This window comes from Mytilus trossulus, chromosome 1 (assembly GCF_036588685.1).
Source record: "Mytilus trossulus isolate FHL-02 chromosome 1, PNRI_Mtr1.1.1.hap1, whole genome shotgun sequence".
NCBI classification, from domain to species: Eukaryota; Metazoa; Mollusca; class Bivalvia; order Mytilida; family Mytilidae; genus Mytilus; species Mytilus trossulus.
Genome location: NC_086373.1, coordinates 102,586,330 through 102,698,433, shown reverse-complemented (window position 1 = coordinate 102,698,433; position 112,104 = coordinate 102,586,330). Strand labels below are relative to the sequence as shown.

General features: G+C 32.2%; 6 protein-coding genes and 1 long non-coding RNA gene across 7 annotated transcripts; 3 read left to right on the top strand and 4 right to left on the bottom strand.

Annotated features, from left to right (window-relative positions):
• Positions 1-7,113: 7,113 nt before the first annotated feature.
• LOC134694347 (N-acetyltransferase ESCO2-like) lies at positions 7,114-24,285 on the top strand. The gene is made up of 11 exons (XM_063555355.1): positions 7,114-7,222; positions 8,594-8,685; positions 9,871-10,197; positions 12,013-12,807; positions 16,213-16,285; positions 16,972-17,103; positions 17,887-17,982; positions 18,479-18,556; positions 19,419-19,484; positions 21,048-21,223; positions 21,603-24,285. The coding sequence occupies exons 2-11, from the start codon at positions 8,618-8,620 to the stop codon at positions 21,730-21,732; spliced, it is 1,941 nt and encodes a 646-aa protein (XP_063411425.1). The 5' UTR covers positions 7,114-7,222; positions 8,594-8,617; the 3' UTR covers positions 21,733-24,285.
• Positions 24,286-31,147: 6,862 nt separating this feature from the next.
• LOC134694336 (diphosphoinositol polyphosphate phosphohydrolase 1-like) lies at positions 31,148-52,369 on the top strand. Its single transcript, XM_063555344.1, has 4 exons — positions 31,148-31,451; positions 35,967-36,122; positions 37,395-37,479; positions 51,086-52,369. Exons 1-4 carry the CDS (start codon positions 31,356-31,358, stop codon positions 51,193-51,195), a joined length of 447 nt encoding a protein of 148 aa, XP_063411414.1. The 5' UTR covers positions 31,148-31,355; the 3' UTR covers positions 51,196-52,369.
• Positions 52,370-60,553: 8,184 nt separating this feature from the next.
• LOC134694326 (ADP-ribosylation factor-related protein 1-like) lies at positions 60,554-73,550 on the bottom strand. The gene is made up of 9 exons (XM_063555333.1): positions 73,463-73,550; positions 71,393-71,515; positions 69,575-69,667; positions 68,993-69,080; positions 67,815-67,897; positions 66,918-66,999; positions 65,267-65,337; positions 63,357-63,457; positions 60,554-62,648 (listed from the first exon to the last, which is right to left on the bottom strand). The coding sequence occupies exons 3-9, from the start codon at positions 69,665-69,667 to the stop codon at positions 62,558-62,560; spliced, it is 609 nt and encodes a 202-aa protein (XP_063411403.1). The 5' UTR covers positions 71,393-71,515; positions 73,463-73,550; the 3' UTR covers positions 60,554-62,557.
• A 10,237-nt stretch (positions 73,551-83,787) lies between these two features.
• Positions 83,788-86,265, bottom strand: LOC134694315 (uncharacterized). Its single transcript, XM_063555323.1, has 2 exons — positions 86,083-86,265; positions 83,788-84,582 (listed from the first exon to the last, which is right to left on the bottom strand). Exon 2 carries the CDS (start codon positions 84,578-84,580, stop codon positions 83,888-83,890), a length of 693 nt encoding a protein of 230 aa, XP_063411393.1. The 5' UTR covers positions 84,581-84,582; positions 86,083-86,265; the 3' UTR covers positions 83,788-83,887.
• A 5,922-nt stretch (positions 86,266-92,187) lies between these two features.
• Positions 92,188-95,706, bottom strand: LOC134711500 (uncharacterized). The gene is made up of 2 exons (XM_063572129.1): positions 94,644-95,706; positions 92,188-92,938 (listed from the first exon to the last, which is right to left on the bottom strand). The coding sequence occupies exons 1-2, from the start codon at positions 95,548-95,550 to the stop codon at positions 92,568-92,570; spliced, it is 1,278 nt and encodes a 425-aa protein (XP_063428199.1). The 5' UTR covers positions 95,551-95,706; the 3' UTR covers positions 92,188-92,567.
• A 4,535-nt stretch (positions 95,707-100,241) lies between these two features.
• On the bottom strand, positions 100,242-106,766 carry LOC134694298 (uncharacterized). Its single transcript, XM_063555308.1, has 2 exons — positions 105,393-106,766; positions 100,242-101,056 (listed from the first exon to the last, which is right to left on the bottom strand). Exons 1-2 carry the CDS (start codon positions 106,360-106,362, stop codon positions 100,407-100,409), a joined length of 1,620 nt encoding a protein of 539 aa, XP_063411378.1. The 5' UTR covers positions 106,363-106,766; the 3' UTR covers positions 100,242-100,406.
• On the top strand, positions 106,754-110,712 carry LOC134694308 (uncharacterized). The gene is made up of 3 exons (XR_010102558.1): positions 106,754-106,833; positions 108,209-108,407; positions 110,238-110,712. It is a non-coding gene; the product is annotated as an uncharacterized LOC134694308 (long non-coding RNA).
• The last annotated feature ends 1,392 nt before the right edge of the window (positions 110,713-112,104 follow it).

The window sequence follows — 112,104 nt, the reverse complement described above, 5'->3', positions numbered from 1 at the left end:
GTATTCTTTTTCATCTGTTACTAGGCCGTCTAATTTATATAAAGCGGTACATATACATGTGGAAATTCGTTATCACTATTGTACACAACTATGAGTATTACCTATATATTTAGAAATATTCATTTCGACATTGTATCGCAGTGGCGGATCCAGAGGAGGGTTCCGGGGGTTGGAACCCCCTTTTTTGGACGTTCAATGCATTTGAATGGGGACATATAGTTGGACCCCCCCCCCCTTTTGTCTTGGGTTGGGACACCCCCCCCCCCTTTTTTCAAATGGCTTGATCCGTCACTGTATCGGGCAAGATTATTATTATTTTCAGTTCTCGAAGTTCTAACCCGGATAGTACTTCACCCAAAATCCTCCATGGCGTACATAAAATAAAATTAAATACTAGTCCCCTTTCGAAGATGTGAAAATAAATCACCTGTTTAAATATTTGTTTCGACCTCGACGTTGAGTAAGGTCTTATATGCCTTAAGCAAGTATCTTTTCATTAAGATTGCCATTATAAGATCTTATAATGTTTGACAATTTCCTTCTTTCAACAGAGCTACCGTTGTTGTGAAAGACAATATATACTGGACAGATGTGACCAGTGAGATTATAAGACACTTATCAGATACCGATGCATCCGCAGGAGAAGTTTGCCCTGCCTCAACTAGTAGACTGGGAAGTAGTTCTAACAGAAACAATGCAGCTGCTGCTCTATTGTTGTTCTCATTTGTAATGTTTTGTTTTACTTTGTAATTCAGAATCCATCTTTTTTCTGAGTCATTGCGTCATAACATTATGATAATTAAATTTACATTTATATTGATGTGGTTCTGTCATATTTAATATATAACTTGTTATAATATTAAATGACACTTAAGTGAAAAGATTCTGCTGATATATAAAAGATAAATATGAATAAAAGGAAGTTTCACCGTAAGCATATCTACGAAACACAACTTTACCAAATAAGATATAGAGGTAAACATATACTGTCAATAATTGGTAGTTATTGACAACTATGTCAAGATCTAAATGTGATGATATTAAATTATTTTGTAAAAAGGCTAATTAGAGATTATATCAAATTTCCCATCAAACACAATTTACCAAATGGACAATACACAAATACAACAACTAACGAGGTTCCTGTCTTGAGGAACAGGACATCACTATCTGGCAGCTTAATGCAATTTGTTTGTGCAATAACTTCCTTTTGCTTTAAATAATTCATTATATATATATTAAAACCGATCTCATTGTGTCCAAAATGGGGCGAATCCAAGATTTTCAAAAGGTTTTTGCTGTACAAAATCAGAAGAAATAAAGAGGGTATCAAAAATACCCCTGTATGAAGGACTATACTACCTTGCGCTCAACCCCATCCCCATTTGGATCCGTCCCTTAAACCAAAAAAGAATGTAAGCATGCAGCTTTGACCACAACCCTTGAATAAATGTCACATTGTATATATATATAGAAAATAAAGAATCAACAGGAGAAATTGTAATGTACGTTTTTTCTAGTCTATATATGAATTGTTGTTTAAAACTAAAATTGTTGAAATATTAATACAAAACAGATATGAATGAAACGCTTTAAACTACTATTTTATTATATCGTTCCATGTCAGAACTCTCATATTTAGTAATGAATATCAGGTAAGGGATTGCGTTTTCTTTTAAAAGTATGCTTAACATTTGCAATTGGTAGATTTGCAATTTAATGATGAGTGTATAAACTTGGTCAAGAATAGTTCTAAACAGGAAGGATAAAGTAGAATACCAAAATTACCGAATTCAAATGAGAAATTCTGAACGGAAAGTCCCTAATCAAATGGCTAAATCAAATGCTCAACCACATTTAACGAATGAATGACAACTGTCATATTCCTGACTTTGTACAGATATTTTCTTTATGTAGAAAATGGCGGGTTAGACCTGGTTTTATAGCTAATTAGACCTCTCACTTGTATAACAAAGACATCAAATTCCATTACCTTAACAGCAATGTGAGAACAAAAAAAAACACTCTTAATATGTAATAAAGTTATAAGAATACAAGAAAAGTGATACTTTACAAAGACAAAGAAAAATGATTTAGATGATAAACAACGTAAGTATCTAGAACCTTTACTACCAGACCTTCGTGTATGATTTGTGAAGTTGATACAGTATAATTATCAACAAGTCTTGGTATATTCCGATATTTTTTTTTAGTAAAATGACGAGATGTTCTTAAAAGAGGGACGAAAGATACCAAAGGGACAGTCAAACTCATAAATCTAAAATAAACTGACAACTTAAATTGACATTATCTTGGTTCATCATTTTTTTGCCAAGACAATGGTGACCTTTTATAAAGTCTGTGTAGCAGCTGTAGGTTCTTGAACAACATATATTAGTTGCTTAATGTATGTCCCATATGCAGGTGAAGTTGCTATATTGCTACTTATGTGGGGAAAATTGATAGGTTCAGAATCAAAATTGTCTCGTTTATCATAGATTCTGGTACTAAGATGACCGCTTATGTCAAATTTGAGGAATATTGAATACACGATCTTGTCGAGGCAAACCATTTGTTGTAATGGAAGATTTAAGGGGCAATTCGCAATACCCCAATTCAAACACTGGAGATTTGTACAAACTGCAAAACACGGAGATAGCATGTCACTGTGAAAACGTTTAGGTTTTTGATTTATTTTTATGCTGATAGCGTATTTAATGCATTACATAGATAGGGGCCAAGCATGTTTGAAATCAATCAATTCTTAATAGATCGAGCCCACACGAAGCTCAAAACAAATAACAAAAAGGCAAAAGTAAACTACAAAAATTCCAAACTCCGATGAAAATTTCAAATTGGAAAGTCTCTAATCAAATGGCAAAATCAAATGCTTAAACCTATCAAACGAATGGATAACAACTGTTAGAGGCATTTTCTCATACAGAAAAGGGTTGATAAAACCTGGTTTTATAATTAGCTTAACCTCCCACTTATATGACAGTCGCATAAAATTCAATAATATTGACAACAATATGTGAACAAAACAAACAGGCGTCATGGGTAAACTTGTCAAAAATATAGGGTTCATCATTCAGTCTACATTGTTTAATAATCTTAATCACTATATATAAACAAATAAACTGATTATAGATACCAGGATTTAAATTTTATATTTATGCCAGACGCGCGTTTTGTCTACAAAAGACTCATCAGTGACGCTCGAATAAAAAAATGTTGAAAGGCCAAATGAAGCACGAAGCTAGAAAGCATTGAGGACCACAAATTCCTAAAAGTTTTGCTTAATACAGCTAAGGTAATCTATTCCTGAGGTAGAAATGCCCTAGTATTTAAGACAAAAGACACAAAGTACCAATCTACGAATATTACATATCAGTTACTGAAGCTGTATCAAAACTAATTCGATCATGTTTCACATCCATAGATTTATCAGTACAGATACAACGGATTTTGTGTAAAGGGTCATAAACAGTGTGAGAAAAGGCACTAAAGAATACCTCATTCAAAATAAACTAAAGGACAAATTGATTAAAGTGGTCCTAATTTGTTTCATAAACAAAGAATAGTCAGCGTATATTATGTATCTTATCTCATTAGGAAAACGTCGTGCTGCGTAAAAAATCCCTCTGATTAATCTATTATTTTTAAACTGACATTATAAATATGCTTGATTTCATACAACATATTTATTATGTTTGGAGGAAGTGTTTTTCAACAAACAATCGGCATTCCCATTGAAACAAACTGTGCTCCTCCTTGTGTCGACCTTTTTCTTTATTCATATTAGACAAACTTCATACAGGAGTTTCTTAGGGAGAATAAAAGAAGATATCTTTACATATATCCTTTATTATCACGTACTTTGTGCTTTATTATCACGTACTTTGTGCTTTATTATCACGTACTTTGTGCTTTTTAGATGATGTCATTGAATAATCAAAGTTTGGTGACGATGCCTCGTATCTTGATTAGTATATAGAAGCTAACGATGGGGTCGGTTGAGATAAAAACTTTACAACAAAAGAGTGGAATCAGCTTTCTAATTGTAAACTTTCCATTTCTATGTCGCAACATTCAAGCAAAACCTATATATAGAGTTTATATCTCCCATTTGATACGATATTCCAGCACTTGCATTTCCTATCATGATTTCCTTGATAGAGTGTTGTTTCTGCATGTGCAAGGAAGCTTTTAATCCAAGATTTCAGAGTGGTGGCGTTAAAACCATTCCATTAAAACTTCCAAAAGTGGAGCGAAAAATACCAGAGGGACAGTCAAACTCATAGATCGAAAATAAACTGACAACGCCATGGCCAAAAAATAAAAAAACACAAACAGACAAACTATAGTACACAAGACACAACATATAGAAAACTAAAGACTAAGCAATACGAACCGCACCAAAAACTGGAATGATATCAGATGCTCCGGAAGGTTAAGAAGATCCTGCTCCACATTTGATACCCGTCGTGTTGCTTATGTTATTATAAACCCGGTAAATAGTATAATTCGGTAGGGGACATTCATAGTGAAAAGAGAAGTGAATTGTAGTTAAGACATAAGGAACATATACAATGTCATCTGTGAAATGGTTATTCCATAACGGTCATCCAACTCGTGGTGGCGTCCATAAAAGGAGTAGGTTGAATAAGACCCCTTTTTAGCCCAAAAATATAGCAGTTTTACAAAATTGCTAAAACGTAAACTTTTAGATATTTATTGGAAAGTAGAATGCTTCTGTTACATAAATATGTACTGTTTTTGACAATACAATGCCCATACATCGGGTACTAGCATCATTAAGTCATGCTTAATTACTGATCTCATCACTATTTTAGCATTTTAGTTAAATTTTAGACGGTTTCCGTCTTAAATGAAAGTGGCCGCATTTGTGTTCATTTTTAATATTGAAATTTAAGTTGTATTTTGTGAGCATACAATGCATATATAAAGATAGAGGATGAACACGAATGCGGCAACTTTCATTTTTGACCCCAAAAAAAATCTTAAAAGTGACATTTTTGGCATATTTGATAGATTTTTTTCGTTTTTAAGCTAGAATCGGAGCGTTTTTATGAATAAAACAGTTACAAATTTTCACATAAACTAATTAAATCAACTGAAATAAACACTCAAGTGTTTAACATGTGTCTAAAATCTTTTGTCAGATGAACTTGAAATTTGAGGCCAATATCGGCCCTTACCGGACCTACTCTTTTACGAAGAATGATTTCAACTTCACCATTTGAAACTCTAAGTCTAATAGCTTCCTTGTTAGAAGCAATCCTCTATCGAGGAAATCGTGATAGGAAATACAAGCTCGGACTTATCGTATTACAATTGGGAGAGATATATATACTCCGTATGCAGGCGCTGCTGGAATGTTGCTACATAGAAATGGAAAGTTCAAAATTTGGAAGCTGAAATCATCTCTTTGTCGTAAAGTTTTGTTTTCAAGTTACCCTCATGGTCAATTTCTAGATGTGACTGAAGTCAAGATATGAGACAGACTGAACTGTATTTGTTGTATCCATCACGACTTGGTTGTCCGTTATATGGAATGTCGATTTCGCAGATAACAACGAATATGTTTTAAATTGTTGTAACCAAAATCCCGTCCACTTTCCTCGAATGTGACATATCGAATTAGACTTTTCATCGAAATTGTACATACCTGATTGTTACAGGTGTGAAGCAGGATTTGCCTACCCTTTCGGGTCACCTGAAATCACATCGGTTTTTGGTGAAGTTCGTGTTTCTCAATCTGGTTATCTACGATGTGTTTTGTGTACTGTTGTTTGTCTTATTGTTCGATTTTTTTATGCCATCGCAATGCCAATTTTTTTACGACTTGTGAGTTTGGACGTCACTTTGGTATCTTTTGCCTCTTTCTTAATTACAGAAGATAGTAAACGTTATTAAAATCATCACAATCGTAAGAATATTGTTTTATATTTATACACACACTTTTTATAGTGAGAATAACAACGACCAGAGATGGTTATAGTCCGCTACTTTGAAAAAGCCGTTGACTAGTTAGTAAAAAAAATGTCTCTTGTATCGTGGAGAGTCTGAGACGTGTTTGCCATTCACATTTCAAAATATAAATCCCCATCATGGCGAAATCGTGATTGTTTGGCATTGCGTATAAGGCTTTTATCTATTGACTTTGTTGAAACTTTCCAGAGTAATAAATATTTGACACTTTAGTAGGGAGTTTTTAATGAAACTATAAACATATATTTGCTAAACATGTACGAATACAAAAACGGAAATCCATACAAATACGAAATCTTTATCTAAAATTCTGTTATTTAATTAACCGTGGGGAGCGATTTACTATATACAAGGTGATAGCAGGTGCCGCTGGGATATGTCACATTTTCCAGCTTGAAATTATGTTTTCTTAGCAGATAGGGGAAAACTATAAGAAATATGTGATAAGTTCCATAAAGTACTTATTACTTGTTATATGAAAAGCCATATAATTTTCTTGGTGTTATGGTATTTTTATATTCACAAATTTCCCCGCTTTTGTAAAATTGATTTTCCACTGGTCCAACACACAACATTCGAACACAACCAATATGCCCCCCCCCCCCCCCCCCCCCGCTTCCGTTCAATGCACATAGAGGCGCTTGGTACATGAGCTTTGAGTTTGACTCTGGAGGCTGATAAATCAAATAAATTTTCTTTCATTATATTTGTATGCTTTTTAATTGTATTGGTTATTATTTGCATAATGCTGCATGATTTTTTTTTAAGTGATAGTCGGTTAAAGCCGAGCTCACCAGGGGTTGAAGTCATAAAACTTTGCTCAGTGCTCGGAGTACAAAAATCGTGCTCGAAAGTTTTATGACCGCAAGGCCAGGGCTCATGTTTTGTCTGTTATTATGTTTATGTATGCCGACTCTTAATAAAATTTACTAACTCACTCAATTTTGGTTTATAATTTTTACAAAGCCAATGGTTTTAACTACAATCTTAGATGGCTATATTCTTATTTTATTTATGCTGCAATTAAAATTTAGATAGTATTACACTTTTTTCGCTGCAATAGCGAAATACGGAATATTTTCCGTCATTGCCCCGTAAGTTAGACTAGCCAATTGGCGGCAAATTTATTTTGGAGGGACATGTCAAATAATTAGCCCGACTAAATCCAATCTCACAGAATATTTATCAAAGAAAATATTTAAAGCAAGTATGTGCGTTATTTAACGGAACTGTATAACCACTATTATGTATAATGAATGTTCAAACAGGAAACCATAGCCGAAACAAACACTTCTTTTCAGATAAACATTCAGAAAACAAAAACAAAACACAGTTTCCACAGCATGGCCACGGTCAATAAATAGCCATGACTGAACATCGAATAAGTTACATAATCTGAATAATCATTTTTTTTTTCAACGGAATCAAAATTCATACTCGTATTGAATTGAATTTGACATAATGAGCATAATTTCGTGTAAACAATTGATGAAATGCATAGATTGACGGTTTGAGATGAAATCCTAATTGCTCCCCTTGAGTAGTTGATACATAGCCAGGTATATATATTTTTAAGCAGTTTAGCATGTTTTGAACTTCATACTAGTGCCATAGTTGGTTTGAGCATGGATTTCATACACAGTTCCTAGTCCAAATAATTATGTCGTCTAAAAAGCGGTAGATCTTTTCACCTCCGCACACCACTGCACACCACCGAACACCCCAAAAGTTTATTATTTTGACTTTTATCGTTATAAATGGTACTTAAATATAATATTCAAGTTATTAATTCAACAAATTAGAAGACTAAGAGTCCAAATATCTACCGATAACAGAAAAGAAGAGTCTATAACAACCCACTTTTTGAACTCTGCAGACCCTCATGGACACCTCAAATATATGTTTTTCCATTATTTTTTTTTAAATAGATAGTTGTACCAATAATAAGAAAAGAGACAAATATCAAAATATAACCCATGAACAGAGAACGAGGATACTTGAATTGTTTACTAATTATGAAAATACTTGAATTTTATAACACACATATATAATGTAATCCGGAAAGTGATAAATCCAGAGACGTTTTTCCTTATATTGATTATCGATTTTAACATAAAAATGATGCCCATAAAAATCTAAAAATTGATTAAATTATATGCAATTTAATTTATTTCATCGTTTTATTGTATAATATCACAGTTTTTCTTAGTGGTTGTTGGTATTTGCGGTGTTCGGTGGTGAAAAGACCCACCCTCTAAAAAGTTTTTTTTTAATTTTGCTGTTACGCCTTCCTTCAATGCAAGGCGTCCAATTTTTTTTTTTTTATCAAAAAGCTGTATTAAAACGGCATAATTATTTGGACTAACACAGGTCCCTGAGCTTAGCAAGTTACAGCTTATAAGTTCGAGATAAATTTTCTGACTTCCAACGGCTGTTTTGCCAGACAAGCTGGGCCATATTAGTCTTTCAAAATTTTTTTGATTTTGCTTGAAAACTCAGGTATATGACCATTTAACATATGGCTTCCTTTGATTATCCACATTAAGTTCAGTTATGTTAAATCGGAAATTCATTTCAGGTTAATAACAGATTTGTAGTTTCTATGGTAATGGATACTAGACAAGCCAGAAAAAGAAGATGGACACCGTCACCAGAAAAAAGGACAGCAAGGTGAATATATGGCAGAAAAAATTTACATAAATGAATTACATGAGATAAATGTTTTCAAACTTAATTGTAAAAATCACAAATAAATGAAGCATGAATTAAGAATAAACACATTGATTGAAATAAAAAAGAAACGCAAGAAAAAACACATTAGATTCCCATACAAGGAGTTGAGACTATATTCCAATCACATTTTCATTTTGCATACCTCCACTTATGGCATGTAGGCTTCATGTCTTGTAATTACTATTAAATATGATATAAAATTAAGAGACGTGTGATAGCTGATGATTCTACTTCACACCAAATGACATAGCTATAGGCAGCTGTAGTTGACCATTTAGCATACATTCAGAATAAAAACATTGATTAAAAACTTATGTCTGTAAAAACAAATGTAAGACGTAAGCCAGAGAGAGAGTTTGGCATTTTAAGTAAGTACTGTATCAGTGTCTGTAACTAAAAGTAAACAAATGAAATTTATTAAATCTGTGTATTGAGATATGAAAATTGATTTTACACACTTTCAAATGTATACATACAAATGGAGACCATTCAATTTCAGATTTTTACTGAGCTGATGATTGTTATTCAATTGAATAAAGTTTTAAAAATCTGCTACAGTTGTTGTTCAAAAAAGGGGGACATCATCCAAAATATTCTATACATTGCCATTGGTGTACGTGTGACAGATATTTCATACCAGTCTCCTATTTCATAATAGCATATTTTTAAATGGTGCTTGCCTTAAGCTTGGACTTGCCATAAATTAGAGACTCAGTAACTTCCCACTGAACTCAATTATATAACTGCCATCAATTAATGCAATGATCTATGATTATATACATGAATGTCATAAAAGTTACACAATAGTAAATCTACAAAATCATAAAAAATCAAGTAAATTGTTTCAGTGACAATGAAATTCACAACAACAGTTCTCTGAGAAAAAGTATTCTTCAATGTTTAAGTCACCTCTATTCTTCACATTTATTATTAACAAATATGTTTTGATATTTTACAGCTGTATTCTCGTTCTAATCAAGATCTGATTATAAATGAAGGTACATTGGGATCTTCAAAGTGTAGAACTTGAAAGTTTTCAATTTATGATTATTAAAGTCTGCTGTAGATTGCTTGACATTTTTTTCTTGTTCTCTAATTTATGTGATAACATTTTGTTGACAGGACAAGTTTGGACTTTACAGAGAACACACCACCACCAATAAAGAGGGTAAGAGAATCATCTACAGAAAGTGATGATGATTCAAAGTTTACGGTCAAATCATTTTATGGTGGTCGAGAAAAGAAAAGCTTCCCACATTCCCCAGGAAGACGCAAGGCAGCAACAAAGGTTTTGAGCAAGTTAGAAGGAGAAGAGGAAGAAGAATTTCTAACACTTAGAAAGAATGTGCCAGGGAAGATCTTAAAAACCAGCAGTAAAGTGAAGAAAGATGTCTTCAAATTGTCTAGTACAAGCTCAGATTCAGAACCTGTCCAAGTCTTGAAAGATAGGTAAATAGATTGGCTCAGAAAGACTGACTAACATTTAGTTCTAAAGTTTGAATTTGTATAATATAGCACACATAATTGACTGATAGCCTCAAAGATTAGCTAGTCTTAAACACTTATCTGCCTTACAAACAATAAAACTTGGGAGTTTTGTTTTAATTTCTGTCATATATCTTGCAAAGTGCTTGACTTTTCAGATACATTTTATACCTCTTATATTTGACTGAATTAATGCCCTTACTTGACCATTTTAAACACTGGTTTTTAAGTAAAATTATATACTTCGCATTCTTGCTGGCAGTCACAAAATAAGGGTCAGCTGCATACAAACATTTACAGCACTATTTTTATACGCCTATCAAAATTTTGACTGGACGTATCATGGTATACTAAAGTCTGGCATATCAGTCTGTCTGTCCCACTGTAACTTGAAAACAACTTATCTCAAAATTTCATGAAACTCAACATAGTTGTTTGTTATGATGGTCAAACAATCTTGCTTTTACTTACTTTCAAATATACATGTATATATAGAAATCTGTTGTAGAGTTGTCACTGACCCAGACGTACATTTTACCACTCCTCTAAACATCAACCCAAAAATGTAAGATCTGTAAATTTGCTTTCGCAAATTTTTTGTTCTACCCTAGCTGGGATTCGAACCCATGCTACTGAGATATCGTGACACCAAATCGCCTGCACTGCAGCTGTCCTGTTAGACTAGAAGAACACCTGGGCTTCAAAATAAAGCTTTTGGTGGCTGTGTGTTACCTTTCCTCGTCAGTTGTAACCTAGCGGCGTACTACAGTACATGATATATAAGGCATGGCGATGTTATAGATACAGATCAGCTCAATTATTTATAGTAAAGGATCCTACAAATCAATGCAAGATACAGTCACAGAAAATAATTATATTTATAATATATACAAAGGGAGACAATTCAATCCAAATATAATATTTTACTGAGCTGATGATTGTAATTCAATTAGATAAGTTCTGACAATGTTTTCACTTGATTTTGATTATTTTATTACAAACTTGACGGAATGATTTTACAGAAACAAGATTCTTATCTATAGAAATGACACAAAACACTCTTTCTTAAATCTTGTTGGGGTCAGCAATTTCTATCTTACATGTAGTTTTGGTTGGGAACAATCTGATCAATAAATAATCAAATTTTCATCATTATGATTTTTTACAGTAAAAATATTTAGATAATCTTGATAATCGGTTAATATATGGTAATGATACCGAATAAAATTGAGAATGGAAATGGGGAATGTGTCAAAGAGACAACAACCCAACCAAATAAAAAAACAACAGCAGAAGGTCACCAACAGGTCTTCAATGTAGCGGGAAATTCCTGCACCCAGAGGCGTCCTTCAGCTGGCCCCTAAACAAATATATACTAGTTCAGTGATAATGAACCCATACTAATTTCCAAATTGTACACAAGAAACTAAAATTAAAATAATACAAGACTAACAAAGGCCAGAGGCTCCTGACAGGCGCAAAAATGAGGTGGGGTTAAACATGTTTGTGAGATCTCGACCCTCCCCCTATACCTCTAACCAATGTAGAAAAGTAAATGCATAACAATACGCACATTAAAATTCAGTTCAAGAGAAGTCCAAATCCATGCTTATTTATGAAAATTTAGTTGTGAGATGTATTAAGAAGATATATGTTTGAAGTAATAACTAGTATTTACTACTACAATATTGCATGTATCATTGGTTCAGGGAAGTTTGTTTAGCTTTTATATACTGTACACTTTTTTAGTTTACTTTATAAATATTGTTTTTATTACAGAACAAGAAATAACAGGTTCAATAAAATTTCACCAAAATCAAGTGGAAAGAAATCTGTACCCAGAAAGAAGAAGTCATCACCAAAATCTGCCAAAAAAGTGACAGCTGCCAACAAGAAAGAGTCAAAAACTCCTGTAACACCTGTTCCCGCTGTTGTTCAGAATATTATTAATGAGCAGATCCCAGGTCGGAAGTTTTTCAAATCTAAAAGTCCTGCATCAGCATCAAAAGCCATGGGTAGTGTCATCATAAGTAAAGGATTTAACTTGAAATTTCTTCCCAAGAGGAGAAGTTTATCCAGTCTTCCTAAACTGAGTCCTTCAAATATTATTATGAACAAAAGTAAAGTTACAGAAGTGTTTGATGACTCACCTCAAAGAAGTACCAACCAAGTCAATGAGTCTATCAAGGATTCTTTAAAAGAGGTTGACAGTAGTTTAGATTCTGGATTTGATGGAAAACTGTCTGAGCCTCCTAGTCAGTGCACCCCAAAAAAGATAATGCAAATAAAAACACAAAGTCCAGCTAGAAGTCCAAGAAATAAATCTGTATTTAATAAATCACCTGGAAAAATTGTAAACAAAAGTTTAAGTCAGACACAACAAGACAGTGACATTGCTTCATTAGATGGGTCAGCTGATTTGTTCACAGACAGTACTAAAACCGATGATATTTCTGAAACAGGAAGTGAGATTTCTGGACCCTCTGTCAGAAAAAGCAATAACTTTTTCTCCATATTCAATGGTACACCAAATACTTCACCAGTAGTCCAAGCTGGGCCAAATAAATCACTGAGGTTTGTTAACAGATTGATTACTTCTATCAATGTTTAGAGCAGCTTATTTCAAATGCAGGCACAAATATTTTTGAAACTAGAGACCAACAATTACTACCATTTTAGCTATCTTAAGAATATGCTTAAATCTGCATCAGCTTAATGTTTCGTTATCATATAGTATAAATGTAGAGAAAATACTTGGAATTTACAGATTCTATTCATATTTATTAAGTTGTGTATACTTACAGTACCCTTCAAGAGTACCAACTCTCCCACACCCTACACCGAGGAAAATGTCGGAGCCACTCCGAAAAACTCCGATATTCCTCCCAAAATGTTGGGAGGAATTTGGGAGTAATCTCTCCCAAAATCAGGTAAATGTTTATTGTGATAACGAGCTCACTCTCTACACCGAGGAATTAATTGCCCTTATCCTACTTTGATCTATATCGGCACAAGACTGAATGGGTAATTGGATTACCTGACAGGTAAAGGTTGAAGTAATAAAGAATTATATTTCCGGTCTACTGTACCAGTTTAAGTGTCAAACAGGTGTATAATTTTAAATGTCTTTTATACTAATTAAATTTCATTTGTGGTAATAAAAACTAAAGTCAAAATATTTTCGTATTTTTTGTTAGCCCATCTAAAAATATCTTAACCTTAATGTACTTGCTTTAAAAAAAAACGATTATAAAATATAGCGGAATATGTGAAAAACAAAATATTCTACTTCAAAGTTAAAGTCTTTATTTAAAAATTATAAGTCTAAAAGTTTTATATATGCAAGTAAAAAGGAAAATTTATTCACCATTCATTAGACAAAATAATTGCTCCGTAATAATTGTGTAAATCTACAATCTACGGCATTTTCTTTTTACGATTATCTAATTGCTGGAATGAATAAAAGATTTAAAAGCAAAATGTTGTTGTTAATTCTTTCAATTGTATTTAAGTTTTATAAAAAATGAAAACTACTTAATTTTGACCTCGATGTCTTCACCAGTAAATTAATATTTTATTGACGAAATGAGCATACTTGTGTAAAAATAACCGGAAACTTTCGCTAAATTAAACTGAGCAGTTAAATAAAATTACGTGTTTGAAAGTTTTGTATATTCAAGTAAAAAGGAAAATATTATTCACCATTCGTTATGCTTAACAATTACGGCATTTTCGTTTTACGATTTGTTGGCAGTACAGCAGAATAATAATACATTTCCGTTACAACAAGAATACTTCCAGCTGCATTAATTCGTCTTTGTTTAATATTAACTTTCGCACAATGAATGTAAATTTGTGTATTTTCAACAAAAGATTTTAAAAACAATTATTTGCCGTGCGAAGACAATTCCACGATACACATCTCAGTTATCAACAGTTTGGGTTGAACTTGAACTTGACTTACTTAACAATGTTAATTGCTAAAAATAGTTAACATCAATGTTATCCACAGCACGAGTTTTTTAAAGGGTGGGAAAAAATATCGCGTACTAGTAAACTCGGGTGACCTTTCTGGCCGACCGTGGGAAAGTCCATTCAAGGTTTCTAAAGTTGCAGAACGACATTTTTGTGCAATCGTATTGAGGCTCCAGAAGGTCCTTTTACAATTGATTTATCCGGAAAATATAATTCTTATCCGAATAAACGTGAACACATTTTTAACTATTTGAATTTTAATGTTTTATCTTTCAAAAAAGAAAGTACATTAGTTATATGTCCATGGTCAATAATATAGATTTACAGTTGGTGATGTATTAATTGAAATTATGATGGAAATTGTCCGGGGTGATTGATTGTATTCAAATGACAATACTCATGATAATACGATAAAGAAATGCCAATTGTAGGCGGTTGGGAAATTTTGAAAATAAAATGATGACTGATTTAACTGGAATAGAATATTATGATGGGCAATTATGAGGTTTGATAAATTTTATTAATAATTAAAGGATTAGTGACCTATCGGATAGCGATAAGCGGATTACTTATCATCACAACTTTTAACATCTTTTGTAAACGTAAAATGATTGAGCGTCATAAACTTGTCAAACACCGGTAGAATTGTAGTACATTTATTATGTAATTAATGTGAAAATATTTTTCACTTTCCAAATTCAAAATGACGAAATTGATATAAATACTTTCGTCAATTTGAAAACCGTTCCGTAAAATGCGAAAATGACGAGCACTATCAATATCACTTGAAATTATTTCCTTTGTCAACAGAGTTGTCATTGAAAAGTTTCTGTTCGTAATTTGAATTATTCAAGTCTGTATAAATGTACCGAGGTGGTGAAACATCATATTTTACATTGCTCAATAAATTAAGTTTACTAACTTCAACTTTTATTAACACTCTAGACAGTTTACACTGTAACAAGAGGCAGACAAATAATACAAGTAATAGTTTTAACTTTACAATGGTGAACAAGATAGAAAGAAATATATACTTGATGATCCGATGAATCGGGTTACCGAAAAAACAACATGATTTTATTAGCCAGTTGATTTTTTAATAATGAACAATTAATGCGCTGATATTGCTTATTGAATAAGTTATAAAAGAAACTAATTGTGGCAAAATCGTCCTTGCTGAAAGAACACAATGTATGACCTGACTGGACTGTAATAGAAACACAAAATAACAATTTTCTTCATACTTTTTCGTATGTACGTTCTATTTTAAAGATAACGGCATAAGACACAAATATAAAATATAATAATTATCTTCTTCTAAATGATATTGTCACATCTTTATCTGTCAAAGAAAGGAAAACATTTGTTCAATTTATAATACCATGATTTTAAAGCACACCTGTGCAACCAAGATCGATTAAATGTTCAAAGGTAAATTATCTGGGTAATCCAATTATGTTGTCACGCGTCGTTAATTTGAAGTACATCCGATGGGCAATAAACCAATTAACAGCCATGCGGTGTTGGGAGAGAATCTTTGGAGGATTTTAGGAGTGAAATCCGCGGTACTCGGTGTGATTCCGAGAAACACGGAAATCGGAGAAAAAAGTTATCGAATCGATATTTTTGAAGAGTACTGTATGCTTCATTTTTAAAGGTCATTTTAATCCTGTAGTAATTGTTCAGCTTTTATTAGAAAATTAGAATCTTCATATACATACAAAATATTTTAATTATGAGGGACATATATATTATGTTTAATTATGAGGGACATATATATTATGTTTAATTATGAGGGACATATATATTATGTTTTTTTCTCCACACTAAAAAATCTTTTAAAAAACCTCGAAAATTGGTAAAACCTTGGGATCACAGGGGCATTAATTAGCTATATAAATAACTGTTAGTTGAATTTAGTAAGAATTAGATATCATATACATTTGAATTCAATAAAGGTAAATGCCAGATGAACAATAATTTTGTATAAACTATATATTACAGAAAAATGTCACCTAGACAATCCCCCAGAATTAGAACCAGAATGGATAAAGAAAGTAGAGAACAAATGGTTGTGGTATGTTCATTATTTTGTAATATTACATGTAAATGCACATTTGACAAGATGTCATTACAGTCTCGTCTCCATTAATCTCTTACTGAAACACAACAGAACAGTCTCATTGTGAACTATTGGGAGCCATCATTTTCAATTTTACAACTACATTCATAGATTCAAGTTGAATTAGTGCTTGATGTATTGTATAGATACATGTGTACAGTGTCACAGACAATATGTTGATATTTTGAAGTATCTTGGTTATTTGTATGCTTGGGTTGCTGTCTCATCATAAACCCTTTTCCATATATTTATAGTATTGCAATTATTTAACATTCACTGAGTTGTTGGTAAATTGCACTCACATACTCTGTCTGAAATTTTAATCGTCTTGAGTTCAAAACCATTACAGACTTTAGTACTGGTCATTTATTTATATTGAACATTACACAATACCAACAAAGAACAGCAAACTAAAAGAGCAATTATCATGATTATTCACTAAATTATTTTATTGCAAAAAAAGGTGGCAATGAAATACCATAAGTTGGAGAAAGACGCAAATTAACACCACTGCTTAACAAAGAAGATTAAGACTGACAACACCAAAAGATGTGCAATGTATATCTTAATCTACTTGGTATGTTAATCAAAACTAAAAATCTTGTGTTTTGAAAGTTAATTCATCAAACTGTTATATTTAGGATGCTGGCCAAAAGAAGTTTGGAGCAGTCCAGTGTGAAGTATGTGGAATGGTATACAGACATGCTGATCCAGGAGATGAATCCACTCATGATAAGTTTCATCAAGATCTCCTTAGTGTCCTAAAATTCCCTGTAAGTTGTTATGCAAAAAAGATTCCAAGAATATCTGAGCTGTTAAGATTCTTCTGCGTTCTACTCACAAATTCTCTACAACATTCTGCAGGAAAACATGGAATCTGACTTACCATCTTGTTTCTAGAAATTAGTAAGAAAATCATTTCACATAGCATCACATTCTAGGAAGCAATGTATCATCACAGTTATAATATTGCTTACATATTACAGCCCCTTTTGGGGTATTTTGCAATAAAAATAATAAATGATAGCATATTTTCTTTAAAGGAAGAAATTATTCATGTAGTAAGATATCTGCTGGGATTTCCTTCTGGATTATAAATATATATACATACAAGTCATAAAAACCTATAATTGCATTGAATAAAAACCTCAATTTATGTACGTGTGCATGCAAAACTAATTTCTTGGTATAGGGGTCTAAATAAAGCACAAGCAACATTTTCCAAAAAAAACAAAAAAATTTAAAAAACTATATTTTAACAAATTATTTAAATGTGTTCGACTAGCAGGTCAAACAACAGATGTTCTAAAACCCTGCTGACATGGTGATTGCCAAGTTATTTGCTAGAAATCAGTAATTGTATATTTTAAAATTGAAAAGTTTTAACTAATTTCCTAGCAATATCTGTTATTGAAAAAAATAAGTATCAATAAAGGAACAGGACGATTTTTATTGCATGCATTTGTACCTCAGTTTGATTGCAGAATTATAGTGGATGTCTTCAAATGGAATTATTTTTATTACTCATAGATTTTGTTAAATTATTTATTGAATAGGGTTGGAAGAAAGAGAGAGTTGTACAAGAATTTTCAGAAGATTGTAGCAGGATTATAATGGTTGTACATGATGATCCAAAGTATGCTGTTAAAAAAGTAAGTTAATTCTTTCACTTTCAGGATATCATTGCAAACAGATCACAATAGTAAAACAGAACCAAATTAGTATTAAAAAAAAAACTTTTTTGAAAAAGATAAGATACATCCTGTGACTTGTTTATTTATGTTGATGAAACTATGATAGAATCCTATGTTTGTCCCCTGCACAAAGGGTCATTGACAACCTGGTGTCTGTCGGTTTGTCCCTTCTTGTAAGTACTCTAGTGTGTACATTTCTTGCCAGAGTTGAATCATTTTTTTATCACAGGTTTATAATGGCGAAGTTTAGAATGATAAATGAACAGTGTGCCTTTTCTTTTAGCTATACTTTTGTTCTTTATTAGTTCAGAATAGTAATGGTATATTTTTTCATTATGAATATTGTTAGATATAAAACTAAGCAACTTAGTTATTCAGAAGCTTTTGGTTTTATACTTGCATAATTATGAATTTGGAGTAATGTTGATATGATATATTTAATGTCTTTCTGTAGATTGAAGATATCAACAATATAATGGGGAAAGAAATGGGATTTCCTGAAGCTTCTCTAGCCTCCAAGTCAAAATATAAGGTAAACTGTTGGTGATTTTTAGACTGCTTGGCCCAAGAGGACAAGTATGAGAAATTTGCCATAATGCAATTACTAACCATCTGTTATCAGAGATTTTAGCCTCTGAAACCAGTTTGCAAATAGACCACTTTGGATTCATTCGTCACTGGGAAAAACTCTGCAATTATGCGCGCCTTTATGAAGTGATTTCCAGATAGAGAGGGTAGCCTGTATCCCTGCACTATTTACGTTCATCAAGTGTCTAAGTGATCGTCATTGTGGAGGATAAACTAGAAATAATGGTTGTTCTGTACGTACTTATTGACAATTCCCTAATGACAGCAATGGTGATTGTCAATTTGGAGAGTTCAATTTGCCGAATAATTTGTACAATATAGAATTATAGTTTTCCAACCACTTGCTCAACATTGGAATGGAAGTGACGGGGCCCCTAAATGCACAAATGACGTTCACTAAAACCAGAGTTTTTGACGGAAATGCATCAAACTCGAAAGTTGTCTATTGGATCCAAACTAGTGCTGCATTTTCCATGCTTGATTACCTTCAAATCAATTATGATTTCAAACATTTACAGCTACTTCATCTCGTGTCCCAGCTTCTTCTGAATAAGATTCATTTCTGCCATTTTGTAATCAATTTACTGACTATATATTTGAAGTCTTCTGCCACTTGTTTCTTTGTTCACCTTAATTAGTTTCGTGTTTTTTTATTTTGAACAATCATTACAAAAGGGGTCAGCGTTAATGACCTTGACTACTTGATTTCAAATGTTGAACAATGATAAATTATTTTCCTGCATAGATTGTATCAAAATCTTCAATTAATAATTCACTAAATGATTCATTTATTATTTTCTGAACAGGCCTTCTTATTTATATCAGAAGATAAGAAAGTGGATGGGTGTTGTATTGCTGAACCAGTGACGCAGGTAAGTTGAGTTCAAGAAATATCGGAAACACTACTTGAGACAAACTTTTTCAAATGATTCTAGGGGTTCTCGATTTATTGTCGAGCCTTCGTCTTTAGTCGAAAAAGCGAGACTACATTCCGGCAGCGGCGGCTTCCACAAATATTCACTCTGTGGTTAAAGTTTTTTGAAAATTTAATAACTTTCTTAAACTATACTGGATTTCTCCCACACTTGGACAGAAGCTTGTTTATGATCATAAGATTGTATCCAAAAGGAAATTTTGTAAAAATAAAATTCCATTTTTTCTGTTTTTTGTTTATAAATGGACTTATTTTTTTTGCAGGGAAACATTACATTCACTCTGTGGTTAAAGTTTTTAAAATTTTAATAACTTTCTTTAACTATCCTGGATTTGTACCAAACTTAGACAAAAGCTTGTTTATGGTTATAAGATAGTATCCAGAAGTAAATTTTGTAAAAAAATAAATCCATTTTTTCTGTATTTTACTTTTAAATGGACTTAGGTTTTCTGCCAGGAAACAACACATTCACTCAGTGGTTAAATTTTCAAAAAATTTAATACTTTCTTATGCTATTTAAAATTTGTACCAAACTTGGTCAGAAGCTTGTTTATCAACTTTATGATCAGAATCTAGTATCTAGAAAGGAAATTTTGTTAATATTTGGTACCTGTGTATCTGTATTTTACTTAAAAATGGACTTAGTTTTTCTTCCAGTTAACATTACATACAGTCTGCAGTTAAAGCTTTTAAAACATTTATTCGATTCATAAACTACCCTGAAATTTTTACCAAACTTGGACAGAAGCTTCTTACAATCAAAAGATAGTATCAAGAGGAATATTTTATTGATTGTTTTCCTCAGTTTTGTTGAACCTGGGAGTTACAGCAAAAGTAGGCGAGACACTGGGTTCCCCGGAACCCTTACAAATTTTTATTAATGGAAATAGAAATATCAACAATATTGTCCATACTTTCACCTATAATGATAAACAATTTGTCTTTAGGATGCTCATGATGAGACACATGTCTGCAAATAACCAACAAACAGCATGCAAATAACCACCAAACAATGCCATTTTCTGGTTAAACCACAGTAACTATGTCAATTTTTAACTGGATTTCTGAAAGTCATGGCGGGCATCGGGGTGTTCAGCAGTATCTGTTCATGAACTTGATAAAAAGCTTTGTCTAAATCTTTTCAAATTTAGATATGTAGTTTCCTGTATAAACTAAATAAAGGTTAATTTAGATTTCCATGATTTCAGTTTTATAGTTGTTTAGTTGTAGACCTTTCAATAGCAAAAAGTTATATGTAAAGCCTTCTCCACACAATAACTTGAAAACTGTTTGACAGTCTTTTCAATTTTGATATGATTGTTTCCTGTGAATATATGAAGGTCAATGTCCATTTTCACTAATTTTTGTTGAAATTGGCTGAAGTACTGAAAGTAGATAATTAGACTGTTGTCCATGCAATAACTTAAAACACTTTAACAAAAATATTTCAAATTGTGATATGTTGTCTGTTAGATATATTAACCATTGATTCTTTTTTTAGGGTTACAGAGTGATTCCAGAGAGTCAACCTTCCCAATCAGATAATCCTCAGCCTGGACACAGACCATGGTATTGTAACTCTGATCCAGAACCAGCTGCTGTGGGAATCAGCAGGATCTGGGTGTTTGGACAACAAAGACGAACAGGAGTAGCTTCCAAATTGTTAGATGCTGTTAGGTAGAAAAAGAAATATTTTATTTTTATCTAATCTTAATTTGATAGTAAACATGACACAAAACACAAGAGCTAAATTAAAACCTTAAACAATAAAAAAACAAAAATATAATTGAATAATAATATCAATTTCGTATAATGAATAGCTTTTTGATTTGTTAAATATTTCTGTTTCAGTTTTGAAAATGAAATATACAATAACACAACAGTAGTTTTTCTGACAGATTCAATTAAGTTAAGATTTATAATTCACTATCTTAATACTTTATTATCAAATGCTATTCATATGAATAATATTCCTATGATGCTTGAGACTTTCTCCACTTCATTGAATAAAGAACTTGTATTTCTTAAAACTGAATTATGACCTTTTCTATTTCAGACAATGGTTTCAGTATGGGTCATACATTGAGAAGAGTCAAGTGGCATTCTCTGATCCAACAGGTGATGGGAAAATGTTTGCCAGTAAATATACAGGGATGACAGATTTCTTGGTTTATAAGTATGGGTAATCTGGGACAGATTATCAGAGACAATTGGACTTTGATTATACAGAAAGGGTAGTCACTTTTATAGAGGGAACATTTGAATGAAATAACAACCAAGACTATCTATGTATTATTTCTAGTCTATAACTTTGTATCTACAGTAGTTTGACTGTAATCTCCATAAATTGTTAAGCATGATATAAGTTTTAACATTCTTGATCAAATCAATGTATGTATGTTATATTGATTTGTTCAAGTTTAAGTGTTGCATTATGCAGACCAGTACCATAATAGCTATTTCATCTTCTGAACTTCATGCAACTATTTTTTTTCCCTGTAAAATTGATTTTACAATTGGAGGATATGAAGATATGTATCTTGCATTCATTTAACAACTTTAAAAAAATCATGTATGTTAATACCAGTACATACATATTGTCAAAGAACAAGAAATAACATCTTTTTCTAATAAATGATCGAGTCAGTTAATAAAAAATATACATGGTACCTAGGGAAAGCATTTCAAAATCTCAAATATGGGTTTGGTGTTAAACTTATTAGAAGTTCTGAAATTTCCCCTAAAAATTGTTACTTATTTTCAGATACCATACTTGGGTACCCTATATGGTTTTATAGAACAGCCCTGATAAAAAAAAAATATGCCTTGTTAAAAATATTGTGAACAACTTTATTATTTTTCTCTAAAATACGATTGTGGTCTTATATATTCAATATTTTATAAAATATGTATTCAACTACCAGTAAACTGAAAGCAAAAGTATAGTTTGTTGAAGTTCATCTTTATATAACTTATGTAAAATAAACACTTGATAGCTGTTGACTTGATAAAGGGAGATAATTAATTAATTCTTCTATTTTACAAAAAAAACAACCACCAATTTGAATCAGCTGTCAAACATAGCTTCATACTACTGATATAATTGTTACAGTGGTAATTTATGCAATCTCACCTTTTTTATTATTTATAAAGAGAGATGAGGGGTATATGTTAATAAGGTGACAACCCAACAACAAGAATACATCAAGAGGTCAACTAAGGTGTTCACCACAATAGACTGTATGTTATGATTGCTACTGTCAATTTATGTTCAATCAGCAAATAATAACTACCTTTTGTATATGTGTAACAACATTTTTTAAATGGCACATAACATTGCAGGGAGATAACTCTGTAAAAATTCCGCTGAACATTTTAATCACTTTCTATTATTAAGGAAAGACAGCTTCTCTTTGATCAAAATTAGTGTTTGTCAAACTTCTGTTTATCCAAAGAGCAAAGTCCAAAGTTTTTTGAAATTTTATTTTTTTGTCAAAAAGGTCAGAAATTAATATTTTGTTAAAATTTTATGAAAATTATGTGAGCCAAACTGATTTTAGTCAAAGTGTTTGGTACAACCTTAATCATTTTTTTTTCATTGATAAAGATGTACTCTGCCATTCTAATGCTCCTAGAGTGCAAAACTTGTTAGTTGACAACATTTATTTGACTTCCCTGGATGGAGGTCATTTATGGAACTAATGTATATATAAAAAATGACTGGCACTGAAAATATTTTGTGTGTTTGGTACAACAGTGCTTGTAATAGTAATAGTTTTATATTATTTTTCATAATAATGTTTTTTGTAAAGTGCATGGAGTTTTAGTAAATTGTTTCAGAAATCATTTTGCATGAACTCTGAAACTAACTGTTCATTGAACTTTATTATGTCACAATATTGAAATATATGGAGTAATTTTAATGTATTTTATTGCCTGACAACTTTATGTGTGTAGAATCATGTAGCTGTTTGTTTTTTAAAGTTCAAACCCTTATTCTGTCCATTTAGACCTTATTTCTTTCCATTTGTTGACAAACTCTGCTTTGAGGATCAAGATTTTAGTGCTGTTAATTCTTTAATTTTACGGCAATTTCACCTTCAGTAAAACAGTTCCCACTCTTTTGCTGGTCTGAAAAAATAAGTGGTAGATATCACAAAAATAACTGAAATAACTGATGATAAAATGTTTTATAAAAAATTAAGTACCCTTGATATATTCTATAAAAGTAAAGATAATGAAATATTCTTGATAATACAAAGCCTAGAGATATTTTGATATATTTTTAATATTCTATAATCTCTTAAATCATAAAGGAAAAATAATTTAAGACAAATACTGGGAATTTTCATTTTAATCCGTTATTGAGTCAGATGAGAGCCTCCAGCTGAAGCTACACGAAAGGAATCATTACCTACATGTATCACTACATGTATCACTCCTGTTGTTTTAAGTATTTTAAAAATGTCAAACTTTGTAATGCACACCTCTTTGAAATCAGTTGCACAGAATTGAACCAAACTTGCACATATTTATCGACAGGATATAAAGTTGTTGCCACGACAGGATATAAAGTTGTCATTCTGCTATTTTTGTTGCAGTACCTGATATTTGTCTTGTACTTGTCTGTTTTGTTACTATTTGTTGTAAGGAAAATGTTGATTGTATAACCTATATGTTTGTTATCTTTTTGTAGGAATTTGTTGATGGTTTGATAAAAATAAAAGATATCCATTCAAGTACCAGTTGTTTTTCTTGCATGCATCTTAAAGGGGCACTAACTACGAGAAATATAAAAATCTAGTGTATGATTTGTTTTTGTTCAATTAATAATGAAAGTCAAATAGTGAAATAATAATAAGCTTTTAGCAGCCAAAATGCTTCAATTTTGTTAAATTAAGCTAAATATTTTCACTTGCAAGTGAATAATTCGACCTCATTAAATCCGTATTCATGTGAACTTCAATTTAACCCCTTAACTAGAGATGGAAAATGCATGCATTGTACGTGTACTGGTTATTTAATGGAAAAGAATGTCAACATTGAAGGTGAAACAAAGGTTAATTATTAGATGACTGATTTGTTCCATCATAAAACGTTCTTATACAGGTAAAAACTATGAGAAATAGATATTTTTAATCTATAAGATAAAATTGAACAGACCTATAAAAATCCAAATGCACAAGTTGTCTTCATCTATTTATACTTATATTTATGTTTACATCGCTTATATGGTCATTTGAGGTCAACTGGATAGTTAATTAGATGGAGTCTAGACAAAAATACTCACAAAACAAAACTACATATTATTGACCCTATGCTCTGTAGATTTAGACTTTTGATAGTTGGATAAAATTTTTACATTGTTATAAATAGAATATGAGAATTTTAGTCAAAACGGTGACCATGAATTTAGTGCCCCTTTAACAGGAGGCCTTTAATTTTCAAAGTGCTCTTACATTTATAAGTGTCCCCAGATTTTTATGAAATTTATATCCAAGGTTTATATCTACAATATTTCAAGTCAATTTGTACATACTCAAGATGCAATGTGCTTGTATCTATTAACGGGATAAGCCTCTGCGCAATCTAAATATGTAGGTAAGCAGAATCAAGATCCAGTTTTTTTAGCAGAGTTATCTTCTCCATAAACTTAAGATACTGCATGTGTAGCAAGGTACTTCACTGTACAATCCATAGAAATTTTATTATGCCCCACCTACGAAAGTAGAGGGGCATTATGTTTTCTGGTCTGTGCGTCTGTTCGTTCGTCCGTCCATCCGTCTGTTACACCTTTAGGTTAAAGTTTTTGGTCAAGGTAGTTTTTGATGAAGTTGAAGTCCAATCAACTTGAAACTTAGTATACATGTTCCCTTTGATAAAATCATTCTACTTTTAATGCCAAATTAGAGAATTTATTCCCATTTCAAGGTCCAATAAACATAGAAAATGATAGTGCGAGTGGGGCATCCGTGTACTGTGGACACATTCTTGTTAGATCAAGCATGAAATGCTGTGTTACAAGGATAAACTGCACAATCCTAAACAATCTGGTAAGCCTCTGTTCACTCACAAGATGCAGTGTTATCAGGTTTGACCTCTGAACAATCACAAGATGCAGTGTTATCAGGATAAGCTTTTGAACAATCACAAGATGCAGTCACTGAGTGTTTTCAGGATAAGCCCTTGAACAATCACAAAGTGCAGGGTTATCAGGATACGCCTTTGAACAATCACAAAGTGCAGTGCTATTAGGATACGCCTTTGAACAATCACAAAGTGCAGTGCTATTAGGATACGCCTTTGAACAATCACAAAGTGCCGTGTTATTAGGATACGCCTTAGAACAATCACAAAGCGCAGTGTTATTATGATACGCCTTTGAACAATCACAAAGTGCAGTGACTGAGTGTTAACAGGATAAGCTTCATCACAATCTCAAGATTCAGTTTTGTCAGGATAAGCCTCTGCATAATCACAAGATTCAGTTTTGTCAGGATAAGCTTCATCACAATCGCAAGATTCAGTTTTGTCAGGATAAGCCTCTGCATAATCACAAGATTCAGTTTTGTCAGGATAAACCTCTGCACAATCACAAGATTCAGTTTTGTCAGGATAAACCTCTGCACACTCACAAGATTCAGTTTTGTCAGTATAAGCCTCTGCCTAATCACAAGTTTCAGTTTTGTCAGTATAAGCCTCTGCACAATCACAAGATTCAGTTTTGTCAGGATAAGCCTCTGCACAATCACAAGATTCAGTTTTAATCAGGATAAGCTTCTGCCTAATCACAAGATTCAGTTTTGTCAGGATAAGCTTCATCACAATCACAAGATTCAGTTTTGCCAGTATAAGCTTCTGCCTAATCAAAAGATTCAGTTTTGTCAGGATAAGCTTCATCAAAATCACAAGATTCAGTTTTACCAGTATAAGCTTCTGTACTATCACAAGATTCAGTTTAGTCAGGATAAGCCTCTGCACAATCACAAAATTCAGTTTAGTCAGGATAAGCCTAGAGCTGCAAACTCATAAGATTCAGTTTTAATCAGGATACGCTTCTGCCCAATCACAAGATTAAGTTTTGTCAGGATAAGCCTCTGCATGATCACAAGATTCTGTTTTGTCAGTATAAGTCTCTGCAAAATCACAAGATTCAGTTTAGTCAGGATAAGCTTCTGCACAATCACAAGATTCAGTTTTATCAAGATAAGCCTCTGCCCAATCAAAAGATTCAGTTTTGTCAGCATAAGCTTCTGCCCAATCACAAGATTCAGTTTTCATCAGGATAAGCTTCTGCCAAACCACAAGATGCAGTTTTGTCAGGATAAGCTTCTGCCCAATCACAAGATTCAGTTTTAATCAGGATAAGCTTCTGCCCAATCACAAGATTCAGTTTTGTCAGGATAAGCCTCTGCACAATTACCAGATTAAGTTTTATCAGGATAAGCCTCTGCACAATCACAAGATTTAGTTTAGTCAGGATAAGCCCCTGTACAATCACAAGATTCAGTTTTGTCAGGATAAGCTTCTGCACTATCACAAGATTCTGTTTTGTAGGGATAAGCCTTTGTCCAATCACAAGATTCAGTTTTGTCAGGATAAGCCTCTGCATAATCACAAGATTCAGTTTTGTCAGGAAAAGCTTCTGCACAATCACAAGATTCAGTTTTGTCAGGATAAGCCTCTGCATAATCACAAGATTCAGTTTTGTCAGGATAAGCTTCTGCACAATCACAAGATTCAGTTTTGTCAGGATAAGCCTCTGCATAATCACAAGATTCAGTTTTGTCAGGATAAGCTTCTGCCCAATCACAAGATTCAGTTTTGTCCGGATAAGCTTCTGCCCAATCACAAGATTCAGTTTTGTCAGGATAAGCCTCTGCATAATCACAAGATTCAGTTTTGTCAGGATAAGCTTCTGCATAATCACAAGATTCAGTTTTGTCAGGAAAAGCTTCTGCATAATCACAAGATTCAGTTTTGTCAGGATAAGCCTCTGCACAATCACAAGATTTAGTTTAGTCAGGATAAGCCCCTGTACAATCACAAGATTCAGTTTTGTCAGGATAAGCTTCTGCACTATCACAAGATTCTGTTTTGTAGGGATAAGCCTCTGCACAATCACAAGATTTAATTTAGTCAGAATAAGCTTATGCACTATCACAAGATTCAGATTTTTCAGGATAAGCCTCTGTCCCACACATGATTCAGTTTTGTCAAGATAAGCTTCTGTCCCACACAAGATTCAGTTTTGTCAGGAAAAGCTTCTGCATAATCACAAGATTCAGTTTTGTCAGGATAAGCTTATGCACTATCACAAGATTCAGATTTTTCAGGATAAGCCTCTGTCCCACACAAGATTCAGTTTTGTCAAGATAAGCCTCTGCATAATCACAAGATTCAGTTTTGTCAGGATAAGCTTATGCACTATCACAGGATTCAGATTTTTCAGGATAAGCCTCTGTCCCACACAAGATTCAGTTTTGTCAAGATAAGCTTCTGCATAATCACAAGATTCAGTTTTGTCAGGATAAGCTTATGCACTATCACAAGATTCAGATTTTTCAGGATAAGCCTCTGTCCCACACAAGATTCAGTTTTGTCAAGATAAGCCTCTGCCTAATCAAATGATTCAGTTTTGTCAGGATAAGTTTCTGCACAATCACAAGATTCAGTTTTGTCAGGATAAGCTTCTGCACAATCACAAGATTCAGTTTTGTCAGGATAAGCCTCTGCACAATCACAAGATTCAGTTTTGTCAGGATAAGCTTCTGCACTATCACAAGATTCAGTCTTTTCAGGATAAGCCTCTGTCCCACACAAGATTCAGTTTTGTCAAGATAAGCCTCTGCACTATCGCAAGATTCAGTTTTGTCAGGATAAGCTTCTGCCCAATCACAGGATTCAGTTTTGTCAGGATAAGCTTCTGCACTATCACAAGATTCAGTTTTGTCAGGATAAGCCTCTGTCCAATCACAAGATTCAGTTTTGTCAGGATAAGCTTCTGCACTATCACAAGATTCAGTTTTGTCAGGATAAGCTTCTGCACAATCACAAGATTCAGTTTTGTCAAGATAAGCCTCTGCATAATCACAAGATTCAGTTTTGTCAGGATAAGCTTCTGCACTATCACAAGATTCAGTTTTGTCAGGATAAGCTTCTGCACAATCACAAGATTCAGTTTTGTCAAGATAAGCCTCTGCATAATCACAAGATTCAGTTTTGTCAGGATAAGCTTCTGTACTATCACAAGATGCAGTTTTGTAAAAAATAACCCTCTGCACAATCACAAAATGCAGTGTTATCAGGATAAGCCTATGCACTATCACAAGTTTCAGTCTTATCAAGATAAGCATATGCACAGTACAATCACAAGATGCAGAGTTGTCAGAATAATCATCTGCACAACTTTACTATTAAATCATAAAACCAATGCATAAACCAAAATATACTTTGTAGGGTGTCACGTCACAAGAGAAAGTAACTAACGCCTTTGCAATCTCATAGTCCCAAGAATTCTGAGCTGATATAGAAAAGGCCTTTTGCCGATCTTTATATTTCTGAAGTCTTAGACTAGCAAATTTGGCATCAATTTGAGAACCAAGTCCTCGGCCACTTCTATCAAGCCACACAGTTCAATTATTTTCTGAATTACAAATTGAAACCAGACTGTATTTTTCACAACTCCATTCAGGTGCTCTGGGTCAATGTAAATTATCAAACATTCTATGTCATCTTTATTTGGTTTTATCGTGGGATTGACCATGGTGTTTGCTGGTTCAGAAGTGGCCATTCCTGTATATGTGGGGATGAAATATAAATAGGAGACAGAAATGAACTACGTTGGTTAGAGGTTTAGAGGATGATTGAGATCCCACAAAACATATTTAACACTGTCGCATTTGTTGCACCTGTATGGCACGCCGTTATTATATTTATTCAATTTCGAGATATCTTATTTAGTTAAATAAGATATCTTATAAACTAATTGAGATATCTTAATAACAAAATGAGATATCTTATATAGTAATTGAGATATCTGATTTATTAAATAAGATATCTTATATAGTAAATAAGATATCTTATTAAAATGTTTATGACGATATCTTATTAAAATGTTTATAACGATATCTTATTAAAATGTTTATAACGATATCTTATTAAAATGTTTATAACGATATCTTATTAAATATATAATATATCTTATTTAAAATATAAGATATCTCTATTAATTTATAAGATATCTTATTAACTATATAAGATATCTTTTATACAGTTGATAATAGAGATATCTTATTTACTTAATAAGATATCTCCATAAGTTAATAAGATATCTCTATTAGTTTATAAGATATCTCTATTAATTAATAAGATATCTCTATTAGTTTATAAGATATCTCTATTAATTAATAAGATATCTTATAAAGTATGTATTTAAAAGATATTTTTATAAAGAAGTAAGATATCTTATTAATTAATAGAGATATCTTATTAATCAATAGATATATCTTATTAACTTATAGAGATATCTTAATAACTAATAGAGATATCTTATTTACTTTCAAATTAAATAAGATATCTTATAAAAATTAAAGATATCTTAATACTTAATGAGATATCTTGTTAAATAAATAAGATATCTTCAAATTTGAATAAATATATAAACGTCGTGCCTTACACCTGTCCCAGATCCGGAATCTCGGAGTCTTGTATATATATTTTTTTCAATTCTAATTTTGGATCATTTATATGTTTCAGAGTTAAATGTGACGTTCATTTTATATGAACTAGTACACATTTTTGTTCAGAAAAACGACCATTTAACTTCTACTCAACGCCATCCACCTCATATGAAGTAAAATTATTGCTTTTTTATGAGCCAACATCAGCCTGCCTCTTGGTACATGATTTTCTCGCTGTGTTGACAACTCTTTTTTTGTACACGCCTGTACCAAGTCAGGAATAGGACAGTTGTTGTCCATTCGTTTGATGCGTTTGCGCGTTTGATTTTACCATTTGATTAGGGACTTTCCGTTTTGAATTTCCCTCGTTCAGTATTATTGTGATTTTACTTTTCACATAGACAAATAATGTCAAAAACAGGTTTCAAGTAAGCATCTGCACTTTCCCAAAGATGAGGGGAGTCGGAGGGACCCTCTGATCCCAATATACCGGGCTTAGAATCATGAAATCCCTTAATTGGTTCCGAAGTTAAAGAAATTTAAATCCCGACATCCCAAAATTCGAAAAAATAATTCCCGGATCCAGAAGGATCAACCCGAAATCCAGAGCTGAATGACACCCGATCCCGTCTTTCCCAAAAAAGTCCTGCCCCTCCCCATCAAAGATGCTGAGTGACGGTTTACACTGCGATACATGTAACAGGGTAGTCCTGGCATTCACACCTTCTGATCAGTGCTCTCAAATTACTCAGTATAAGTGGATGTGGGCCTTTACTGGTAGAAGTAGTTAATTTGTATTGGTGTTTTTCCCCGTACAAATTTGACGTCAAAATAGGAAATTAACTTGCGTCACACTGTCCTGTGACGTACCAAATGCCCTCACGTAGCAGTTATTTCCTGACATATGAAGGTTCTCCTATCTTTTTAGGAGGATCATAAAGTTTTGAAAAAAATGTAAATAAAGGGAAGGTGCATTGTGGGAAATTTAAGTAGTGAAGCATGTATCCATGTTCAGTTTTCTTCAGCAGATGAATGTCAAAACATGACATTGAAATAACATTTTAAAAAAGGATCTAATAATTGAAATATTAATAAGCGTTTCATTTAGCTGTCAACTTTAGATTGTCATGAAAGAAAAACCTAATTCAATAAGGACATACGATGCCGAAGGCTTCCGTCGTCGTGCATCATGTGTATGCTTCAGAGACAAAACAGAGCAAGAGGTAGAGTAAACATTTTTATTTATTATTTTCAGTAAAAATATGTTAATTAATTTAAAATTGGTAGGGACTTTGAAATGTTTAATATTAATATTTGCATCAACATTCTGGGATCATTTCATGATTCATTATACTGTTATAAATAATTAATCATTTTCTTTTCTTATAACTGTTGTTTTAATATCTTCGGTTTTAAAACCAAATATTCTTTTGATTTGGACATTGATACTGCGCTTAACAGCATCCTTTTAAATATTTTTCACAAAACATGTTCTTCACTTATGACAGCTATGTTAATGTTGACATTATCATTAGTTGTCCTATTTTTTATCCAATGAAATTACATTATTTACTGTTGGTATCTAAAAATAGAAGAACACATGGTAGTGTTACTGTTTTCTTGTCAACACAATTGTTTTGTCTTTAAACATGTGTGGTTAAGAGCTATAATATATTATCAGTTTGACAATAAGAGGAAATTGATGGTTTGCAGGTGTTATTACAAACATGTACATGTAGAAAAAAAATATCAGTATAATATTCCCACTTGTGTGTGATAGCAAATTATATTTGATTATAATTACATGTACAAGTAAAAAGCCCTTAAACAGATTTTAAGAATGCCATTGTAGGAGTACAAGCATTGCATGTTTGAAAAATACCACAAAAATTATGTCTGATATGCACTCTTGATTTTACAGTGGCTTTTAAACAGAACAGAGACTAAAACAACTTTTGCTTCAATCAGTTCAGGTTAGCAAATAAAAAAAAGTTTACATGTTGTCTCTGTTTTGGGTGAACTTGACATAAAAGCTACCCATATGTACAAATGTATGTGACAGCTCATTTAAGTTTTCTCTGTATTCTGCCTTTAAACCATGTTGATTTCTGACAAAAATCAAAGACAACAAATGATTTTGAAAAAAATAGAAGGAGAAATAGCAAGGTAAACAATATATTTACATGGATAATAACTGCATTGTTTGTATATATTTTAGGCATGTATTATAAAGCATCTTCTTTAAGTGTTTTTTAAAACTAAAACTTTTCTTAGACAGATCAGAACAGAAATTTGGCTGTTCTTCAGTCTCTCAGGTCCCTAAAATCATGATTGCCAAATTGAAAAATCTCATGTACTAGTCTAACAAGTAGATAAAACTATTTTTGGCCTTTTTGTTTAGTTTTTGGAGATTACATTATATTAACCTCTTTGATTATCCATTGATCATCATAAAGTTCTCATAATTAGTCTTAGTTACAATATACTATGAATAAAAGCATGAAAAGCTATTTAGGACTACAGTACTACTTTTTTTCTTAAGAACTATTATAATTTTTATATCCACTTGACCATGTTGACAGAGTTTTGTTGACAATGACTTCATTTTCATTGTTCATTAAATATGATATCTCGTGTACATGTAGTAAGAGCTTTTTCTGAAAGACTGTCAGCATTGCAAATCAGTTATAATCAATTAAACATCAAGTCTTTGATTGTTATTATATATTGATATCAGAGTTGCAACAAAGTTTAACTTGGCTTATAATACTTATCCTGAATGCTGTCTGAAGGTCATTGTTTCAGTTTACAAATTAAGTTATAGGTCAGGGTACGTCTTTCTACAATGTTCAAAACCCATATTGCATAGTCAGCTATAAAAGACCCTGAAATCACAATGTAAAGCAATTAAAAAAAAGTAAGCTATACCTATTGCTGTTTAATGTTTTACAAAATATAGGTGGTTACTTTTGTGTATAGAATTTGTGACAACTGAGTCATAATTTTGTCACTTAACATGACAGTTGACCACCTAGCGAGAATTCAGTATCTTGTATTTGGCCTAAAAGTTAATTCTACAGGTGTCATCCTTACAGCTTTTGTACTTGTGATGAGCCTGTTACCTCATACATTATTTAGTGCAGAAATATTTCTTGTCAGTATATTTTTAGAGTAGATTTAAAGCTAATATATGGTCAGTTATCAGGGTCTATGGTTAATCAATAAGACTGATATACTCATGATCAAAACAAAATAGATAATTTCCTGTAATAGGTATATATATCACTCCTAGGTTATTGAACCTACACTTTATGGGCTATTTGGTTATAGAATCAACAACATAGTAGAATTAATCTTACTGAGATAATACAGCTTACTAGTAGACATATATGTATATAACATATAGAGGGTATTGCACTTTATTTATTCAAAAGTTTAATAAATTTATTCAAGCATACAAGGCTCAGTGTACGTATAACTAAACTTCACATAGAAAAGTTATGTCTTATAAATTTTTTCATGAGAACACTTTTACATTACGTGTACATAGAATTATATAAAATACATATATTAATAAACACATATATAGCATTTAATTTGTCAATTTATCAAGGTTCCTCCTTCGAAAGTCATTGTCCTTTAAACATATATATATATAACTACCTCAAAAGAAAATTCAACAGTTTATAATTAATTGTAATATAATAAGATATAGAAAACTCAGAAACTTCATTTGTCTGACACATATGTAAAGTTGATATTCTGGCCTCATTGTTTCAGCAGTATTTTCTTATGATAGGGTTTAGGACTTTAGTTTTGGTCAGTTGCAAATGGGAAGTTTCAAAAAACATGTACATTGCACAGTCTGACAGTCATATGAACTTCATGAACATGTTTGTCTGTTTGAAAATATTATATTTTTATTCAGAACACATTCCAATAAAGCTCCTGAATTCATTTGACCAATAAGTGGTGACCATATCAATTTGTATTTGAAATTGAGAGATTTTTTAAATTTTCAAAGCAGGGGCTAATATCTCCTGCTGATATTCATTTGGTGCTGTTCCAAGCAGGGGCAAATATCTCCTGCTGATATTCATTTGGTGCTGTTCCAAGCAGGGGCAAATATCTCCTGCTGATGTTCATTTGACGCTGTTCCAAACAGGGGCATATATCTCCTGCTGATGTTCATATGGTGCTGTTCCAAGCAGGGGCTAATATCTTCTGCTGTTGTTCATTTGGTGCTGTTCCAAACAGGGGCTAATATCTCCTGCTGATGTTCATTTGGTGCTGTTCCAAACAGGGGCTAATATCTCCTACTGATGTTCATTTGGTGCTGTTTAAATCAGGGGCTAATATCTCCTGCTGATGTTCCTTTAGTGCTGTTCCAAACCGGGGCTAATATCTCCTGCTGATGTTCATTGGATGCTGTTCCAAACAGGGGCTAATATCTTCTGCTGATGTTCATTTGGTGCTGTTCCAAACAGGGGCTAATATCTCCTGCTGATGTTCATTTGGTGCTGTTCCAAGCAGGGGCTAATATCTTCCGCTGATGTTCAATTGGTGCTGTTCCAAACAGGGGCTAATATCTCCTGCTGATGTTCATTTTGTGCTGTTCCAAGCAGAGTCTAATATCTCCTACTGATGTTTATTTGGTGCTGTTCAAAGCAGGGGCTAATATCTCCTGCTGATGTTCATTTGGTGCTGTTCCAAGCAGTGGCTAATATCTCCTGCTGATATGCATTCGGTGCTGTTCCAAGCAGGGGCAAATATCTCCTGCTGATGTTCATTTGGTGCTGTTCCAAACAGCGGCTAATATCTCCTGCTGATGTTCATATGGTGCTGTTCCAAGCAGGGGCTAATATCTCCTACTGATGTTCATTTGGTGCTGTTCCAAGCAGGGGCTTATATCTCCTGCTGATGTTCATTTGGTGCTGTTCCAAGCAGGGGCTAATATCTTCTGCTGATGTTCATTTGGTGCTGTTCCAAACAAGGGCAAATATCTCCTGCTGATTTTCTTTAGGTGCTGTTCCCAGCAGGGGCTAATATCTCCTGCTGATGTTCATTCGGTGCTGTTCCAATCAGGGGCTAATATCTCCTGCTGATGTTCATTTGATTCTGTTCCAAACAGGGGCTTATATCTCCTGCTGATGTTCATTTGATTCTGTTCCAAGCAGGGGCTAATATCTCCTGCTGATGTTCATTTGGTGCTATTCCATACAGGGGCTGATGTTCATTTGGTGCTGTTTCAAGCAGTGGCCAATATCTCCTGCTGATGTTCAGTTGATGCTGTTCCAAGCAGGAGCTAATATCTTCTGCTGATGTTCATTTAGTGCTGTTCCAAGCAGGGGCTAATATTTCCTGCTGATGTTCATTTGGTGCTGTTCCAAACAGGGGCTAATATCTCTTGCTGATGTTTATTTGGTGCTGTTCCATGCAGGGGCTGATGTTCATTTGGTGCTGTTTCAAGCAGTGGCCAATATCTCCTGCTGATGTTCCTTTGGTGCTGTTCCAAACAGGGGCTTATGTCTCAGCATCATTTGGTGCTGTTCCAAGCAGGGGCTAATATCTCCTGCTGATGCTCTTTTGGTGCTGTTCCAAACAGAGGCATATATCTCCTGCTGATGTTCATTTGGTGCTGTTCCAAGCAGGGGCTAATATCTCCTGCTGATGTTCATTTGGTGCTGTTCCAAGCAAGCGCTAATATCTCTTGCTGATGTTCATTTGATTAATTTCAGATCTTGTTAGTAACAAGTAGTAAAGACAGAGAGAAGTATGTTATTCCTGGTGGTGGCATTGAACCTCAAGAAGAAGCAAAGGCTACAGCTGAAAGAGAGGCCTTAGAGGAGGCTGGAGTAAGGGGAGATCTTGGTCGGTTCATTGGAACATTTGAGGTAAAGTCAAAGTGTATTTAGATCATTTATAGGGTCTACAAATTTCAAATATGTAAGATTAAGTTCATAGATAGAACAGACCATGATGTTTTAATCATGGAATATTTAAGTAAATTTTTCAGGGAATTACAATGCTTATTATAAAAAACCACAGATCAAGGTTGAATTTTGGTGGCACCACTTATAATATTCTAGAGTTATGCCCCTTTAGAAATTGAAAAATTCAGAATTTTTAGTTTCCACTCTTTTTATTTGTTTGAAGTTGCCTATGTATACCCATGTCTTGTTTGGTTAGGTAGATATGTAGGCATTTTAGGTGGTTTTTTTTTGGGGGGGGGGGACAACATAAGCTTCATGTTATGGTCAAGAAAACAATGTAAAAGCAGGACAAAATCTGTTAAGAAATAGAAATAATTTTATCATACATCTTTTTGGCTAGGTTCCTTTTTAGGAGGGTAGGTATATGTAGCTAACATCAAACAATTTATATTTTATTTTTTGTTCTGATGGTTAAAGTCAATATTTGTACTATATATACAATTATATATACATGTATATATATAGGACTACATTAAAATTTTACCATGCAGTAATTGATGGGTGTTGTTGTCTTTATTATAGTTTATATATAAAATTAAGAAAATGTGATATAACTGCTGATGAGACCACTCTCCACAAGAGACCAAATGACACAGAAATCAACAACTATAGTATGTAGGTCATTGAATGGCCTTCAACAATGAATATCTACTTTGTATACCATATCTGTACACACAATATTTTATTCTACATTTATTAGGTCTATTTACTTAATTGGTTATTAAATTTTATTTATGGGAATCCTTGCAAGTTTCCAAGAGGAATCCTGTAATTATCAATTCCATATGGAATTTGCTTAAAAACAAAATTAATATGATCTCAGATAGGCTTATCAAAACTTAGCCTCTCGCCTAACTGAATCCAAAGCTTACTAATATGCCTGTTATTTCTTTATTATTGATCAGACTCTTACATAGACTGATTTTTTTAGTGAATACTTCCAGCCTGATTTGAACCATTAATGTTCCCTTTTTAAAGTAAAAATGTGCATAAAATATTTCTAAGAGAATGTTTGGTGACACATCTGTTGTCATACTTGAAAAATAATTTGTTATTATTATTGTGAATTCATTTCTAATAATTTCTTATGCACTACAATTACACACACGCAAGTCTTGATGACACAATGTAAAAGTAACATGTTATATAATTCTTTTGATTGCACTATTGTAGAATAAAGAGAAGAAACATAGGACAAAAGTATTTGCATTTATAGTAACAGAGTATTTAGATGACTGGGACGACAAAAGATCTATGGGTAAGACACTTGTTTATATAATCGACAAAAACTACTCTTTCTGTTCTCTTTTATATTTTCAGTTACAGTCTTTCATGTTGTGAGGGGTATCCCTGATTCTCACTACCCTCAACCAAATCTCCCACTGCCCTTTTATTATTGTGTCCCCCTTATCATTATCATACCCATCTATTTTTGTCATCTTCAAGATAAGTTTCAAAAATTGACATCATTATTCATATCCCATCCTGCAGTAATATAGGGTTATTGCATGAATATTGGGGAATATTGTCCCGAGTAGAATTTTATATTGCACGAGCTTGCAAGTGCAATATATGTTCTATGAGGGACAATATTCCCCAATATTCATGCAATAACCCTTTTATTGTATAGCAATATAATATTTGAAAGAAAAAATTGGTTTTATCTTACATTTTGTCGTTGATGACGTCATGAATTTTGAAGATTTATTGCACTAGTGCAATATTGGAATTTATTGCACGCTAACTTTTGGTTACTTTCTGTGGGAAATATTATATTGTTATACAATAATAATAGAAATTAAAGACAAATCTCAGTAAAATTGTGTATACATATATCACCAAGTTTTTCTCAAGAAAGGATGGGACTGGTCCCCTCCCAAGAGCCCTCCTGGATCTGCCTTTGTTTGGGGTTATTACATGAAAGTTAAGGTTTGTAAGGTATTAAATTTGGTTGAGACTGTAAATAAGATATTAGGTCTAAAACACAGATTGACAGTCAATTTGATATATTTAAGCACGTTTATTTAAGATTGAAATTGCAAGTAAACACAGCTACACCACAGCACACACTTAGATGTTTGAACAGTTATTGATATGATTTGAGTTGAAGTGGTGGTGTTATAATATTGACATGATTTATCAATTTTACTGATTTCTCAAGATTGTTTGTTCATAACATTGCATGTGCACTTGAAGTGAAGATAATTATGTTGCCTTCGGTGTGTACAAATATTGTTGTCTACAGTGTAGATAAACATGTTTGTAACATTTGACATGATCATACTGATAGATAATTAATATTATTATAAATAGAGATTATCCAAAGGGGAAAAGAAGGATAGTATGTTTTGAAACATCATGTATTTTTAAGATTATAAGATGTTTTTGCCCCCAGTCCAATGACTTATAATATCACAACGTACAGGGGCAGATCCAGGCTTTGAGAAAAGGGTGGGATGCTTGTCTGCACAATTGGCTTGTCTCGCCAGATTTCAAACTCTTGCTTTAGGGTTATCAAAATAACACTGCTAGTGCCCTATATATCAAGGGCTCTAGACCATATATATTTAGTGAGGTTAAAAACCAATTTAATGATTACTTTTCCGTGGGAATACATGAAGGTATAAATACTAGAATGTCTAATGTATCAATAGGTTGTCAATGGGTCAGTAATTTTCATCTTTGATTAGATATCTGTATACTTGCTGTTTTATCCCTTTGAACAAAATTGTATATGGGATTACTAATGGCCCGAGAACACAGTTATTTCGTAGTGCATTTCTTTTAGACAATAAATTCAAATTAAAAAAATCGCACCTGCTCTTTCTCAAAAAGATTTTTACAGTGTAGTGTACTACCAGTGAGACAAATAATATCAAAATTATAGAAACTTCTACCAGCTCTAACTCAAAATATTGACAATTCTGTGTTAAGGGGGTGTAAAAATCAGTTGGACAGCTTCAGACGTGCTAAAATTTGACCTTTTAGAACTGGACCAATTTACTTCTTAACATAAAGATTCAGCACCCAATTTTTTTTTACATGTAATTACATCCCCCTACTTGATATTTCATGCATTTAATATCAAGAAATAAATTGGGAAAGTGTATCAAATAAGACATGCAAGTTATACACTGTTTACACTAGGGACTATATTCGTAGACAACGAAAACCAAAGGACGATAACTGTGTCCTTGGACCTAATAGGACAGAAAGACTTGACCAATCTTTATAAAACTTTGCATAACCTAAGCTTAGGCAATTGTGAGATAGGTTGCCAAGTTTCATGGCCATATGACATATATTAGAGACACTAGGGTCATTTTAATATAGACATTTGAATGTTTATTTTTGACGTGTAAATCAAATATCTTCAACTGTCAAGATTTTGGCCTTAAAATTTTAAATTTTGCAAAAATTTGCTTTTTAAATGCTCTTGAATATCAAATATTAAGTATTAAAAGCATCTGAACACTCATTTTATTTATCAGATGTATTGTAATTATTCCAAAGTTAAATTTATATAAGCCTATGCCTGAAAATAGAGATTTTCCAATTTAGGGACGCCTTATATAAATATGCATTTTTCTCAGCCAATTTGAAGATTTTGAAGTTTTTTATGCCTAATTTATTCTTTCATATATATAAAATGTACTTGAAATGTATAGAAAAGTGTCAAAAAGCATACCACATGAGTATAAAATGGTCTTGGGCCATGTAGTACTGAGAATTATTTAGAGTCGATTTAGGCGGTAGCCCATATTGACATATAAAAATGCACACAGAAGCTATTAGAAATGAAAATGTGTAACTTTTTGCTCATTTCTATGCTAAGGCGTTATGATACAAGAAGTCTAATTGCAAAAGGACTCTTGCATTTAATTTTTTTAGAAACAATATGGTCTGATGGCCAGTTTTTTCACTTTTCAATGGAAAACTTGCATTTAGTTTTAGCCTTAATAGGCATAAAGTTGGACCACTTACTATCATACAGAGAAAAAAAATGGTAGCCTATGAAAGGAGTAAGGTGTACTGAGTATAATAAAGTGCTTTTTTTACAGATTTAGTGAAATATTTGTGATGGACTACAGATTTGATGTACAAAGCTCTTCACATTTTACATACATCTATTAGGCCGTTTAACCATGGCCGTGAATACAAATATCTGCACTTTTTTTCTGTGATAATCTACTTTTCTCTATATCCAGAGTTCACAAATGGTTAATTAAATTTGATTTAATCATAGAAACACAAATATCAGGAACAAAAAAGCTGTCAGATAGAAAGTCAGCATGCCTCTTAGCCATAAAATGTAAACTGCTTTAAAATGCTTATTATAGCCGTAGAATGCCAAAATGGCACATTTTAACAGAATTTCTGTAAACCAAAGATGTAAATCCTTTACTTTGATTGAATTTGACAAACTGAAACCAGCAAATCATTCAGGAAAGTTGCCAAAGTACAGAATCTAGATTTCAGGAATCCATCTCTTAGGCCCGAGAACACAGTTATTTCGTAGTGCATTTCTTTTAGACAATAAATTCAAATTAAAAAAATCGCACCTGCTCTTTCTCAAAAAGATTTTTACAGTGTAGTGTACTACCAGTGAGACAAATAATATCAAAATTATAGAAACTTCTACCAGCTCTAACTCAAAATATTGACAATTCTGTGTTAAGGGGGTGTAAAATTCAGTTTGACAGCTTCAGACGTGCTAAAATTTGACCTTTTAGAACTGGACCAATTTACTTCTTAACATAAAGATTCAGCACCCAATTTTTTTTACATGTAATTACATCCCCCTACTTGATATTTCATGCATTTAATATCAAGAAATAAATTGGGAAAGTGTATCAAATAAGACATGCAAGTTATACACTGTTTACACTAGGGACTATATTCGTAGACAACGAAAACCAAAGGACGATAACTGTGTCCTTGGACCTAATGAATAGATGAATGAGTTATGATTTTAGTATGAAATATATTTATGGATTGTGATTTTAGAGACTCCAATATTAGTATTGGGATGTTTCTTTAAATCCCAACCACATGTCTCTTACATTGAGACTCTGTGGTGATTTGTTAAAAAATAAGTTCATGCCACTATGGATTTATTTCTGGAAAAGCCCTCAAATATTTCCTTAAATTTTTCATTTTTGCCTCATTTATAACCTTTTTGTCGGCATATCAAGATAATCTTATCTTCTTTTTCATCAGTTTTTGAATAATCTGTTTAGAAGAATGTGCAAAAAGTTTTTCAATTATTGGATAAAAAATACTGATTCTATTATTTAAATTGGCTTTAGACAAAATATAAATTTAAGATTGTTTGATTTGAGTTTGAATCAAGCAATTTAAAAATAACAAAACAATGAAATTAGCTACCCTGAAAATAGCATAGTTTTCTTCAAACGTGTAAAATTGGTTTCATGAACAAACATAGGATCCTCAGTATAATTTTTGTTTTCAAGTTATTTGCAGAGGAATATAAGCAAACAAAGGCAGTTTTGAATTCCAGAAATCTAATTATTTTTGTTCATGTTAAGCATACCACACAATCAGGTTTAAAATTTGCTATCAGCTTGAACAGCTGATCAAGAAATATTTTTTTTGAAATATGAATAGGAAAAATGATATAGTTGTAGTATGGAAAAGACAATTCCAGTGATAATTTACCTAAAAGCTCAGCAATGATCATTATCCCTATTAAAATATCCAAAGAATTGATGTAAAATACCTGGAATACTGCTTTTAAAGATTTGCCATGCAATGTAAATTATAATGAATATGAAAAAAAAAAAGATTAGAAAATTTCGAAATATCTACATCATTGATACCTATTGATAACCTCCAGATCATTATTGATATTGCTGAGTCAGTAAAATAAGATAGAACAGAATACAAACATAACATGTTGCCAAAATGGTTTTATAAATTGGCATTCACAGGTAATGTAAGTTTTCATTTCAAACAGGTGCACTAGGTGTATGTAAACATATGTTATAAACAAGCAGTCATATTTATGTAAGCAATTCCATTGATTTACAAAACTTACAAAATAACATCATTTGTTTTATATCATTTATTAGTGATGCATGTAAATAGATATATGCAATTAGTTTTAAAATTACTAGTTTGAAATTACCAAACTTAAACAGCTGAATATTGATTTATTACAAGACTGTCTGATTTTCTTTTTTTTACATGCTTAAAATTTTTGGTCATTAAAATGATACACTGGTATTTTTCCGCCTCTTTTTTTTGCATATAGAAATAAGTAAGATTAACATGTGATGAGAAAAATAAAACATAAAATATTGGGAAAAAAACATAATTTGATTTTGTTAAAGGAGTAGGTCCGGTAAGGGCTGATTTTGGCCTCAAATTTCAGGTTCATCTAAGGAAAGATTTTGAACATTTTTTAAACACTTAAGTGTCTATTTCAGTTGATTCAATTAGTTTATGTGAAAAATTTGAACAGCTTTAGTAATTAGAAACGGTAGGATTCAAGCTTTAATTTGAAAAATCTATCAAATATGCCCAAAAATGTCACTTTTTAGATGATTATTGTCACAAATGAAAGTGGCAGCATCCCTGTTCATCCTCAACCTTTATATATGTTATGTATTATCATCCAATCTTTTTTCTAACACAATTGTAGATGTCTGTTATAGTAACTTTTATTTATGTAAACAGAAAAGATATTCTATATATATCTACTGTGAAAGTACTTTTATTCGTGGGGTTCCAAATTTCGTGGTTTTCGTGGATGACTTTATCCACGAATTTAAGTGTCCAACGAAATGAAACAACCATTGTCCAAATCATCCCCATCGGTAGGTTTGACTACTGATGGGTTTCTTGAGAATATATTGAATAACGCCTAATCTGAGAATTCGTGAATAGCAGTCGCAGAACTACAACCATATGCAGGATTATACCCATTCAATCTTTAATAACCTAAACTGTACAACTTTTGATCTTTTAATTCTCATAAAAAATATTTTTGATCGAAGAAAGTCATCTTTCCGGTATTGATATGCTAGTATTATAAAGTGTTTTATATCCTCATAGTCCTCGTACATACGGGAACTAATAATTTCTAGCTGGGCTTGATTTTGACAATTCAAGATATGTTTATAGCATCTGTTTATGTTACTGTTTTCTTTAGGTGACATGTTTATGGCCTAATTAACACGTTTGATGTTATTTAATCTGTTGATAACTTTAGCATGTTAGTTAGAGTTATCATTACGATTTACACATTTACACGGTTCAATGTTTATTTTGCAATTTCCTTCAATCCAGACTAATTGTAACCTTTGTTTCTAAAAGCTTTTATTTTTCAATAATTTTTTTTTAAAACTAAAATCCACGAATTTAAAAACCCACGAATATGGAAATATTGCTCAAACCACGAAAATTGAAACCCACGAATTAAAGTACTTTCACAGTATTACCAGATCTACATTCAAAACACCCTCTATACTGATTTTATAATCCAAAGAATAAATTTTTGTATGTTAAATTCATTTGAAATTATATCAATGCATTTAAATAATTGTAAGTGAAAGGGAAAACATCTTTTCAGTGTCTTCAAACAGATATACTACCCTTCAATTGTGTTTTAAATTTAAAATTCTACTCGTATTCTCTTGACAATTTGACATCGAAAAAGTTTTGAGTCTATCATTACTTAATTCTGTTGATGAATGACTGTAATGGTCACATGGCCATAAAATTCATAGCTATTAAATTGGTTTGATACCTTTTTAGCATTGATCATTCATTACCTGAGGGGGTGTGTTATTATTCATAATTCACTTTTCAAGAAAAGCTAAGAGAGTTTTGTTCTTTTTTGGCAATTTTTTGTTTTGTTTCATTGTTTTAATGATTTTATAAAATCTGTGTCATGACTTTGCTGAAAAATTATATGTTAATCTTTTTCTAGAGTTTTTCTCCTCCTTAAGGCATTTGATATTAATGTCAGATCCATGGTAGTTTCAAAACTCTATGCCATTTGAACTGAATCTGGATAGTTGTACGTCTTATTGGTAGCTGTTACACCATATGTCCATATTTGTATGCCAGTTTTATTCAGTTTGTCTAGCTTTAGAATGCTTGAGAGCTTGAAATAGGCATTAATGTTGACCTGTAAAGGTTAATTTTTGTTATTGAGTTTAATACTGTCTCTTGAAGCTACACATAAACATTGCTTTTTATTAAAGTATCAGTACATAGTTTATTGGTGATTATTCTAATTGTATATTATGTCCTATATTTCTCCATATCCTGTGTTTTTCAAAGAAAAAACATGGAAAAGGAAGGCCAATATCCACTTTTAGTTTTATATAGAAAACAATATAACCCTAAAATAACAATTATCCAGAATAAAACAGGAAGATAATATTAACTCTAGTATACATATTATGGTGCATTCTAAACCTAATTGTTATGTTGAGGTATTTATGTCTTGACTAAAAACAGGGGAACTATTTATTGTCAAACGTTACCACACAAATTGTGAATGGCAAGACAATATAGTTATGGATGGAGCAACATAATGTAACTTAATTCCCCATATCCTAATCAATTTCCATGAAGCATTAGCTTTTGATTCATAGTGAAATCAATATCCCTACCACTGACTATGCCATATTAAAGTAACATTGCTCAACTCTTCCCCACAAAGTTACAGACATATATACAGAATTGATAAATATATATGTTATATTTTCAAGACTTGTCTATATTAATTACTACAATAATATGTTGAATTAGATTACCAACAAATTACAGATGTTAGTATTTGATATGTATATACCAAATTTATAGCTAATGTGTTGTTGCCCTGTATTGATTTTCTAAACACATTTATAGTAATCTGATTTCTAGTACAAAGTTTCATATAAAACCTCTTCTGATGCATTAATGTAATAGCTAATGTGTTTTATTGAAAAGTTAACTGTTTTATATTACCTTTGTAGTCCTGTATTATTAAGGATGTTTGCTATAGCTATAGCTCGCTGTACAGCCTTCATCAATGAGAAACCTTCTTTTTTTAATTCTTGATTTTATTTAATGACATCAAGGAAGAAAGACTCATGTCAATAATGGAAATATCTTTTGGATTTTCAAATATACTTACTTATATATGTCTGTCTGGCAGGTTTTATCTGACCTTGACCTCGTTGTTAGTGCAAGCTAAGGTGTGTATATGTCTGTCTGAAAGCATTTATCTGACCTGAGTTTCTGTTATGTTTTCATTTATCTTTATCTTTAAGACTTTTAACCTAAAATCAATAGTCAGTAAAGAAGGCGAGACATTTCAGCATGTGCACTTTTGTTGGAGTTATGCAACATGATTGGAAAATGGCACTTTTTCCATTCTGTACAAGAACTTGTTATTTAACCTGCAAATGCTTATACATAAATGTAAATAAATATGTTGCTACTAATGACAAAATGGAGATCAATTTTCATTTTGGCGAGTTTCACTTTTGGAATTCAGACGTTGTATTCCTAGATTGACTGTCCCTTTGGTATCTTTGTCCCTCTTTGATTTGAAACTGATATTTTAATTTATTTATGTGCACTAAAATGAGTACCTTTCAACTAATGTTTATAAAATTTTAACATTTTGTTACTGATGTCAAAATTGATGTGAAGTTTGTTATTGACAAATTTCACTTTTGCAATGCAGGAGTTATGGCCCCTAATTGCATTAACAGTGACACCAATAATATATAATAAAAAGTTAGTTTTCTGTCATTTTGACAGCCTCTTGTGTTTATTAAAGTTGTTATTGTATTTATGATAAATGATGAACACATTTACATTAATCTTTGTAACAATTACTTTATCATTTCTGTAATAGATTTGATGGTATCACTAGAAGAACTTGTATTCTGTGATGTAGAAATATTGTCTAACACATGTTTGAGCATTTCAAAGTCATTCACTGACAGAGATAGGAACAATTAAAAACAAAGACATGTCTACATTGATGTAGATAAATGATTCAATCATGTAGTTTTCATCACATAAACCTGTAAAATAACTGACACACTATATTTTAAAAGCAACCAGATGCACCGCAGGGCGCAGCTTTATACGACCGCAGAGGTTAGACCCTGAAAGGTTGGGGCAAGTATGGACACAACATTCAACCTGGATTCACCTCTAAATTTGGATTGTGATTAAATAGTTGTCACAGCATAGGTTTCTGACACAGAATGAATGTGGTCTAATGAACTTAAAATATTTGAATTGCCTTCGAGCAATTCACTTTGCTGTTGAATATTAATCCTCTCAAAAAAATGTTTGAAGAAATTTTCTTTTTATTTATGAAATTTAAAATGAGAAAAATTGCTCCCCCCCAATTTTTTTTTCACATCCCACTTTCCTTTATTCCAAAACTGATCTCAATTCAAATTTCTAATGGGGTTTGCAACAATAATTACTCATTTAAATACATCATAACATATTAAAATGTAAAACAAGTGCTTGTTATAACTGAATGGTAAATATTGTTTTAATTTATCAGTTGGTAGTAAAAGTGAATTGTATATTGTATATTGTATATAAATTGTTTAAAACAATGATTTAAGTTGATTCAACTACTATTCTGGACAAAGAAAGATAACTCCAATTGAAATTTCTTGCTATTGCACAATATTGTGCAATTAGATATTTCTTGCTATTGCCCAATACTGTGCAATTAAAAATACTTGCTATTGCACAATACTGTGCAATTAAAAATACTTGCTATTGCACAATACTGTGCAATTAAAGATTTCTTGCTATTGCGCAATAGAAAATTTCTTGCTTTTGCACAAAACTGTGCAAATGAAGATTTCTTGCTATTGCACAAAACTGTGCAATTGAAGATTTCTTGTTATTGCTGAGTACTGTGCAATTGAAAATTTCTTGCTATTGCACAATACTTAATATTATAATTTTGGATCCTGATTTGGACCAACTTGAAAACTGGGCCCATAATAAAAAAACTAAGTACATGTATGGATTCAGCATATCAAAGAAGCCCAAGAATTCATTTTTGTTAAAATCAAACAAACTAAGTTTAATTTTGAACCCTTTGGACTTTAATGTTGATCAATTTGAAAACAGGACCAAAAAATAAGAATCTACATACACAGTTAAATTTGGCATATCAAAGAACCCCTTTTATTCAATTTTTGATGAAATCAAACAAAGTTTAATTTTGGACCCCGATTTGGACCAACTTGAAAACTGGGCCAATAATCAAAAATCTAAGTACATTTTTAGATTCAGCATATCAAACAACCGAACTCCAAGAATTCAATATTTGTCAAAATCAAACTAAGTTTAATTTTGGACCCTTTGGACCTTTATGTGAACCAATTTGAAAACAGGACCAAAAATTAAGAATCTACATACACAGTTAGATTTGGCATTTCAAAGAACCCAATTATTCAATTTTTGATGAAATCAAACAAAAGTTTAATTTTGGACCCTTTGGGCCACTTATTCCTAAACTGTGGGGACCAAAACTCCCATAATCAATACCAACCTTCCTTTTATGGTAATAAACCTTGTGTTTAAATTTCATGGATTTCTATTTACTTATACTAAAGTTATGGTGTGAAAACCGAGAAAAATGCTTATTTGGGCCCCTTTTTGGCCCCTAATTCCTAAACTGTTGGGACCTTAACTCCCAGAGTCAATACCAATATTCCTTTTGTGGTCATAAACCTTGTGTTTAAATTTCATGGATTTCTATTTACTTATACTAAAGTTATTGTGCAAAAAAACAAGAATAATGCTTATTTGGGCCCTTTTTTGGCCCCCTAATTCCTATACTGTTTGAACCAAAACTCCAAAAATCAATCCCAACCTTCCTTTTGTGGTCATAAAACTTGTGTCAAAATTTCAAAGATTTTTATTTACTTAAGCTAAAGTTATTGTGTGAAAACCAAGAAAATGCTTATTTGGGCTCTTTTTGGCCCCTAATTCCTAAAATGTTGGGATCAAATTCCCAAAATAAATTCCAACCTTCCTTTTGTGTTAAAATTTCATAGATTTCTATTCACTTTTATTAAAGTTAGAGTGCGAAAACTAAAAGTATTCGGATGACGACGACGCAGACGACGACGCAGACGACGACTCCAACATGATTGCAATATACAACGATTTTTTTTTTCAATTTTTTGCGGTTGTATAAAAACTATTACAGTCTTAGTTATTTGTTTAAAGGAAATAAGACAATTTTTTACTTCTTGAGTTGTTTGTTTCTAGTAATGTGATAATGTGAAAAAAGAAAAAGAAAATGTTGACTGGCTATGATCAGTATATATATCCATATACTGAAATAAAAAATAAAAAATTGCACAGAAAAGTTTAAGTTTCTATACATTTTGTACTGTGTTAATGGCTTGAACCCTAGTTTTAGCTGATAAGGAATTTTAGACTGAAGATGTAGCTATAAAGTTTCATATGGTGTTGTTGTTCTCACTATTGTTTTCTATAAGGCCTTTGACATCGTAGGAGGAGTTGTAGTTACCTAACTAATGAAAGTTATATGAGCCAGTCCATGCAAAAAGGTACAAAAACGAAAATTTTACGAAATTCTAAAAAGTGTGCATAATTATTGGTAGTAGACTTGTGATTTATAAAACACATTTACTTTTCCTCATATCATCAAGCTGTGGTCTACACGCACCTGCAAGTGCTGAGACCCCCCCCCCCCCCTTAGTTTTATCAAGATTTTTAATGAATTATTTCATAAATTTCAATCATTTTCAAAGTAAGGTTTAAATGGCTTGATTTGCCAATTGATAATGTTAGCCCCGGTAGCAGTGGGGATAAGGCTCTCGCTTAGGATGCTGAAAGCAATGCAATCAAACCGGGCAATGGTTCGAATCCCGTTCAACTGATGTTGACTTATATAATATTAAATAACTTAACTTAACTTAAATTTCAATTTCTAAAACACAAGATGACATAGTTTTTGTATTTTTCCTCATGATTTAATGTTGTCTTACTTTCTTTGAACCTGTAGAACTGAGTGAAATTATTGACTTTTGTCTCTGTATAGTATCAGGTTTTTTTTTTATAGTTTCTGGTCGGTAAAGCACTATTCGGGGGAACAAATGATTTTACTCTTGTTCACATACAAAAAATTCAGATATTTCTACGTCTTTTTCTGTTTTTGTTGACAAATTCGGGATAGAATTGACAATTTTATGAATGTTTACATTAATGTAACTTTTTTCGGATAAAATCGTTTTTCAAAAATACTATAACAAACTTTGATAACGTGTTCTGTAAAGTTTACCAAAAGGACTTTTTGTACCTTTTCGCATGGACTGGCTCATATCATTTTCAAAATCACAAAAAAACAAAAAAATCGAAATTGCCAAAAAGCAATGAAATACCGAAATACTTATAATACTTTATATTGGACGTTATATATAATTTAATGCACATTTTGACAAATTATTATCCCTAGCAACTAAAATTCTCCCCTTAGCAACCATACACCAATCAGCAAAAAGTCCATATTCCCAATATTTTAGCATCGATTTGAAGTTTCAAATGGATTTGGCATCTATCAAAACATCTGGTTTGCAAAAAACACATCTAAAATATGTTGATTTTTTAAAAAGTTATAGCGAAATCACTAATTTACTACACATAGGCTTTGCTTGGTACTTTTGCTGATATCACCTATATGAGCCAGTCCATGCAAAAAGGTACAAAAACGAAAATTTTACGAAATTCTAAAAAGTGTGCATAATTATTGGTAGTAGACTTGTGATTTATTAAACACATTTACTTTTCCTCATATCATCAAGCTGTGGTCTACACGCACCTGCAAGTTTTATCAAGATTTTTAATGAATTATTTCATAAATTTCAATCATTTTCAAAGTAAGGTTTAAATGGCTTGATTTGCCAATTGATAATGTTAGCCCCGGTAGCAGTGGGGATAAGGCTCTCGCTTAGGATGCTGAAAGCAATGCAATCAAACCGGGCAATGGTTCGAATCCCGTTCAACTGATGTTGACTTATATAATATAAATAACTTAACTTAACTTAAATTTCAATTTCTAAAACACAAGATGACATAGTTTTTGTATTTTTCCTCATGATTTAATGTTGTCTTACTTTCTTTGAACCTGTAGAACTGAGTGAAATTATTGACTTTTGTCTCTGTATTAAGTATCGGTTTTTTTTTTTATAGTTTCTGGTCGGTAAAGCACTATTCGGGGGAACAAATGATTTTACTCTTGTTCACATACAAAAAATTCAGATATTTCTACGTCTTTTTCTGTTTTTGTTGACAAATTCGGGATAGAATTGACAATTTTATGAATGTTTACATTAATGTAACTTTTTTCGGATAAAATCGTTTTTCAAAAATACTATAACAAACTTTGATAACGTGTTCTGTAAAGTTTACCAAAAGGACTTTTTGTACCTTTTTGCATAAACTGGCTCATATATAATTCAAATTTTGTTGTTGTTCCTGTGGTTTTAGTCTCTTTACACATTGTAATATATATATATATAGAGATAGAGAGAGAGAGCAAGAGAGAGAGAAAGAGAGAGAGAAAGAGAGATAATGTGTTGTTGTTTATATTTAAATATCACATAAGTTTGAATTTCTTCCAGCTGAAAAAAGGGTAGTGTCAATTTGAAAGTGAATTTTTGAATGTGAAGTTTGCAAAAAAAAAAAAACTTCTTTCGATACATCGTTTTGAAATATTCAAGAAGAATATATGTGTTTTATTTATATAGAGCCGAAAATGACTGTTTCAGTCAAGCAAACAAACTAAGGAGACATAATGATATTCATTTATTATTTGATCTTTTCAGGGAGATCAAGACAATGGTTTTCATTTGAAGAAGCAAAGAAAAGACTGACACATAAACCGATACAAGTGACTTATTTAGAACTTCTGGAAAAACCAGAAAGAATCACATGATGTGGAATGAAGGTCTAACTTATTACCATATCAGATGATAATTCAGAAGTATTCATGTAAAGATGTGCCAATTAATGAACAGATGAAATCTTCATAGGTTTTAAAGGATGATAGGAAGCCAATCAAAAGATCAAAGCACTTTTTAAATGACCGCCAAATTTAGGACAACTTAAATTATGTTGTTTTTTAGGTTGCAATTTGTTATTTAATTAAATATTGTATTATAGGAATTTAATTAATAAAGGGGATTTCATATTTTTTTTTAGCATTAATTGTACTTAAAGAATGCTATACTTTTAACTGTGAAATATATAGTATACAGTATACATAAAGGTTGTAATCAGTTTTTTATCATTTTGTAAAACATCTGTAAAATGAATTTTTATGTTATGAATTGTGTACAGATTCAATCTACTCAGAAATAACTATTTCATCATATTTGAGCAAGCTTTGTGATTGATATGGTGAAATGACTACTTCCAATGATGGCTACTTTTGCCTCATGAATTAGATAAGATGGCTCATTGTACATAATTCAATTAGTTGTATACCTCAATACTCAAATTCCTGAAAAAAGAATTAATAAAAATAGCCAAAAAAATAAATAACTTGGCCCTATTAGGGATAACTTTGAAATAAGGAACTAATATTCTTGTTGGCTTATTTTTCGATTTCATGCAAAATCTTTTTTAAAAATAAAAGGACATATTTGCTACCTATTTGTCTATCGTGCGATAAAATAACATATTGTCTGAATTTTGTTCATTATATATATACAAGCAGATATATTGAATGATATTTTGGTGCAGTTTTGAACAATAATGAAATACAGATTTTGCATTTACCTTCAGAAGTGGCCTTAAAACTTTACTTATCCAAAATTGAGACCCTTAAAAAATAAAATGGAAAATTTCATTGTAAGAACACTCTGTAAATAAGAGAGACAACTTTTGTTGGAATAAGGAGAATTTAAGAAATTGTTTTCCAAAATTAAATTTTGGTAGGGTTTGTTAGTCTGACTAAAGCCAGCCCCTATTGTCCAGCTGTGTTAATTAGATATTGTGAATTGCGTTCAATGAAAGAATTAAAACACAAAATGTCCTATGCATTATTCTGTCTAGTCGTCCTTTCACAAACCTTATGGGTAACAAATATCTACATGATCATAATGATTGATTGAAAATGATTAACCACTAAACTAAAGATACAAACTTAAATGTTTTCTTCTCTATTGTATATCTTATCTATTTGAAACATTTTACATTATGTTCATATATGTTCAATAGAATAAACCTGGTACCACATTTAAGTAATAAAAAAATTAGTACAAATAATATATCTTATTACTAATTGCATTTTTTGTGGATATACTATTATCTTAGCAGTAACACTTTTATTCTTCAAGAAAACAATAAGATTTTGTTCCAAATAAAAGCTCCTTTTTTGGTACTTTTTGCAGAATTTGTTTTAAACTTGTTAAAACTAAAGGCACAGTTCTGAATTATAAAATATTGGCTGCTAAATTATTTATTTTTTTCTGTGAAAGAAGTCTAACTTGTAGGCAAATTTGTAGGGAATACTTTTTCCTGCATCATTTAAGTAACACTGAACCAGGAAACTCCTTAAGTTTGAAATTGACATAAATTGTTTACTGTAGTGTAATGTATATTTATTTTTACCTTATTTATAGACATTTTTTTCTTTGTATATGTGCAGGGAATAGAATAAAAATGTTGTTATGTTATTGTATTATAAAAGAGAAAAGGGTTTCCATAATGCAAGTGATTACCTTGTTCTAATTGATTTGATTAGTTGTTGTAATTACTTTGATGACTTTGACTTTGTTGTAATTAATTCGTTGTCATTATTTTGATTATTTTTGTTGTATATTTTAATATGTGCCAAAATTATTATCATTATTTGTTGTAAGGTTGACAGTGCTATTTAAGGTTATTAAGTTCGTAAAAAGAGCTAGGGATTGTAAAATATCGGGGGAAAATGTCAATATGACTTTAAAAAGCTTAATATATTGTCTTCACTGAAGGTAGGGTAACCTACTACTAGTGTTGTTATTTATTTTGTAGTGAAAATAGGGATACTTAATATCAAATTGGAACTGTAAACGAATTAGATGCCCCCTTTATCTTTATATATATGAAAATAAAAAACCTAGTGCCATGTTTTCATCCTGTATAAAGACAAAGCAATGTGACAAGTAGATAGATATAGGAAGATGTGGTGTGAGTGCCAACGAGACAACTGTCCATCCAATTAACAATTTAAAAAAAAGTAAACTATTATAGGTCAATGTACCGCCTTCAACACAGAGCCAAAGTATGCTTAGACTAAACACAAGAAAAAATATCATGATCGTTGGTTACACCTGTTCATTACACACACAAAAGTATTACATTCGTTCGGAATATCCATGAAATTGTTGCCGTTAAAAAAATTTTTGGCAAGCAATAACCAGTGTTTGAACCTTAAGTATTACAACTTTTTTTATAAAATGATACACACAGGCACTTGTCTCAGATTTTTTTTTTACCTATATACCTTAATATAACACAAGGTACTTAACTAAATTTTTTGAAAAATGACACCCAGTCCCGAATTCACGTTTTTTTTTTATTTCTCGGTTGTCAAACCTACTTTAACTTAATATGCCGTAAATCTAAATTGATTTATCTACACAATGGTGTATGACACGGCTATCATTGTTGTCGGGATCATTAGTAGCAGGCCTCACAAGTCGGTCAACGGTATGTTTCTTTGCATTCGTCTAATTTTTTGGCAACACCCAACCCGCAGTGATTGAATTATTATAAAAAATATTAAAATAAAAACTGTCATCTTCCCTCTGACTATCAATTATTATCTTTATTGTAAATTCTTTACAGATTATGTGAAACAAACCCAAATAAGTGTTTTTTTAGGTCTGTCAAATGTGTCAGGAGTTTCTAATTTTAGAACTTAGATTTTCCCCATTTTATTGACATCATTCAGACTCTCTCTGGATTTTACATAAGATATTGAGATAACTCCAAAGGGTTTTAAAAGCGGGAAATTTTGAAGTATGGAACTGAATGAAAAGATGTATTTAGCTAATAATGCTATTTGTTCATGGTATGTATATTTCTAATAACACTTTAATATCATTTTGAGTAGGGAAAACAAAACAAAAACATATGTCAATTCTTATTTGAATGGTAATTGACATTTTTAAAATCCTAAACTTGCACAACCCCTTGGAGCTTGAAAATCGAATGAGTATGGTTATATTCTATATACATTCTAATCCCACAAAATAAGGGGATATGGTATAATTGCAATTGATGCCACTCTCTAGCAGCTGCCTTCAAATTTAATTTAATGCTATTAGCTGTTTAACATTCATTTTGTTATGAAACACGCGTGTACACGACTCTGTACACAACGACACTAATGTAGAGTTATAAATTGACCAAAATTTCCCACATTTATTTTTAGCCAGACGATTGACCAATGAGAAACCAGTCTATAATTACATGCGGACTGGGTGTTGCCAAAAAATTAGACGAATGCAAAGAAACATCCTGTTGACCGACTTTTAATGCCTGCTTACTAATGATCCCGACAACAATGATAGCCCTGTCATACACAATTGTGTAGATAAATCAATTTAGATTTACGGCATATTAAGTTTAAGTAGGTTTGACAACCGAGAAATAAACAAATAACGTGAATTCGGGACTGGGTGTCATTTTTCAAAAACTTTGGTTAAGTACCTTGTGTTATATTAAGGTATATAGGTAATTTTTTTTTCTGAGACAAGTGCCTGTGATGATACACTGTAGTAAGATTCTTTTTTTCTTCTTAAAAATCATATACAGAAATTATTAAGTTATGATGCCAATATGAGTTTGCTACTTGAGCAAGTGTCATTCTATAACCAAAAGAGGCATCTGTTTCTTTAAATAAAAGGTGAAACACATAAAAAGCAGAAGATCTGTTATATTAGAAATTTCCCTATCATAAGGTTTTTTAAAACTTGTAGTTTCAGTGTGCTATGAAATTTAAAAATAGTGACAAATAAGTAGGAATATATCACTTGCTTTTATATTCATTGAAATGATGTTTAATAAGATACATTATCTTTTTATCTTTGTTAAATGTGTTGCATGGTATTACCCTTATAGTGGGTCTCATTGGGGTCTAAGAGTGATGCAGGATGGCCAATTTTTTGTAAGCGTGACGCGGGCCCTGGGAAATGACAAAAATATGAGAATTGCTTACGTACATAGTGTAAGCGGGATACTGGAATCTAACAAAACAGTAAGCGGGACCTGGATCGGACCCCACCCCCCCAATGAGACCCCCCTTATAAAGATGGACGGACTTTTTTCATCACACTTTAGGTCAGCAAGATTCTATCTATCAACTGTGAAGCTAGAAAGAACTGATAAAAAAGACAGGTTTTAATGGGATTGTTGCCCAAAGGTGACCTTTTTACCTATTAAGGTTTGTGCTTTGGTGACAGTTACAAAAGCTGCAATAGTGCAGTAATATTTACACAATGATGTTTCTTGTGCAAGAGTTTAATGTCTTTAAGGCATAATAGTTCTTAGGGTAAATAAAATCCCAGTGTGCTTTATAGTGTTTGCATTCCACTTTGTAATTTAATTAAGTCAATTTTTATTTGTAATTGTCACCTAATTATCTTACCAATAAAATTTAATTTTTGTACTTGAATTTTTCTTTGATCTAACTGTTGTATAGCTCTGTTGTCACCATTGTTGATTCCCACGGATCATCTTCAATGTATATAAAAATGATAAAAATTACATCAATGGATATACAGGATGTATAGACGTATAGCAAATGATTACATTTCATTAGAATTCCAGTGATAGTGAGACCCCTACTCCAGAACATCAACATCTCTTCTTGTTACTAATATTTGCTACTGGACATTAGAACAATATAATCAATCTAGTTACACAATACTATTGAGAACAACTAAAGGTGAGAACATATTACCAAATTAAAACAATAACAGATTGGAGTTATTACACACTTAATTCCTTGAAAAAAAGGGTTAAGTATTAAGACTATAAACAAACACATCATGAGAGAACAGGCTGCATTTTTTGGTATTAACTGTATTAAACTTTGGATATATATGGAATGCTCAGTTAAAGTCTGGAAAACCAAGTTGAAACAGGAGTGATGTGATTTTCAATATATATGGAAATAAGAAGACATGGTAGGATTGCCAATGAGACAACTCTCCCCAAGGGACCAAAATGCAACAGAAATTATCAACTATAGGTCACTGTACAGCAAGTGCAAAGGGGTTCCAAAAATCTTTAAAAACTCAATCATACAATGTCAACTTTTACTGAGAAAGTTGGAATATTGGTTTGGTTTAAATCATCAAAACTTAAGTAGCACATTGAAGCATTGGCCAAATATTTAAATATAAGATGAAGGATACTATCAGGAACAATAGGAATAAAGTTACATCAGTACATGTGTCAATCTGTAATTAGTAAATCGAAGTGAAACACAGTCAAACACAGAATTCATACAGGCATTGTAAGGGAAAATGTCCCAATGTAATTTGTTTCTAGATGTTGTCTTGCTGACCCTTTTTGTTACTTGAAGTTTCTACCCATGTACAATATGGTTTGCAGGTTGACAGAAAACAAGACTGTGTCCAAAGTACATGGATGCCCCCACTCTCACTATCATTTTCTATGTTTAGTAGACGGTGAAATTAGGGTCAAAATCTAGTTTGGCATAAAATACTAGATCATATCATAGGGAACATGTGTACTAAGTTTCAAGCTGATTTGACTTCCAACTTCATCAAAAACTACCTTGGACAAAAACTTTAACCTGAAGCTGGACAGATGGACGAACCAACTAACTGACCCGCACACCAAAAATAATGCCCCTCTTCTATCGTAGGTGGGGCATGAAAACACCAATAAATTGGTTACATAATGCTCATAAATGGGGCATAAAAACACTAAAATATCAATATTTTAAAAAGAGCACAGACTTCAATAATCAGTTGACAGAATAATACTGTAAATTCAGAAATTAATGCGAGGTTTTTATTATTGCGAAAAATGCGACTGAGTTGTAAACGCAATAATTTAAACTCGCATTTTGATATATTTTATATGAATTTAACAGGATTTTTCTCAAAATCGTAAAAATTAAAATTGCATTGAAGCCTAAAATGACATAATCGCAATAATAAATGCACGCAATAATTTCTGAATTTACAGTAAACCGATTGGAATTATTTGTAGAACATATCTTATTGATCATTTTTATCTTTCTATTGTAGTTTTTAAAATATTAGGGAAAACGCAAAAAACTTGTCATTAAAGCCTAAAAGGGCAATAACTCTATAATAAGGAGTTGACTAATTATTTCAGTCAAGTTGACTTAATTGCAGAGATTGTCTTCCTGCAATTGGTTTTCATAATAAAAGTTCTATAATGAAAATAACTAGATGCTCTAAAGAACCTGTCGCTCACCTGCGTCTATGTGCATCTACAAGAATAGATACTGTTCATCTTTGTGGACCAGAATAGAATAGAATTCATGACAAACAAGTGAAAGTGTGAGCTACTGCTACTCATAAACAGGAAGTTGTTGAGTGATGAATCAGAAAACCCATCACAGGGTATAGCTGACTTGTATAAACCCTAAAACCCAATTTCAGAAATCCTGGTATTTTCAGGTTGTTCCTGAGAAAAATGTGATGGAAATTTTCAACCTGGCAATCAATGTGCAAAATCATACAAGTGTTTGGTAAACAGAAAGTTGTCAAGTGATGAAACTGAAAACGCACCACACAGTTCAGCTGACATTTAAAACTCTGAACCAAATTTCAGAAACTCTTGTGTTGGGAGTCCCAGAGAAAAGTGTGACAAAAACTTTCAACTTGGCTATTATGTGTAAAAATGTACAAATGTTCGGTAAACAGGAAGTTGCTGAGTAATGAATCTGAAAACACTTCACATGGTATAGCTGACATATATAAACCCTGAAACCAAATTTCAGAAATCCTTGTATTGTAGTTCTTGAGAAAAATGTGACGAATAATATTCATGGGATCAACGCACAAGTAGATGGATGGATGAGCAGACAAGAGGTAAAACAGTATACCCCCCCTTTTGTAAAGTGGGGTATAAAAACTCTACTTTATTGATGTAGTTTTGCTGATCATTTTTGTTTATTTAAGGTGGTAATTATAAACAACACTACAGGGAGATAACTCTATAAAGTCAGCTAAACATTTTAATTACGTTGTGTTGTAAAAGGAATATTAAGCTTCTCAATGATCAACATTGGTGTATGTCAAACTGCTATATAACCAGTGTAATTTTTCTGACAAAATGGTTGGTTCAAAATTTTTGAAATTGTTATATTTTTGTTAAAGGGTCAAAGTAAATAATTAAACAAAATTTTATGAAAATTAAACGAGCCAAATTAATTTTAGTGAAAGTGTTGGGTACCACCTTAAGTATCTACAATGTATCTTTATAAGATATTTTTTTAAATAGTAGTTAACAACCCAAAAATATGATAAAAATAGTTATTTAAGTAGGCTTACCAGTACAAAAATTTCAGAATATTTTTAACATTTTTTTTTCATTTTAAATTTCCATTTTTTTGCATTAAATTGAATTATCATTTTAACCCAATGATGAAGTAATTTTTTTATTATTAGTTTCCAATATGCTAAACAATTGTAAAATTTAGGTGATTTCTGTAATTAAGTTCTTTTTTTAATTTTTTTATTTCGATATTACTAGTACCTATATTTCTCCTATTAGTTCAACAGAAAAAAGTACCTGAACAAAAAAACATGTTTCTTTCCAAGGCAGATTGTAAGCTTAAAAGAATGGTGACCCCATTTTTATATTTTATTTTTCTATTAAGTACAATATATGAAAAAGTTCATTTATAGAAAATAATAGCAAAATCCTATATTTATAAATTTTTATTTATTATTTATACCTGAGAGCCCTCTTATGACATGAATCAGATAAACTCCAACAAGGGGTCATCAGACAATTTTAACGGGCGTATGACATTTGCGCCGAATTTGAAATTTTTCATTCTTTCATTTGAGCCCATTTCATTTTTTCATTTGCGCCGATTTTATATTTTTTCCTAATTGAATTTACAGGTAAGTTACAGGTAAGTTCATACTTTTACATTGGCTGAGCAGAGAGTATAAAGACAAATCAAGTGACTTTGCAATTGATAAATGGCTATATCCAAATGTTTCAGGTTATCATTCCTTTCCATAAATGAAATCGATGACTGCTTCACGTTTGACATTGCCTGACGCTTCGCTCCTTCTGATGTCAAATGTCATACATTCTTAGACGTAACTTACAAGTACACATTCAGCATAACGGTCAACCAATTCGTGATGGCGTCCATAAAATTAACAAAGGGATGAATTCAACTTCACCATTTGGAACTCTTGGTTTGATAGCTTCCTTGTGAGAAAATGCGATCTCTAAAAATGCCCCCACCAGTATGTATGTCAGACAAAGAAAAAATGCCTTCTTTATCGACAATTACGCCAAATATAGAAGAGACGAAATCATAAGAAAGATGTGTTGCCTATACATACTTGGAAAGAACAGATTTGTGATTTGAATGTATTCCATTTTTATGGATTTGAATGCTATACATAAATTTTTAATTTCGTCATCTTAGTATAAACAAAGTGCTTTTATCTTAGGTTTTTACTTCTTGATTTTAAGCAGGACACAACAGTTATATACATGTTATGATTGACAATTCATAACATATGTACGTACAACTGGCTAACGGAATAGATCTTTAATGATAAATGAAAAAAACATAACTGGGATGGAGAGTTGTCTCATTGGCACTCATACCACATCTTCTTATAGCATTTCACCTGTAATTTACCTGTAAAAAAATCGGCGCAAATGAAAAAAAAAATCAGCGCAAATTAAAAAGAAAAAATAGGCGCAAATGAAATGCAGATCGGCGCAAATGCAAAACCCCGATTTTAACTATTTAGTTTACTCGTAGATCTTGACTGCCTGATAATTTTTGCCAATATAAGTTCTTCTATCTATATTCTTGCTCACATACTAGACATCTTTGTCAGCAGGCACTGTCATCAGACATTTTTTAAACAAGATACCCCTAAGATGATTGTGGCCAAGTTTTGTTAAATTTGGCCCAGTAATTTCAGGTGAAAAGATTTTGTAAAAGTTAATATCCAACAACTGATGATGACGATAGACAACATATGCCACTTGATGAGAAGAGCATTGTGCCAAGTGGGCTCAAAATGAATAATAAATAAAAAAGAATAATTTATTGCACTAGTATGTTTACAATGAAATATACATACATCTGCTTCATAACCCTGATATATATACAATCAATTTATTTTAAAAATAAACAAATATCTCTTATAAACAGCATAATATTTTACAGATTCATCATGGTTATAAAACCACAATTATCATTTATATCAACAACAAAAGTTAAGAATATCATTATCAAAGAGTTGACAGATATATACAGGAAAATCTACCAATAACACATGTAATACAAATACTGGTATTTTTTTTAGTTATACTCCACATGTATTTTTTCATAACCTAAAGATTAATTTGATGATATGCAGGAGGTTTAAACATCCATTTTTGATTTTATAGTTAGTAATTAAAGTTTAATTTCTGTAGATGTATCAATTTTTGAGATTTGGCATAATTACTCTAATATTTTATTAAATTAAGCACATTAACATTAAAGAAAAAAATCTGCACTTGTCCAGGAATGTTACTGTCACCTTGCATTTAATGCAATAATGGATGTGCTGTGTATATACAGCATACTGCTATTTTATTCATAAAAAAGTCTTATTTTCTTAAAAATGGATTTTGATTTCAATCGACTTGGAAATCTTGATTTACCAAGATGAAGAAAGGTGTGTGCAGGGACATAACCTCAATTTGTTATCAGCATGAAAATATCTATTTACATATCGGGTTTAAGATTACAAAATATGTTGAATAAGTAAAACATCATTACTTTATAAATTAAAGGCAGTGATATTACAATAAAATTACTACTATTTAACAGTGTTTACCCTAAAATCAATATACATTACATACAATTTTAGCAACAGTAAATCTGACTACAGGCAATAATATTCATGAAACATAATCCCCCAAAAATATAATAAACACAATGTTGGTCCTTGGTCCCAGAAAGCTTGAAAACCACACAAGTTATCGCAAATTTGACTCACAAAATCAGACAAGGATTTTTATATGGAATCCAAAGAAATAATTTGGTAAACATACAGTTAAGTTTCTTATGCTTTGATGCAAAATCAGCAAGATGTTTAAAGAGGTTTAAAGAAATGCTTCATAACTTGTGGTACATGACAGTAGATATCATGTTGTAAGATATTCCAAATTCTGACTACTATGTACGACTGTCAATGTCACAAATTAAAAAAATATTGTTATTCTTCAAAAGGAAACATATAAGAAACCTCATAAAAGAACAATGTAAAACTTCTACTGAACCACAACTAAGAGTAAGAGTCTCATTATCTGCTAAAATGTATGGAACGTATGGAATGTAAGGTCAACAGTATACCAAATGAAAATGGTGAAGTAACAGGACTTTTCAGATGCTAGTACACACAATTAGTCAGAAAATGTAACAATTCAGTTATGTCAGAATTCAGCCATTGAAACATGAGAAAGAGGCTGAGCCATATCATGTGTTTGAAACAATGAAGTACAAGGAATTGTTTAAAAATGGTCTTTGTCATAAAAAAATGGCGTTGATGACAAAAATCCAAAAATTCAAACACCTGTATCTTGCTTAGCAACACTTCACTAAATTCAATTGAATTTGAGTACTCCATTTTTTAACCTTTTTGGTCCTCTTTTCAATAACATAAAAATACTTTATATCAGCCTTTAAATTCTTTTCCACAATCATATTTCAATTTCGGTTGTATTTCTGCTTCCAAAGTTAAAGGTCTTTGAATTTACTGAAAACTTGACAAAAACCATCAACATATTAGACAAAATTGTGTCTGAACATGATACATCTGTTTTTATGATTAAATTATACATTTGACTATATATTTTGATTTTGCTGTTAAACTTCCATGTAAAGTATACTCTTTGTTATATATAAGAACCAACCAACTACGAAATTATCCTAGCATAAATACACTACAGCAAGGTGGTTTCATACTATTGTTAATTGGAAGAAGGGATGTCATGTGACTATCTTATAATAAACATTCATTTGTTTACATAATAATATGAGCATTTTAAGTTATTTCTTTCTGCATAGGAGGTCTGTCTATATTGTTTCTTTTAATTCCTTCTTTGATCCATTCTATTCCTTCATGGACACCATCTCTGGCAAAAATAAATCATATATTACAACAACTTTAAGATGTCAGTATTTTATAAAATGTGTTTCTAATAAGAAGATATTATATTTTTACACAGAATATCGCACAATATTTCTAACAATGACAGCTGATCACATGTCATCTTTTCAGATGTTATTATGAAGCATGGCATTACTTTTTCCTGTAAACATCATCATTTCAGATGTTATTATGAAGCATGGCATTACTTTTTTCCTCAGTAATTGTAAAATTATAATGACTAGTATCCTTATTAAAATCAGAGATATTCTTAAAGTATCAAAATTAGTTATAAACCTTGTTTTAAATATACCTAACCTAAGTCAGTGTCATGAAACTTTCCAGTGGCTGATTTTGTCTTATACTTTTTTTTGCACATTTAGTCCTTAAGTTTATTTCAGTTCTATTGAATTTCTTTCTGCTTATTCAGATCCAAAACAACTTACAGCTTTGTATATAGTGCTGTTGCTTGTGTATTTCAGGAGAACCTTTTTATGATCTGTATTTTTATTATTGTTGTTGTAGGGTTACTGTTTCATTTTGTTCATACTTTTTTGACATTATGTTCTTGTATTAATAAAATATTAAAGGCTTTCTACTGTTTAATAAAAGTTATATGCAATGTATTTTCTGCTGGAATTGAAGAATATTTTGATGGAACATTCAAACAATTCAATATTTTAAAATTTATTACCCTTTGAGTGCAGATGTACCAAGAAACTTGCATTCTCTATCTCCAAACAGTTGGGCACTACTGTTGAACACCTTTTTGACTTCTGAAGCTTTCATACAACCCTTAAAGTATAAAAGAATATATCAGCATTTTTAATATTCTTAAATACAAAACCGTTAATTTAATGCCATAATAGGTCTAAGCAATAGATGAATGGATGGACATAAGGCAGTGGTTTGACATTGTACATTCATTTAAGGCCATGGTTTTTTTATTTGTTGGTTTACAGATCCGCCGACCCGATTTTTCCGATTTTAAGAATAAAAATAAAATGACTTTTCATGCTTTTTTATTCCCGCCGACCCTTATAAATGTATTTTCCCTGAAATATAATTAAAATTTTCTTTTTTTATGAAATGAAATGCATTAATCATTAACAAAGTTGATAACACTTTCTGTTGTGAAAAATAAAACTTCCAATTTACGTTTCTAAAAATAGACAAATCAATTATAACTGACCTTGAAATGTCTTTTGCGCAAATAATTTTACGGAACGAAACCTGTGTTTAAAACCAATTACAAAATAAGTTCGTTTCCCTTATTTGTCATCAGTCCGTAAGATGCATCATCTCAGAGAAATAGACTTGTCCAAATGTGGACAGGTGGAATACATCAATTAAAGTACTGAATATATACAAATCATTTGAAATTTTCTTGTTTCATAGACAACGAAAAATATCGATCATTGGGATAAAAACCGGATTGCCTGACAACTGATTAACCCGATTTTGTCGTTTTTCCAGTGGACGAGTCTATTACGTTTTTCGACACGTGTGTTGAAACTTATTTTCGTACGACGTTTTGACAATTTTTTCTTAATCAATTTTTGTGCTTGAAGATTATTATTCACCAAGTTTTCTGGAATTGATTGAGAGCTACCTGAATCTGTTTTTCTTGTTTGTGAAATAACGATTTAATTTCGTCTTTGTCCGTGCAACCCCCCCTTTTTTACAGGAAATTATTAAAAGATGTCATGCGATGTTCATGATCACTGATCAATAATATTTCATCGAACTGAATGTTGAGAAATGATGACAAAACAGCATATAAGACAAACATTGTGTTAGTAAGGTGAAATATATATTTATTTTGCATATTGTTTCTGTTTTCAAAGACATTTTTTTTCTTTTTTTTTCCGACCGACCGACCCAACTTTTTTATGGGGAAAATCTGTAAACCAACAAATTAAAAAACCGTGGCCTAATGATGAGGTTAATATTAAATTAATGAACAGATTATACTCAACAGATATCTTATATCAGCAAACTAGAAAAATAACAGCATACCAACATATCATACTTTATATAATGTAATTCCAAAAGATATTGTTTAAATAGTATTAATATCATAAAGAATTGTAATCATTAAAGATCACAAAGAAGAAAACGATCAGTTATAATACAAACTCGTCATAGTATATCTGTGTTGTACGGTTGGATCTTAAAATCTCAAGTATATAACATACAAAGCTTTAGTTTATCATACACCTAATTGCTATTTATTCCATTCCGAATAAATTCTAAAATTCATCCAGTTGAAGCTATCTGGGACCCTGTTTAAACAATTCACCATGCATGATACTTTTTAATGAGACCTGTTTAAACTACCGTAAATACTTCAAACTAAGTATTTTTTTACTTCAATTTTAATTTCGAAAAAAGTGGATCATACTATATCAAAGTTTCTTGATGATCACTTTCTAAAGTTTTTTCTCCCTCAGCTCACTACTGATGACCTCCATTTTTCGACCGGTGACCTAAACAGGAAGTTGTATAAATGACTGTTTTTCCTGGAATGGACTAAATAGCCATAAGGTGTATTCCTACAACAGCTGAACATTTTCATATTTCAGTACTTATATATATACAAACCTCCAGATCTTGTTTATTGGCAAGAATAAGTAGTGGTACACCCTTTAACATGTCATTCACTATCATTTTATCTGTAAAATGTAAAAAGTAAATAATTCAATTTAAAATTCAAAACTCTTACCATGCGGTAATTGATGGGTGCTGTTGTCTTTGTTGTTTTATTTTACTTTAAAATGATAATTCAGTTGCATCTGGTTATATTTTTGAATCTCATTCTAGGAGCATTCAAATCCCTGTATTAGACAAAAAACACTTTCCGTGCTTTATGGTCAGATTAAATATAAAAAGTAAAATCACATAAATACTGAACTCAGAGGAAAATCAATTTGGAAAGTCCATAATCACATGGCAAAATAAAAAAACAAAACGCATCAAAAACGAATGGACAAGAACTGTCAAAATGTAGAATTTCAAATGTAGAAAATGGTGGATTAAACCTGGTTCTATAGCGCTAACCCTCTCACTTTAATAACAGTCTCATCAAATTCCGCTACATTTACATGATGCGTTAAATAAACAGTCACAATTAATAAAATAGTCAAAATATGGGTACATCAGTCATCATCGTATAACAATTTTAAAAGGAACAATTTAACAGGACACAAAAGCATCTACTATCTACGAACACATGGATTGATTTGAGTGTCTGACGTCAGAAAAATTATATACGTCACATAAATTTGTTGTTCAATGTGCATACAAACAATTTTAAAATTTACATAGGCAATGTACGCATACAGGGTTAAAAATCAAAAATATGCAAGAATAAATTACAGAAATAGACCGAGATTCAAACTAGTCCAAAAGGTATACATAGAATTTATGAGAATCCAAAACTTTTAAAAGGAACAATTTAACAGGACACAAAAACATCTACTATCTACAAACACATGGATTGATTTGGGACTAATGGATTAAATGGGAGCTCAAATTTCCATTATCTCTTTCAAGTGGGACAACAAATTTCGTGAATTCTGAGGGAGGAGGATATCCATGAACTCAAGTTTAATAAAATACACATTTTCTATAGGCTTATATATATATATATATAGAGAGAGAATTTTGCAAAACCATGAATTCATAAATTCTACAAATTTTCTACAAAGTAATTCAACATTTTAATTTTGCACACTTTTTGAGAATGAACTCAAAAACAACAAGTGTGAAATACAAGTTGTCTACATATTTTATAAAGTAAGACAATGGGTGACACATGTGGAGCAGGATCTTCTTTTAACTCTACTATAGCACCTCAGAACACTTCCTATTTATGGTGGATTGAAAGTTGCTTTGTTTCTAGTTTTCTATATGTGTTTTGTCAACAGTTGTTTGTTTTTTTGTCATTTATCATCATGGTGTTGTCAATTTTTCATCGCCTTATAAATTTGAATAAAAGTTTGGTATTTTGTGTCCCTCTTTCACAAGATATGTAACAATGTTTCAAAACAACTTTCCTTGCAGGCTAGACAAACAAACTTTATAAAAGAAGAACACTGACACACAATCACCCACTTGTTCTGGAAATATGTTGCAGTTTCAGAAAATTGGAAATATGATTGATATATCATAAGTTCAAGAGAAATTAACAGTAACATGAAAATCTAACAAACATAAAATGAATGGGTAGACCTATAGAGTTATGTAAACATACCAAAAGCATCTTTTGATTCATCTATTCTTTCTGTGTCTGAAGAATCTATGATGTATATTACTGCATGAGATTCTGCATAATACTGAAATAAAATAGGGTAAACATAAATTATCATTTTTTTAATTAGACCTTTGATACCTTTTTTCTTTATCATATATTGCTATACTATCCCAAATGTCAGCTGGAATAGCAATTGTTATATCGTTTATAATTCTTTTGCAACTCTGTATAACAGAAAAATGTAACTACTTACAATGCATATTAGTTCAACAATTAAAAATTTTCAGAAGTCCAAGTCAAATCTAAAGAAACTCAAGTCAAGCTCATTTCTTTCATATTATATTATTCACATAAGTTCATTGTATAATGGTTTGAAACTCAAAACTTATGGATAATTCCTAAGGAAAATATATAATTTAAGTAGTAAATTTCATTATAAGGTAAGATTTGTTTAATACTGTATAAAATTTTAAGTTTAAAAATAGCTTACTTTGTAAAATTCAATATACCATTATTCAAAATTATTAAATACTCTTACTGTTATTGAACTACATCTAAAAAGGTTTCTATCCATTACATATGTACAAACACTTAAATATTGATTAATTGATTAATTGATGAATGTATTCAAAACAAGCACATAATGAGATACACATAACATAAACCGTGATTTGTTCTAGATTGATAAACAGCGTCAATATCTACCATAGAAGCTCACAAAGTAACAGTCGGGTGAGACAGCATGTAGACATGACACTATAACTGACTTAATCTTTAGTCTTTTTAATGGCTCAGCATGACCACCTACACTACAGACAAACACACTAATTTTATACGGATGATGAAGTCAATTCAAAATGTTCAAAGAACAAAAATACTATTAGAAACAAAAATTACTTTATCCCATAATGACTGTAATTCTTCTTGTCCACCAAGATCCCAGAAATTAAGTCGTACTCTTCCAATGTCTATCTTTCCAACTGAAAACAAGAATACTGACAATATAAAATCACTTTAACTATACAAATATTTCTGTTCCTTCATGAACTAAATGATAACTAAAATGTTTTACTTACAAAGAATGTTAAGTATGACTCTTTTTATTCATCTAACAAGAATGTGTCCTAAGTACACGGATGCCCCAATCACACTATCATTTTCCATGTTCAATGGACCCTGAAATGGGGTAAAAAATCTAATTTGGCATGAAATTTAGAAAGATCATACCATATAGGGAACATGTGTACTAAGTTTCAAGTTGTTTGGTCTTCAGCTTCATCAAAATCTACCTTGACCAAAAACTTTAACCTGAAACTCCCACTTTCATTTTCTATGTTCAGTGGACCGTGAAATTGGGACCAAAAGTCTAATTTGGCTTTAAAATTAGAAAGATCATTTCATAAGCATCAAGTGTACTAAGTTTTAAGTTGATTGGACTTCAGTTTTATCAAAATCTACCTTGACCAAAAACTTTAACCTTAAGTTTGGGCGAACGGACGCACGGACTGGACCACAGACCAGAAAACATAATGCCCCTCTACTACCGTAGGTGGGGCATAACTCTTCTATCGTAGGTGGGGCATAAAAAGCTTGATTTATAAGTGGGAAATGATTTTAAAGAAAATTTTTTCCATCACACTAATAAATATTAAAAGTTGCACTGCATTGATATAGATGCACAATGATTGAAGTAACTTGTATACTACAAATTATGGTTCCTAAACTCAACATTATGCTATGATTATTTCAATACATAATGAATAAGTAATATATATTTATCATTCGCTGTTTCACTGGTAATCAGAGTAAAAAATAATTACTTACTTGTGTGATATAAAGCTGACTTTGATCATTTATTTAATTTTGGTTGTTACAAAAGCTCTGGAATGTCTTTTTGTGAAAATAATTTTGCAATTAATACAAAAAGGAGAAAAAAGTTCATACATAACACTTGTATTTTATTGACTTTTTAGGAAAATTTGACATCTGCGCAAATGTGAAAGCTTTTGATTTAAATTTTGTTTTGTATCTTTTTAAAAAGTTAAACATGTTTAAACATAAATTGATTTCCATACTATTTAGTCCAACTGTGGCTGTTATTTTTGACAGATTCATTCCTTGGTACTTGGAGTTGAACTTTGTCTTTGACTGTTCTAAGTATGTCTGAAAATATTATACAGAAAGACTTTAAAAATACAACTAAAACAAGTAGGTTATACTAACACAGCTCAATATCACCACAACATCCTTAGCAGGTATTGCTGTACAAATAAATGTTCATCAGAAGTTCAGGTGTAAACTATTGTACTTTTTACGACCATGTTCTTCACATATACTTTTTAAAGGCTGGACTTGTTAACTTGCTCATACCTTTTGTATGTCAGATTATTTATTATATCCCCTTTGTGCCTAATAGCTTGGGAACTGTTGAGCCTGTTGCAATAATCCTGAAAGCTCTCAAGCAATAGCTGAACTCATTTTTCATTGGTTAATCAACATATATTCTTAAGTCGATTATAGTTTTTTTAATCAGTTTTCCGTCATCAGTGATTGTGGCAGTCACTTGAAGTTATTATTGTTTTCAGGAACAGCAGGCATGTTGATAGATCAGCTGTGCTCTTCATCTTATATATTTCTGTCTTATTCAATATACTCACTGATTTTCCTGCATTATCTAAACCAAGAATCAAGACGTTGTACTCCTCTTTCTGGAAAAAATATTTCCAATAACCTGACAGCAATGTATACATCTACAAAAGAAACAAAAGACAAATATATGCAAAACATTTTATAGATATATCTATCAATTAATATTAGTTAAAAAATATTGTGCAACTTTTACAGTTAAAACACACATTGTTTGAAACCTTTTTACTTATATCCTGCAGATCTATTTAAGGAATGACTGTAATATTTTTTTCTGTCTATGAAGAAATAACGTAAAAAATTTGGTGCACACTGAATAATATGCGTACATCCAAAATTAAATTATTGTAATTGATTATTTATTTCATATGTTCTTCTCTTTCTTTAAAAAAAATAGGATGATACCAGTTGAAATTAAAAATTCATTTATTAAAAATATGACTCTTTTTTATCATTAAAAAAAAGCTTGATTTAAAAAAGCACTTTTCATTAAAATAAAGCAGTATTTTTAAAAGATAAAACCTGTGGGACTATTGAAAGAACAATTCAAATCTATCATCAAAATCATTAATTAATTTCTTAAACATACATGCATTGTCATTTTTTAACTTATAAATTTAAGTTAAGAGGCTTTTCTAGCCGATTACAAAAATGATTTATAATAGATCTGAGATTTGAGGTTACAATTATTGTTTATATAAGGTTCATAAGGTTGAGGTAAACTGAAGTTCGAGCACAGAAACCAAAAAATATAGCATTTTTACATTGTAAAGGGGCGTTACGTATACTCTAGAGACTAGAACAGTAAAAGTTATGCCACTAAACTCAAACTTGATCTGTGTTTTGTGGTAATAAGAAATGAGTATAAGATAATTAGATTCATACATTGTAACATTTCGTTGAGGCAAATTAAAGTTGGAGAATGGAAACAAAAATTCTGCATTTTTTCCATTGTAAAGGGGCATAACTCTAGAACACTACATGTAAAAGTGACTCCTCCAAAATTCAAACTTGATCTGTGTTTTGTGGAAATAAGCACTGTATATAACTGCTATTACATTTGCTTGAGGTAAACTAAAGTTAGAGAATGTAAAATAATTTTGGGACAAACAGACGGGAAATAACAAATAAAAACAAAACTGGTGTTCCAATATGGTTACTGGATGAGATCAGTGTTTCAAAAACATGTATATACAATGTTAAAATAATGCTTCAATAAAGGTGTGTATTATTTCAATTTAAACTAAGTTTTATAAGATATAATTAAAAACCAATAATAGCTGAACTTGATAATAGAGAGATACAATAATGTTAATGAAATTTTGATCTTAAAAATCAGAAATCTAAAATTAAATTTGCTACATATTTTATGCGTTTACTTTTCTGCATTGTCTAGAGGTATAGGGGTAGTTGAGATCTCATAAACATGTTAAACCCCGCTGCATTTTTGCGCCTGTCTCAAGTCAGGAGCCTCTGACCTTTGTTAGTCTTGTATTATTTTTAATTTTAGTTTCTTATGTACAATTTCAAAATGAATTTGGAGTTTAGTATGGCGTTCATTATCACTGAACTAGTATATATATTTGTTTAGGGGCCAGCTGAAGGACGCCTCCAGGTGCGGGAATTTCTCGTTGCATTGAAGACCTGTTGGTGACATTCTACTGTTGTCTTCTCTATGGTCGAGTTGTTGTCTCTTTGTCTCTTTAACACATTCCCCATTTCCATTCTCTATTTTATGTGAACAATGGTCTTCTAAACTATCTATCTATAATTAAATATAAAAAAAATTATATTGATTTTTAATACATTTGTAATACATAAATACTCACCTAATTTAATTTATTTTCTATTGTTTTGCTATGTCAAAGAAATTCCAGTCTGGTTTTTCAGCACTAAAATATTTAAGTCTAGTGGTACTGGTAAAAAAAAACTTTCCACCACAATTTTCTGATCTAAAATTAAATAAATAGATAAAAGATAGATTACATGTCATGATATGTCTTGTCAAATACATGCATGTGGTAAATAAAGAAGAGCAACAAAACTTTCTACCTATTGAGCAAAGGCATTTGTCTCAGAAAAATGTCACATGAGCGGGAAATTCTATTATATGCAGATTGCTCTGTGTCAACATCACTTAAATTTGTTAAAATTGATTACAGTTGACATACTTGGGTATGCCTGAATGGCCTGCTACCGATGATTTCGACAACAAAGGTGGAAGTGTTATACACCATTGTGTAGATAAATCAATTTAAATTTATGGTATAACAAGTTTTAGTAGGGTTGACAAGTTATTTGGAAAGGATCATGACGTTTTTAATGCAATAAATGGATTGAACATTTACTGTGGGCAACTTTTATCAAGTTTAAATGAAGTAACAAACTTATTTTGCAGCCGAAAGTTAGGTTAATGTACATTTTAGAGTAACAAGCACCGGAACTTTCGGAAGTGCACCAAGTGATAAAAAGTTGTATTTTTTATCAAATAACTTGCTACACACTGCAAAAACGATGCTTCAACCTCATTTCATAAGATTATTAATCGATTATGTCTAAATTTCTTTAATTATCAATAAAAAGTTGATGTTTCATCAACTTGGTAAAATTGAAAATGTCCGATGACGGAAGCGACTGAAAGCGAGTATCGTAAACAACAGGGCGACTTGTCTTCGCTTTTGGGGGTCGGGGAAAGCGAAGTGACGGTCGGGAAAGCGACTTCTTCGCCCAAGTCGCCTGGTAGCGTGAGCCCTGCTTACTTTTAGTCTAAGACTACTCTGAATTCCAATTGCTGTTTTGCCACACAAGCTTGAACTGTGGTCCCACAGCCCTAGCATGTCTTGCAAAACAGCCTTTGGACGTCAGAGTAATCTCTAACTTCATTACTTTGTGAGAAAAATGTTTTTTTTTCCATATGCCATCGAATTTAGTTTATGTTTATCCACTTCTCCACTTTGGATAATTCAGATTTTGATTTCAAGGTTATAAAGTATGTATGTATGTTAAAAAAAAGGAATGTACTGGTAAATGGCTCCTTCATCAGAAGAACCCCTCAAAAGCTGTGAGGGTACAGTGGCATCCATGTACACTCCCTATACTAGGCAACATGATAGGGATTAATATAGTCCAAATAATTTGGACGTCTTGAAAGGCTAGTATAATTTTTTTTCTTTGACGCCTTACTTCAAGTAAGGGGTCAAAGAAAAACAATTATAATAGCCTTTCAAGACTTCATAATTATTTGACTAGGATTAATACAGATGTGTCACTAATGAATATTTACGACAATTATTTTTGGAAGGACAATCAATCTCCCACCCAACACAAAGGGAGTGCTAAGACACTGGGTAGTCTGTTACAATGTATTATGGTGGAGGACTGGGAGAGAATTACCTACCACTCTGCGGAAACAGACAAGCTGGAGGTATATCAGAAGATTGATCTCCAGGTTAAAGGAAGGGAGAACTTTGACCAACCGAGTTCGATGACCAACCGAGGCTCTAAAGTACCAATTCTAGTTTAAACTCCAGTCTGGGTACCAGAGAAGTGTGTGGGAGGCCGAAAGTCACCCTTGTGATGTGCTGAAATTTCCAGAGCCCCGAGTCATACTCGAACTTGGGACCTTCAACACTGTAGCCATCGGACTTAACAACTACACCACGAACCCACAATTATAAGGGCAGTAAAACTATTAAGAGCAAACAATTATTTTTTTGTTGTAATGTTGACATGACGTGTTCTCATCATCATGTGAGAAAAACAGGTTTCTTTGTCTATATAGAAAATAAAAATATCTGTAGTGAAGTTCAATATATAGAACAGACAGACTCTGAAAAATGTACATGCAGAGCGTTCTTTGAAGAAAGAGAAATGCTTTAAACTTATAAGAGAAAAAATACGTTTTATCAGCACTGGTCGTTGCAGGAAAAAGTCAGAAAGTGCCGAATGAATAAACAGAACGTTTCCGCAACAAGTAAAATCCAGTGCACGTCAGGGTAAAATTCCGGAAAGCGATGAACCCAAGAACTTTGATATAGTCAACAATAATTTTGTAGAACAATTTTTATTCTTATTAATTTATTATTAACCAACTAAGTACATTATAGAAGAAAATGACTGTTTATTAAAAACTACATTTTTTCTGTAATGGCCCTGTTTTTTTTCTGTAATAGCCCTGTTTTTCTGTAATGGCCCTGTATTAATGCCCAGTTTGCCTGTATTGATCTGTAGTAAGCCCAGTTAGGGTTTTTAATAAAGTTAATAAAATTAAGTTGTAAAGAGTATAATACCTTTTTGTATTTTATTTTATTCTAATAGTAACCGGCAACCAACATTAAAAAACTATATATACTTGAAGGGATCATCCTATTTTTCAACACATAACTTCTTTCAACTTAATATCTTAGATATTTGGTATATTTAAAAGCTTTATCATAGTGAAGTACAATTATTTTTTTTTCAAACTTAACTGTCATTAAAAGAGTAAGAGAGTACATCAAGTTGGCAGCAACAAATACACGTTTGTGCAGTTGGTTAATAAATGTATTAAGAAATCATGGTCTCGGATTGTCACAGAATAGAAGTTCCTTCATAATATAAGTTCCAAATGGAAAAACTATTCTGGAATATTATTTCCACAGGAATAAATATTACAGTAGATGTTCCTAACGGAATAATAATTATAGAATATGTGTTCCAACAGGTACAGGTATTATGACATTGTTTATAATAAAGTTTCCACTGGAACTTCTGTTAGGTGGAACAAATATACGTTGACAGGATGTCCGTAATGGCCTTCGGCGTTGCCTCGGGCCATTACAGACTTCCTCGACCATTATTACAGACCTTGGACATATAACAGGACCATTATAAAAACACCCACTCATTAATACTATAATATTGCTTTCCGCTTAACATAAATGTTTGCGGTTCACCAAGAATCAGAAAAAGTAGCAAACACTAAAATAGTAATTTTCTTATATTAAAAATTCATGTCACGTTTTATATTAAGAAATTATTATAGTGTTTTTCTTTTTTAATGTTAACACATCATTTTCGTATATTAATTTTTTTTCCTATATTTGAAAATGATTTTTATATTAAATTTTTTATTTTTTAATATGAGAAGATAGCCTTTAGTTAATAACAGTTTTAATACGTCCTTTAGTTAATAACAGTTTTGAGACTTTTCATAACCTTCCCTTATCCTTCTTTGTATACTGTATAAACGTATCATCATTATGCTGATTTCATATTTTCACATTTAAACGTTCAGTAAAACCCCCAAAAAACTTTTAGTCAACCACAATTCTGTTCCCTATTATATGTAGTTAAGAATGTTTGTTTAATGTGTAATGTGTACCATGGTCGGATTTTTTTCAGAATTTTGCATCAGTCCATTGAAGTTTTTTTCCCTTAAGAAGTGAAGCCCTGGTTTGACTGCATTTAACTTTTCATACCATATCTTGAAGAAACACTGATCATAACTAGAAAAAAAAATCATGATATAAATGAATAAAGTAATCTTATACGTATATCTAAATTATTGTCCTGTGTAAGAAGGATATATTTTTGCCAGACAGAATGTTAAATAATGAGAATGAAATTTCAGATTTTATTTTAGCCATCCGAAAGCGCCTCGAGGTCTCGAGGTCAAATCTTTTGCACGAAAAGGAAAAAGAATCGAATAAACAGCATTTACTTTTAATGTATGAAAATAATTTATTGTCATTTAAAGACTACTCAAGACTTATGTATTATGACAATAAGAATTACAATAAAAAGTGACCAATTCAGCACGTTTTATAGTTCCTTTTAACAGAAAAAAACCCTTAACGAACTACCCAAGGCTCCCTTTTCCTCCTATTTACTAAATTATTGTTTAACATCAACCCCTATCAAAAGTCCATAGTATATCCTCTCCCCAACAGTTGAAGTTTATTATTTCTATCTCTAATTTATGCTGTGTGAAATGCTTTATATTCCAAAAATAACTTCTTTGTTTAATGCAGAGTATCCCGAGTAGTTTCCAATATTTTTTATCCTTTTGCAATAGCAATTTTTTCCATTTAATAATGTTAAATTAAAATAAAGGTTATCTGATTTTTATGTTTGCATTCAACATGTTTTATACAAGAAATTGAAGTATTTGGTCATGTATTATCATTGTTTATCGCTATTTTGTGCATTTTTCCTTTGATCTTTTTTTGTGATAATTTTCATATCAGCTACTCGCCTGATATGGAAAATTATCGCTAGAAACTAAGCAGGCACGTGGCGTTGCTAACGAAATTGACATGAAATTGACAACGTCGTCATAGAAAAAATAGCGATAAACAGATTATCATTGGTCATCTCAACTCGATTGCGTTTCTCTCTTTCGCCGTCCCGGCTCAAGCGAGAAAATCAATATCGTTGAGATGATCAACGATCATCTATAATTATCATATTATTTATAGGCCAGGAAATATTTTTGCCTTTATCTATGAAAGTGATTTCAGTTTCATATTTTTAAATGTCAATTCAATTGAAGAATATTTGTCTCTAGTTACGAAACTTCATGTTCATTTGACTCGTACGTGAAGTAAAACTGGTTTTGACTAATAAGGACCTTGAATGTGTAACAACTAGGTAGTGATGCAATCTCGTTATTTTCTGGTATAGTTTCTGAATAAAATTGAGAAAGGAAATGGGGAATCTGTCAAAGCGACAACAACCCGACCCTTGAGCAGACAACAGCCAATGGGTCTTCAATGTAGCGAGAAACTCCCGCATACGGAGGCGTCCTTCAGCTGGCCCCTTAAAAAATATGTATACTAGTTCATTGATAATGGACGTCATACTAAACTCCGAATTATACACAAGAAACTAAAATTAAAAATCATACAAGACTAACAAAGACCAGAGGCTCCTGACTTGGGACAGGCGCAAAATTGCGGCGGAGTTAAACATGTTTATGAGATCTCAACCCTTCCCCTATACCTCTAGCCAATGTAGAAAAGTAATCGCATAACAATACGCACATTAAAATTCAGTTCAAGAGGAGTCCGATGTCAGAAGATGTAACAAAAGAAAATGCATATATATGTATTGCACGAACGGGGATCATGAATAATAGTCCCGAAAGTTATTCACATGCTTAATTTGTATTATAGTATAATGTTCTTATAGCTACCCCATTATAAGATTGATTAAACATAACTTACATTGTTATTTTGGGGCCTTTTAAAGCTGACTATGCGATATGGGCTTTGCTCATTGTTGAATGCCGTACGGTGACATATATTTGTTAATTTCTGTGTCATTTTGGTCTCTTGTGGAGAGTTGTCTCATTGGCAATCATTCCACATCTTCTTTTATATTTGTTATGATTGCTTAATCGATAGAAAGATTGGTTTAACACTACTAACAGCAACATTGGCTGTTTCATTGTGGCCAGTCTTTATTGTTTGAGGAAGCCGGAAAAAATGACTATATAAGTAAGCTAAGATAAGAGTCGACGTGCAGGATTTGAAACCACAACTTCAATGTTGACCTGCAAGTAGTGAAACAGAAGTTGACTTATACATCGAATTTGACATACCAACTTCACCTGCATATGGGATATATATTTCCCAACTTATTCAGTATTCAAAAGCTGGCAGTTACTAATCATACTTTTTTAAAGGTCACCGATGATCAACAAGGGTAACGTTTTTTTTCTTAAAAATAGTTCATCGGAAGTTACCAATACCTTAATTATAATTAAGTGCGTTTCTGATCTGTCTACATGCAAAATTTCACGCGTTTTAGTAATATTCTTATATTTGTCTTTATAAATATTAATTTTTCTGTTGAGTCTGTTTTCGGTGATATCTATTTGACCTGGCTCTGAACGTATACATCCCACTATTGTGTTATTGTGCTCTGGTAATTTTTGTATTCTTGTCTTTCATTTGTGCTCATGTGCTTTGTCTATATGCCTTTTGTGTTTCTTTGTTACATATTTGATTGTCTTTATAGCGATTAACATTATAACTCAATGTTGATTGTTTTACCCCTTTTTTGACCTTTTTACCTATCATACATGTTTGTTTGTTTGGCCACATATCATTGTCAGTATAATGAAATTTTATGCGACTGTCATACAAGTGAGAGGTTAAGCTAGCTAAAAAAAAAACAGGTTAAAATGCTTGTACCAACAGTTGTTATCCATTAGTTTGATGCGTTTGAGCTTTTGATTTTGCCATTTGATTACGACATTTCCGTTTGAATATTCCTTAGAAATAGGTATTTTTGTTATTTTACGTTGAACTACCACCGTGGCCATTTCAGTGAACATATATACTTGTTTTAATTTCATTCAGTGGGCAAACATGTTTACGTTTCACAGTTTTATTATGACGCTAAATTTTCTTGGATTTTTGTGCGTTCAAACAATATAAATTTCTGGCTTAAAACACTTTTGGTCATCAGTGTAATTCAAGAAAACATAATTATGTTATAAGCACAATTGTTTAAAAATGTATATGATAAGGGTTATGATATTTTATATTTATTTAACAATTCCAAAGTTTTTCTTGTTCTTAATATTGATGTCAGACCGATTGAGTGTATTTACACCAACACATTATGCTTGATTTCAATACCTTCAGCTATTTAATATTTTGTTATGAAATTGAAACATTATACTAGTAAATGCGGGATGTTATACAAATGTAATTATGTAAATAGTTATGTTATCACAGTGAAGAAGAGGAAGACGAACCAGTGTATATGTCAAATTACTACACCATACAGTGACTGTTAATAATATCCTTGTTGTTTGATCTTGTATTTATATACTTGTCTCATTGACAATCATATCACAGCGATGATCTTCTTATTTTTAAATGTACAAACCATCTAATACATATGTATTATTAAAATCATGTAAGGGTTTGAACTTGGTTTATTGCGTAGAAAATAACTATAAATGAGCATTAAAGGTAGAAAATATTTTTGAAAAACCCGGAACATTCAGTTTTCTTGCATTGTTTCACATGAGGTAATGTCTGGACCCTTTATAGCTGACTATAATGTATGTTTTATTACATTCTCGTCATTTTAACAGGGTTCAGTCCCCCATTTTCTCGAATCAGTACCCCTCTTTTTTTAATGTGAACTACCTTCTAAGAATTATCATTGGGTTTGTAATTATACGAGAAACTCGACGGATGCCACATGTGGAGCAGTGTCTGTTTACCCTTCCTATACGAGAAACTCGACGGATGCCACATGTGGAGCAGTGTCTGCTTACCCTTCCTATACGAGAAACTCGACGGATGCCACATGTGGAGCAGTGTCTGTTTACCCTTCCTATACGAGAAACTCGACGGATGCCACATGTGAAGCAGTGTCTGCTTACCCTTCCTATACGAGAAACTCGACGGATGCCACATGTGGAGCAGTGTCTGTTTACCCTTCCTATACGAGAAACTCGACGGATGCCACATGTGGAGCAGTGTCTGCTTACCCTTCCTATACGAGAAACTCGACGGATGCCACATGTGGAGCAGTGTCTGTTTACCCTTCCTATACGAGAAACTCGACGGATGCCACATGTGAAGCAGTGTCTGCTTACCCTTCCTATACGAGAAACTCGACGGATGCCACATGTGGAGCAGTGTCTGCTTACCCTTCCTATACGAGAAACTCGACGGATGCCACATGTGGAGCAGTGTCTGCTTACCCTTCCTATACGAGAAACTCGACGGATGCCACATGTGGAGCAGTGTCTGCCTACCCTTCCTATACGAGAAACTCGACGGATGCCACATGTGGAGCAGTGTCTGCCTACCCTTCATATACGAGAAACTCGACGGATGCCACAGGTGGAGCAGTGTCTGCCTACCCTTCCTATACGAGAAACTCGACGGATGCCACATGTGGAGCAGTGTCTGCCTACCCTTCATATACTAGAAACTCGACGGATGCCACAGGTGGAGCAGTGTCTGCCTACCCTTCCTATACGAGAAACTCGACGGATGCCACATGTGGAGCAGTGTCTGCCTACCCTTCCTATACGAGAAACTCGACGGATGCCACAGGTGGAGCAGTGTCTGCCTACCCTTCCTATACGAGAAACTCGACGGATGCCACATGTGGAGCAGTGTCTGCCTACCCTTCCTATACGAGAAACTCGACGGATGCCACATGTGGAGCAGTGTCTGCCTACCCTTCCTATACGAGAAACTCGACGGATGCCACATGTGGAGCAGTGTCTGCTTACCCTTCCTATACGAGAAACTCGACGGATGCCACATGTGGAGCAGTGTCTGCCTACCCTTCCTATACGAGAAACTCGACGGATGCCACATGTGGAGCAGTGTCTGCCTACCCTTCATATACGAGAAACTCGACGGATGCCACAGGTGGAGCAGTGTCTGCCTACCCTTCCTATACGAGAAACTCGACGGATGCCACATGTGGAGCAGTGTCTGCCTACCCTTCATATACTAGAAACTCGACGGATGCCACAGGTGGAGCAGTGTCTGCCTACCCTTCCTATACGAGAAACTCGACGGATGCCACATGTGGAGCAGTGTCTGCCTACCCTTCCTATACGAGAAACTCGACGGATGCCACAGGTGGAGCAGTGTCTGCCTACCCTTCCTATACGAGAAACTCGACGGATGCCACATGTGGAGCAGTGTCTGCCTACCCTTCCTATACGAGAAACTCGACGGATGCCACATGTGGAGCAGTGTCTGCCTACCCTTCCTATACGAGAAACTCGACGGATACCACATGTGGAGCAGTGTCTGCCTACCCTTCCTATACGAGAAACTCGACGGATGCCACATGTGGAGCAGTGTCTGCCTACCCTTCCTATACGAGAAACTCGACGGATGCCACAGGTGGAGCAGTGTCTGCCTACCCTTCCGATACGAGAAACTCGACGGATGCCACATGTGGAACAGTGTCTGCTTACCCTTCCAAAGCATATGCGATCACCACAGTAACGAGAAACTCGACGGATGCCACATGTGGAACAGTGTCTGCTTACCCTTCCAAAGCATATGCGATCACCACAGTAACGAGAAACTCGACGGATGCCACATGTGGAGCAGTGTCTGCTTACCCTTCCAAAGCATATGCGATCCCCACAGTAACGAGAAACTCGACGGATGCCACATGTGGAGCAGTGTCTGCTTACCCTTCCAAAGCATATGCGATCACCACAGTAACGAGAAACTCGACGGATGCCACATGTGGAGCAGTGTCTGCCTACCCTTCCTATACGAGAAACTCGACGGATGCCACATGTGGAGCAGTGTCTGCCTACCCTTCCTATACGAGAAACTCGACGGATGCCACAGGTGGAGCAGTGTCTGCCTACCCTTCCGATACGAGGAACTCGACGGATGCCACACGTGGAACAGTGTCTGCTTACCCTTCCAAAGCATATGCGATCACCACAGTAACGAGAAACTCGACGGATGCCACATGTGGAACAGTGTCTGCTTACCCTTCCAAAGCATATGCGATCACCACAGTAACGAGAAACTTGACGGATGCCACATGTGGAGCAGTGTCTGCTTACCCTTCCAAAGCATATGCGATCCCCACAGTAACGAGAAACTCGACGGATGCCACATGTGGAGCAGTGTCTGCTTACCCTTCCAAAGCATATGCGATCACCACAGTAACGGTTTTGGGTGTGGTTCGTGTTGCTCAGTCTTTGGTTTTTCTATTTTCTATGTTGTGTTTTGGGTAATGTTGTTTTTCTATTTTCTATGTTGTGTTTTGGGTAATGTTGTTTTTCTTTTTGTCTTTTCCTAAACTGGTTCTCCTGTCTAGATAAATGTTCATACTATATCATATTTCATATAGAACAAGGTGATTAAACATAGCGGGATTCCTGTCTGGTCTTTTTCTTTTTAGCCATGACGTTGTCATTTCACATTCGACTTGCGAGCTTGAATGTCCCTTTAGTACCCTTTTCCTCTCTTTTGCCTGATTGCCAACCATTCCACATCTTCCTTTTTGAGAAAGATTTAAAGTATACAAAAGTACAGAATTGACTCTAGAAAATACCGATTAAAATTAGATTTATAAGATCAGTCATCTCTGACATTTAGTTCATAATTATTTAGCATGCATTAAGTGTACATACAATTACATGTATTTATATATGAATTTTAAAACAAACCAATGAATAACATTGTAATGCTAAATTAAGATACACTGACTTTATCAGTGCTTTATCAAATGACAAATACACAAAAGATAACTATTAAAACTTTACTGAATTAGCATGTTACCAGAGTTTTTAATTATTATCAAGTAAACCATATTATTATGACTTCCTAATTCCTTAAAAGATAAAAACTTTATCCGTAACAAGCCATCGTGCATGGTACAAATACGAGATAACAATTCAAGGTAAATAAGGAAGCTTTATTTTGAACAAAATTATCGCCATAGAAAGTTAAGATAAAAGCTTGCAAATGCGTCCGGATCATATTTTTATGCAAACTGATTGTTGTGGTTTACTGCTTTTTACCTATATTCTCTATATACAAAATATACAATTATCTTCCTTCCAGATATCGACTTTTATTATTTAAAAAAAGTAATGAAGTAGTTTTTGTAGGAAATATACTTCTTGATATGTTGTCATACAATGAAACATCTCATGAAAGGCTACTTAACTTGTTATTGTTCATTTGTAAATTAGTCGCAATATAGATGTAGACGACCCTGATTGATATATATATATACACAAACTTTTTGTAGGATATATCGACTAAAAAATTATGTGGACTTTTTTTGAGAGTCTAACCTTTCTTAACTAATATTTTTACAGTATGTCCCCACTCTGTGCTGTTAGACATCTGTCCAATGTTAAGGGGAGGATTGAGCGTTCTACCGAATTCTTTATGTGATTGTCTAAAATTGTATTTCACTTGAACTTACAAATGACCCATGCATTTAATGACCATTCTATGTTACTGTGCTATGAATATGATATCTGCTTTGTACGTGATAGTTCACAATGCAATAGTCCGTTGGAAAAAAGGTACCATTCTGATTCAACCAGTTCTTGTTCTAAATCCTTCATGCTGCAATCTTAGCAGTGATGAGAAAATACCAATTTAGTGTTTAGTTTGATCATGACAGGGATCGAATCTACAATCTCCCATGTAAGAGTCGAGCGCACACGAGATCATCAAGGTTTTTAATTCCGAATCAGCTTAATTTCCTTTATCTAATGCGATGTTTTAGACCATTGTTAATGTGCATTCTAGGAGATCAAAGTCGCAGCCCAAATATAACTAACGACCAATCAAAACAAGAATTTTAACCTCAATGATTATGCATGAGTATTTACTCAATTCGTGAATCATATATACTAAATCAAGTCCAAAAGGATTAACATTCTTTAGAAAATCATTTCGTGATTTTATGGAAAATTGTACTAGCGCTCAAGGTTTATCATAACCTTTTGGCAAATATGTATAGCCGTGTTCACACCAACATTTTTATTTACAGACAAACCTGTGTACCTGGTAAAGTTTTAAGGCATGACAGGAATAGATAATTAAATTTTAGATGAATTTTATATTCCAGAAAATTCGGGGATGTAAACTATGTAATTGAGTTGACCGTATCAAATGAGATTTAGGAGTTCGTCTGTTTTGATACTAGTTTGGAAAGGAAAACAACAGAAATGAATTTCATTCTGCAAACACTGCCATATTTTTCAATTCATTGTTATGAATATAGTTATCAAAGGTACCAGGATTATAATTTAGAACGCCAGACGCGCGTTTCATCTACATAAGACTCATCAGTGACGCTCATATCAAAATATTTATAAAGCCAAACAATTACAAAGTTGAAGAGCATTGAGGATCCAAAATTCCAAAAAGCGGCGCCAAATACGGCTAAGGAAATCTATGCCTGGAATAAGAAAATCCTTAGTTTTTCCAAAAATTTAAACTTTTGTTAACAGGAAATTTATAAAAAATGAACCTTAAGGATTTTGAATTTTATTTTTCTAGGACCTAATATGTCTGAAAATCTATCCAAACGTACAGTTTTTTTGTACATGTCGAGGCAAAAACGCAATCATATTAGTCATAGGGTCAACATAAACCTTGAGGTCAGGAACTATATAATATGACTACTAAAAAATATTCATATAGGTTACTTTTGTAATATTGAATAAGCTGTAGATAGAATTATTCTGTTTTATGATGAAAGCAGATAGCAACATATTGTACACATGTTTAATTCCATTTGTGCACACAAACTCTACCAAGAAGATATGAGAGATATAATGAAAAATGTCATTGTTCTTATTTCGGATTCCATCCAGCCTTTAATTTTGTCACTTTCAAAATTTGAAACCGATTCAAACTAAACGGTTCCTCTTTCAGGATTTCATCAGTCATGTCCATGAAAATATCGCCATCAACTTGTTCCTCACAGCATATTTCGGCAAATTTACCAAGCTTAACATTTTTAAGCAGATTTCCAAGCTCAATCATTGTAATGGATCTGAGATCACCCTCTGGCCGACTTATACTTGGTACCTCTGATTGTTTTTCTGGTTCTTTATTGCTGATTTCGGATTTTGTATTGTCTCCTTCGTCGGCTATGATCGGCTCTGTACCTGATACATAAGTATCATATTTAGACTGAATATCATCTTGTGCAATAGGAGGGTCAATGTAGGTCCGTTCTGGTAATGGCGGTGTTTCCTCTCTGTCTAATAGAACATCTACATATTCTCCTGAGGAGCGATCGGATGCGGTATCGCTATCATCGATGGAATTTATGAACTCCTCTTGAGTAGATAATCTTCGCAAATGTTTTCGTTCAGTTTGCTTTGGTAGTGTGTTATTACGTTCTGGTATATGTTGTGTGTTGCATGTTTTGCTTATTTCAGTCGTAAGCGTTGATTCATAGGATTCTAAATCATCTTCTGCAAACCCGAAGTCACTATCTGATATTTCATGTGTTCCAGACTTTTCTTCAGGTATGTTCATTTCTTGAAAAATAAATAAATTCTCATTATTGGGGTTTCATAAAAAAAAAGTACACATGTTGCGTAGAGCTCATTTTCTGAAGAAGCACTGATATCTTTTTAATTTTTTTTAGTTACTAGTTAATTATAAAAGTCTATGAAATTATATTATATAGGGGAAACGAGGATGTGTTATAAAAGTTATTATCCAACCCTCCAATTGCAAAATGGTCGCTGATGTGTAATATAATACTACTAAAAATATTTTATTCCCCCTATTTATTCGCTATAATTATGAAATCTTCAGGCGACTGTGGTTATAGTTTATTATGAACATTTCTTGGTAGAAACGCCATACTTCAGCTTGATCCCAGACCTGTCACTGTCATGTCACAGATATGTTAAAATTAGCTTATATGACTAAACATACATTTTTACTCGCGTTTTTGTTTTTGAAAAATCAAATTTGAGCCAAACCCAAACCCAAATATTTATGTGGGCACAGTTATATCTCTATATAAGATATTGTGTGACAAGAACCTTTACTTCTTGAAAATTCCATTCCCAACAAAACATAAAACGTACACAAAAGCATGCTCTTTCTCTACGGTTTGTATAGGTAAGGAAACATGTTATCCTGCCTTAAGTATTTTCTCATTGCAACATATAGGTAATCTACCATTAGAAACACAATCGATAATTAGAAAATTATAGTACTGTGAAAGTATTTTTGGGAAACCAACTTTCGTGGTATATGTTTTGGCTGCTTTTTCCACGAATTTAAGCGAACGCACATCGAACTTTACTAATTTCATCAATACAAAATCTAAAATTTGATTTTCATTCGGTATAAAATACTGCTCTATGCTCCTTGCACATTGAATAATAAAAAAAGATATACAAAATCCGGTGACAGTACTTCGCCATAAGTACTTTTCATTTACTGTGAACAACATCTTTGAAGGCGGATAGGAATTTTCAACATAGTTTTCTCAAGGGAATGAGAGGGAGACGGAGGAGCCGCAAGTTAAATGTGTTAGTCCTTACAGAATTAAGAGCGACTGTCAAAAATAATGAAAACATTGAAAAGTGAACAAAAATGTATATCACATAACCTTTAAGAATAAAATTCTACAATTGTAAATAAAATAACATGCATTTTATATTAATTATAGACCCCCTCCCCCTAAAAATAGAAAAAAAAAAATCTTGCAAACATTTGAATGTAATGTACTATTTGTCATAACATATACAATATTTGAATCAATGAAACGTTAATATTTAAATAGCAATATAAAGTAGTTGTGTTTTTAACTATTGAAAATAAAAGCATTGTTAAGCCGGATGAAGTCAATATTCTTCTTATTTTTCTAAAATAATAAATTTATAACGTTGAAGAATGAAATTTTACCAAAAAATAATTAATTTAAATTTTATACTGTATTACGGAATTCATTTCTAGTACTAAGCGGTTTAATAGTTGCTAGGAGACGGTTAAAAACAGATACGTAAGTTATAAAATACCATTAAATCTTGTTACTGGAGTTAAGCATTGTCTACCAATCACAGACAATACCGTATGGTCATCTTGATTTTCTTCAAACAAAAATATTGTAGAAAACGTCTCTCCAACCTGGCTGTTGTCTATACGTCTACTAAGTTTCACTGCAGTTGGATCGGCTAATTCACAACACTTAACTTGGTGTCGTAGTTAAAATCCTGCAAACAGAGGTCCAGTTTGTGGCTCAAATGTAAACAATAGAAAATAGTTTGTTGTAACTGACTGGAAATCAAGTTCCTTAGAACATATGTACGGTGATCCTAATCTGTAAAGACTTTCGTCAATTATTTCGACTTGCCTTGGTAGAGGAAAGTTTTCTAACAACTCGCGTGGTGTGTAATGATGGGGGTCTTCAAGGCCCTGGAATGAACATTTATTTGCAGACGGTATCTGAATTTCACAGTTATCGCGGTTACACAATACAATCTTTGGGGATTTTGGTTTTTTTCTGACACTGGTGTTAGCCTGTAACGTCTTGAATTCGAGTTTCTCCCCACTATTTACTCTGACTATACATTCATTTTCATCAATTGCAAACAAATCTTTATTGCAGGAAAAGTAGCGAGGACGTTCATGGCACAACTCGTTAAACGATTTAAATGTTTCTTCATTGCAATGATTATCAGCAAATAACTCATTATTTCCAGGGTTCAAATATATTCTGTCGAATCTGTCGGTAATTCTCGTACTGCATCCAACATTGACATTTAAATAGTCTCCATCACCAACACAAGTTACTAGTTTTTCACAAAGTAAAACGGAGATTTCTGTTCCAGCACGAACTTCTTCCCCTGTCACCGTTTGTATGCTAGTATCCAATATGACTTTTTGTGGATAAAGTTTTCCTTGAACATCTGACAAGTCCATTTTGCTCTATGTGCTTCATTAGCTAGTTACATATACAAATATGTATTTATACTAATTTGAATTCCAAGGTTTCTTGGAAATTTGTTGGTAAACGACGAACAAAATATGCTTGTTATTTTCCGAACAGAACAGACAAGTATAAACGGAACTTTATTTGTATAGTACAGTAAATCCAGTGATTTGTACTATTGTTATTGCATGTCTAGTATGTTTATACTCTTATCACAATATCAATAGAAAGCTTACTGTTTTATAATATGGAAATAAGGAAACAGGAAGTCATGAGTTATTTTTAACTCTTTTGTCCTTCTGAATAAAACGGGTCAATTTGAATAAATCATAAAAGACATATTGTACAAGTGGATTTAAGAAAATTCAATTGGATTAATCTAAAAACAATACAGCTATGTAAAATGCTTGTAACATGGAGTATTTGAGATAGTGAAATTGAAATGTGTTAACATATATGAATTTTCTATTTCATTTCAAGAAAAGCTGACACCGTTTTGCTTGAACTTTGTAAACAAAATTATAGTAGCTACTTGTTTTAGATGATACAATCATGGAATTACGCCTGCGATATATAAATATTCAATTGAAAAGGATGGTGAACACGAATTTTATTTTAAAAGGTTGGACCTACAACCTTTACAGTTTCCTTGAATTTTAGATGTTTATCTATAACTATAGAAATAAAATTCCCTAATGAAAAATATTATAAAAATACAAACTTGTCCAGAAAAGTGTCAAGTTAAAGAGTAAATAATGAAAATAAAGTATTACAGACTTGAAAAGCACTGCATTTAGATAAAGTTAAATGATGACACTTGATTTATATCTGAATTCAGTGAATATCTAAATTTTGTATTTTAAACAAAAAGGTAAAAAAAATGTGAGAACAAATATTCCTTGTTGACAACAAATGATTTTTTTTATTAACAATAAGTTTATGAATATTTAATGAAGACCAAGAGCTATCCTCCATTTATTATTGAACAATCTGATAAAGAAGCACGTTTTACATCCTTTTTTTACTGAAAAAAAAACCTGATTTGTCCTGTTATCCACCTTTTCTTTTTCTGAAAAGTCATACAAATATATGTCAAAGAAACCAATATAATAACATACGCCGATGCTAAATTAGTGTTTAACATCAATACAACTCCAAACTCCATAGCATACCTCCTCATAAAACCAATCTCTTGCCTCAAATAAAAGTTGAGAAAAAACATAATATCCATCATACTTTTAATCTTGTATAAGTGTTTTATGCTGAAGTGAATATTTTCTATAGTAAATTTATAATGCTATGGTAATTTTTTTTATTCTTGTCTTTTGTGTCTGTTAATGTGCCTTGTCTACACGTTTTTTTCTCTCTCTGTTGAACTATTTCTTTGTTTTTTGGGGGGATTTACATTACAACACAATGTTGGCTGCTGTTCCCTTATTTGTTATATTGTAACCTATTATGTATGTTTGGTTTGTTCACAAATTGATGTCAATGCAATGGAATGTTGTGCGACTGTCATTCGAGTGAAAGAAAATGCCTGTACCAGGTCAGATATTTGTGACAGCCGTTTGATGTTTCTGGTCTTTTGAATTTGCAAATTGATTACGAACTTTCCGTTTTGAATTTTACTCGGAGTATTTTGAGTATTTGTTTTACCTTTTTCTATCTTTTTTCACTACTAAATATCACGTTTATATAAAAAAAAAAATGTCCTTAGTTAAGAAACTTTCTTTCTAGTTAAAGGGGAACTAGCTACGACATATATAAAAAATCTAAAGTAAGATTTTTTTTTTTCAATCAATAATGAAAGTGAAATAGTGAAATAATAATTCGCTTTTAGCAGCCAAAATGGATCAATTTTGTCAAATTAAGCTAAGTAATATTGATAATTAGTTATTCATGTGAACTTCAATTTAACCCCCTAGCTAAATATTGGCAACGCATGCATTGTACGTGTACTTGTTATTTAAAGAAAAAGAATGTCAACAAAGCAAGTGAAACTACGGTAAATCATTTGTTTACTGATTCGATCCGCATAATAGTTATCAAAGGTATCAGGATTATAATTTAGTACGCCAGACGCGCGTTTCGTCTACACAAGACTCATCAGTGACGCTCATACCAAAATATTTGTAAAGCCAAACAAGTACAAAGTTGAAGGGCATTGAGGATCTAAAATTCCCAAAAGTTGTACCAAATACGGCTGAGGTAATCTATGCCTGGGATAAGAAAATCCTTAGTTTTTCAAAAAATTCAAAGTGCAATCTCATTAATATATGTACATAAAATAACATGTAAAGTAAATTCAATAAGCGTTTTTTTGCACAACAATACCCTTATATACCAACAAATTTTACTGTTTTGAACTAGATTCAAATACGGAGTCTTTATCTCGATTGAGTGTATTATATTTACATACATGTATTAGACATTATGATCGATTAAAAAGATAATGAGTAAAGAGGCCTTCGAGCATTTTCACTTCATGCAAAGGAAAGATAATAGATACAGAATATCCAATAGTGTTTATGTGCACAGTGATATCACCACTGTGAAGTTGAGGAAGATGGACAGTGTATATGTCAAACTAGTACGCTAAAAAATGACTGCATTTGGTAGTATTATCCTCGTTGTAAGTTATTTGCTCGATAGTTGTCCTATTGATAATTATATTACATCGACAAATATTTTAATATGCACAAACCATCAACAAATACATGTGACGCTAGAGTTTAAATTGGGGTTATGACAAAGACAATAACTGTCTATTGATAAACATTAAAAGTCAAAAATATTTTAAAGACATGTCAAGTTTTTCCATTTAGTTGTTTCACTTGTGGTCATGTCGGGAACTTTTATAGCTGACAATACAGTATGGATTTTCTCATTATTGAAAGCCGTTTGGTTATGTTTACCTACATACACATGATACACGTCATCTTGACTTTAGTGTATAGTTGTCCGATTGCCAATCAAACCACATCTTATTATTTTTAGAAAGAAAAAAAGTACAAAGAAAAACTTAATGAACTTTAAAATAACCGACTGAGATGAGATAAGATCTTTAATCTCTGACATTTTGTTTAGCATGTAATAAGTGTAATACAATTATATGAGTGTGTGATTGTACATGAAGTTTAATAACTAACCAACGTATTATATTGTAATGATAAGCTGACTTTTTAAGATTGTTATACAAAATATCATCATCATCATAAGACTTAAACCTTGAGCACGTTAAAAATATGATCAGATAAACCATTAGATGACTTAAAAATTCGTTGAAACATAAATATTAAACTCTTACAAAACCATCGGTTATTGTACAGGATCGAGAATACTGTAACAGTATTAAGTACACAAAAGGAAGTCTTGTTCTGAACAAGAATGACGCGACAGAACAGTAATGTAAAAGGTTACACTAGCGTCCGGTTCAAATTTTTATGCAACATAATTATGAAGGTTTACTGCTTTTTATCTATATTTTCTCTTGACAATATATATAATCACTTTCCTTCCAAATCTAATTTTACTACTTACATAAGTAGTCCATATAGGAAACATACTAATTTTTTCACACAGTTATAACAATAAGCAACACGATACAATACACTGTTTGTCTTTTTTCATTTTTAACCATGGCGTTCTCAGCTTATTTTTGATTTATGAGTTTGACCGTCCCTTTGGTACCTTACGTCCCTCTTTCAGGGTTGTTTTTGACATTTCTTTTACACATAAAAAGTACATTGTTTTTATACACAAAGCAACAACACTGCTTGCCTTTCTAGTACCTGTACTCTGTATTGAATTGAGACGCAGTTAAAAAAAATCAATAGTTTCGCAAAATAGATTAGAAAAAAGTGACCGTTTTATTATTCGAATTCATTTGATTACAATTATAATGTGATTAAATTGCACACATTTGCATATGATGTAACACCTTTTTAATATTTGTAATATATATTGACCAATACACACCCTTGTGGTAATGATATGTTTTCTTGTCTTTTAAGTTATTGTATAATTGTGTATTGAATATTGATTAAAAATATCCTTTTTGGTCTATTTTGATTATGTGTGATTTGGGTATGTAGTTAACAGTTGTATGATTGTAAAAACACATTTTTTAAACTCCTTATAAGACATCGATTTTGTCGTTGAAAGCGGAGTTTTATACACAATTGACACTTATTCAGTAAGTTAGACTACTACATTCTTGCAATCTATCATTTGAAAACCAAGCCGACGAAGACTACTCTCTTACTTCGAATCATCAAGAGATTTTATCGTATGTTTTCGAAGCAACGCCGATGGTGGTCGTGTACGACTAGACCTTTCAAGACAAGCTTACAACTTCCAGCAGATCAATACTGAAGACAGAACATTGTATACCGATAGCAACAGTCACTGATCAAGTTCCAGTCGACAAAAATAAAAACACTGTAGGATGAATGATATTCAAGCTACAACAAATTTAGACAAATGTTTTACAGTTAGCACTGTCAGTGAACCGTAAATCGAAAAAAAAACCTTCCTGATCCTGCTATACGTATAGTAAACATAGAATTTACAGATGCTGAAAATACTTCTTACCCTTCCAGAGAACCTGATATCACCCCTAGTTTTTGGTGGGGTTCGTGTTGCTTATTCTGTAGTTTTCTGTGTTGTGTCCATGTGTTCTATTGTTTGTTTGTTTGTCTTTTTCATTTTTAGCCAGGCGTTGTCAGTTTATTTTCCTTTTATGAGTTTGATTGTCCCTCTGGTATCTTTCGTCCCTCTTTTAAGAAGACAGATTTCTGAATTAGATTTAACGATTTGGTGAAATGATTTTTAAGTACAGTAAAAGTACAGTAAAAGTATTGTTATTGAAAAAGAAACATTTTTAGCTTTAACTAGTTCTTCAAGTTTGTATTAAATTTGACCTTTTAACTGTTGGTGATTCGAGAGCCACTGATGAGGTTATATAGACGAAACTCGTACAAATTCTGGCGTACAAAATTATAAACATGCTATTTTTGATAGGTTAAAGTACGGGCTGGTATTTTTTTTTATCTAACTAGCGTGTAATGTACTTTAAATGACTAAGCGAGGGTGATAAAGGTAACTTTTCGATTTTCGGAAATAAATGAATTAGATAATCTGTAGATAGAAGTACAATTGTTTTGGATTTACATAGAGATTACAAACAGATTGAATAAAAAATGTTCTGTTTACTAATTTAAAAGTGTTCCCTATGCAAACACATGCATAACCCAATTTGTTCACATTACCGCTGCAAGGAAGATATATATGAATAATGAACTTATTTCGGATTCCATCGACTCTGAAATTTTGTCACTTTAAAAATTTCGAAACTATTCAAATTAAACGTCTCCTCTTTAAAATTTCTGCAGACATGTCTATGAAAAAATCACCATCAATTTGTTCCTCACAAAATATTGCAGCAAATTCATAAAGCGTGTCATTTTTAAGCAGAATCAAGTTGAATTATCGTAATGGATCTTATATCACTCTCTGTCTAATATAATGCCTATATATTCTCCGGAGGATCGATCGGATGTGATATCGCTATCATCGATGGAATTTGTAAAGAAAGAAGTCATCTTTAGTAGTTAATCTGCGTATACGTCGCGGTTTAGTTTGCTTCGATAGTGTGTTGTTACTTTCTGAAATATATTGGATGTTGGATGTTTTCTCTATATCCAATCTAAAGCCTACAAATTGTCTAAAGGAGCGAGTGGACGTTGTATTGCTATCATCGATGGAATTTCCAAAGAAGTCATCTTTTGTAGATAATCTACGTATACATCTCGGTTTAGTTTGCTTTGATTGTGTGTTTTTACCACCTGAAATATGTTGGATATTGGATGTTTTTCTTTTTCTTATCGCTAGCGTTGACATACAGGATTCTAAATCACTATCGGAAAATCCTGAGTCATTATCTGGAAAATATTATATTGTTTTTATTATTTATATTTTACATAAAAAAAGATAGTATGTTGTAAGAAAGATCATTTTAAAGTAGCATGGGAATTTTTTTTTTCTTTATTTGTAATGTTGGTATTACCAATGTTATTTCAACTGATCGGGCGGAGCTTACGTTTAAATTTGCATAAGGACAGTCTATTTGAAGATGTGTGTGATAAGTATGATTCCCGTTATAATTATTACTGATTTCTAATCACCTATCAGTGTCATCAAAGGAATTTACAAAACAATGACTGGACACTTCATTGATGAGTTTATCCTAAAACACCTATCTATAGATGGACTGGTTTATTGTGACCGAATCGGTTTAACTCCGCCCAGTCAAGTGAAATAAATAGAGTAATATGTACCGTGTGAAAAAATGGAATGAAGCAAGAAGGAATGTAATTTTACAGGTAAATGAAAGTGAGTAGGATTCAACTGATGAAAGTATCATACATTTATTTAAGGAAAAGTCCATTTTCAACCTCTCCCCCTAAAAAAAAACCCAAAAATCAACGCATGCTCTTCCTCTAAGGTTTGTATTGGTAAGTGCACATGCTTTCATACCTTCAGTGTTTCCCTTACAACATAATCGAAGATTTTTGACTCAGACGATAGTTGGAAAATGTACAATTCAAAGAGCCATTAGAACTGTACAAGAATACGACTTTATTTTCTATTCAATGGAATCACAAAGATATAGACAAGCATGTTAAGACGTTATTTTATACTAAATAAAAAACAAACAAGTGTCTACTTTATTAAAAGATCTAAAACAGGATATTTAAGATATAGAAAAAAATCATAATGATTTAATGGATATATTTGGGTAATCGTTTTGGTAAAAGTTAATCCAGAAATTAAGGAACTTTTGATGTACAGAATGTAGGTACTATTATTTGCCTTTGTGATTGAATTGATTCAGAATTTGAAGAAAAAAATGTTAGATCATGTGTGATTCACTAAAAAATTAGGATGTTATTACTCTATTTATTTCACTTGACTGGGCGGAGTTTAACCGATTCGGTCACAATAAACCAGTCCATCTATAGATAGGTGTTTTAGGATAAACTCATCAATGAAGTGTCCAGTCATTGTTTTGTAAATTCCTTTGATGACACTGATAGGTGATTAGAAATCAGTAATAATTATAACGGGAATCATACTTATCACACACATCTTCAAATAGACTGTCCTTATGCAAATTTAAACGTAAGCTCCGCCCGATCAGTTGAAATAACATTGGTAATATATACCGTTTGACATGATATTTAAAAAGTAAAATCACACAAATACGAAATTCCGAGACAAATTCAGACCAGAATGTCCCTTATCAAATGACAAAATCAAAAGCTTATACACATCAAAGAAATGGAAAACAACTGTAATATTTCTAACTTGGTAAATACATTTACTTATGTAGAAAATGATGGATTTAACCTGGTTTTATAGCTAGCCAAACCTCTCACTTGTATTACAGTTTTATCAAATTCCAGTATATTACAATGATGTGTGAACAAAACAAACAAACATGATAATGTTTTTCGGCTAAAACCAAAACCAATCGTTTTGCCTGTTTATGTTTATGGTTTCGTGTGTAGTTAAGTTTAGAAAGAAAGATACAGTATTGTATAATCATGGTACATAAATTGTGCCTAAACAAATGACAGAACTAACCTTTACAATCCAGTCGACCTGCTTTTAATCTGGAAACTGCGTCCTGTCTACCAAGTACTGAAAATACCATTCGGTCATCTTGACTTGTTCCAAATAAAAATATTGTAGAAAACGTATCGTCAATTTGACTGTTGTCAATACGTGTTCGGATTTTCACTGCTCTCGGATCGTATAATTCGCAACACTTAACTTGATGTCGAAGTTCAAATCCAGATATTGGAGGGCCGGTTTTGAGTTCGGATGTAAACAATAGAAAATATTTTGTTGTAACTGACTGCAAATTGAGTTCTTTAGAACATCTATACGATACTCCTAATCTTTCGTCAATAATTTTCACTTGTCTTGGTAAAGGAAAATTATCTATCAACTCGTGTGATGTGTAATGATTGGGGTCCTCAAGGCCCTGGAAGGTATAGTTATTTGCAGATGGTATATGAACTTGATAGTTTTCACGGTTACTAAGCACAACGATTGATGTTTTCGGTGTTTTCCTTACGTTAGTGTCAGCCTGTATCGTCTTAAATTCTAGTTTCTCTCCACTCTTTACTTTGACACAATCATTTCCATCAAATGCAAAAAGATCATTACTACAGGAAAAAAAGCGAGGACGTTCACAGCACAACTTTTCAAACGAGTTAAATGTTTCCCCATTGCGATGAATGTCAGCAAAGGATTCCTGATTTCCAGGATTAAGATATATTCTATCAAATCTGTCGGTAGTTTCCTTACTGCATCCAATATTGACATTTACATAATCTTCATCATCAACACAAACTACTAGTTTATCACAAAGTAAAACGCAGATTTCTGTTCCAGCAGGAACTGGTTCTCCTGTCACTGTTTGTATGCTAGTATCCAGTATGATTTTCTGTGGATAAAGTTTTTCTTGAACATCTGACAAATCCATTATTTGGTTTCACAGCTCGTATTATATATTTATATAGACAGTTGTTCAAATTCCAATTTATTTGAATACAAGCAGTTTAAATGGTGTTGTAGAACAGAAAATATGTGTATAAAGAATTTTTATTTATAGTATGATTAATCCAGAGAATTTTACTATTGTGATGTCTTTTTATTTCAGTTTTAACATTTATCACATTATCTTTTGAAAGTGCATTGTTTATAATATGGGTATAATAAAACAGGAAGGCATTAGTTATTTTTAGCTCATTTTGTCCTTTTATTTATAACAGTTCAATTTGAATAAATCATAAAAAGCATACTGTACAAGTGGATATGTGTAATTGATATTTAGATTGGATTTAAATATAATAACAGCATAGTTATTTTAATAGTTTACTTTTGTTTCAAGCAACAATTAATAGAGTGAAATTATTGAATTGTGTTATTAAATGTAAATTTTGTATTTCATTTCAGGAGTAGCTTTCACTGGTTTGCTTGCAATTTCCTTGAAAGTAACAAGTAGCCACTTGTAAATCAAGATAAAATCACGGAACTTTACTTATGAATCATAAATATCAATTGAAAAAAGGATGGTGTACACGAAAAAAAAACCCACTGATGGACTTACATCGTTTACAGTTTATTTGAACTTTAGAAATAAAACACCATAATCGAATGTACATGATTGAAATACAAACTTGTCAAGAAAAGAGTTCAGACAAAACCCCAACATCTTAAAGCCGATAGTACAACAATAATAAAAAAAACCACTACATGCATGTAATGCAATGCAGATGTACTGTATTGGTTTTGGCATTGGCTGCAATTCGAATCTCATGATTTAGTTAAATTATTGAACTGTTGCACGGGCCTTTCTTGTGCAAATTAATTGTGCAGTTAATTCCCGATTTGAATGACCTTGAAATAAGAATATCTTCCCTGAACGTTCAACCTAAAGTATATCTGCTGTTTATGTCCTAGTAAAATTAATATCTGTGAATTATAGATAATAATCATAAGAAGATGTGGTGTGAGAGCCAATGAGACAACTATCAATACCAGTCACAATTTATAAAAGTCAAAGTTACGATTTTCAACATGGGGCTTGGATCACACCGTACAGCAAGCTATAAGAGGACCCAAAAATTGCTAGCAAAAATCAATTCAAACGGGATAACCAACGATCTGATTTACATAAAACAAGACATAAGGAACACTATAATGAACCACACCAACAACAGACAACTTATGAACATCAGATTTCTGACTTAGGACAGGTGCATTTTGAGTTTTTTCGGATTGTTCCCGAGGGCATCACCAGCCCAGTAGTCAACAATTCGGTGTTGACATGGATATCAATAATTTGATCGAGGAATGTCTTGAGTTTGAAATATCCTTAGTAGCAATAACCAAACTTCACCTGCATATGCGATATATATTCCCCAAATTATTCGATAGCCAAGAGCTTGCAGCTTTTACTTAGACTTTGCAAAACGTCACCGGTGTTGATGAACCAGCTGTATGTCAAAGAACGTCTCGTCCTTTCTCTAAAAAAGTTCATCGGAAGGTACCAAGATCTTGTTGCTAAATATTCAATATCAACTTCACAAATAATATACGATGGCCTTAAAGTATAGATTCTGCAAACGACGTTATCATCTTAGTAACGTGTTTAAGTGTTCTTTTATTTGTCTTGATAAATATTTTTACTCTTACTGTTTGGTCTTTTTTTTTGTGTAATATATATTTGATGTGGCTCTGCATCCAGTCATTGTTTTATTTGTATTATCTGTGGTGTTTGCTTATGTGCTTTGTCCTCGTCGCTTTTTGTGTTTCTTTGATACTTATGACGTGACTGTATTTATACATCCCGCCATTGTGTTATTGTTTTATTATGATTTTTGTATTCTTGTCTTTCATAAATGCAAATGCTTTGTCTATATGCCCTTTTGTGTTTCTTTGATACATAATAACGTGGCTCTTCCTTTTTTATAGAAGAAATACACAATAAGCACATAGACAACAGCAAGAAGGACAAGGTAAAGTTCTAATTCACATTCTGCAGAGGATATACCTTAAAGAACTATAGACTATGTTATTTTTATACTTTGAACGATGCAACTATTTTATATCTCTACTTGTGTCACGTTTACAAGTAAAAGTATTTCAATCCTTTATAGGTGGATTTAACATACAGAAATAAAATGCAAAAATAAAAAAAGCAATGAATAAGGTTGTTAAACTTGATATATGACTTTTTGTGCGTCTTTGTTCAATATTTGTTTCTTTTTATTGTGATTAAGATTGTAACATAATGTTGACAGCTGTTCCCTTAATTTTGACTTTTTTACCCATTACTAGTATATAAAAAAGAAGATGTGATATGATTGCCAATGAGACAATTGTCCACAAGAGACCAAAATGTTACAGACATTAACAACTATAGGTCACCGTACGACCTTCAACAATGATCAAAGCCAATACCGCATAGTCAGCTATCAAAGGCCCCGAAAAGACAATGTAAAACAATTCTAACGAGAAAACTAACGGCCTTATTTATATAAAAAATGAACGAAAAATATGAAACACATAAACAAACGGCAACCACTGAATTAAAAACTCCTGACTTGGAACAGGCACATGTCTGTTTGTTCTGTTCACGCATCGTTGCCAATATATTGGATTTGATGCGAATGTCGTTCAAGTGAGTGGATTAGCGCTTTAAAACCAGGTTCAATCTACCATGTTCTACATAAGAAATTGCCTGTACCAAGTCAGGAATATGACAGTTGTTATACATGCATTCGTTTAATTGGTTTGAGCTTTTGGTTTTGCCATTTGATTAGGGGCTTTCCGTTTTGAATTTTCCTCGGAGTTCAGTATTTTTGTGATTTTACATTTTATTTTACATGTCAGAAAATTTTATTTAAAATCTATGACTTTAGATTAGCGTTTCGTGTACATAGTTTTCGACGCTCCAAACAAAACAGTTCTACTGTCATAAAAACAAGCTGGGGAACATTAAATACATAAAAGTTGTACATTTATTGTAAAGAGCCTGAATCGCTCACCTTAATTTTTTTGTTAAATCTTTTATCAATGATTATTTTGGCTTTTCAATTTATTTAAATGTTCTTTGAATCGTCCTATTTTCTTCAAAAGCAAAAAAAAAAATAATCATTTTCTCCTATGTTCTATTTTAGCCATAGAAGCTATGTTTCTTGACATACATGGAAATGAAACATAAAATTTATACTACATACTCTGAAACTCATCTAGCCTAAGTTTGGCTGAAATTGATACAGCAGTTTCAAAGAAGAAGATTGTTTAAAGTAAGTCAACATGATGAACAAATTGTGAAAAAAGTCTTTAAAGGACAATTACTCATTAAGGGATAAAAAGACAATTTTGGTCAAATTGACTTATTTGTAGATCTTACTTTGCTAAACATTTTTGCTATTAACAGTTTATCTGTATCTATAATAATATTCAAGATAATAACCAAAAACCGCAAAATGTCTTTGAAATCATCAATTCAGGGGCATTATACCTGAAAAACCAGTTACCCAAATCGGCTGACAATTTCAGGACAGGTAGACCTTGACCTAATTAATACTTTAACTTCTTGTCTTATTTGCTCTAAATACTAGAGTTTTTGAGATATAAGCCAAAAACTGCATTTTACCCTGTGTTCTATTTTTAGCCATGACGGCCATGTTTTTGACGAAATAAAAAATAAAGCACACACTTTATTTTATACACCCTACTGATCATTCAGTTGATGTTTGGTTGAATTTGGTTGAGTAGTTTTAGAGGAGACGATTTTTTAAAGTTAGCAAATATGATTAACAAATTGTGAAAAGTTGTCATTAAAGGACAGTAACCCCTTAAGGGGTCAATTGAAAATTTTGGTCATTTAACTTATTTGTAGATCTTACTTTGCTGATCATTTTTGCTGTTTACAGTGTATCTTTATCTATAATAATATTCAAGATAATGACAAAATTCACAAAAACTTTAAAATTTCCTTAAAATTACCAATTAAGTGGCAGCAACCCAACAGTGGTTTGTTTGATTCATCTGAAAATTTCAGGGCTAATAGATCTTGACCTAATGAACATTTTAACCCCCATGTCAGATTTGCTCTAAATGCTTTCGTTTTTGAGATATAAGCCAAAAACTGCATTTGACCCCTATGTTCTATTTTAAGTAACGCCGGCCATGTTTTTTGACGGATCAAAAATCGAAGCACACACTTTGTGCAGGATAATATAAGGAACAATAATGCTAAGTTTCAGTCAAATCCATTCAGTAGTTTCAGAGGAGAAGATGTTTGAAAAATTGTTAACGACGACAGACGACGACGACGCCGACGACGACGACGGACGCCAAGTGATGAGAAAAACTCACATGGTCTTTTAGGCCAGGTGAGCTAATAAAAATGATGATAACAAGTATGGTACCTATGACCCAAGTGCCTGCGTTATTACCGTCGTGATAATTTGTTCGTGCAGGTATATATGGTCAGTTTCCTCCATTACGTGTTACATACATACGATTTTGGCAGACATTGTTTAATAGATATAGGAAGATGTGGGGTGACTGTTCTGCATGCAACTAGATCATAATAATTGTATATGACTACGAAAAACTAAGTATTTATCTTTTATACTATAGAAATAAAACTAAATATTCTGTAGGAGTACACATGTTTTAAAATGATGAATGTAGATATCGCACACATATTGAATTATCAATCTATTGGTTACTAACATTATTTCTGAGTGAACACATGTTTACCTTAATTGTAGTCACATAACAAATGTCGGGATGTTATACTTGGGAATATCCTTATACTTATTTTGGTTTCCATCCACCCTGTAATTTTTTCACTTTCAATATATCGAACCGTCTCAAACTAAACGGTTCCTCTTGCAGAATTTCATCATTCATTTCCATGAAAAACTCTCCATCAATTTGTTCTTCACAGCACATTTCAGCAAATTTATTAAGCTTTACACTTTTAAGTAGATTTTCGAGTTCAATCATTGTCATCGATCCAATGTCACTCTCTGGCTGTCTAATATCCGATTTCTTTTCAGGTTCTTTATTATTTGTCTCTGATTTTTTATTTGCTCCTTCATCGGGTTTGACTTGATCTGTATCATATTTTGTATGATTATCCTTTTGTTCAATCGGAAGATCAAGGTATTTCCGTTCTGGTAATGGCGGTGTTTGTTCTCCGTCTAATCTAACATCTACATATTCTCCAGATGAGCGGTCGGATGTGGTATTGTCTTTGTCGATTGGATTTAAGTACTCCTCTTTAGTAGATAATCTATCGGAAGTACGACATTCGGAATGTGGGAGCTTAGTTTGCTTAAATGAAGGTCTTCCCTTTTCAATCGTAAGCGTCGACGCACATGATTCTAAGTCAGCCTCTGCAAATCCCGAGTCACTAGATGACATCTTATGTGCTGCAGTTTTTTCTTTAGATACGTTCATATCTGAAAAAAAATGTGCCGATTTGTTTTATTTTCCAATAATTTGGGATTTCACATTAAAGAATGACACATGCTGAATCTAACTTCAAATTAGATTTTACTTATGATGCAGTGAAGTTTTTGGAAAGCAGCCCAGTAGTCAAAACTTCGGTGTTGACATGAATATCAATAATTTGGTCGTTTTTATAAATTTCCTGTCTACAAAATTTTGAATTTTTCAAAAACTAAGGATTTTCTTATCCCAGGCATAGATTACCTTAGCCGTATTTGGCACCACTTTTTGGAATTTTTGATCCTCAATTCTCTTCAACTTTGTACTTATTTGGCTTTATAAATATTTTGATATGAGCGTCACTGATGAGTCTTATGAAGACGAAACGCGCGTCTGGCGTACTAAGTTATAATCCTGGTGCCTTTGATAACTATTATAATAAAAAAAGTATAAACCAGAGTGTATAGTTCTACGTGATAATAGCGGAATGCCAAAATAAATCCCACATTATTATCTTTATATGGTTAACATTAAAAAGAATGCTTGTAGAGAGATGCAATAAAAAATGAAAAGGAGTACGTATGTTAAAAGTCGTTCCAGACTGAGAAGCTAAAACCGTACCGAAAAAGGACCAAAATATCGGCCTCCATCACAATAGATTTGAAACAGTCTTGTTTTTAAAGATGCTCTTTTATTCTGAAACTTTGTACCAGGAGGAATATAATAGAAAAATCTCATTTTTTTGGTTTTAATAAATATATGAACATGATGGACATCTGGAATATTCGAATATCACATTTGAAATATTCGAATATCACATTTGAAATATTCGAATATCACATTTGAAAATTATACAGAAATTTTAAATGAAAAAAAGGCCAATTTAAACCTATTTCTAGACTAAGAAAAAACTACATATCCTTGCAAAGCGATTTCTGTTCGTACTGTCCGACAAAGCAGTCAACAATGGGCGTTGATACTTCACGGAAGCGCTTTTAGATGAAAACATATCTTTTTCCACAATTATTGCCGTGTGTTTCATAGAGAGTCAAATACTAAAAAATCATAGCATTACCACATGTCAGCGTTAGACCACTTCTGACCATTTGAAGGTCCCAACTATGTAAGATAAAAACTGCTATTTTCCACACTTGGTGCGAGACATTTTTAGAACAAAGTGGTCAGATGAACCTGAGTGAACTTAAGACACCCGTCAATGAGCCTTTGATGAGAGTTATACACTTTCTGATGCGTTATACCCTCAACACTATACTGTCTCACAGTCTTATAAAACAAATGTATTCCGATTCAATAAACGATGATTATTATTTGCTGTTTTGGAGGATGGTGTTTATTTATCCTAACTTTACTATTCTTGTCTATAGGGACATTTAAGACTTGGATTAACGTAATTTGTGAATTCTTGGTAAATAATTAGGCCAAAAATATAACTATTTTTCTCATGTCTAAATTATACTGACATGCCCCAAATTCATGCTAAGGTAGAAGATTTTGCAGTCTTACATATACAGAAGATATTTTGCACAAATAATAAACATAAATATTGATGAATGGCAGACAAACTGGTGAATATCTAAAGAATTTGATGTTTTATTGAAGTATCATACGTTTTGCTTTTTGAATTGACCAAACAAAAAGTTCAATAAAACATGTTCTTTCATTCAAGTGTGTGTAGCTATTAAAGGATACACGTTTCTTACTTCAAGTTTTGTTGTTTTTGCATCCTTACCAAAGCTTGAAAACAAAATCGGTTTCTAAAAAACGGACTATGCAAATGATCCAAAAGAATCGCCCATATATAAATCCTCATAGTAAATATGATTCGTTTTGTCTGAGGCTCATCAGTGACGCTCGAATAAAAAAGACCTTTGAGATTTGTATAGTGCTCCAATACACAAAGAAGAAGGTTTTTTTTTTTCTTACAACAGGTTCCTGAAAAACCAGACGAACACTATTGTTACGAAATTCTGTCAATCAAAATATAAATAAAACAAGAGGCTCTCAAGAGCCTGAATCGCTCACCTTAATTCTTTTGGTTAAATCTCTCATCAGTGATTATTTTGGCTTTTCAATTTATTTAAATGTTCTTTGGATCGTCCTATTTTCTTCAAAAGCCAAAAAAAATAATCATTTTCTCCTATGTTCTATTTTAGCCATAGGAGCTATGTTTCTTGACATACAAGGAAATAAAATATAAAATTTATACTAGATACTCTGAAACTCATTTAGCCTATCTTTGGCTGAAATTGATACAGCAGTTTCAAAGGAGAAGATTTTTTAAAGTCAACATGATGAACAAATTGTGAAAAAAGTCTTTAAAGGGCAATAACTCCTTAAGGGATCAATTGATAATTTTGGTCAAATTGACTTATTTGTAGATCTGACTTTGCTGAACATTATTGCTGTATACAGTTTATCTCTATCTATAATAATATTCAAGATAATAAACAAAAACAGCAAAATTTCCTTAAAATTATCAATTCAGGGGCAGCAACCCAACAACAGGTTGTCTGATTTATCTGAAAATTTCAGGGCAGATAGATATTGACCTGATTAACAATATTACCCCATGTCAGATTTGCTCTAAATGCTTTGGTTATTGAGTTATAAGCCAAAAACTGCATTTGACCCCTATGTTCTATTTTTAGCAATGACGACCATGTTTGTTGATAGATCAAAACTTCGGATATAATTTACAAACCAGATACCCTAAGGAACATTCAGTTAAAGTTTGGAAGTATTTGGCCCAGTAGTTTCAAAGGAGAAGATTTTTGTAAAAGATTACTAAGATTTACGAAAAATGGTTAAAAATTGACTATAATGGGCAATTACTCCTAAAGGGGTCAACTGACCATTTCCGTCATGTTCACTTATTTGTGAATCTTACTTTGCTGAACGTTATTGCTGTTTACAGTTTATCTCTATCTATAATAATATTCAAGATAATAACCAAAAACAGCAAAATTTCTTTAAAATTACTAATTCAGGGGCAGCAACCTAACAACGGGTTGTCTGATTCATCTGAAAATTTCAGGGCAGATAGATCTTGACCTGATAAACAATTATACCACAGGTCAGATTTGCTTTAAATGCTTTGGTTTTTGAGTTATAAGCCAAAAACTGCATTTGACCCCTATGTTCTATTTTTAGCAATGGCGACCATGTTTGTTGATAGATCAAAACTTCGGATACAATTTATAAACTAGATACCCTAAGGAACATTCAGTTAAAGTTTGGAAGTTTCAGAGGAGAATATTCTTGAAATAGTTTACGACGACAGACGACCACGGACGACGACAGACGACAGACGACAGACGACGGACGACGACGGACGCCAAGTGATGGCATAAGCTCACTTGGCCCTTCGGGCCAGGTGAGCTAAAAAGAGGTTACCCTCGCTACATTAAAAGATTTGTAACAATTTTTTATTTTTTATTTAATGAAATCTTTTAATCAATTGGAACGAGATTGCATCATCTCAATGTATATATGCACAAATAATGAATTAGCATGTAGTTAAAGATTAGATAATAGTCGAGTGTGTGTTATTTGAGTAATGCAGGAAGTAAAAACAATTTATTTGACTAAATAAAAATTAGGTCAAATTCTTATCTAGTTGAATTATACTTTTAATAAGTGATTACTTAATGAGTTTCCTTTTTTCAAGTTCATGTTAAAATATCTTATATTTTCCCCGTCGTATTATCTAGTCATTTGACTTACTTTGAAATTACAAAGTCATATAGTAGATGTTTTTACGAAATTGAAAACATGATAATCAAAAAAGGGATAGCAAACAAAATATTATATTTACACTCGAGCAATAATTAATTCTATTATTTTTTATACTTAATAACCAAATTAAAAAATAAGTTCTGGAATAGTTGTAATGAAAAGCAAGCAAAGGGATAGAACAAATTAAATGGTCAAACACCTATTCAAAGCTCCAATGTAATGACAACTGATGATGTTTTTGTCATATTTGTTCAAAAGACCTTTTAAAATCAGTCCAGCCGATGTTTTATGATAATGATTATTAATGCTATAATTGTCTATTATCATTCACTGAGTTTACGGTCCTGACTTTAGAATCATTGATAATTTCATTCTTTTCTTAAATTTTAAAAACACTTTCGTGTGAAATTTTCGTCACACCATCATATCGTTGACTGATTGTTGATTTACCCACTTGTTTTTTGGTATACGCTCTAAAATTAGTTTTTTGTTCAGTTAAGTTTTGAAAGTTGCATGATCAATCAATATCTATAACATTATTGCAAAAGCACAAAGTCAGAAGGTTATGCTATAAAAATGCATAGGATTTACCCATATAATGCTGTCGTCCCGCTTTTAATCTTGATACTGGAGTGGAACACTTTCTACCAATCACAGAAAATACTATTTGGTCACCTTGTACTTTTTCAAACAAAAATACTGTGGAGAACGTCTCGCCAATCTGACTGTTGTCTATACGTCTTCTGAGTTTCACTGCAGTTGGGTCGATTAATTCACAACACTTAACTTGGTGTCGCAGTTCAAATCCTGATACAGGAGGGCCAGTTTTGAATCCGGATGTAAACAATAGAAAATGGTTCGTTGTAACTGTCTGCAAATTGAGTTCGTTAGAACATATATACGGTAATCCCAATTTATTAAGACTTTCGTCAATTATTTTGACTTGCCTTGGAAGAGGAAAATTTTGTAACAACTCGCGTGGTGTGTAATGATTAGGGTCTTCAAGGCCCTGGAAGGTATGTTTACAGGCAGATGGTATCTGAATGTCACAGCCATTACGGCTACAAAGCACAACGTTTGATGTTTTCGTGGTTATCCTGACATTGGTGTAAGTCTGTTGTCCACCTTTGGCTATTGCTGCTAAACTGCTTTCTATACACTGTATCGTTTTAAATTCGAGTTTCTCGCCACTGTTCACTCTGACAGTACAGTCTTTTTTATCCATTGCAAACAAATCATTTTTGCAAGAAAAATAGCGAGGATATTCACGACACAGCTCGTCTACCGTTTTATATGTTTCTCCAGTGCAATGAATGTCAGCAAATAATTCCTGATTTCCAGGGTTTAAATATATTTTTTCATGTTTGTCTGTCGTTTTTGTACTGCCAAGAACATTGACATTTAAATAATCCCCATCACCAGCACAAAGTACCAGTTGTTCGCATAATAAAACACAAATCTCTGTTCCAGCAGGAACCAGTTCTCCTGTCCTGGTGACTATGTCACTGTCCAGTATAACGTTCTGTGGACAAAGTTTTCCTTGAACTTCTGATAAATCCATTGTTTCGAGTGCGTCCACAGATTTTTATTTTGTATTTCTCTCTACACATATACATGTATGCATATTTTTATATGTATGATAGTTACTCGAATTCCAAATTTTCGTGCCTAGTGAAATGAAAACTACGATCAAAATACATGTAAAAGGTATGCTTTCATAGACCCGGAAGAATATATATATATATAACTGTTATCTATAAAGTTCGGTAAATCCAGTGATGTTTAAAGTTATTATGTCTTGTCTTATATATTTGTACATTGATCACAAGATCATAAGAAAACGTACTGTTGTATAATACGTGTAGAAGACAACAGGAAGTGATGATTCGAGTTATTTTTAGTTTTTTTCGCCCTTTAAAATCAAACAAGTCTATTTGAAGAACACATAAAAGGTTTATCGTATAAATATGGGTGCACAGTAGAATGACTAATAATGGTTTAACTATAATAAACTTTTGATATATCTAAAAAGGTATGCACTTGTAAAACATATTGAATTTTGTCAAATTATGTTAATTTGCCTTTCCTTTCTACATCAAGTGACACTTGTTGGCTTGAACATTTGTTTTTAAGTAAGAAGTTATATATAAAATCTTAAGAATCCTGGTATCTATGATGAGTTTATTTGTTACTTATGATACAATCACGGAACTCATTTTAAGATTTATAAAGTGTTAATTGAGAATAGGATAGGATATAAAACACAAACTAAAAAAATATAACATATATACATAATTGCAAGGGAAATTCAAAAAGGGTAAGTTCATTCAAACTGACAAAATCAATTGTAATCAACCAAAAGAACGAGTGGAAAACAATTGTCATATTTCTGGATTGGAAAGTCATTTTCAGAAGAAAAATGGCGGGTAAATCCTGGTTAAAACTATATCCTTTGCCTTTTCTGTTAACTTACGATTATTAGTTTTACCTATAGCAGTGCAAAGATAACCTTGTACATTGTAAATGATATAATTGTATACAAACCTGTAAAGGAAACACAAAAAATGATCGAAAAGTGGCTAGGCCATTATAGGCCACAAACATGCAAATAGTAATCTGACTCATACAAATATCTACTTGAAAAATACGTTTGGTTATATCGGAACGTTTAATTTCTAAATTTGCAATATCATTCTTAATAGATTTATAGTTTATTTTTTTTGGTTACAGTAGAAATGTACAAACGTTCAATTACGAGCTTTTAGAGAGCTTTTCAATCGACTGTATGTTGATGTGGGTTTTTGAAGACTTGACTGACTATACAGTCCTAACTCGTGTCGTACAATCGAATATATACATAGTAACATACTGTACACACAATCAAGAAGACAATACAAATTAAAAGTATATGACATGACTTGACTACGTTTAAACAAAAAAAGTTGAAACAACATTAGAATAGTATGAGGGCCTCACGTCGATATTAAAAGGCTATGTAATTTAAAGATATATAATGAATGAATTACATGTTTTGCGCTATCGGTATGTACTGCACTAGTACTGCAATAGAAAGGACATGGATTTGGATCATATGCTTCAAAACTGAAGGGATGTTTATTGTCAAAAAATATGTTGTGGTACATTTTCAATTTGTATGCCAATGTATTTTTAAGAATCTTATGTCTTAAATGATTGTAATAACCCATGTTTATATCTGCTATTTCATTTTTTGATTAAATGCATGATTGTTAATTTGGGCTTTGATGTTGATAAGGTTATGGTAAATACCCAGGACAAAAAATTCCCAAATGTAACTTTGGATTTTTAAGGTGATATCTTGATTTTGTAGGCAGATTTTATATTCATTATCGCATACATTGTTTACAATGGATGTCTAAATTTTAAAGGGTCAAGATTGCTATACGCAAGTCAGCAAAGATATTATTTGTCACGGTACACCTGCTTTATGTCTACATAAGACTCATGAGATGCAGTCGAATCAAAGCTATTGAAGGACTTATTGAATAAACTTGCAGAACATTGAAATGCCGAAAACCGGGATAAAGTGTATGGTGTAAGAGGGCTCATATACGATGATAAAATGAGGTATGAATATTACATGTCAGTAACTGTTAGTAGTCCGTTGTAAATGTATGTTGATTATTGTAAATGTTCTTAATATTTTATGATACCTATTCTTAAATCGAACGCAGACTTATTTTAAACTGATCTTCACTGTGTGCATTGTGAATTGTTTATCCTACAGTGCTTAGATTTACAAAGGAGGGTTGAGATCTCACAAAAGCTGTTTAACCCCACCATATGTTTGCGCCTGTTTTCTCCTCTTTAGTTGAGTTGTAGTCCCTTTGACACATTTCCCGCTTCCATCTCACTTGTTGAAGACCCATTGGTTGTTCTGTTTTGTTCTCTGCTTTTGGTTGAGTTGTAGTCTCTTCGACTCATTTTCAATTTGATCACTCTGCGAACATAAACAAATAATAACACATCCATCAAGTAGCTATTTTAGACAACACTTTTTATATATAACCAGCAGTAAAATATTCCTGTACCAAGTCAGGAAAATGTCAGTTGTTATCGTATAGATCTTTTTTTTTCGTATGTTGCATTGTCGTTTGTTTTTGTTGCACTTCAGTATTTCTGTTGTTTCGTTGTTTTTCTCTAATAGTTGGTGTGTTTCCCTCGGTTTTAGTTTGTTAACCGGATTTATTTTCTCTCAATTGATTTATGGCTTAAGAATAGCGGTATACTGTTATTGCCGTTATTATTCAATATAGTGGATTTTTTTCCCAACTTTCCGTTTATAATTTTCGTCGGAACTCTGTATTTTTGTGATTTTCTTTTTTGTTTCTTCAAGGGCTGATTAGTTTAACCGCAATTCCTAAAAACAAGAACTTTTAATATATTTTATATATCTGAAGCTATGTCTGAAGGAATGTTTGAACGCTATAATCTGACGCACAAGGATGTAAAAGTACAAAAGCTTTATAAAATTATAATGTTGATTAAGTTAATGATAAGTTTTATAAAGGTTTTATTTTAATTTTATGATTTTTTCTTGTGCGATAAACATCTTAGATTTAAAAAACAAAGTGTACCTGGTATATTATTGTCATATTGATATGTATTGCACACCAGTTAAATGGAATATTATTCATACTGGTAGTTCAATTTTCATATAATAATATGTTCAATATTTTTATAAACGGTACATCAATCCTGTGATAATTATTCGTAAAGCACCATTTAAAATGTATGTATTTATTAAAAATCTAAAGACCTGTTATAATTAAGCGTGAACAAAAATTGAACGAAATTGAATTGATTTTTTTTAATTTCATGATGGATTAATTTCGTTTCATATGTATATTTCATTTGAATTCGGTTTTAATTTCTGTAGAAACATCCTTTCTTACATGAAAACATTACACACTTCCAATGATCTTCATCAGGAATAGTAGTTAATTCTATTTGGTAAATTCACTGAATATTTTAATAAAACAGATAAAAACATGTATATCAAAATATACAACTTGCCCTCATTATGAAAACGAGAGATGTGGCAAGCAAAGCTAAGCAACTATAGGTCACTGAACGTGTTTTAATAAAGCTCAAAACCAATTCCTAAATATCAGCTATAGATGTCTTCGACACCAAAAAAGATGAAACAGTTTAATCGTAAGATTGTCGGTTTTCCTACTGAATGTCGGCGTTTCTCTCTGGGAACACCGGCTTCCTCCACCATGAAAAAATTACTAACACGAAATAGGACATTAGTGTTGAAAGTGGCGTGAAACAAATAATAACACATCCATCAAATAGTTATTTTAGACAACACTATGTATATATAACAAGCAGTCAAATATAAAATATATTTATTATTATTTTTTATTTTATTTCTTTTGCATATTGGAATAGAAACATTTAAAGACAGTTACACAAATGATAGAGAGAAAAAACAGACTGTAAAGAATAGCAGTGGCAATTATATAACATAAGTGTTTATATGAGTGTCAAATGCTTCGTTCAGCACATTGCGTGATTTCGTGGCGGTTCGTTTTTACTATTGGTGAAGCGGGAGTGTCCGGAAAGAACAACCAACATTCGGTTGGAAAACTGACGACCCTAATCAGAAAAGATTTGTGTCGATTTTAAAAACAAGATATATATTACAGTATTTGGATACAAAATAGCAGATCAGAGGTATTATGGTTTTAACTTTTTTTGACATTTTTAGGGTTTTTCATTTACAAACCATGCTATCTTTTAGAGCAAACACTAAAGTGCTGAGATTTCAATGAATGTTTAGAATTACGAAGGGTTCTGATTGAAAGCAGAATGATTTCTGAAAGTGTACTATTTATAGATTCAAAGAAATTGATATAATAGAATGATTTATATATATTGTCTTACGTTATGTTATGCTCCTGGCCATCCAGAAGTATTGCACATAATGCATTTGGATGTGTTCGTTCATTAATATGTATATATTTTGTTGTTTTGGAAATGACGTTACTAAGTTGAAAAACTTGTGTCTGATCAATTTGTCATTTGAAACAATAAAATATGTTTAACCTAATGAAATAAGGAATACATATGTGATGTTAAAAAAGAGTCGAATTCACCTGTCCCGTGCTGGATTCGAAATTCCAACCGTAGTCTTGACAAGCTAGTGATACAGTTATTGTACTACATAGATCGCTAGGTCCAAAATTGAAAATTGACACGGGTGCTGCATTTGGAAAGTTGTCATAGTTGTTCATCTACAGTCAACACTCTTCTGTCAAAACTGTCATGTTGAAGGTTTGAACAACGCTGATGATAAGTGTGTTCGACTGGATTGCCAATTTTTCTTCAAAAAATTCGATGGTTTTCTTCAAGTAATATGGCTGCTGCATCTCTCATTCTGACTCTTAATAGCATTGTTTAGCATAAATAAACAACCAATCAATCAATACATCTGACACTTAAGATGTGGTAATCGGATATTGTCTAACCGTTTAGTTTTAATTCAATATTTTTTACTTACTATTCGTATGTAAAGATGCAGATAATTAATCACCCACTTCGTTTGTGTGGTTTGATTTTAAAAGCGGATGTATGTTCACGATCTGTTTTGTTTTGCGGTATAAATTAGAAGAAATACTGACATAAGTAAAGAAATACAATTAATTATTTTGTATATGAATACTTTTGTAATTGTTGTGTGATCATCAAGTAACATAATTACAAACCTAGTCTTGATTTACATCCGTTTTTTAGAAAATTTATCTGTGGAGTCACTTATTGTGGCGTTGATACATTCGTTTGACGGATAGTTCATATGGTTATGTTATTCTGTTTTTGTGTACTGTCCTACAATATTTTACGTATTCATTGTTATTCGATGTTTTGCGTGTTTGAATACACTGTTGTGTTATTTTGATGTGTTTTTCTGTCCTGACTGTTCTTGCATTTGTTTGTACTGTATTCATATCATGAAATGTTTTCATTTTAGTGGCATATTTAACTAAAATATTACCAAGTCAGGAAAATGTCAGTTGTTATCTTATAGTTTTACGTTTTTGTGTATGTAGAATTGTTGTTTGTTTTAAGTTGCACTTCTAAATTGGTGTTTCTTTTGTTTCTTTGTTTTTCTCTTATAATTGGTGTGTTTCCCTCAGTTTTAGTTTATAACCCGGAGTTGTTTTCTCTCAATCGATTTATGGCTTTAGAACAGCGGTATACTGCTATTGTCTTTATTATTCAATATAATGGCAATATATGCAACTGTCATACATATTAA

Bases quoted from the DNA above. Each gene is read 5' to 3' on its own strand.
- LOC134694298 (XM_063555308.1), bottom strand. From the start codon at position 106,362: ATGGATTTATCAGAAGTTCAAGGAAAACTTTGTCCACAGAACGTTATA. The intron at 101,057-105,392 runs GTAAATCCTATG...ATTTTTTTTCAG, and splicing joins GGGACGACAGCATTATATGG to ATATGAACGTATCTAAAGAA.
- LOC134711500 (XM_063572129.1), bottom strand. From the start codon at position 95,550: ATGGATTTGTCAGATGTTCAAGAAAAACTTTATCCACAGAAAATCATA. The intron at 92,939-94,643 runs GTTAGTTCTGTC...AATATTTTCCAG, and splicing joins AGGTCGACTGGATTGTAAAG to ATAATGACTCAGGATTTTCC.
- LOC134694315 (XM_063555323.1), bottom strand. From the start codon at position 84,580: ATGAACATACCTGAAGAAAAGTCTGGAACACATGAAATATCAGATAGT.
- LOC134694347 (XM_063555355.1), top strand. From the start codon at position 8,618: ATGGTAATGGATACTAGACAAGCCAGAAAAAGAAGATGGACACCGTCA. The intron at 10,198-12,012 runs GTAAATAGATTG...TTTTTATTACAG, and splicing joins GTCCAAGTCTTGAAAGATAG to AACAAGAAATAACAGGTTCA. The intron at 16,286-16,971 runs GTATGTTCATTA...TGTTATATTTAG, and splicing joins GTAGAGAACAAATGGTTGTG to GATGCTGGCCAAAAGAAGTT.
- LOC134694326 (XM_063555333.1), bottom strand. From the start codon at position 69,667: ATGTATACATTGCTGTCAGGTTATTGGAAATATTTTTTCCAGAAAGAG. The intron at 63,458-65,266 runs GTTTGTATATAT...TTATACTTTAAG, and splicing joins CCAATAAACAAGATCTGGAG to GGTTGTATGAAAGCTTCAGA. The intron at 62,649-63,356 runs GTAATAAATTTT...TATTTTTGCCAG, and splicing joins GGTACATCTGCACTCAAAGG to AGATGGTGTCCATGAAGGAA.
- LOC134694336 (XM_063555344.1), top strand. From the start codon at position 31,356: ATGAAAGAAAAACCTAATTCAATAAGGACATACGATGCCGAAGGCTTC. The intron at 31,452-35,966 runs GTAGAGTAAACA...GATTAATTTCAG, and splicing joins GAGACAAAACAGAGCAAGAG to ATCTTGTTAGTAACAAGTAG. The intron at 36,123-37,394 runs GTAAAGTCAAAG...GCACTATTGTAG, and splicing joins GGTTCATTGGAACATTTGAG to AATAAAGAGAAGAAACATAG.